Genomic DNA, 113,821 nt, shown 5'->3' on the forward strand with positions numbered 1-113,821 from the left:
CGGGGAGAACATGCAAACTCCACACAGAAAGATCCCGGGCCTGGATTTGAACCCAGGACTGCAGGAACTTCGTATTGTGAGGCAGACGCACTAACCCCACTTCCACCGTGAAGCCCTGGGCTGAATAGTGTAATGGGTAATTGAAAAAAAAAAAAAAAAAAATTGTGGGCTGAATAGTGTAATGGGTAATTGAAAAAACTTTTTTATTTAACATTTATTCTAATTTCCATCCTATCCATCCATTTTCTACCGCTTATTCCCTTTCGGGGTCGCGGGGGGCCCTGGCGCCTATCTCAGCTACAATCGGGCGGAAGGCGGGGTACACCCTGGACAAGTCGCCACCTCATCGCAGGGCCAACACAGATAGACAGACAACATTCACACTCACATTCACACACTAGGGCCAATTTAGTGTTGCCAATCAACCTATCCCCAGGTGCATGTCTTTGGAAGTGGGAGGAAGCCGGAGTACCCGGAGGGAACCCACGCATTCACGGGGAGAACATGCAAACTCCACACAGAAAGATCCCGAACCTGGATTTATTAGATTAAATACCATTTTCACAAGAAAGGAATGTGAGGGAAAACATTTTAGGGTCACACCTTATGTAATATTCTATATGAGCATTTTCTCGCCCAGCCCAGATAATGATTTCACCTGCAATTCTTTCTTGTTGGAAGCCCCAAGACGCTCCCAAAGAAAGAAAATCCCAAAAGAAAAATGCTACACAGGAACGAACAAGCAGAAAACATGTTTGACAAAAATGTATGGTACAAGAAAAAATCATATATAACAATAAATAATACATTCTAACGTATTTTGAAATAGGGAGTGACTTTTACATATATACATACACATGTACTGATACACATAAACAGTAAGGGGTGGTTATGACATGCGGTGACATGTAAACTAGTGTTTAACAACTTTATTTCCTTTTGTTCAGCACTCAAGATTGGTACCGACACGATTTCTGTAAAATGTTCTATTTTATGCAGTATAAATGTGAATGATGTACTTAATGTTAATTTAAACAGTATAATATAATAACAGTAGAGGGACATTTAATGACTTATATTCAATTAACCTAAAACACATTATTCCTTTAAATGATATTTGTGTCAGGTTCTGCGTATAACAATGTCAAAATTTGTGGCCCCAGTGGCCCAATGGATAATGCACTGGCCTCCTAAACCAGGGGTGGTAGTTCAAGTCTCATCTGGGATGTCCACTTAAAAAGAGTGCATGGAGTGTATGTCCATTATCACATATGATTATACATATAATAAGTTAAACAAATAAAATAAAACTAGTTTCTTGAATGTGTGATTTTTTTTTTCTACTTTGTCTAACTTGAACAAAAACATTTGAACCTCCATCTGACATGAAGTTTATCTTTCTCTCTGTCATCAACCCAAATATATTCCGCCTGAGGGTTAATTACTGTTGTTAGTCTTTAGCAGACACAATGATGTCATTGCCTAGAAGAGATGGAGCTCAGTCCACATGCATTGCATGTCATTATGTAACTAAACCGCATTCCAATTAGCTTTATTCCCACTGTGCTGTCACTTTAAATGCTTCAGCAGAAACAGCCATGACAGCTTCTCCAAAATCTTTTTTTTTTTTTTGTTGCCACCGTATCTATATTCTACTAATGTCTCTATGGAGATGGAGACGCAAACAAAGGAAACATTTTTTCCACTGGCGCTGACAGCTTGAAATGTGGAGTGTGAGTAAATCAGGTACGGGACGTCCTCCGTCTTTATATAAGTTCCGTTCCTACAACGGCGATGAAAGCCAAGTTTTGGTGTAAGTCAGAACTTATACGTAAATGGACAGCTAAGTCACTCACATTGTACACAGAACACTCATACAAAAAAACATTACACATAATAAATACAAACAGTAAAAAAGAAGATAACCACTCAATATTTGTGTTACTGCGGTTGTTGTTCCAAATGAGACAGAGATAGGGTTATTGGGGGAAGGAGGTCTCAATAATGAGACCACTACACCGTTGACAGTCGATTATACTGTTATGTTTTTTCCCTTGGCCTCAATCTGGACCCCCTCTCCAGGGGCCCAGGCTTAGACTGATTTTATCTATTTTTTTTTAATTTTCTGTTTTTTTTTGTTTTTTTTCTCACCCCCCATTGTAACCTGTAGCGAACCTTTTTTTGTAAGGGGTGCCAGAAGTTGGCAGACCCGTCAGCGATCCTGTTCTATCTCCCCGTAGTGTGTGTCTGATCTTGAATGGGATTGTGCTGAGAAATTTAATTTCCCCTCGGGGATTAATAAAGTATTTCTGATTCTGATTCTGATTCTGATTCTGCGCTACAGAGCGAACAGCGGGCCTGCGCAAACCCACCCCTCCCTCTGTTGCAAGTTGGTGTGATATATGTATGTTTAATGTGTGCCATGCTATGTGAGGTTTTTTCCTCGGACTCAGGCTAGTCCTCTGCTGAGGGTCTAGCCTTGGACTGATAGTTTTTTTACTCCCCCCCCCTCTCCTAATGTCACCCTTTTCTTATCTTTTTAAGGAGCGCTGTAACCGGCTGATCCGTCGGCGGTCTCGTCTTGTCCCCCCCCTGTAACGTATGTCTACTCTTAGCGGGACTGAGCCGAAAATTTAATTTCAGTTCTGATGTGTTTTGTAAATGTTGGAACTTACAAATAAAAATGATTCTGATTCTGATTCTGATTATACAGTATAGGAGCAGATCACTTCACAGATACCATCTTTATCCTCCATGATAGTTTCAAGGTTTGATCGGGATTTTTTTTATCATGTTTTTTTGACTTTCTTAACATTTCAGTTCACTTTCCTTTTCTTTGATGCACTTGCCTTCAGACAATTCTACATTATGCTTGGGAAACAAAACAAAAGGCAAACATTTAACATATGGGACGTTTTCTTTCCTCATAGCGACGATCAAAAACTCATTCTGCTACCTTTGTGTTCTTCCTCCGCACGCACATATGTGGTTTTATTTTCTTTCTGCACAGTATTGGTTTAGTTGGTAACCGCAAAACGTCACAACACGAAACGTCACTACACAAAACGTTGTTACACAAAACGTCCTTACACGAAACGTCCTTACACAAAATGTCCTTGCACGAAACGTCGTTGCACGAAATGTTGTTGAACGAAACATCGTTATACGAAACATCGTTATACGAAACGTCGATATACGAAACAGACAGTTAAGGTAGAGCTAAATATGTGATGAACATGGTTAGGAAAATTACTTTCCAAATGTTACTTCTTACTTTCCCCCAAAATTAGTTGAATTACTAATTGAATTCCTTTTTGATAGACGTGAATAATTACATGGGGTATTGTAGAATAGTATTGTGTTGTACGTTAATTATTCCTCTGTAGTAGTAGGAATGGTACGGGATGGCGTCGCTTGGTTGGTAGGGCAGCCGTACCACCAACCTGAGGTTCGATCCCCAGCTTCCACCATCCTAGTTACAGCTCTTGTGAACTTGCTCAAGGCACTTCAACCTTGAACCTGGTGAGGACCTTGCATAGCAGCTTCCTCCATCAGTTTGTAAATGGGTGAATGTGGAAATAGTGTCAAAGTGAGTATAACACATTTAGCACTGGTGTGTGCGTGTGGTTTGCACAATCAACTAGCTGGGATTCTGGGATTATTCTTTTTTGTTGACATTGACACAACCAACTCAAAAGTAGCTTGTTACACATTACACCAACTGTATCAGAAACGGCGTTGTAAAGTACACAAGATAATTAAAGGTCTACTGAAACCCACTACTACCGACCACGCAGTCTGATAGTTTACACATCAATGATGAAATATTAACATTGCAACACATGCCAATACGGCCGGTTTAGTTTACTAAATTGCAATTTTAAATTTCCCGCGATGTGTCCTGTTGAAAACGTTGCGGAGTGATGACGCTTATTATGACGAGTGCTTGTGACGTTATTGCTTGGAGCGGTCATTTTATCCCAGCACCACTCACGGCTAAAAGTCGTCTGCTTTAATCGCATAATTAAACAGTATTTTGGACATCTGTGTTGTTGAATCTTTTGCAATTTGTTCAATTAATAATGAAGACTATAAAGAAGATTGCTGTTGGTGGAAAGCGGCGGATTGCAGCTGTCTTTAGCAACCAAAACACAGCCGGTGTTTCTTTGTTTGTTGTGAAGCTTTAATATGGAACAGAGCGGTCAAGCGAACATGTTCCTCCACCACATGTCATTTGGCAGGTTTCGGTGAGAGAATTGCGGTAAAAAGTCGGCTCTTACCGGAGACATGAGCGGAGCTTGCGTCCTCCTGCAGCAGCTGTCAAAGAGGCAGCTACGACTTTCTTGGCTCCTCCATGGCTTCCATCAGAGACACTGCCGGTCACCACACCACCCGACTTTCAGGTGTGACATTATAATCTCACTAAAACACTAGTAACACAATAAGCAGATAAGGGATTTTACAGAATTATCCTAGTAAATGTGTCTAATAACATCTGAATCGCTCCCACTGCCGTCGCCTTTGTTTTTTTTCTTTACTGCTTCATTCTAACTTTCCTCATCCAAGAATCTTTCATCCTCGCTCAAATTAATGGGGTAATCGTCGCTTTCTCGGTCCGAATCGCTCTTGCTGCTGGTGGCAATGATTATAAACAATGTGAGGATGTGAGGAGCCCTACAACCCGTGACGTCACGCGCACATCGTCTGCTACTTCCAGTACAGGCAAGGCTTTTTTATCAGCGACCAAAAGTTGCGAACTTTATCGTGGATGTTCTCTACTAAATCCTTTCAGCAAAAATATGGCAATATTGCGAAATGATCAAGTATGACACATAGAATGGACCTGCTATCCCCGTTTTAATAACAAAATCTAATTTCAGTAGGCCTTTAATTAAAAAAAGTAAAGGTGTTAGTAAAAAAAGAAATAAACAAACTTGTATGTTGTGTAGTTGCAGAAATCTCCGAGGGTATCTGGAGCTTCAGGTGAGCTTCTTTCACCTCCTCAAACACACCAATCTAAATATAGAGAAGACGCTGTTTGACAACAAAGAAGGCTGTAATTCTTCCACCCCCCCTCTTACTAAGCCCCACCAGCAGGTCTGACATCAGTGTTTTGCGGTACCACCTGTCTGTGGTGGACGATTACCGATTTCCACACCTGTTAGTCAACCCCAACTCCCGCCTCACCCTTCTTGATTGAGTTTCCGAGAGCCCTTCAAGGCCACTGAAGGGGTGATGAAATAAGTCAGGGAGCGTCCATTAGACTTGTCAGAGGGAAGCGAAGAGTTTTAAAGAGTCGCTAGCTGGAGGAGCTGCTGGAAGACAAGTCAGGCACCTGACATCAGCACAAAAAATGTGCATGGTGATCAACGTTTGATGGAGATGTTGTTTGGGGTGGACGATGCAAGTGACACTATCATGCACTGGACTTTTGACATCCATTTTTACCGCTACGCTGTTCAAAAGGGGCTGGAGCTATAGGCAAAGAATGGACTTCAGGCTGGACTTATCACCAGTCAGTGACAAGGCATATATATATATATACCCCGCCCTCCGCCCGATTGTAGATTGTCGCTGACCCCAAACGGAATAAGCGGTAGGAAATGGATGGATGGATATATATATATATATATATATATGTTTATATATGAGGTGGCGACTTGTCCAGGGTGTACGCCGCCTTCCGCCTGCAGCAGCTGAGATAGGCTCCAGCACCCCTCGAGACCTCGAACGGGACAAGCGGTAGAAAATGGATCGATGGACATATATATATATTTGCATTACTATACCTTTTGCATAACTGTACTTTATCCCATTACTTATATTTTTCACAACTTTCCCTTTCCAATATTTCCTGCATACAATGTTTACTTTTACCCTAATACATGTACCTCAACCATCTTCGTTACTCTAAAAAAAAAGTTGAGCCGGTGACCTAATACATGCTTGTTGTCATAGCAATGCTAAGCGCGAAGAAGAAGAAGTACCGCTAGTAACATAGCCGTGGTATCGGACTAGTATTGGTTTCTGCAAAATCTGGGTTTTGGGATTGGATCGGAGGTAAAAAATGCAGCTCAGCTGCATCCCAAGTGTTTTTACACACTTTGTTTAATTGCTTTTACTTTTGATACTTACGTAGATACAACAAATATCAGGTACTAAAGTTATATTAAAAAAAGAAGACTTTAGCTTCTACCTAAGTAATTTTCTGGTCAGATACTTGTACTACTTTCAAGTATTTCATACAAAACTGCGGATTTGTTTAGATTTTTTTTGCTTTTCCAGTTCTATAATGAGTATGTGTTTCACATTCTGGTTTTGGGTATTATTGGCTGTGACCCCATGATGAAGAGGCAAAGTACAGGTAAAAATGTATTTAATGACAAAACAAAAGTAGTGCAGCAGGGAAGTGCCAGGAAGAATAGGAATGTTATGCAGCATGAAGGTACAAAGTAGAAAGTACAAATGATACAGCGCTGGCATAAATAGATTTTCAATTAGAGTCAAGCGAGGGAGTCAGTGTTTAGACTAAAGTGGTGACAAATAGAAAAAAAAGAAATAAGAGCGCTGGATAGGAAATAAAACATAGCACAGGAAACTAGTAATAACTGTCATTAAATATCATGACAGTATGACTAGAATACATATATATAGTTAACAAATGTGGAAAAAAGGTCACATAAGTATTATATTTTTATAGTGTATTCATCTTATTTTTCTTTTTCTTTTTTTCTCATCACGGATTAGAATTTCAGGATGTGGATGGCACCATAGCGACTCTACATGTACCCATATTGAGATCCTCACCATAGTATAAGAGGCAGCTTCTTGCCACCCATCAACAAACATTTGCAAACCTGCTAACCCCATCTGTCCTACAATTTTTGCACACCTATGATGTATGGATTTCTTTGGAAGGTGGGACCGGAATGATACACACACCTCGTCCATTACTGGTGTGGAACTAAAGGTGAGGAGAGACATTATCACGTTCGGAGTTGATATCATGATCGGCATGTTTTTGTGCACATACACACAGCTTCTAATTCCCTGAATGCTGCTGACATGAATTGATGACAGAGGCATGTTGTTGTTTAAGGTGTGCAAGTGGAAAGTCCCAAAGTTCCATTCACACACACACACACACACACACACACACACACACACACACACACACACACACACACACACACACACACACACACACACACACACACACGCACGCACACACATGCACGTACACACACACACACACACTTTAAAAAAAAGAGAGGGAGCTGGCAGCGGGGTTTGGCTCGGTGCATGGAGACATCCCCCCTGGCTCGCCATCACACACACACACACACACACACACACACACACACACACACACACACACACACACACACACACACACACACACACACACACACACACACACGCACACACACACGCACACACACACACATCACAGGCTGAGCTTTCATGCTTCGGCACAGATCTTCTCCCAACTGTGGAGAAAACTGTGCACAGATATGAGAATGTGGCATCCTAAAAATATATCACTCAGCTGTTTTGTGTACTATAGCTTATACACAACTCATCTGCACGACACTGCGGAAGCCTCAGGTAGCTCCTTCAGCAACAGACAGTGCAGGAAGGAGCGCTAACACAGGTCACAGCCAAATATTGTACTTATTGTGCAATCGTTGGTGTGCGGTACTATTGCCAAGTTATTTGTTATTTTCTTACCTTCCTAGCATTGCTTTTTACTCTTTTATTCCATTTACTTAAATGAGTCATGTTTACTTTTTGCCCCATTCATGTAGTATGCACATCAAATCTACATGTTCCTATTCTACCCTACAATGAGAGTCAAATATAAAAACAGATTGTTGTATCAAAACCTCTCTAACAGCCAATCAACACAGGGCATCATTGTCTTCAGTGCAATATTCATTATTGCGTAAAGATAATCGGACATTATTCACTCTTATTTGGAGAAAAAAAGTCCTAAAGCTGTCAGTCTGTTGATCTTTATCACTCTGACCTCCACTTTTATTCAGCCACTAACTTGTGCTGCAAGTCAACATTGTAAGTGTGGGCCCATCGTGGACTTTGAGGTTTTTATGCACTTCTTATACAAGCACGACGGTACCCATGAAGAAACACAACATTGATCTTGCAAGCAAGTTTATAAGTTGAAACTTTGGAAGATAAAGGCATCCGCTCCATTTTGCTGCTTTTAAAAATCACCTTGTCGGCTCGGGTTTTGACGAGTTAAAAAAAAAAAAGCGTGATGGTGATATTCTTATTTATTGTTTGACATGAATCAATTGTCTTATGAGGCCTGTCTGGAACTGACACTTGTGATGAAATGCACTGAGTTGCAAATGTCACGAACATATTGTTAGCGGGTACAGTAGTAGGAAGCTTTCCTCAGGATAAGACAACAAAATAGTACAGTGTATCAATCTTTACATCAGTGGTGTCCAAACTCATACTGAAAAATCCAAAGATGCAGGAGGCCTTTTTGATATAATTTGAAAAAAATACTTAAAAAAAAAACTTTACGTTATAATTAGCATAAAAAAATATACCTAATTAAAAAAAAATGTGGTCAATTTTGATCAATTATTTATTATTATCACAGTAATCCCTCGTTTAATGCTTTTAATCATTATCAAACATAGAGATAAATACATTTCCGAGAAGTAGAAATCCTTAATTATAAACCAAATATTTTCATAGCTGGAACATTACCAAAAACATGTTTACGACCTTCTACATACATTTTTAACGTTATGAGAACCCTCGAGACATGAAATAACACCCTACAGTCGCCTTAACATTCTTTTAATCCAGTAGAGTAATTCTACTGAGGCTGAGCCAATCAGTGGCCAAGATACTGAACTGCCACTCAAAATGGTTTGGTTTCCTCTAGTTGCCAATAGTACTGTAGTATTAATTTTTTTTCAGCCCTTTGCATGCTTGAAAATACTTAATTTTGGACCAAAAAATGTAGAATATGTTAGGTTAATTGGCAACACTAAATTGGCCTTAGTGTGTGAATGTGAGAGTGAATGTTGTCTATCTGAGTTGGCTCCGAGAGGGACAAGCGGTAAAACATGGATGGATAGATGGATGTCTAAAAATATATATTTAAAACATTTGCGATGTGGTGAAGCTGCAAGGGATGACTGCATTTTATTTTGTCTCTCTTATTCAAACCACCACACTTTGGACACCACTGCTTTACATAGGTCATATAGTTTCTAGTGGTTCTTCTATTGCATGTATCTAAATGTAAAAATATATTCTGAAATAAATAAATATATAACATAAATATATGTATCTAAAAGGAATAAATAAACCGTTACACGTTTGCTCTTCTTTTAAAAAAAACAAAGTCAGTGATTTCCTTCAAAGTCCTTCGGAATAGACCAAATCAAACCCCAAATAAACATGTTCCCACGGTCTCCCGCCAGTGGGAAGGCCGCTTCCCTTTGGTTTCCTATTCCACGCAGGTACTTTGAGGCTCTTCCGTCCACACAGACAAATGAACCCCTCATGCCGAGCGTGCAGACTGACAAAGTCAGACAGTCTCGCCTGTGTGCGGCCGCTGAGAGATGCCCGTGCATTCCTCCGAGGGGCCCTGGGTGCCTTTATCCCTGCCGGTTGGGCAGCCTGCACCGCCTGCGTCCATCCGCTCGCTGCCTGCGAGGGTGGCAGCGGTTATCCCCGCCCTGAACCTACAGGCGGGTCTCAGCTGTGGCCCAGGATGTCCCTGTACAGCTCTGGCACGCGATCAGGGTCAACAGGCCTGGGCAAGAAGTGTGTGAATTTCTGATGCCGCCTGGATTTAGTCCCATCTCTCGGTGTCCCATCTTTGTTCAAAGCCACAAAGTAGCGAGTCCCTTTGTCTCCGTGTTTGTAGAGGTTGGACGAGTATGTGTTGTACCAGTTCTCCTCAAACTGCTCCCTGAAGACGCATTCGGCTGTCAGCTTCTCCTGACAAGAAAGAGAAAGAATTTAAAGCCCACAACATTTTCAAACATCTGTCCTACGATCACAGAGGTTTTAAAATAGCTTGTGTACGAGGGCCGACGCGCAGGAACGTCCATACGATGTAAACACAGATATGATCCAAAACACATAAACATCACAAAACACATGCAACAGGAAAGTGCTGCAATCACTTAAATGTCTGCAGGATCAGAAATAACTGCATGAGAGAACGGAAGTGAGGCAGGCTAGCAGGGGGGCCAATTCTGAAGAATATTCATCTTATATTTTATAGAAGGGCTGCAACGATCAATCAATTAATGTGATTAGTTTACCAGATGCTTCGATTAATCGTTTAATGAGTGCAACTAACAGAAACTGATAGAATATGCAGATATAGTTTCCTAAGTAAACACACTTAAGATCGGTGGGTGCTGACATCTGTGCGGCGGTGAACAGAGGAGTTTCTATTTTACATTTTTATTAATGCAAACATGTTAAAAGTACAGTATCAATGTTGGTGATGTGTGTTTTTTAGAACAAACAGTGAAGGATACGGCAAGCAGAGAAATTGTTGATTATTTCAACTATTTTCCTCTATTTACTCTACCCTACCTTTTCTCTACCCTGAAATCAATCAATCAATCAATCAATGTTCATTTATATAGACCTGAATCATTAATAAATAAATGATAAATGGGTTGTACTTGTATAGCGCTTTTCTACCTTCAAGGTACTCAAAGCGCTTTGACACTACTTCCACATTTACCCATTCACACACACATTCACACACTGATGGAGGGAGCTGCCATGCAAGGCGCTAACCAGCACCCATCAGGAGCAAGGGTGAAGTGTCTTGCTCAGGACACAACGGACGTGACGAGGTTGGTACTAGGTGGGGATTGAACCAGGGACCCTCGGGTTGTGCACGGCCACTCTCCCACTCCGCCATGCCGTTTTAATTTACAAAAGTCAATTTTTTCCTTAAAAATCGATTGATATTTTTGTTGTGCTTTTAGATAATATAAACTTCCTTTTTTTAAGAAAAATATGTTTTTTTAAATAGTCACTTATAAAAATATTTTTTTTATCATGAATAAACAAATATAGGTTTTAAATATATGTTTATAAAAATTACTTACATTCTTTCATTTAGATTTTTTTCCAGGGGGAAAAAAGAATTCTTCTCAAAATGTATTTATTAACACAATAAATGTTTCTTCTTGACAATAGACCTTTTCATTTTGGAAAAATGTGTACTCTTTTCTTTGAAATATGCATATTTTCTCCAAAACATATACAAAACTTTCTTTTAAAATAAATCGTTTTTTTGTTTCTTTTTGTTTCAAATACACCAATTATTTTATTTTAAAAAAGTCATTTTTTCCCTTAAAAACAACTTTTTGTTTTGTTTTTAGACAATGTAAACCCCTTTTTTGTTTAAGAATTTTTTTTTTTAATATATAGTCACTTATGACTATATTTTACACAAATACAGTAAAAACACAGCATATTTTTTGAAAATAAAAATATTTTACCTAAAACTAAAATACTTTTTGTTGTGAAAATACTGTATAATATACATTGGTGTGGTAAAATATTGTATACACTTGTATATTGTCTGAATGAGGAATGGAGGTCTTATACAGATGACACAATGCAACATCCAAAGCTTAAAGATAGGACTTTGTAAGCTTGTCAACATGCCACATACATACATACATACATACATACATACATACGTATGAAGCTCATATGAAGTAAAGCTGGGGAAGTGTCTCAAAGGGCTGCACAAACCACAACACAAACCACTACGACATCCTAGGTAGGCCCACATAAGGGCAAGAAAAACTCACACCCAGTGGGAAGTCGGTGACAATGATGACCCTGTGGGACGTCGGTGACAATGATGACTATGAGAACCTTGGAGAGGACCACATATGTGGGCAACCCCCCCAGCCCCCTCCCTAGGGGAAATAAAATGTTATATCCGATTCCTTTATTAATCGAAAAAAATAATCAATAAATTATTTGATTACTAAAATATATGATAGCTACAGCCCTACTATTTAGTACCAGAGTGTAATATGACCTCTTAATGAATTAGAGCAGGGGTCTCAAACTGTACCCCGCCTTCCGCCCGATTGCAGGCGAAAGGGAAAAGCGGTAGGAAATGGATGGATGGATGTGCCACATTGCAGTTATGATTGCCCCCTAGAGCAGTGGTTCTCAACCTTTTTTCAGTGATGTACCCCCTGGGAACTTTTTTAAAATTCCAGTACCCCCTAATCAGAGCAAAGCATTTTTGGTTGAAAAAAAAAGATAATTACTACACGGTCTAGCTCCAGCCTATCTTGCCGATTGTATTGTACCATTTGTACCAGCAAAAAATCTGCGTTCAAAAGACTCCGGCTTATTAGTGATTCCTAGAGCCCAAAAAAAGTCTGCGGGCTATAGAGCGTTTTCCGTTCGGGCTCCAGTACTCTGGAATGCCCTCCCGGTAACAGTTCGAGATGCTATCTTAGTAGAAGCATTTAAGTCTCACCTTAAAACTCATCTGTATACTCTAGCCTTAAAATAGACCACCTTTTTAGACCAGTTGATCTGCCGCTTCTTTTCTTTCTCCTATGTCCCCCCCTCCCTTGTGGAGGGGGTCCGGTCCGATGACCATGGATGAAGTACTGGCTGTCCAGAGTCGAGACCCAGGATGGACCGCTCGTCGGGACCCAGGACGGACCGCTCGCCTGTGTATCGGTTGGGGACATCTCTACGCTGCTGATCCGCCTCCGCTTGAGATGGTCTCCCGTGGACGGGACTCTCGCTGCTGTCTTGTCAGCTTGAAATGAACTCTCGCAGTTGTGTTGGAGCCACTATGGATTGAACTTTCACAGTATCATGTTAGACCCGCTCGACATCCATTGCTTTCGGGCCCCTAGAGGGGGGGGGGGGGGGGGTGTTGCCCACATCTGAGGTCCTCTCCAAGGTTTCTCATAGTCAGCATTGTCACTGGCGTCCCACTGGATGTGAATTCTCCCTGCCCACTGGGTGTGAGTTTTCCTTGCCCTTTTGTGGGTTCTTCCGAGGATGTTGTAGTCGTAATAATTTGTGCAGTCCTTTGAGACATTTGTGATTTGGGGCTATATAAATAAACATTGATTGATTGATTGATTGATTGATTGATTGATAAAGAAGTCAAATACAGCACTATGTCATCAGTTTCTGATCTATTAAATTGTATAACAGTGCAAAATATTGCTCATTTGTAGTGGTCTTTCTTGAACTATTTGGGAAAAAAGATATAAAAATAACTAAAAACTTGTTAAAAAATAAACAAGTGATTTAATTAATAAATAAAGATTTCTACACATAGAAGTAATCATCAACTCAAAGTGCCCTCTTTGGGGATTGTAATAGAGATCCATCTGGATTCATGAACTTAATTCTAAACATTTCTTCACAAAAAAAGAAATATTTAATATCAATGTATGTGTGTAGTGTGCATATGTATGTATATATTTATCATTTATGTATATACAAGTTCATTAAGTTTGTACATGGAGTGAACAAGGAAGTTCGAGCTCAGAGTAATTTATGATTTAAAGAAAAGGGGTTGGATTAAATAAGTGTATACTTCTTCTCACTCCTTTTCAAATATGTTAAAAAAAAAAAAAAAAAAGTCGAATGCTCATTTGTCTTTGTTTTTTTTATTCTCCATTGTTTTCATTTTGTTATAATAGCCGTTAAGGCTATAGCACTGTATTGGATCATGCTTGCTCTGTTTTTTTTTTTTTTTTTTTTTTATATTTGATATAAAAATAAATATAAAAAAATATATAAATATTCATAGAACATGTCCACAAAAAATCTAGCTGTCAACACTGAATATTGCATTTCTTTTCACAGTTTATGAACTTACATTCATATTTTGCTGAAGTATTATTCAATAAATATATTTATAAAGGATTTTTGAATTGTTGCTATTTTTAGAACATTTGAAAAAAAATCTCACGTACCCCTTGGCATACCTTCAAGTACCCCCAGGGGGACGCATTCCCCCTATTTGAGAACCACTGCCCTAGAGGCCTGCTTGTACAGTGAATATATACAAATATAAACACTTAATAACCTCAAGATATTATTACACAGTTGAATATGCATTATTGATATTTTTTTAATGAACAAATTGATGCATAATTTGCTTTGGAAACATAAGTCAAAGTGACATGACAGCAGATATTTAGGAATGTTTGATAACAAAAAATGCTTTGAAAATGTTGTTACATAATCAGAGAACATGAAAGTTTAGAAGGTGTGCTGTTTCATCAAAGTACTTTTTTTTTCTGTCAACATTGAAAGAAAAAAAATGTTTAGCAAAAAAGATAAAGTGCTTTATTTAAGCAGATTATTTCCAGGCTTCATGTGTGCCAAATAAAATGACGTGGTCGCCCTGAGGTCTTGAGTTTGACATGACAAGAACTAAGGCATAAACTAAGCCTTTGCCACAGTTGACCATGCATACTATCTTATTACAGAGGTTAGAAAACTGGGGCTGCTCTTCAAGTCCTATCTTGTTCATAGGACATACTTTGTTGAATTTAGGAACTGTCTCTCTGACCTAATGGCTATGACCTGTGGGGCTCCTCAGGGTTTGATTTTGGGACCCCTATTGTTCAACATGTATATGCTGCGACCAGGCCAGCTAATACGCAGCTTCAATGTGTCCTATGTGCAGATGACACAGAGATCTTTGTGTTAGTGACGGCAGGTGAACGTCAGCCTGTTGAGTCACTTTGTCACTGCATCAAACAGAGCAGTGTGTGGATGCAAAATCATTTTCTTAATTTCAGACACAACTGAAATAAATGTTTTTGGCACACAGAAGCAGAGCGTATTAGTCACCATGAGACTCTTCGTCTGAAGTCTACTAATTCAGGTTTGAAATCTCGGGGTAAATATGGACTCAGACTTGGACTTTAACCCCTAGGTCAATAACATCAGCATCTTTTTACCACCTGAAAAACATTGAAAAATCAAAGGAATAGTGTCCAAGTCAGGCTTAGAAAGACTAATCCATGCCTTTGTCTCCAGCAGGTTGGACTATTGCAATGGCCTTCTCACTGGGCTCTCCAAAGGAACTGTGAAGCAGCTGTATTAAATGCTGCTGCTGGAGTCTTGACTAGAACCAGGAAATACAACCATATTAGTCCAGTGCTCAAGTAACTGTCCCGACTTCTTGCTGCTCAAAGAATAGACTTCAAGACAGCTTTAGTTGTGAACAGGTATTTGCATAGTCTTGTGCCAAAGTACATCTCTGACATGTTCGAGCCACAAAAAACATCTCAGCCTCTAAGAACTTCAGGGAGTGGTCTCCTGCGTGTGCCCAGAGTCAGGACCAAACACAATGAGACCAGTTTCAGTTTTATGCTCCTAAACGCTGGAATGGTCTTCCCAGAAGATGTGAAACAGGCCTCAACCTTGGCAATGTTCAAATCCTGGCTGAAAACACTTTTATTTAGTTGTGTGGATGTTATTTTATCTACAGTCTTTGATTATAATTGTAATAGTCTTAAAATAGTTTTATTTTCTGGTTTTAATTTTAATTATGATTATTTTATTTTCTGTAAAGCACTTCGAATTGCCTTGTGTATGAATCATGCAAATAAACTTGCCTTGAAAACTGTCACTTTTCATTCTGCCTACTTTCACATTGATATAGTTCAAGACCCACCAATGCATGTGTTTTTATGCTGTGTTGTATTGTTTTGTAATAGTTCAAAACATGCTGTTGGCCACCGTACTTGTGCACCTAGATGCACCTTAACTGGATTAATAATAAACAATGTACACTGTGTACAGCCCAATTGTGGCCAGCAGCAAGTGCCGTTATTATTGTGGAATTACATTTTTTATAAAGGAACAAATAGGCGTAAGTTAACGGGAAAAAGTTGAAATGTTAATCATAGTAACACTAATATTAATACACTTTGTCGCCTGACACGGATCAGAGTCATCTGCTGTGATATTGATGGACAAATGTCCACATATATTCCGCACTTACACATACTATAATGTTTTAGCCTTTTATAAATATCATAGTGGCACCTGCATCCTTTAATCTTTCTTGGTAAAAGATAGTAAAGTATACATTATTTATATATGCTTTTACCTGCATAATGATATGGCATCTAACTGCTTCATGAATAATCTATACAGCACACATGTCATAAAATGATCTGGCCCACCACATCATTTTATGTGGCCTATGAAAGTCTGGAAAAAATAGGACTCAATAAAGTACTTTACAAAAAATACATGTATTGCATACAATTGCATATATTTTCAACTTTAATAATATTTAATATAGTTAATATTTCTATATTAGTCATGCAAAACATGCTTTGTTAAAATATAAAAAAAATACTCAAATATCTGCCTGCATTATATTTTTAAAGCAAGTTATTCATCAAATTGTACGTTGTCAGAATGACAATAGAATACACGGTAGAAAAAATAAAATAAAGCTCAGTCCCCAGAATTTTACCTTAAAAAAGCAACTGCATGGGCTGCCAGCAGTTGCTTTTTTTAAATATATATATTTTTTTTATTGGGACAAAGATAATTTATGTATTTAATATGTGTTTACTTACTATTGTGTATTATTTGTTTATGATTTATTTGTTCACTGTTATGTAAGAGAGAACAAAAAAATAGGATAACATTTAAAAGAATTAGGATTAAATAAGCTCAGCTTCTTTGTACTCCTTTTCGTGACATACTGTAACAAGTGGAAATATGTGATGAATTACATTGTGTTGTATGCATGTTCAAAATAAACTGAAATGGAACTAAACTGGGGCTTCACGGTGGCAGAGGGGTTACTGCGTCTGCCTCACAATACAAAGGTCCTGAGTAGTCCTGGGTTCAATTCCAGTCTCGGGATCATTTCTGTGTGGAGTTTGCATGTCCTCCACGTGACTGCGTGAGTTCCCTCCGGGTACTCCGGCTTCCTCCCACTTCCAAAGACATGCACCTGGGGATAGGTTGATTGGCAACACTAAATTGGCCCTAGTGTGTGGATGTGAGTGTGAATGTTGTCTGTCTATGTGTTGGCCCTGCGATGAGGTGGCGACTTGTCCAGGGTGTACTCTGCCTTCCGCCTGATTGTAGCTGAGATAGGCACCAGCGCCCCCCGCGACCCCGAGAGGAATAAGCGGTAAGAAATGGATGGATGGAACTGAACTGAAATCTATAGACTTCTTTTTACAGTCTAAGTAAAACATATATATAATACTGCAATCAAAAGCATAAATGTGTGTATAATATTATCAAGCAAATCCATATCCGTGTATTGTTTACTATTTATTCTAAATGGCCCCCTGAGTGATGTGGCCCCCCAGATGAAAATGAGTTTGACACAGCTGATGATAAGAATAAAAAGAATGTACTTACAGAGCCATATAGCTCTCCTTTATCATTCATCCCCAGATAGAGTCCACTGTCCACTCCTCGAATGCTTATTAAGCCAACAGCCAGGCTTATGAATTCTAAAATCCCTGTAATAGAAGATGACAGTTGATTGATTGACAATGACAATAAATGTTCCATTTATGTGACAGAGAACAATATATATATATATATATATATATATATATATATATATATATATATATATATATATATATATATATATATATATATATATATATATGCGTACCGGAACGACTGTGGTCCTTTCTTGTCCCCTGCACCGTGCCATCCGAAAGTATCTCCAGATGGAAGCCCGTCCTGCAGTACAACTGTCTCCTTCTCAGGATCCCTTTGAGGTGCGTTAAATCCGCCGGGGTGCTGCGGGACAGCCGGTCCCCGGGTACGAGGTGCTCCCCCAGCAGGGTGGGACCCTCCACCAGTGGGGTCAGGACGAAATGGGAGCCGACGTGCGCGAGCCCATCAGCAATGCCGTGCAGGACGCCTCCAACTTCCCCCAGAGAAGCAGCAGCAGCAGCAGCCATCGCGACAAGCCCCACAGTGGGCGAAGTTCACAGAGTGAGCACTCTTGCGTGGAAACGATCACTTATTGCATGTTCTCCGTTACAAACATGTCCACGCTGTGCAATGGCTTTCTTTCTCTCCACTGGCGCTCCTCTCTCTCTCTCTCTCTCTCTCTCTCTCTCTCTCTCTCTCTCTCCCTCTCTCTCGCTCTCTCTCTCTCTCTCTCCTTACCACTCCTCACACTGCATACCTGGTGGTGACGAAAGGCGCAGTGCCTGCGTGGGTCCGTGTGGAGGTGAGCGGATGCGTTCAGGGTGCAGTGCGGAGAAGGCAGGTAAGACTCTCTCGTGGGAGGTTCGCGCTCAGGGTGGCAGGCCAGGTGAGCAAGGCAGGTGCAAAAGCAGAGACGCAGAAAGGGGGCGGGGCTGTCGGAGTTTTGAGGCAAGCCCTGCATAGCAGACTTTGTCTTCCTTTTCTCTCCAACACACACGAGTCGTAAAGCTGCAGTGCACAACAACGTTTTTCATAAAAGTATCAAAGCATCATGTTTAAAAATGGTTTATTTAAACGATGTTAGCACCAACGCGGTGCCCTCGGGCACCAGGTAGCCCGTAAGGACCAAATGAGTCGCCCGCTGGCCTGTTCTAAAAATAGCTCAAATAGCAGCACTTACCAGGAAGCTGCCTCTATTTTTTTAAATTGTATTTATTTACTAGCATGCTGGTGTCGCTTTGCTTGACATTTTTAATTCTACGAGAGACAAAACTCAAAAAGAATTTGAAAATCCAAGAAAATGTTTTAAAGACTTGGTCTTCACTTGTTTAAATAATTTCATTTATTTTTTACTTTGCTTCTTGTAACTTTCAGAAAGACAATTTAAGAGAAAAAAATACAACCTTAAAAATGATTTTAGGATTTTTAAACACATATGCCTTTTTATCTTTTACATTCCTTCCTCTTCTTTCAATGTTCAAGTAAATTGATTTTTTTATTGTAAAGAATAATCAAAAAATTTGAATTTAATTCTTCATTTTAACTTCTGTTTTTTCGACGAAGAATATTTGTGAAATATTTCTTCAAACTTACTATGATTAAAATTCCCCAAAAAATATTCTAGCAAATCTAGAACATCTGTAGAATCAAATTTAAATCTTATTTCAAAGTCTTTTGAATTTCATTTAAAATTTTTGTTCTGTAAAATCTAGAAGAAATAATTATTCGTCTTTGTTAGAAATATAGCTTGACCCAATATGTTATATATTCTAACAAAGTGCAGATTGGATTTTAACCTATTTAAAACATGTCATCAAAATATTTAAATTACTCTTAATCAGGAAAAATTACTAATGATGTTCCATAAATTCTTTTTAAAAATGTTTTAAAACGATTCGAATTAGCTAGTTTTTCTCTTCATTTTTTTCGGTTGAATTTTAAAGAGTCGAAATTGAAGATAAACTATGTTTCAAAATTTAATTTTCATTTTTTACCTGTTTTCTCCTCCTTTAAACCATTCAATTAAGTGTTTTTCTCATCATTTATTCTCTAAAAAACCCTTCCGTAAAAGGAAAAAAAATGTACGACGGAATGACAGACAGAAATGGCCATTTCTATATATATATATATATATATATATATATATATATATATATATATATGTATATATATATGTGTATTTATTAAAGGTAAATTGAGCAAATTGGCTATTTCTGGCAATTTATTTAAGTGTGTATCAAACTGGTAGCCCTTCGCATTAATCAGTACCCAAGAAGTAGCTCTTGGTTTCAAAAAGGTTGGTGACCCCTTAAACTACCCATTGCTCGTCTTAAGTCTGAGCGCAAAGAAGCATGGCAGCCCTTCCTGGACTTCTTTTACAAGTTCCTTTCTAGTTCGTGGGTATAAAGACAAGTCAAGCTGAGGCTCCCTTAGTGGCTCAGCTTGATAACGTATAGTCGTTTACTGCCAGCTGGAAGACGTTGATGTCCTTATGGTAAGGCTAATGGTGACGCTACTAATTGAGTGTCATCATTATCAGGAGCTGTCCGCCATCTTTGGTGCTGATATAACTAAACTTAAAGGCCTACTGAAATGAGATTTTCTTATTTAAACGGGGATAGCAGGTCCATTCTATGTGTCATACTTGATCATTTCGCGATATCGCCATATTTTTGCTGAAAGGATTTAGTAGAGAACATCCACGATAAAGTTCACAACTTTCGGTGCTAAGACAAAAGCCCTGCCTCTACCGTAAGTGGCAGACGATGAAGTCACATGTTGATGGCTCCTCACATATTCACATTGTTTATAATGGGAGCCTTCAACAAAAAGTGCTATTCAGACCGAGAAAACGACAATTTCCCCATTAATTTGAGCGAGGATGAAAGATTTGTGTTTGAGGATATTGATAGCGACGGACTAGAAAGAAAAAAAAATCAAGTAAAAAAAAAAAACGCGATTGCATTGGGACGGATTCAGATGTTTTTAGACACATTTACTAGGATAATTCTGGGAAATCCCTTATCTTTCTATTGTGTTGCTAGTGTTTTACTGAGTTTAATAGTACCTGATAGTTGGAAGGGTGTATCCACGGGTGTCTTGAGGCCAGTGTCTGATGGAAGTCGACGGCAGCTGTATGTACGGCTCAAGCTCAGCTGATCTCTCGTCAGTGGCTACTTTTTACCACAATTTTCTCACCGAAAACTGCTGGTTGACATTTGGTCGGGATCCATGTTTGCTTGACCGCTTTGATCCATAGTAAAGCTTCACCTCCGGGAATTTTAAACAAGGAATCACCATGTGTTTGTGTGGCTAAAGGCTAAACCTTCCCAACCCCATCTTTCTACTTTGACTTCTCCATTATTAATTGAACAAATTGCAAAAGATTCAGCAACACAGATGTCCAAATACTGTGTGATTATGCGGTTAAAGCAGACGACTTTTAGCTGTGTGTGTGTGCAGCGCTAATATGTCCTAACAGTCCGTGACGCCACGCGTACACGTCATCATTCCACGACGTTTTCAACAAGAAACTCCTGGGAAATTTAAAATTGCAATTTAGTAAACTAAAAAGGCCGTATTGGCATGTGTTGCAATGTTAAGATTTCATCATTAATATATAAACTATCAGACTGCGTGGTCGGTAGTAGTGGGTTTCAGTAAGCCTTTAAAAAGCTAACTGTCCACGTGACATTATAGCTGACTAAACCAAATGTTTTTTATGGTAACGCTCTAGTATGAGGAACATATTCACCATTAATTAGTTGCTTATTAAAGTAACAAAGACTTAATTTAGAGTTATTTGGACACTAGGGGAACCTATAAGGGTTAGGGTTAGGTTTAGGCTTAGGATTCGGGTTACGGTTACTAATAAGCAATAATTCTGAGGTTATTGAAGGAAGGCTTTTAGTTAATGGCTTACTGGTTGTATAACAGAATAAGACATTAATTCGTACTTTATAATGACTATTTAAGAACCAATATGTTACTAATTTGCATGTTCCCCATACTAAAGTGTTATCATTTATATTCCTAATACAGGAGAGCCTGGCTTGTAGAGCAAGTTCTGGTCCTACCATTTGATACATTGTACAAACCCCGTTTCCATATGAGTTGGGAAATTGTGTTAGATGTAAATATAAACGGAATACAATGATTTCCAAATCATTTTCAACCCATATTCAGTTGAATATGCTACAAAGACAACATATTTGAAGTTAAAACTGATAAACATTTTTTTTTTGCAAATAATCATTAACTTTAGAATTTGATGCCAGCAACACGTGACAACGAAGTTCGGAAAGGTGGCAATAAATACTGATAAAGTTGAGGAATGCTAATCAAAACTTGTTTGGAACATCCCACAGGTGTGCAGGCTAATTGGGAACAGGTGGGTGCCATGATTGGGTATAAAAGCAGCTTCCTTGAAATGCTAAGTAATTCAAAAACAAGGATGGGGTGAGGGTCACCAATTTGTAAGCAAATTGTCGAACAGTTTTAGAACAACATTTCTCAACGAGATATTGCAAGGAAATTAGGGATTTTACCATTTGCGGTCCCTAAAATCTTAAAAAGGTTCAGGGAATCTGGAGAAATCACTGCACGTAATTATATATTATGGACCTTTGATACCTCAGGCGGTACTGCATCAAAAACCGGCATCAGTGTATAAAGGATATCACCACATAGGCTCAGGAACACTTCATAAAACCACTGTCAGTAACTACAGTTGGTCGCTACATCTGTAAGTGCAAGTTAAAACTCTATTATGCAAAGCGAAAGCCATTTATCAACAACACCCAGGAATGACGCCGGCTTCGCTGGGCCCGAGCTCATCCAAGATGGACTGATGCAAAGTGTTATATGGTCTGAAGAATCCACATTTCAAATTATATTTGGAAACTGTGGACGTGGTGTCCTCCGGAACAAAGAGGAAAATAACCATCCGGATTGTTATAGGCGCAAAGTTCAAAAGCCAGCATCTGTGATGGTATGGGGGTGTATTAGTGCCGAAGGCATGGGTAACTTACACATCTGTGAAGGCACCATTAATGCTGAATGGTCCATACAGGTTTTGGAGCAACATATGTTGTCATCCAAGCAACGTTATCATGGACGCCCCTGCTTATTTCAGCAAAAAAATGCCAAGCCACGTGTTACAACAGCGTTGCTTCGTAGTAAAAGAGTGCGGGTACTTTCCTGGCCTGCCTGCAGTCCGGACCTGTCTCCCATCGAAAATGTGTGGCGCAATATGAAGCGTAAAATACGACAGCAGAAGACCCCGGACTGTTGAACGACTGAAGCGCTACATAAAACAAGAATGGGAAAGAATTCCACTTTCAAAGCTTCAATAATTAGTTTCCTCAGTTCCCAAACGTTTATTGAGTGTTGTTAAAAGAAAATGTGGTGTAACACAGTGGTGAACATGCCCTTTCCCAACTACTTTGGCACATGTTGCAGCCATGAAATTGTAAGTTAATTATTATTTGTAAAAAAAAAACGTTTATGAGTTTGAACGCTCTGAGCTGCTACCTTACCGTGGTAGAGGAGTTTGCGTGTCCCAATGATCCTAGGAGTTATGTTGTCTGGGGGTTTTCATGCCCCCTGGTAGGGTCTCCCAAGACAAACAGGTCCTAGGTGAGTGATCAGACAAAGAGCAGCTCAAAGACTTCTATGGAATTACAACGAAATGAACCCAGATTTCCCTCGCCCGGACGTGGGTCACCGGGGCCCCGCTCTGGAGCCAGGCCCGGAGTTGGGGCACGATGGCGAGCGCCTGGTGGTCGGGCCTGTTCCCATGGGGCCCGGCCGGGCACAGCCCGAAGAGGCAACGTGGGTCATCCCTCCAATGGGCTCACCACTCATAGGAGGGGCCATAGAGGTCGGGTGCATTGTGAGCTGGGCGGCAGCCGAAGGCAGGGCACTTGGCGGTCCGATCCTCGGCTACAGAAGCTAGCTCTTGGGACGTGGAACGTCACCTCACTGGGGGGGAAGGAGCCTGAGCTAGTGCGCGAGGTAGAGAAGTTCCGGCTGGATATAGTCGGACTCACCTCGACGCACAGCAAGGGCTCTGGAACCAGTTCTCTCGAGAGGGACTGGACCCTCTTCCACTCTGGCGTTGGCGGCAGTGAGAGGCGACGGGCTGGGGTGGCAATTCTGGTTGCCCCCCGGCTCAAAGCCTGTACGTTTGAGTTCAACCCAGTGGACGAGAGGGTAGCTTCCCTTCGCCTTCGGGTGGGGGGACGGGTCCTGACTGTTGTTTGTGCTTACGCACCAAACAGAAGTTCAGAATACCCACCCTTTTTGGGTACACTTGAGGGAGTACTGGAAAGTGCTCCTCCGGGTGATTCTCTTGTCCTACTGGGAGACTTCAACGCTCATGTTGGCAACGACAGTGAAACCTGGAGAGGCGTGATTGGGAAGAATGGTCGCCCGGATCTAAACCCGAGTGGTGTTTTGTTATTGGACTTTTGTGCTCGTCACAGTTTGTCGATAACAAACACCATGTTCAAACATAAGGGTGTCCATATGTGCACTTGGCACCAGGACACCCTAGGCCGCAGTTCGATGATCGACTTTGTAGTTGTGTCATCGGATTTGCGGCCTTATGTTTTGGACACTCGGGTGAAGAGAGGGGCGGAGCTTTCTACCGATCACCACCTGGTGGTGAGTTGGCTGCGATGGTGGGGGAGGATGCCGGACAGACCTGGCAGGCCCAAACGCATTGTGAGGGTCTGCTGGGAACGTCTGGCAGAGTCTCCTGTCAGAGAGAGTTTCAATTCACACCTCCGGGAGAACTTTGAACATGTCACGAGGGAGGTGCGGGACATTGAGTCCGAGTGGACCATGTTCCGAACCTCTATTGTCGAGGCGGCTGATTGGAGCTGTGGCCGCAAGGTTGTTGGTGCCTGTCGTGGCGGTAATCCCAGAACCCGTTGGTGGACACCAGCAGTGAGGGATGCCGTCAAGCTGAAGAAGGAGTCCTATCGGGTTCTTTTGGCGCATAGGACTCCGGAGGCAGTGGACGGGTACCGACGGGCCAAGCGGTGTGCAGCTTTAGCGGTCGCGGAGGCAAAAACTCGGACATGGGAAGAGTTCGGGGAAGCCATGGAAAACGACTTCCGGACGGCTTCGAAGCGATTCTGGACCACCATACGGCGCCTCAGGAAGGGGAAGCAGTGCACTATCAACACCGTGTATGGTGCGGATGGTGTTCTGCTGACTTCGACTGCGGATGTTGTGGATCGGTGGAGGGAATACTTCGAAGACCTCCTCAATGCCACCAACACGTCTTTCTTTGAGGAAGCGGTGCCTGGGGAATCTGTGGTGGACTCTCCTATTTCTGCGGCTGAGGTCGCTGAGGTAGTTAAAAAGCTCCTCGACGGCAAGGCCCCGGGGGTGGATGAGATCCGCCCGGAGTTCCTTAAGGCTCTGGATGCTGTGGGGCTGTCTTGGTTGACAAGACTCTGCAGCATCGCGTGGACATCGGGGGCGGTACCTCTGGATTGGCAGACCGGGGTGGTGGTCCCTCTCTTTAAGAAGGGGGACCGGAGGGTGTGTTCCAACTATCGTGGGATCACACTCCTCAGCCTTCCCGGTAAGGTTTATTCAGGTGTACTGGAGAGGAGGCTTCGCCGGATAGTCGAACCTCGGATTCAGGAGGAACAGTGTGGTTTTCGTCCTGGTCGTGGAACTGTGGACCAGCTCTATACTCTCGGCAGGGTTTTTGAGGGTGCATGGGAGTTTGCCCAACCAGTCTACATGTGCTTTGTGGACTTGGAGAAGGCATTCGACCGTGTCCCTCGGGAAGTCCTGTGGGGAGTGCTCAGAGAGTATGGGGTATCGGAATGTCTTATTGTGGCAGTCCGCTCCCTGTATGATCAGTGTCAGAGCTTGGTCCGCATTGCTGGCAGTAAGTCGGACACGTTTCCAGTGAAGGTTGGACTCCGCCAAGGCTGTCCTTTGTCACCGATTCTGTTCATAACTTTTATGGACAGAATTTCTAGGCGCAGCCAAGGCGTTGAGGGGTTCCGGTTTGGTGGCCACGGGATTAGGTCTCTGCTTTTTGCAGATGATGTAGTCCTGATGGCTTCATCCGGCCGGGATCTTCAGCTCTCACTGGATCGGTTCGCAGCCGAGTGTGAAGCGACCGGAATGAGAATCAGCACCTCCAAGTCCGAGTCCATGGTTCTCGCCCGGAAAAGGGTGGAGTGCCATCTCCGGGTTGGGGAGGAGACCCTGCCCCAAGTGGAGGAGTTCAAGTACCTAGGAGTCTTGTTCACGAGTGGGGGAAGAGTGGATCGTGAGATCGACAGGCGGATCGGTGCGGCGTCTTCAGTAATGCGGACGTTGTATCGATCCGTTGTGGTGAAGAAGGAGCTGAGCCGGAAGGCAAAGCTCTCAATTTACCGGTCGATCTACGTTCCCATCCTCACCTATGGTCATGAGCTTTGGGTCATGACCGAAAGGATAAGATCACGGGTACAAGCGGCCGAAATGAGTTTCCTCCGCCGGGTGGCGGGGCTCTCCCTTAGAGATAGGGTGAGAAGCTCTGCCATCCGGGAGGAGCTCAACGTAAAGCCGCTGCTCCTCCACATCGAGAGGAGCCAGATGAGGTGGTTCGGGCATCTGGTCAGGATGCCACCCGAACGCCTCCCTAGGGATGTGTTTAGGGCACGTCCAGCTGGTAGGAGGCCACGGGGAAGACCCAGGACACGTTGGGAAGACTATGTCTCCCGGCTGGCCTGGGAACGCCTCGGGATCCCCCGGGAAGAGCTAGACGAAGTGGCTGGAGATAGGGAAGTCTGGGCTTCCCTGCTTAGGCTGCTGCCCCCGTGACCCGACCTCGGATAAGCGGAAGATGATGGATGGATGGATGGATGGATGGAGTTTGAACATCAAATATCTTGTCTTTGTAGTGCATTCAAATAGAATATGGGTTGAAAAGGAATTGCAAATCTTTGTATTCCGTTTATATTTACATACTTGAAAAACATGTTAACTCAAATGTATTAAGGATCCTGAGCCTGGGATTGAACTCAGGACTACTCAAGACCTTCATATTGTGAGGCAGATGCACTAACCCCTCTTCCCCCGTGAAGCCCCTATTTAGTTTTTGGTTTTTTTAAATAATTACAATGTTAATATGTTGAACTTAATGCAACTTAGATGGGCTCTAGCACCCCCCGCGGCCCTGACTGGGACAAGCGGTAGGAAATGGATGGATACTTTTGATTGATTTGATTTTGATACAGATTCTTTGGAACTGGCAGGTCAAAAACAATGTAAAATATTACGATATTAATCAATCATATTATTATTATTTTAATTGTTTTGCCATATCGCCCAGCCCTATAGGATCTGATAATCAGCTTGCAATAATCAATCAAAGCTTATTTATATAACCCTTAACCAAAAGTGCCTCAAAGGGCTTCCCAAACCATGACATTCTCGGATCTGAACCCACATCTCGGCACGAAAAAACTCAACCCAATGGAACAATAAGAAACCTTGAGTCAGGACCAGACTGAAGGTGCTGAAACACGTCAAACACAGCATCGGCAGCTTTTATATATCGTCAAGTATGAATGTCCATCCTTTGGGTGTTTTTGGCTGCATGCTACAGAGGCTGGCCGAGCTTGTGTGATGCGGACTGATGGTGATGCGGTCGGGCAATCAAGCAGGACAGATGTCTGTTTATGAATCTTTGATTTCATTTAATTCTAATTTGAGTCAAATGGTATAAAATTTGTTTCACATTAAAAAAAAGGCATCAACAAAGAAAAGTGAATACATAAAGTGACCCAGCTGGACTAGGGCAATATTCCCTCTCCATATCCTGACTCCCACTGTGCATTTCTGACATGGCCCTTTTGCTCGTCCCATCCCTTCAATACCACTGTATGACTGCAAATGTTCATACCAGTTCGCTATTTTCTGGCTTTTATACGTTTTACCATTTATTTATTTGGTACAAATATGCCACTGGTGGAACTGTGGACCAGCTCTATACTCTCGGCAGGGTTCTTGAGGGTGCATGGGAGTTTGCCCAACCAGTCTACATGTGCTTTGTGGACTTGGAGAAGGCATTCGACCGTGTCCCTCGGGAAGTCCTGTGGGGAGTGCTCAGAGAGTATGGGGTATCGGAATGTCTTATTGTGGCAGTCCGCTCCCTGTATGAGCAGTGTCAGAGCTTGGTCCGCATTGCTGGCAGTAAGTCGGACACGTTTCCAGTGAAGGTTGGACTCCGCCAAGGCTGCCCTTTGTCACCGATTCTGTTCATAACTTTTATGGACAGAATTTCTAGGCGCAGTCAAGGCGTTGAGGGGTTCCGGTTTGGTGGCCACGGGATTAGGTCTCTGCTTTTTGCAGATGATGTAGTCCTGATGGCTTCATCTGGCCGGGATCTTCAGCTCTCACTGGATCGGTTCGCAGCCGAGTGTGAAGCGACCGGAATGAGAATCAGCACCTCCAAGTCCGAGTCCATGGTTCTCGCCCGGAAAAGGGTGGAGTGCCATCTCCGGGTTGGGGAGGAGACCCTGCCCCAAGTGGAGGAGTTCAAGTACCTAGGAGTCTTGTTCACGAGTGGGGGAAGAGTGGATCGTGAGATCGACAGGCGGATCGGTGCGGCGTCTTCAGTAATGCGGACGTTGTATCGATCCGTTGTGGTGAAGAAGGAGCTGAGCCGGAAGGCAAAGCTCTCAATTTACCGGTCGATCTACGTTCCCATCCTCACCTATGGTCATGAGCTTTGGGTCATGACCGAAAGGATAAGATCTCGGGTACAAGCGGCCGAAATGAGTTTCCTCCGCCGGGTGGCGGGGCTCTCCCTTAGAGATAGGGTGAGAAGCTCTGCCATCCGGGGGGAGCTCAACGTAAAGCCGCTGCTCCTCCACATCGAGAGGAGCCAGATGAGGTGGTTCGGGCATCTGGTCAGGATGCCACCCGAACGCCTCCCTAGGGATGTGTTTAGGGCACGTCCAGCTGGTAGGAGGCCACGGGGAAGACCCAGGACACGTTGGAAAGACTATGTCTCCCGGCTGGCCTGGGAACGCCTCGGGATCCCCCGGGAAGAGCTAGACGAAGTGGCTGGAGATAGGGAAGTCTGGGCTTCCCTGCTTAGGCTGCTGCCCCCGCGACCCGACCTCGGATAAGCGGAAGATGATGGATGGATGGATGGATTATCCAGACAGGTGTGTGCCTTTACAATTCCTGTCCAATTAACGGAATACAGATGAAGCTATCGGCTGGGGACATCTCTGCGCTGCTGATCCGCCTCCGCTTGGGATGGTTTCCTGCTGGCTCGCTGCGGACGGGACTCTCGCTGCTCTGTTTGATCCGCTTTGGACTGGACTCTCGCAGCTATGTTGGATCCACTATGGATTGAACTTTCACAGTATCATGTTAGACCCGCTCGACTTCCATTGCTTTCGGCCCCCTAGAGGATGGGGTTGCCCACATATGTGGTCCTCTCCAAGGTTCTCATAGTCATCATTGTCACCGACGTCCCACTGGGTCATCATTGTCACTGACGTCCAACTGGTTGTGAGTTTTCCTTGCCCTTATGTGGGCCTACCGAGGATGTCGTAGTGGTTTGTGTTGTGGTTTGTGCAGCCCTTTGAGACACTAGTGATTTATGGCTATATAAATAATCATTGATTGATTGATTTATTGATTGATTGAATAATCTTAGACGATGCATCTGAGCTAAATTCCCAGCCTAATGGCAAAGTCTGTAAGTATACTTGTGTGTTTTCAGGGCATTGATCGCAACGAGACGGTTCAAGTTATCTTAGAAGACTTGCATGCTCCATTGTTTCCTGTTTAAGACTAGATAGGACAGCTCTAGCCTGATCTAATCTTTGTCCCACCTAGTCTTGAGCATGAACTGATAAAGAGGCATAACGTCTTTCTAGGACAACATACAGTCCAGACGCAATCAATTCAATGCCCTGGCCTGGATGAATGAGAATATTCCCAGACTTACAATGTCTACGTTATTATATGTTTACTGTTTTAAAAATGATTCCTCTTTTAATTGTATTGTGTTTATAATTTTGAAGGAGAAATTAAGTTATCAATTTTGGAATAAGGCTGTAACACAAGATGTGGAAAAAGTGTTATGAATAATGATGCACATTTGCATTTTGATACAACCTACACATGTCATTAAACGACAGTTTTGTGGAACAAAACAAGTTTTACTAATTCAAAAGATAAACTAACTTGCCAGAAAATCATCCCACTTCGTAATATCGTGGTCACCTTGTTTAGCTAAATGATGGAGACAAAATGCAGTACTACAAACAATTTACTATCATGCAAGTCATAGATCAGTATTTGATATTGATTTGCATTGATGCCTCATCCAAGGACAGAGCTAACTTCTACACAGCCATGGTGAGTTCTTGTACATAGCGCTCACATTTGATGACTGGTGGGGGAAGTTACCGGTAGTTAGGAGGGATTAATGGTTAAGTGGAGGGGGCATGCATTCTCTGTGCCCAATGGACCTGGCGCTGTGCCCCAGGACAGACAGATCCATTCTGTCCTCACCAGTCCAGCCCTCTGATCTGGTTGGGATTGAACATTTGTAGGTACATTATCTACTGCACAGGGATGAAAAATAAAGCCGACACAACGTGCACCCTGTCCAATTCAAGCAAGGCCTTCTTTGTTTCGTGTGAGTGGGTCTTTTTGTGACAAGATGAGCTGCTACGTATTTCACTAAAATGCAGCACTCCGAGAATATTGTTCATGTTATGATTTTTAATATTTCATGTGTGTGTGTTTATAGTCTTTGGCTTATGGCGTGCGCAATAGAGATGTGTACCTGGCCTCCGATGAAAGCACATTCTGCCTGGTCCACTCGACTTGACTCTGCTCCACTTCATTGAATCAGTGGTGCTGAATGAAACAAAAAGTGAGTATTCTTCCAAATTCAAGACATGTACGCCATTATTAATTTCACCAAATGCCCAAACAATGTTTAAAACAACGGTCAAAATCCACATTTTAATGCAGGGTTGATGTTCTTACATTATAAACAGCTCACTATGGTTTCTGTCAACGGTGACTTGTCAGAAGGATGTTGTCAAGTCTATAATGAAAGTCTTCAATTGTGAACTAATACAAATATTCATCTGCGGTGTAAATAAAAACCAGTCCACAGTCCATAAACATTCATGTTAGGTAAATTGGAGACTTCAAATAAAGTGTAAATAGCTGTTTTGATATGCATCATGAAAAACAGCCCTTTACTTTTTCAACATTTTATGTTACAACCTTAGTCTTAGTAAGGCTGTAAAATACTTATGTACATGTGATTTATTACGGTAATGTGCGATCAGGGGGAGTCATCACTTCCTGAAGGTTTTATTAAAATCTGGTCATGTTTTTTCTGTGTTTTGTTGATTACTAATTAACTCACAAACCTGTAAACTGATGTATCTTCCTTATAAGTTCAATCTTTTTTTAACATTCTTTTCATTAAAAATTGCCGAATTCGCACATTTATTGATCAATACGGGGCAGAAACCAGAAATTGGGCTGCCTGAGTCGACCTATATACCCTGTGATTGTGCAGTCTTTCATGAACTGGCCAATAATGTTTACAAAAATATTTATTACACAGCATGACTTTGTACAGCCACAGATCCACTATTAACCACTAATATCACAGCCAAAATGAAAGCTTGTTCCCATAGGCACCATAAACTGTTAATAATCTTTAGACAAAAGTGTATATTATATATACTATTATATATATAGTATTTATATAGGTGTGTGTGTGTGTGTGTGTGTGTGTGTGTGTGTGTGTGTGTGTGTGTGTGTGTGTGTGTGTGTGTGCGTGTGTGTGTGTGTGTGATGGATATGTGTGTATTTTGGGTATATGCATGTGTGTATGTATGTGATTGTGTGTGTATATGTATATATATATATATATATATGTATATATATATAAATTGTATATATGTGTGTGTACTTATGTATATATGTAAGTGTGTGAATTTAAGTGTATTATATATAGACAATATATAGCAGCAACCACTGAATTGAAATATATTATATATATAATTGTATTATATATTATATATATATATATATATATTGTATATGTATAGGGGTGGGACCCAATAAGTTTACTTCTTCTCACTCCCCTTTGAGCCAATCTTGACATCTACAAAATATTAGTAACTAATGTATCTATATATTTCTTTTGTATTTTATGTCATTATCTTGTTTTGTTTGCATGGCTCAAAATAAACCTTTCATTCATTCATTCATTGTAAGTGTGACATAAATATTTTTGCTAATCAGACAAACAGCAGAGAAATGTCATACTGCGAGGCTTAACCAACAAACAGGTGTAGAGCCACACTAATTGGCATCACTTACACATACACACTGGACTTCCATCAGACAGTGGTACATTGGCTTGGGAGTGCCCCACCGCACAGAATTTTTGATATACGAGCCGCCTGTCTGCTAATTGTTTGCTTTAAATTGTCAGAAATGTTGGTGATGAGCCAACTTCAGATACCTCCCCAATATTAATTGACGTGGTGAATGCTCAAGTGAACCCTGTTCGATCCAACCAAAACATCCGGCGTCTCACTGGCTAGCATTAACTAATAGCTACAGACAAAACTGTATTTGTCTAAACATGATAATGAAAAAAGTGAGTGTGAAGAACAGTTATGAGAAGAAGTGGATGATATTCATTGAATCAAAGAAAAACAATGTTAAACAACATGACTGAGGTGTGTGTGTAGCTGACTTGGCAAAGCTGTCAAGGCACAGCACTTTAGAATCTGCACGATACTGAAAAAGAAAGAGTTGATAGAGGTGGAGATACCGTAAAAGTCTGCTTTCCAAGGTAAATACTGTAGAATATTACTACATGACTCTATAAAACTATTGTAGTTATTTGTTGTACATTTTATTAGAAGTCTTGTATTTTCAATACAATATTTGTTATTTAATAGTTTGTTACATGTTAAAATTGTGGTGTTTTGTCGGGACCGAGAACAGAATAAATGTATTTCAATAAGCAAGACTGATTTGAGATACAGTAATACCTCAACTTACGATCGTAATTGGTTCTATGACAGAGTTTGTTACTCAAAACTCTTGTATCTTAACTTCAACGCTCCCCATTAAAATTAATTTAAATCAATTTACTCAGTGCATGCTCCTTCCAAAAGCACAAACATTTTAGCATGAAACATGGCCTTAAAAAAATACAACAAAGACATTAGACATAAGAAATATTGTATAGAACAATACAATACCAACAACAACTGTACAGTAGTTTTATGAAATAATGTAGTAAAAATAATGTACATCATTTACCTTTGAGAGTGGAATTCTATGGTATCTCTTCAAGCTTATTCTCCATGGAACACCCCTCTGGCAGATTCTCCATATTTTCATGGATAACTGTTTATCGATATGTTTCTACCCTCACCTATGGTCTTAAGCTCTTTTGCATTGAGAGGAGCTAGTTAATGTGGCTTGAGCATCTAGTTCAGATGCCTCCTGGACACCTCCCTGGTGAGGTGTTTCGTGCATGCCATATAGGCGAAAGGAGGCCCAGGGGTAGCATCAGTATTTTTGGTTTGGTTTGGTTTGTTCGAAGAAAAAAAAATGACGTTGAATGAATTGATTAACATGGACCCCGACTTAAACAAGTTGAAAAACTTATTCGAGTGTTACCATTTAGTGGTCAATTGTAAGGGAATATGTACTGAACTGTGCAATCTACTAATAAAAGTATCAATCAATCAATCAATCAATCAATCAATCCATGCATTTGAAGTTGCATAACCACATAATCTGTCTTGATTTAAAAGTTAAGTGTTCACACTGAGAATCGACACAACATTTTTTTTAAACCACATTTACACACCTCTCTGTAGCAATAACAACCCGCCACACTCATTGTTTATTGCATTTAAGTCGTTTGTTGGCAGATTTTTCAATTTAAATGAACACTCTGCAAAAATTCTGGATATAAATGAATCATATGTCTCTCACATTACAGTAACTAGTGGTTAAGAAGTGTAATTTACACCCACAAAAAATGTTCCTTGTGTTTCGAGGGATATGTTTGGATCCATTCAGTACTTGTGGTGGAAGCATTATAACATGTCAGGTTTCCAGTATATTAAAAATACGTGTTACAATGGTTGTGTGGAAAAGTGGGGGAAAGTGTATAATAAATGATTATCTCCTGTTTCAAATAACTTTGCAAAAAGTGCCATGATGCCATTTTAAATAAAAACTATGCAGCCAAATAATTTCAGCCCTCTAACCTTTAAATTTAACTGATTTGTCAAGGTTTTAAACAATGCAGAAAATCTTTTTTTTTTTCGTCAAGGCGGAGTCTGAGATTAAAGTATAACAATAGGCCGAGAGACCGCTCATATCTGGTAAGATCTAGTACTCGTAAGTCAAAATACCACTGTACGAATATTTTGGGTTACGAGCAGCATCACAGAATGAATGCAACTTGTTGTATTCTGTTGTTGTAACAAGTAAATGGAAAAAATATACCCACTTTAAAAAGTTGATATGCTGTGTTATATATTGCTGCCCCAAGCTATTTTTCATTATTCGAAAAGGGAAGAGTGTGCTTTTTTTGACAGTAAAGCTTGTATTGGACAGCGCCAGCGGTAGTATCTCCGTTTTTCTGGAGATACTGTGGCCAAGTTGCTCAGTAGCAATTTGCCTAATCACGCCTCAGTCCAGTTATCAGATAAATACCTTCGACTTCTCCTTCCAGTTGCAAAGTTTTACTGTCCTAAAGGCACCTCTTGACCTGACCTTTTACAGAATATTTTAGAAGAATATTTGAAGATTAGGTCTGATCCAGGACATTCAAAGAAAAAAACGACAGAATGTTCTGCTCCATATTATCGATTCTTCCTCGCGTATTCATTTTTGTTGATCTTAGTCTAACAGACGCAGCATTCAGCAGATCACCTTGCACCTGCACTTCTCCAAACATAATTTTCACAGATAGATATATGTAATAAATAGGGTCATGTCGTTGAAAAGTGCTCGTAGGAGCCATCAGACAATATGTCGAGGCTTGAAACGCTTCAGTCATAACACCTGCATAAAGATAGACATCTTTACCAGCAACCCCACTTTTATGGCTCATTTATGTGGCAACAAACTTGACATCTGAACGACTAAACGATGCAGCAGCATTGCCATAAATGTAATGATGAGCCATTTTGATTTCTGTGATTTTTTTCTGACCTGCTGTCTTTATTCCGTTGTTCCAGGTGGGGTTACAATCTGAGTTTTTGTTAGATGGTCATTTAATATTTGAGCAGTGTCATTCACTTTGGTGGTGGCGAGCACTCACATAGCAATCAATATTCCAGATTTCCAATGCCGGCTTTAAAATGTGTCAAATCCTGGTTATTACCAGTGTTATCAACGTCATTATGGTTGCCATGTGTTTTACGACGCCCACCTCTTATCTGTGACTTTATTGGCCATTGGAATGCGTTTGCAGCGATACACAGGGTACATGGGTAACCGCGTAAACATGGTTTTCACTTTTCATTTCCTGGTTCTGCATTCAGATGTCATCAAATCTGCCACTGAAATGTATTTTTAGAAATACAAACAAACATTGGAAACTAACTTGGAACCTTATTATTTTAAGCCACCTGACATCTTCACAGAGAAGGTGAGATAGGTAAGATTCATGTGTGTGTCGACATGACTCCAGTTTGTTGTTTTAACCAAAATGAGGGGGCAAACACTTACATTCAATGAAGTCTGGCCCTCTGGAGATTTGTTTCCTTATGGGATAAATCTTGTTTTTTAGTGTTCACGGCAGATGGCTGAGTGGTGGTGAGTGGTTGTGGATGGAATGGCCCATGGTGGCTGTGGGGTTGTTGTATGGACAGGTGTATGTTGTGGACAACATACAGCAGTTTATTGATGGTATTTTCAATACACAGAGATACAGTGACACATTTTGAGGCCCATTGTTGTGCCATCCATTCAAAATCAGAACCAGAATCAGAAATACTTTATTAATCCCCTCAGGGAAATTAAGATTTTTAGCACAATCCCATTCAAGATCAGACAAACCGGATCGCTGACGGGTGTGGCAACTTCCGGCGCCCCTTACAAAAAAGGTGAGAAACAGGTCAATGCTGGGGATTGGGGGAGGGGTTTAGGAAGAAAAAAAAATAGACTAAGCCAGGGCCCCTGGAGAGGGGGTCCAGATTGAGGCCAAGAAAAAAAACTCACAGCCATAGCACACATAAACATGTGTAAGAGGGAAACATCAAAGAACACAAAGGACATTAAAGACATTAAAAGAGCAGAGCTGATGCAACCAGCCACTACTACACACAGCCACAAAAGTTAAAAAAACAACAACAACAAAAAACATATACACTGTGGTGGCCTCGGTGGTGGTCCACGCCATCGTCTGCTGAGGTGGGGGGGAGCATGGCCGGAGACAGGAGCAGACCCAACAAAGCAACCAAGAAAGCCGACTCCACCCTCGGTCGCCCACTAACTCTCGGCCAGTGTCCAGTTCGCATGGATGAGCAAGCATACGTCTTACCGAGTTGTCTGATACACGCTCATTGAGCCGAAACACTGTGAAGCTTGTCCGTTCCGGTGTTCAGCACCAGCTCCGCTGCCCTGCCTCTTCATCCACATCTACTCCAGTCTCTCCAAATGGACTCCAGTGTGGCAGAGACCCAGTAGCTGGTCTCCATGGCTAAAAGGCTCCCAGGTGGCATATCCAGAAGTTGACAAAAAACACTGCAGAAGTCACAAAAATGCCACCCCTTGTCGCTCAGTCAAAAGGGTCCCGAACCAAAAGGCAAAATAACCTCACATGAAAACAAGAGGGAAATATCAGAAAGACAAAAAGATGACACAAGAGCACAGAGCTCCTGCCAACACCAGCCACTACAGCGGTTCCATGATGAAAATCATGGAACATGGAGAGAACACTTGTGAATGTCATTGAAATCTTTTACATTTGGAAAAAGGCTGTATCAATCCAGGCCGCACTAGATGTTGTATGCCGTCATGGTGGTAGTTTGTACGCACATTGCGCAACAGCTTATTCTTCCTGGCTGGTTGTGAATAGCGTTGAAGGCCGGAAAAGGGACCTAGGACCTTCTCGCTGTGAGGCACAAGCGATATCCACTTCTCCACCGTGCTGCTCAAGAGGAAAACTTAGTTTCACTTATTTAGTGTATCCACCCTGATGTTATCTGTGATCATGATTTTTTTTTTCTACATTTAAAACACTTGCTTGTGGTCTACGTCGGTGGTCCTCAAACTTTTTTTCACCACCGACCGATTTATTGTTGGCAAATCATTTTCAGGGACCGGCTTTGCCACTTGTGCCAGATAAATACGGCAAAAATAAGTGCATGAAAAATACAAGGCACTATAACGCTGAATTAGTGGGAGCCCTGAGTTTGTTTCTTTGCAATGGGATGCGGATGGAAATCAGCCTTTGGCTACAATCTGTCACATCTATATTTTGTATGTTCATTAATGTGCATTGTATCATGTCACAAAGTTAGAACAAATATAACAAATGGCAACTTCCTATGAGGAGTTTTACTGGGGTTAGGGCTAGGGTTAGGATTAACCCTATAAACAAGTTTAGTGGTGTGTTTAGTGGGACAGGAGAAAGTTAAGTCGGAGAAAATGCATCCATCCACCCACCCATTTCCTACCGCTTGTGCCTTTTCGGGGTTGCGGGGGGTGCTGGAGCCTATCTCAGCTGCATTCGGGTGGAAGGTGGGGTACACCCTAGAAAAGTCGTCACCTCATCACAGGGCCGACACAGATAGACAGACAACATTCATACACTAGGGCCAATGTAGTGTTGCCAATCAACCTATCCCCAGGTGTATGTCGTTAGAGGTGGGAGGAAGACGGAGTACCGGAGGGAAGAAAATACAATCGTTGATAAATTATGTAATGTTTCTCTGTGGACTGGTAGCAAATGCGGACTGGTCGTTGGGGACCACTGGTCTAGTAACACAGTGACTCTCAAACTGTGCTGTATGTACCACTAGTAGTATGCCAAAACATCACTTGATTAAGGTATAGTGATTTATTTTCCTATATTCAAACAGTGTTACTATTCAAACTGCGTCTAATGTTACAGTGGCCCAAAACATATTTTAAAAACTTGTTAACCCCCCCGGACTTTTTCTAATGAATACTTAGGCCTACTACACTGTGTTTTCTGAGGTGGTACTTGGTGAAAAACGTTTGAAAATCACTGAAATAACATTTAATCATGGTTGTTTGGACATAACGTTGCATAGATTATGTTTTACAGACCGTTTTCAAATTGCTGTTTTGGATGCGCTGTTTTGTGGGCGTTCTTATTTACTGCCTTCACTTCGACTGCGTCTTCTCCTCGCCCACTATGTTGTAGATTTTAGCGCAACAGTGGAGGATGCATGTGCAGGTAGGACCCAGTCTGCCTCACAACAAGAGGATAGCAAAAAAGAAGGAGCTTATTGAATACAGCGCAAACTACAATGGCGGAGGCGCGCAAGGAACTTTGTGTACATTTACAGTATACCATATATGGATAATCCACTGACAGTTTTCCCAATGTGTGGTGTTACCAATCGTGCACATTCCAAACAGCTCGTTTGGTGGAAGTAGACAGGAAGCCAATATTATTTTATGAGTATCTCTGCCATGCCGCCATGGTCTCATTTCAAATCTTTCAACCTTATGCAGATCCCAAATACACAGATATTAATAGGTAAGAAAAGTTGGTTTTGGATGGTAAGGCCCCCGTAAGAGTTCTGTTTAGTACACAAGTGTGTGAAGTCATAACGCATAAGAGGGGCTTGCATGGCGTGTGTGTGTATGTGTGTTTGTGTGTGCGTGTGCGTGCGTGTGTGTGTGTGTGTGTGTGTGTGTGTGTGTGTGTGTGTGTGTGTGTGTGTGTGTGTGTGTGTGTGTGTGTGTGTGTGTGTGTCAGTAACTCAAGGAGTGAAAGCTGACAGTTTGACATGAACTGTCAAAAAAAATATTTAATCAATTAAAATTGATTACAGGCAGCACGATGCGGAAGAGGGGTTAGTGCGTCTGTCTCACAATACGAAGGTCCTGGGTTCGCTCCTGCGCTCGGGATCTTTCTGTGTGGAGTTCCCTCCGGGTACTCCGGCTTCCTCCCACCTCCAAAGACATGCACCTGGGGATAGGTTGATTGGCAACACTAAATTGGCCCTAGTGTGTGAATGTGAGTGTGAATGTTGTCTGTCTATCTGTGTTGGCCCTGCGATGATGTGCCGACTTGTCCAGTGTGTACACCGCCTTCTGCCCGATTGTAGCTGAGATAGGCTCCAGCGCCCTTTGCAACCCCAAAGGGAATAAGCGGTAGAAAATGGATGGATGGATGGAAAATTGATTACATGTTTTTGTTATAATACTTGCTACATTCTTTTCATCACTTTAATGCACAGTGAATCTACAAAAACAACAAAAACGGAGAAGATTCTTCTTGTATGTAGTGGCTGCAGTGAGCCCAGTTTGCACTTCACATCTTTTCAAATATGGGTTTTAAACTTGGTGTTTCTACTCTTCACTTTTGCTTAATGTTAAATTGGGATCTGTACTTTGTATTTGTTGCGGAAACCATAGAAGAATCAACGCTGCAAAATGTAGTAGAATGGCATAAAACACATATACTGCAGGCTTTTCCTGATTTCCTGCTGTAGTTACGGTGAATATAAAGTCTCTGTATGCTCTGTCATACATCTGGGTCCTTTTATTCTGGTTATTATCACTTGTTTTCCTTTTCCACTGATGTCCTTTTTTCTTTTCATTCCTGTCACAAACGTATCCAACTCTTCGCCTATGTGAGCTCTGTACACGTGTTTCTGTGTACTCTATAGAACAGGGAGCCTGTTGATTAAATTGAACACTGCTGCGTCGTAGCTGCAGGCTTGTGTATTGTACGAACATGAATATTAACGCATATACTAGAAACAAATAATAAAAATCTCCCTTGCTGCTCGTGACCCCTCGACACCTCACCACGACCTCCTCGGGGGTCCCTTTAGCACTATTTGAAAAACACTGCTCATTTATTTTTCATCATACTGTATATGGGCCATTCCGTCAAATCATTTACATTTACATGTTGTAACGGATAAAATAAACTTAAATCCCGGTTTGTTTTTTAACCTTCAATCTGATAATATATTGTACATATTTAACGACTGTAATTGTGTTTTGGCCCAATATTAGGTAACATCATTTTTGTAAAAAGTTCCTGTTTCTTAATATTTCATCATTTGAGTCAGAGGACTGAAAAAGCAGTGAATTTTTAGCATAGCATTTGTAAATACAATATAGCCACATAGCATTATGTCACTGACATGTTGGCAAAATTGATGTTTACCATATTACAGTTATAAAAATATAAACATGAATGATTAACATACAAAATAAATGCAGGTAACAGGACTGTGCTGAGATGGCATGCCCACAACACAACTGAAAGAATTAGAAAACAACGTGGCTGTTTAATAGGTCCTGTAAATCACTTATTGAACCTTTTTGAGGTATAGGTTATTATTTTAGTACAGTATGTTCCAGGTAATTTTATCCTACATTTATACATTTTGCATCTTAGGAACTCAAATGGCACTGATTTGCTGAAATGGCCAAGGCCGCCTCAATGCACGGGCTTACCTGGGCCCCAAACTGTTGTGGATTGAGATTGGGAGGGGCGTAATGTTGCATTACATTTAGAAAAAAATACAGTACTCAAATTTGAGATTATTTTTGGTATTTAATTTTAATAAAGCATTTGTTGGCTTTGCTGTTGTTTCACAGGTAATATACTGCAATGTACTGCTGAACTACTGAACAGCTGTTTAATTTAGTATTGTCGTTTTTTTTTTTTGAAGGAGAGCTATGACGATTTTAGTCTACATTTAAAACACTTCTTTGTGGTCAAACTAAGTTCTGGATATGTTTTGCTCCACATTCATATTTACAGTATGACCTTCTTAATGCATAGGTCTGCATAATGTTGTTTTGTGGAGGTCTTCCCAGATTGCAAATGAAACCAAGCATCACCCTCTCAAAAGTATCATAATTAATTTTTGGAAAGTATACACTGTTTGAATATATATCTTGAAAACTAACGTCACTGATAATTTTTTCCAGACATGGTCGGAAATAAACTTCAGAAAAATTATATAGATTCACCTGGTCATCACATTAGGTACACATGCACACTCTTGGATCGATACCGAGTTGCATAAAAAGCGGCATTTACTGTATGTCATTTCATGCAATATTATTGTGTGCATGCCAAGATTACATGAAAATAATACTTTACCCTACCTTATCTTGTGTTTACTCAAACTCAGCTGGCCTCATACAGAGCTCCTTCCACTCTGGCTGATAGCTTTATTTAGGCCACGTCCACACAAACACGGATACTTAAAAAAATAAAAATATAACGCGTATCCTAGGTTAAAACGATTTGTATGTTCAAAATAGTCTCTGTGTACACACAAAAGCATACACCAGCTGTAATGCACATTTTGTCCAATCAGAAGCCTGGAAAAGCAGCCACAGCTGACTTGGTGCCATCACGCCTCTGTTAATGTGATAATGTTTATTGTGATATGCTAGATGAACAATGACATGAACTTTATCTTTAAAAATCAGCCCACACTTACACATAGCCCAGCAAATATTATGAATGCCTAAAGCGCACAAATGTGCATGTGCCGCTCTGAAACCCAACACTCGTGTCATTACAACACATTTAATCGTCAATATGCTGATGTATTACATGTGCAATGAAGTGTACCTTGTTTTTAACATCAGCCCACAATAACAAACTATGAATGTTTTTAAGTGCTTAGAGTGCACATACGCGTATGTTCCATTTTTAAACCCAACACTGGTGGAATTATAACAATTACCATATTTTCCGTACTATAAAGCACACTTAAAATCATTTTTTTCCCTCAAAACTGGACAGTGCTCCTTATAACCCTGTGCGCCCAATTTATGGAATAATTCTGGTTTTGCTTAACGACCTCGAATCAATTTTATTTTGAACATGGTGTAATGATAAGTGTGACCAGTTGATGGCAGTCAAACATAAGAGATACATGTAGACTGCAATATGCTGGCAATATGACTCAAGTAAACACCAACATTTTGTATGTTCCACTGAAAATATATAACATTACACACGGAGCTCAAAAATGTATCACAATGTTTTAGTAGGACTTTGGTAAGCTATGAAGCTTCACCGCTTAATGGATTCTACTGTGCTTCAACATACGAATATTATTATGGTGTGTGTATAAGGTAAGATAAATTACCTGGCGTTTTGTTTCTCAATATTATGCAAAAGCAACTTTTCTTACCTTCTGGTACCTGCTGATCTGTATTTGGGATCTGCATATGTCCTGAAAAATTGTGCGCTTCCGCCTTTGTTGTCCTTGCCGACGACATAGTTGATAAGCTTCTTCTTTTTCTCTATCTTCTTGTTATGTGACATTCATCCTCCGCTGTTGCCATTTCTAACAAAAAGTAGTGTAAAGTTCTTACTTATATCCGTCAGTAAACTTGCCATGAAAGCGATAAAACATACCGGTGTAGTGAGTTAATTACCCAAGGAAATTTAGTTATTAGAGTTCCCGTCAGACGTTTTTTAACGGGACACATTTCCGGCGTTGTTGTTGTTTACGGATGAGGAAATGCTTCTCCGTTATTGATTTAAGTAAAGTCTGAATGTCATTAAAACAATTAGCGCCATCTTTTGACACTTCTTCCACTCCCGTCCTTGCACGCTACACCGCTACAACAAAGATGACGGGGAGAAGACACAGCCGAAGGTGAACCATGTAAATAAGACCGCCCACAAAACAGCGCATCCTGAAGTGCCTTTCAGAAAGCGGCTTGAAGATGATCTGTAAAACCTAATCTATGAAACAGTTTGACCAAAGAACCACCATTACATGTTATGTACACCAGTGGTCCCCAACCACCGGGCCGTGGCCCGATTGGTACCGGACCGCAGAATACATTTTTATAAATTAAAAAAAAAAAAAAAAATCTATATATTTATTTTTATTTTTATTTTTTATTAAATCAACATAAAAAACACAATATACACTTACAATTAGTGCACCAACCACAAAAACCTCCCTTTTTCATGAAAAAAACATAACTTTTTCATGACAAAGAAAAAAAAAAAAAAGGGCCGCGGGACAAATTATTAAGCGTTGACCGGTCCGCGGATACAAAAAGTTTGGGGACCACTGATGTAGACCACAAGGAAGTGTTTTCAATTGAGAAAAAAATATATAATTATATGACTCCGTTAATGCACCCTATAACCGGTGCGCTTTACATATGAAAAAAGATATTAAAAAAAATAGACCATTCATCGGCAGTGTGCCTTATAATCCAGTATGCCTTGCGGTAACCATCAATATGGTGATATATTATTGGTGCAATGAAGTCTACATTATCTTTAACATCAGCCCACACTAACAAAGAGCTCAGGAAACATGGTGGGTATGTTTTAAGTGCCTAAAGCCTGTCTGTTTGGGCTGCTGCATGAAATAAAACAAACTCTAATGTAATTATAACACAATTATTCATCAGTATAGTTATATATTGCGTGTGCAATGAACTGACCATTATCTTTAACATCTGCACTGTAACAAAGAGCCCAAAATACATCTTGGTTTTTTTTTAGTCACCAAGTGAAGTGAATTTAGCAATTTTTCACTAAAGAATCAAAGCGCTTTACACAGAGAAAACCACTGTCTAGATCTTTAAATTTAAAAGTTAAAGTCCCAACAATAGTCACACACGCACCAGGTGTGGTTAAATTATCCTCTGCATTTCCCCCATCCCCATGTTCACCCCCTGGGAGGTGAGGGGAGCAGTGAGCAGTAGCGGTGGCCGCGCTCGGGAATTATTTTGGTGATTTAACCCCCTGTTCGAAACCTTGGATCTGAGTGTAAAACAGGGAGGTAATGGATCCCATTTTTATAGTCTTTGGTATGACTCGGCCAGGGTTTGAACTCATGACCTTTCAGTCTCAGGGCGGACACTCTAACCACAAGGCCACTGAGCAAGACCCAGTTTGGATAGTACAGGGAGAAAAAAGGATAACGTGTCTTGCCCAAGGACACAACGACAGTGACTAGGATGGCGAAAGCTGGAATTGAACCTGGAACCCTCAAGTTGCTGGCCCTGCTGCTCTACTAACGGAGACATGCCGTCCCAATAGGGCTTGACCGCTGCACATCCATTTTATAATCTGCAAATAATCTTCATGATGTGTTGTTAGATACATAAGATAGTTGCAGCTTTCTTATGACATAAAGCAAAAAGTCTTGGTTATCAAAGTTGCCCCATCAACTGGAGGTCGGACACATTTATACAACACAGCTGACTGTGGTTGGCGCCAGCTGGAGGGTTTCAGCATAAGCGGAGAGTGTCGCAGCAGCGTCTTTCAAAACCCATTTTGAGGCGTCTTTTCATCATTGTTGAGTGAAAATAGCAATATGTATGCATTTAAACATTGCATTGAAGCCAGTAAGTCAGTGTTGTTTACTATTGTAATGTGAAACTGTGATGTCATCTGATGGGAACAAGCTATTAGGACAGAGTTTTGAAACTCTTCACCCTGGCCAGCGTTTTCAAAAGTGTGCGTTTTTAAGGACAAAAGTATGTCTTTGTGTGTGGACAAGAGGCGAAAAGAATTATTTTTTTTTAAAGTATTTGTGTTTGAGTGGACTTGGCCTTAAGTTCCAAAAAAGTTCTACCTCGCTGTGATGTCACAACGTAGCCAGTCTGCAAAATCCTGCAGACGCAGACTTCAGAAACTGCATGCAAACTCATGCCCACATGCATGAACCGATTTGATGCAACATTGCTACATCAGAAAATAGGAAATTCATTATTGGTAACCTTTTAATATTTTACAGTATTATGGAGCAACTGACTTTATTGGTAGAGCATTTTTTTAAAGACACTGATTCACTTGTGGTTTCAGTTCTGTTTTCAGCACCCTTGAGTTTGTGTGTTTTGGTTGTCATGGGTACTGATTATTTTCACCTGCCTCTGATTAGTGTTCGGGACGCTCACCTGTTCTCGGGCACTAATCAGAAAGCTATTTAATCCATCCTCTGGCCTCACTCGGCCTGGTGGTTCTGTTTGCTCCCATGCAACAAGGTTATGTTCTCGCTTATGCTCTTAGTCCGTGTTTTGACTGGCATCCTTTTGGCTAACCCGTCCTTGTTTTCTGTGCCATGGGCACCGCGCAGCATATTTTGGTCTGCATTTATGAATTAATCATTCTTTGTACCTGCATGCTGCTTTCTGACGTTCCTCTGCATCTTGGAAAGACAACGATTTCAAGACCACATAACACTGAGATTGTGTTACAAAGATTGTATCAATCAATCAGTCAATGTTTATTTATATAGCCCTAAATCACAAGTGTCTCAAAGGGCTGCACAAACCACAACGACATCCTCGGTGCAGAGCCCACATAAGGGCAAGGAAAAACTCACACCCAGTGGGACGTCGGTATACTGAGAGAAGATGATCTACCGCATTGTGTTGTACGGCGCACGCGATGTCCCGCACAAAGTATATTTGCTGTCATATCATATCATCTTCTTCTTATCACTTAAAAAAGAATACAGAGGAGATGACCTCGGTGTCCTCAATGGTAGTTACGGCTATGGATTCAGGTCTGGCGCTACTTCTGTTTTGTTGTGAACTTGCAGCATAACTCTCATGAGTGCGATTTTTGGGTTTGCATTTCTCTTTAGCAATTGTTTATGTCATTGCAGCATTTTTAATTGTCAACATTTTCTTGTCAAAAGTGTTGTGTGGTGTTTCTGTTTTTGCAGCTTTCGGGTGTTGCTACACTTTTGGCGGCCACCGTATCATTGCACTCCTTAAACAAAGTGAGGTCTCATGAAAAAAATCAAGGTGGACCAGGTTGAATTTTTCCACCCTTTTCTCAGTGGGTGAGGCGAGCCAGTGGAGCATCAGATCTCACTCCCTTGCTCTCCCGTGTGTTGCTTTAGCTAAGTGCCAGTGTTGGGATTCGGGGCTTTTAATCCTGCTGTTAAACGTTGCAGCTTTGTCAGGGGGAAAAGGACTGGATTGATCTGTGAACAAAGCGTTGCTTTAAAGAATGAGGGCGCTGTTTGAACCCAGCTATGTCGAGACTTGTCCCACCGGCCACCCCCCGATCACTGCGGACATTATGAAGCCTAAGAATGGCATTGGATTACATCTCCGGGACTGCCACTCTGCATGAAGTGTTTCTGTGGAATTCTTTGTATTGTCTAACAACATCTACTTGAGCTCTGAGGCTGAGCTGGTGGGTGGGAGGAAAGGTGGGTGGTGGTGAGTAGTGGTGGGGGGGTCCCGCCAGGAGTGAAGGTGTGTGGTATTGGTGAGACATGGTTGGAATCTTAAAAGTTTTTCTCTCTCTCTCTCTTCAACCCATTTAAGCTTTCAAGGCTTTGAAGGCAGAGATGTGTTGTCATTAGAGGGGCATACCTGCCAGAGTCCCAGCCAGAGAGTGAGAAGACGGAGCGCTTTGGTGTGCCGAACTCTCAGGTGAACTTTGGCAACTGGATGGGCCTCTCTGATCTCCACACCAACATTATAGCAGGTTAGCTCCAAAAACAGTTACTTTGAAGTGTTCCTTTACCTGGAAGTCAAAGCGGAATTCTTTTCCCACAGCAACCCAGAGTCAGTCACCCAGAACTATCTTTGCACGATTCTCTATCTTCCCGAGCAAACAAAAGCTTGGGAATGCTTTCAGAGGCAGAGGAGAGAATCCTCCCTAGATGGCTCCTGACACTTACTCTTCCCATCTCTGTGTCACACAACAAAGGGAGCTGAAGGACACGACACAAAACCTGAATCAGCCATTCTCAATCAGTGACACATCACTTGAGAATGTATTACACCTTGTTACCCAAACACGATCAGAAGCCATAGGCCTTAAATTTGTTTGGGTTTGTGTCCAGATAGGTCAGCTTGTGTTTGCGTGAGGGGAACACCAAGCATGAAGTCAAGAGGCACCTTTTAAGATGTTATCAGTCAGTGTGAGAAGATTACTCTTGTCTGAAGGCGTGCACTGTTTCTTCATCTCAGATGCATGACTTTGAACATCTGTAAACACCTTGAGCAAACTAAGTGACGCCATTTGACGCCACATTATGGAGAAAAGGAACATCTTGTTTTTTGTCTCTTGTCTAATTTGTCTCACCTTTCCAGGTGTCATCAGCTATGCAGAGTGCGTCTTCCTCCTGTGCAGGCAAGTCAGTACAAAGATGAATGGGACATAATTGTTTTTGTGCGCGCTCTGCATTTCTTTATAAATTAAAATTTCTTTCACTATATTACATTACAGTGAAATAGGCTTGATTGTCAGGACGTATGGCCATGTGCTATGTATGTGTATTTTTATAAAGTGGAAAATGGTGGGACAGTTATTTGATTTCAAGAGTTCAATCTAGACCAGGGGTATCAAAGTCAAGGGCCGCATGCCAAATCCGGGCAGTGAATGACTAATCTATGGCAACAGGGATGATAATTGTATTAGTATTAGAACAGGCCCACAGGCCACAGCTGTCTGCTGCTGTTTTACACGCATCCGTGTTGATGCTAGGAATTTTCATAATGAGGTCCCAGGGACCCCATCAAGTCATTAAGATAGGGTCCCACAATAAATGTTTGGGGTCCCACTTTTGTGTAACCGTTTTTTAAACAAATGATAAATGTATCCATATCCTGTTATATCTCACATGGTATATTGTGTTTTGGAAAAAAAATTGTCATAAATGTTACTTAATTAGGGCTTCACGGTGGCAGAGGGGTTAGTGCGTCTGCCTCACAATACGAAGTTCCTGCAGTCCTGGGTTCAAATCCAGGCTCGGGATCTTTCTGTGTGGAGTTTGCATGTTCTCCCCGTGAATGCGTGGGTTCCCTCCGGGTACTCCGGCTTCCTCCCACTTCCAAAGACATGCACCTGGGGATAGGTTGATTGGCAACACTAAATTGGCCCTAGTGTGTGAATGTGAGTGTGAATGTTGTCTGTCTATCTGTGTTGGCCCTGCGTTGAGGTGGCGACTTGTCCAGGGTGTACCCTGCCTTCCGCCCGATTGTAGCTGAGATAGGCGCCAGCGCCCCCCGCGACCCCGAAAGGGAATACGCGGTAGAAAATGGATGGATGGATGGGTTACTTAATTAATCAAAAACATAAAACAAAAGAAAACATTTTTTATGCATATGTAAATGTATTCAGTTGTAAACATTCATTCACTTTCTTCTTTCCTTCATGAATATAAACTTTACCGCTGCCTGTATTTTTTTTTGCTGTATTTTTATTGCAATATTTTCAGAATGTGTTTGTTCTATTTTGGGCCAAAGTAAGACAAAGTAAACAATCTGAAGTTATTTTAAATGTTCTGTTTTGACGCCATTATTTTAATAGCCCAGCCCACGTGTGTACAGATGTTCCTCCATGTGGCCCTTGGGCTAAAACTGGTTTGACACCCCTGATCTAGACTAATAGAACAGGTTATTTTCCTAAATATTACACAAACCCATTCTTTGGACAATATTTCATATTTTATGAGATACTAAATTTGTTGTTTTTATTAGCTATGAAGGTGGTTCTCAAACTTTTTTCACCAAGTACCACATCAGAAAACACTTGGCTCTTCAAGTATTACCATAATGACCAACATTTAAAATACAATAGCATAGTAGACATAAATATTTTTTTTAAAAAGAGGCAGATGTTTATGATTTCATATTTTTGGCCACTGTAAACATTACACACAGTTTAAACAGTCACACTGTTTGAATATTTAATTAAGTATTTCTTTGGCGCACCACTAGTTGAAGCCCATATACCACAGTTTGAAAATCACTAAGCTATGAGCTATAATCACACTTATTAAGAAATACTTTGTTGAAATATTTCACTCTATGTAGCAAATTTATATAAAACAATAATGTATCTACTTTGTGAATCAAACTATTGATATAAATGATAATCTAATTTATTGAGCTAAATGTTAAGTTAAGTTAAAGTACCAATGATTGTCACACACACGCTACTTGTGGGGAAATTTGTCCTCTACATTTGACTCATCCCCTTGTTCACTCCCTGGAAGGTGAGGTGTGGCACTGACTCTTTTGGAGTTTTCTTTTTTAAACTTTAAATTCTTCTTCTCTAAATCAGTGATTCTTAAACTTTTCAAAGTGCCATACAAATTCATGCCATTTACCCCCTACTGCTGCACACACCCTCTCAGGACATTAAATTTTAATTATTGTTAAAGTTAAACAGGACATAAAAGTATTTAAGTTTTTAATTTGCATTCAGTGTGAACATTTTCAATTCATATTATATTTAACTTTTTGTGCTCAAATTTATGAATAAACTTCAGTCCTAAACAAAAAATATCAGACTTGCAATGTTTTTTTAAATGTTCACTCTTTTGAAGGCTTTTTGATCAAATAATGTCATAGGTTTTTATCAAGTTAAATAAGTCATGTTATGTTAATTTATATTAATGAAAACCTGTGATATTGTGGGATCAAAAGGCCTTCAATGGGTAAAATAAAAAGAGAAAATATTCTAAGTTTGGCATTTTTGTTTTTGCTTTAATTAATTGAAATATTTAAGAAGAAAAAAATGATTTCAAAAATGAATGCAAAATGTGTTTATGCCCTTTGACAAACTTGTACTTATGTCCTGTTTGACTTTGGGGCATTGTCTAGTAACTGCCAGTTTTCTCGTAATCCTGTGTACATTGACATTTTTAAATCTTACAATAAAAGCCATCTTAGAAAACAGGGAATAAGGGAAGAACACAACCAATATTAAGATCAAAATACAGTAAAAGTATATCTAAAGAACAAAAAAGTCAGTTTCTGTAGGCACACAATACAATATCTTACTTTGAATTATTTCATATGAAAAATTTAGGAACACACAACGGCAGGTGTTCTGACGAGCTGTGCACTCCATTGAGTTGCGCTACCCCAACGCTACTGCAAGTGTGTATAACATTAAAAACATAATGAACCTGTGAACAACAAACTGTCAGGAAACCATCATGAATCAATCAAAGTTTATTTATACAGCCCTTAATCACAAGTGTCTCAAAGGGCTGCACAAGCCACAACGACATCCTCAGATCCCACATCAGGGCAAGAAAAAACTCAACCCAATGGGATACAATGACAAACCTTGAAGGGGACCGCAAATGTGGTCTCACCCCCAACCCCCAACCCCCCTGACCGACCGGTGCAATGGACGTCAAGTGGATATAGTTAATAGTGTGAGAGTCCAGTCCGCAGTGGGGCCAGCAGGGACGCAACATCTTTGGTCACCTAATAATCATGTTAGATCAACTGGTCAAACATGTTTTAAAAGTTCTGACTTTTTGTATCCATTTTGTGTGCACATTCATTAGACACCAAAAGGCTACAGAGGAGTACCCCAGCTTACATGTTTAATTGGCTCTGTGACGGCGCTCGCACCTCAAAATACTTATATCTCAAATCAACGTTCTCCAATTGAAATTAAATTAATACGTTGTGGGCTCTTCAAAACACTACACATTTTACATTTAAAAATGCTATTTAGTTGTAAAAGTGAACAATACATATTGTATCAGAAGGCTTATGAATTCATGTAATAATAATGTCCAGCATTTACCTTGGAGAGTGGACTTCTTCTCTAGCAAGCTTCTTCTACGTCAAATACACCATCAGCATCTTCTCCGTACGTTATAAATTAATGTCTGTTGTTTAGACATTAACATCCTTGGCTCCCAACTCATTCTGCTTAATTATGGTGTAAATTAATGTAAAAGTGTCATGGCCCTTTGCCTGGGCCATGTTTGTGATGGTCATATCTCCTTAGTCTAGTGTTCATTTCTGATCTGATGCCCCCTTTGTTGCCACAGACACACATTTTTTGTTAGTGGTCAGGAGGCTCACTTGATCCTGATCACTAATCAGAGAACTATTTATAACTGCCTTGCGCTCCTCTCAGCCTGGCAGTCTTGTTTTGCTACATGCAACGGTTGATTAGTTTTTTCGTCTACTCTCTAGTTTTTATATTTTTGCCTTGAGAATAAATCAGCTTTGTACTTGCACACTGCTTCTTGATGTCCTTCTGCATCTCAGGGAAACGACTACTGCAACCATGCAACCCAAATGCAACAGAAGACTGCCAGCATCAAGTTTTCCTGCAGAAGGCAACACCCAAGACTTCTCCATGGATGCATCAAAAGTATTGGATGAAGGAACTTGGCTTCTGCTAAAGTTGATGGAAGCGGAAACCCTCCATTATTCACCTGAGGAGAACAAAAAGTTAATGTGGGTTCCAGATGGCAAGCTGGTCCTGATTTACTCTATTTGGCCCATGCGCATCGACGAAGGCGGAAGCCGTCCATTGAGGCTTCGACTAGAAACCAAGATGCGCCAACTCCTTAAGATTCCCATGGGATAGAAGCATGTCGCAGCATGTCTTCTTCCTCGCAACCTCTGTTTAATAATCTCATCGCTCATTTTGCCAAACAATTCACTCTGTGGGCTATGACCCAATGCAAGGAGCTGTCACAGACCGAAGATGTCCTGCCACGGGCGCGCTCTGATGACGTCACGCCCCAAGCAGACTCCCTTTCACTGACCAGTGCAGCAGACACAGAGGCTGCATTACCAGACACTTGTTTTACAGATTCATTCTGTCAGCCTCCTATCAAAGACATTATATAATCCTTTGAGGTTTATCAGAAAAACATTTTTATGGCAAAGGCAGTAAACCAGTTGCAGCCAAACATCCACATTGAGGACTCATGCTTCGTCCCCCGAAGTCTTGAACTCCCCCCACCTCACCGACCCAGTTTTTCGAGACTCAATCTCCTGCACTTGGTGTCGCAACATCCCGGCTTCCCAGAGCCCACCCACCTTTGGCTTCTGCTACCACTGAGGTCGTGGGTCAAACGCTCCTCCCTCAAACCAGTGACAGCGCCTGGTGTCCGCATCCTGGGGGATGGAGGGCTAGTGCTGGTAGCTGCGCAGCTGGGAACGCACAGCTCGCTCTAGCTCTAGATTTACCGCCTGCATCAGCTCCTCTAGCAGCGAAGGACTCTCCGGGGGAGTACAGCGCTGAATGGATGGACTAATTGTACAGGAAGGGGCTGATTGAGCTGATTCAGCTTCTTTTAGCTTCGACGCCCACTCAAGTTAAACCCGCTTCAGCTTCAAAGCCTGCTCAAGCCAAGCTTCCACCTCCTGCATGGCCTCCGCCACCAGTCCTACATCCAGTCAAGCTTCCACCTCCTGTATGGCCTCCGCCGCCTGTTCTCCGTCCAGCCAAGCTGCCACCTCCTGTACAGCCTCCGCTGGCTTTCCTACATCCAGCTACGCTGCCAACTCGGGCACGGCCTCTGCAGTCCAGTCCACCCCAGCCGCCTGTTACTTAAGTGGGCCTGCACACGCCAGCATCCTCTCAAGTGGGCCTGTACACGCCGCAATCCTCTCAAGTGGACCTGCAGATGCCACCATCTTCTCAAGTGGGCCTGCAAATGCCGCCATCCTCGTCTCAAGTAGGGTTGCGGATGCCAACGGCTCCGCAGTCAACTCCAGCTACCCCAGTGGGTCTTTTGACGACGCCCAATTGCCCAGCAGCTTGCTTCAGCTTGACATCCAGCCCAGTAGCCTGCTCACCTGGCGCGGAAGTGTCCGTCAGGGGGTTGCAGCCTGCCTCCTTGTTGGCCACAAATGCGGCCAGTCCATGGACACTCCTTGTGCCATCAGGAGCCATTCCCAAGACTTGGGAGTGGATTTGGTCCCATTCATGTCTGCCTCCTTGTCGACCACGAATATGGTCGGTTCGTGGTCGCCTGCCTCGCCACCTGACTTATCCTTGGCCCGGCGATCTTCCACCAACTTCTACCTCCACCCTCCTTTGACTTTGGACTTTTTTTGTTTGGGACGTTTAGAATCTGTCTTTTATGGGAAGGGGGTACTGTCATGGCCCATTGCTTGGGCCATGTTGGTGATGTTTAGTTTGGTCATATCTCCTTAGTTTAGTGTCGGCTACACGCACATCTCAGTCATGGTTTTCGTAATTTATTATTTTAGTTTAATTGAATATAATCTACTGTTCTTTGAAACACTGGATGTTTTGGACGGCACTCGTAAGCTGAGGTACCACTTTGTTAGTGTATTTTTCATTTAATATACATATTTTACACTACAATCTATCAAATGAGGCAAATGTAGGATTTATGAGGTGATGATATTCACCTGAATGAGTCGAAAATCTCAGCATACAGCATCATTGATTTAAACATTGGTTAGATAGCCACGTAGCAAGTCAAATCTACTTGATTATAATTTTTATTAACAATACGGACTGCACAACTTGACAGGTAGCTTGTAAGTCATCTGACTTATTTAGCTGTTGTGCCTAAAATTGGCACCTTCGACAAAACAAAAAACAAAAGCAAATCACAAGTAACTATAGGGTATAAGCTTGGCTGTATTTGATCAGAAAATGCACAAATTCAGATTTTAACTCAAAATTTTTTTTGAAAATACAGGAACGATACAGAAAATGTATCTATACGCATGTGCAGGCCTCGGACCTTCTGTAATCTTCTTGTTTTGTTTTTTTCGTAATTTGGGATTTTTCTCTTTTAATCCATAAAATACAGGAGAAGAAGGAACTTTCCAAAGCCACATCTAATCATTTTTCAACAAAAAAGTTTCAGATGCTTTTTAAATGTTTAGAAACTGTTTGCTGAGCAGACATTTTCAGTGAAAATGTTTTAATAAACTAACAGACAACCAGTGATTCCAAATCAACGCTAATGTAAATCAGTTTGAAAAGCTGCAGCTGTTAGCAAAGCCCCACCCTATTACATAATCCATCCATCCATCCATCATCCTCCGCTTATCCGAGGTCGGGTCGCGGGGGCAGCAGCCTAAGCAGGGAAGCCCAGACTTCCCTATCTCCAGCCACTTCGTCTAGCTCTTCCCGGGGGATCCCGAGGCGTTCCCAGGCCAGCCGGGAGACATAGTCTTTCCAACGTGTCCTGGGTCTTCCCCGTGGCCTCCTACCAGCTGGACGTGCCCTAAACACATCCCTAGGGAGGCGTTCGGGTGGCATCCTGACCAGATGCCCGAACCACCTCATCTGGCTCCTCTCGATGTGGAGGAGCAGCGGCTTTACGTTGAGCTCCTCCCGGATGGCAGAGCTTCTCACCCTATCTCTAAGGGAGAGCCCCGCCACCCGGCGGAGGAAACTCATTTCGGCCGCTTGTACCCGTGATCTTATCCTTTCGGTCATGACCCAAAGCTCATGACCATAGGTGAGGATGGGAACGTAGATCGACCGGTAAATTGAGAGCTTTGCCTTCCGGCTCAGCTCCTTCTTCACCACAACGGATCGATACAACGTCCGCATTACTGAAGACGCCGCACCGATCCGCCTGTCGATCTCACGATCCACTCTTCCCCCACTCGTGAACAAGACTCCTAGGTACTTGAACTCCTCCACTTGGGGCAGGGTCTCCTCCCCAACCCGGAGATGGCACTCCACCCTTTTCCGGGCGAGAACCATGGACTCGGACTTGGAGGTGCTGATTCTCATTCCGGTCGCTTCACACTCGGCTGCGAACCGATCCAGTGAGAGCTGAAGATCCCGGCCAGATGAAGCCATCAGGACTACATCATCTGCAAAGAGCAGAGACCTAATCCCGTGGCCACCAAACCGGAACCCCTCAACGCCTTGACTGCGCCTAGAAATTCTGTCCATAAAAGTTATGAACAGAATCGGTGACAAAGGACAGCCTTGGCGGAGTCCAACCTTCACTGGAAACGTGTCCGACTTACTGCCAGCAATGCGGACCAAACTCTGACACTGATCATACAGGGAGCGGACTGCCACAATAAGACATTCCGATACCCCATACTCTCTGAGCACTCCCCACAGGACTTCCCGAGGGACACGGTCGAATGCCTTCTCCAAGTCCACAAAGCACATGTAGACTGGTTGGGCAAACTCCCATGCACCCTCAAGAACCCTGCCGAGAGTATAGAGCTGGTCCACAGTTCCACGACCAGGACGAAAACCACACTGTTCCTCCTGAATCCGAGGTTCGACTATCCGGCGAAGCCTCCTCTCCAGTACACCTGAATAAACCTTACCGGGAAGGCTGAGGAGTGTGATCCCACGATAGTTGGAACACACCCTCCGGTCCCCCTTCTTAAAGAGAGGGACCACCACCCCGGTCTGCCAATCCAGAGGTACCGCCCCCGATGTCCACGCGATGCTGCAGAGTCTTGTCAACCAAGACAGCCCCACAGCATCCAGAGCCTTAAGGAACTCCGGGCGGATCTCATCCACCCCCGGGGCCTTGCCGCCGAGGAGCTTTTTAACTACCTCAGCGACCTCAGCCCCAGAAATAGGAGAGTCCACTACAGACTCCTCTCTGAGCTGCTACCTTACCGTGGTAGAGGAGTTTGCGTGTCCCAATGATCCTAGGAGCTATGTTGTCTGGGGGTTTTCATGCCCCCTGGTAGGGTCTCCCAAGACAAACAGGTCCTAGGTGAGTGATCAGACAAAGAGCAGCTCAAAGACTTCTATGGAATTACAACGAAATGAACCTATTACATAATACTGACTGCTATTTAAGAAGTTAATCCTAAACGTGGCTCCAGCGTCCATTGCATTGGTCAAACTGAGCAGTTAAGGTAGCCATGCTTTGCTCTCATTGCAAGATGAATTTCTCCATACAGGGTAAAACATGCCTGAGGCTTTCATCTGCTGTCCTACATGCAGGTGGATGTAAACATGCAGCGTTGCTTAGAGAGATAAGAACTGCCCTTTGAGGTTTTATCACTCACACACAGCATAGAGGAGCTTACTGCTGGGCCACAAGTTAGCATCTCTGGAAGGCCTTGCATTAATCTAAAACCCACATAACCATCAAAAAGATCATTAAAATGGGTACTCCAGATTTGGAAATAAAACAAACAAACTTGTGGTGCCTTCTTAGAGCTTGAAAACAGAATGCAGGATCCTACAACACGGGTCATATAAATCTGATGACTTAAAAATCAATTGAAAGCTTTTTCTAACACTCTTCCAGTTCTATAATACTAAATGAATTATGTATGGAATTTCTCTTAATGCTCTATTTGTTTTACGCATACTGTACATGCACCCTTCCGTTTCTCCTTTGCAGGCTGCAGTTGTAGTCAACATACTTGCTGCACAGCCTGTGCATTGTCTATTTTTAAAAATGCATGCGTTTTAAGGGTTGACACAACCCAGACTCTCCAAAGGCTCCTCAAAAATCCTCATCATTTCCTTGTACAATTTTATTTTATGCTGTCTTTCTCTGTGTGCATGTGAGTGTGTGTGTGGTACAGCGGTGCAGGATTTATGTACTTGTCAGAATTGGACCGAGAGCTAGTGCTTCAAAAACCTCTTAACTGAAGATTGACATTTCTGTCCAGACCCCCATGATTTATTTTTACAGTTTCTTGTGCAGTGGTATTTGGGCTCTGGTTACCTTTTGTGATGGGTTTGACCATGACGATACCAGCCAGAAAAGGCAAAGCGTCACTGTGGAGAGTACTTAACACACACACACACACACACACACACACACACACACACACACACACACACACACACACACACACACACACACTCATACACATCTTGAATTTCTTACTTTCTTGAGACCTCTGAAAAATGCCTATCTCTTTAAGACCACCCTTTCTAGATATATGAAGATTTGTATTTACAACATTAATAATATATACACACTATGCTATATAAACAAGGTAAGCTTTTAGTTTTGTTTAATTTAGTTTGTAATTGTTTTTTAATTAGCGACCATCTGCCAGTTTTTACCATTCCTGATGGGAATTACAAGAAGAAGAACATTGACAAAAAGACGTTTCAAAGACCATGCACAGAGGAAAAAAAAAATTTCCTTCAAGGACGATTTGAGGAAACAAACTTGTGACAATGTATACAATGAAGATGATGTAGATGATGCTTATGGGAAATTTTTCAACACCTTTCTAACACTATGTTAAACATTGTCCTTGGAAAGAACTTAGTAAAAAGCAAAAGAAAAACAACCAACCATGGATGACAAAAGGACTGAGAAATGCTTGTCACAAAAAAAAACACATTACATCGAAAATTTATGACACAGTGATCCATAGAGGCAGAAAATAAGTATAAGAAATATAAAAACAAGCTAATTGATATACTACGAACATTTAAGAGGGGATACTACAGTCAGTAATTGAATGTGAACACAAACAACATGAGAGCAACATGGGGAATCCTAAATAGCATCATCAAAAATGGTGCTAAGAAAGATTACCCCCATACTTTCTGGATGGGAATACAAAAAATTACGATATGAACCAAATAGTTGAACGTTTTAATGATTACTTTGTTGGTATCGGAAAAAATCTGGAACAAAGAATTCCAAATGCAGATGATGGGTCAGATGAGAACTTGAGTGAGCTCATTGACAGAAATCCCAATTCCATGTTTCTTAAGAAGGGGACAAAAGAAGAAGTAATCAAAATTGTAAAAAATTGTAAATCTAAGACCTCAACCGACTGTCATGGAATAGGTATGGTAACGATAAAAAAGGTTATAGAAGACATTTCAGACCCTATGACATTTATCAGTAACATATCATTTCTAACTGGCAAATTCCCTGACAAAATGAAAATTGCAAAAGTTGTACCAATTCATAAGAATGGAAACATACACCAGTTCACTAACTACAGACCAGTTTCATTACTTCCACAATTCTCCAAAATCATGGAAAAAACTATTCAATAGCAGATAAGATAAATTTATCAACAAAAGTGGGATGCTCGTGGAGAACCAATTTGGATATAGAGCAAATATCGCAACATCAATAGCAATAATCAAAATAACAGAGGAAATTACAAATGCAATAGACGGTAAATAATGTGCAGCCGCAGTATTCATGGATTTAACCAAAGCATTTGACACAATTAATCATGATATTTTAATACAAAAGCTAGAACGATATGGCATCAGAGGTTTGGTATTGAACTGGGTAAGAAGCTATTTAACCAACACGAAGCAATATGTGAAGATGGGTGAAAATATGTCAACACGGTTAGAAATATCTTGTGGTGTACCCCAGGGATCAATACTGGGACCAAGATTGTTCAATCTTTATATAAACGACATTTGTAAAGTTACAATGGACTTGAAGTTAGTTTTATTTGCAGACGACACAACTGCTTTCTGTTCAGGAGAGAACACACAGAAGATAATACAAATAATTACGGAAGAAATGAACAAATTAAAAAAATGGTTTGATAAAAACAGACTATCTTTGAATCTCAGTAAAACTAAAATAATGCTATTCGGTAGCAGTAGAAAAGAGCATCAGCCACAAATACAAAAAGACGGTGTCGATATTGAAAGGGTAAAAGAAACCAGATTTTTGGGAGTATTAATAGATGATAAAATGAACTGGAAATCTCGTATACAAAACATACAATATAAGGTGGCAAATAATATTTCAATAATGAATAGAGCAAAATACGTCCTGGTCCATATATCACTTTATATTCTCTACTGCTTGCTAGTGTTACCATATCTGAGTTATTGTGCAGAAATATGGGGAAACAACTACAAATGTGCACTACATTCGTTAACAGTGTTACAAAAAAGATCAATTAGAATAATACATAATGTTGGATATAGAGAACATCCAAACCCTTTATTTGTTGAGTCAAAAATATTAAAGCTCGATGATTTGGTAAAATTGCAAACAGCTAAAATGATGTACAAAGCAAATTATAAACTGCTACCAAATAATGTACAACAATTCTTCTTAACTAAAGAGGAGAAATATAACCTTAGAGGAAAATCTAATTTAAAACATTTGTATGCACGTACAACACTTAAAACCTTTAGCGAATCAGTATGTGGAATTAAATTATAGATTGGATTAAGTAAAGAAATTAAACATTGTACTGATATGATCCGGTTTAAGAGGCTGTTCAAATTAATAGTGTTTACAAAGTACAAAGAAGAATAATTATAAGAAACACTTTCTACCTTATTGAAAATGAGATATTCTTCATCTCAGTATGTTGGTAATGACTGAATAGATTGATTACATATTACAGAACTGTTGTATTACTCATTCACGGATGTCATTTTGCAATTTGTTATAAGGAGAGTCAGTAAATGAATGTATGTATTTGTGGGCGCTCTGACGTGGGAAAGGGGTAGGATTAAATAAGCTTTGCTTCTTCCTACTCCTTTTCGGACATGACGCGATGTAAGGTGATATGAAACTGTGTGATGTATTGTGTTGTGAATGTGCTCATGTTCGAAATAAACTATGAAAAGAAAAGAAACAAAGAAAGAATCCTCATTTTTTTACTTCTTTATTAGAATATGTCTCTATATAAATATTTATTTTATTTGTTTTAATTCATTTTGGCCAAAGGGGGAGCACTTTTAATTTCTTACACACACTTGTTATTACATATGTTGGCCAGAGGGGGAGCACTTCAAATTTTTACACATAATTGTTATTTCATATGTTGACCAGAGGGGTAAGCACTTTTAAAATCGACACAGTCAATTTGAAAAATCCCTGCTTTTTGGGACCACCCTAATTTTGATAGATTTCCCCAACAAGGGCGCAAATGAGACATTCTCTATTAGATGCAATGGTTTTCCGTACTGAGACCATGATTTTGATCCTAACTTGTTCACCGGTCCACATATGGAAGGTACTTTTCCTTGTTGATGTCTCAAGAACGGTTTGAATACAAGAACACATGCACACACACGCACACACACGCGCGCGCGCACACACACACACACAAACACACACTCACAGTGCTGCCTGATGCGACTCCAACTTGAGGTGTGTCTGCTTTGTTTTGATTCCCTCTGCAATGCAGCTGGTATCTTTTCAGCAAAGGATCAAATGTGAAATGGTTGCAAAAACACATAACAGGCAAGTCTTCAGGCCTCTGGTTGGGCTTTCCCCAGTGTGTTCTAATTACAAGTGTATCAGGATCTTTTCATGGGTTGAGATGGCAACAGTTAGGTGCATTAAAGACTAGTTCCGTAATTAGCTGTGGGATCGTGTTGTAAACCTCCTCCTCTGGTGAAAAGCAGCGAGGCCCGGAGGAAGAATTGTTTTATCAGCTGTCTTACATCCTCCCACAGCCCATTAACATGTAAAAACTGACAATGATAAACATTTTGAACTGTAGTGAGCCATATTCAAGGTCTTATCGTGCTCATTTCAGGGTCTTTTACGATGATATTGGATCCCAGTGGGACACAATAGTTAGTTTTTATTCAAATATTCCATTAACCTCAAGTTCTGTACAGGGCAAATCTGCATTCTTATCCTCTTGGCAAAAATGCTCTGATTCCACAGCCTTCTCCCCGACACCACCTATTCTGTTGCGATTGGTCAGGGGTTGAGCGTTGGCTTCAGCCCTGCATCCCCATTAGAGCTGCATACAGTTGCGATCAAAAGATTACATACACTTGTAAAGAACATAATGTCATGGCTGTCTTCAGTTTCCAGTACTTTCTACAACTCTCATGTTTTTGTGTGATAGAGTGATGGGAGCACACACTTGTTGGTCACAAAAACATTCATGAAGTGTGGTTCTTTTATGAATTTATTATGGGTCCACTGAAAATGTGACAAAAATCTGTGGGTCAAAAGTATACATACAGCAATGTTAACATTTGGTTACATGTCCTTTGGCAAGTTTCATTGCAATAAGGCACTTTTGGTAGTTATCCACAAGCTTCTGGCAAGCTTCTGGTTTAATCTTTGACCACTCCTCTTGACAAAATTGGCGCAGTTCAGCTAAATTTGTTGGTTTTCTGACATGGACTTGTTTCTTCAGCATTGTCCACACATTTAAGTCAGGACTTTGGGAAGCCCATTCCAAAACCTTAATTCTAGCCTAATTTAGCCATCCCTTTACAACTTTTGACTTGTGTTTGGGGTCATTTTCCTGTTGGAACACCCAACTGCGCCCATGATCCAACCTCCGGGCTGATGATTTTGGGTTGTCCTGAAGAATTTGGAGGTAATCCTTCTTTTTATTTTCCCATTAACTTTCTGTAAAGCACCAGTTCTAATGGCAGCAAAACAGGCCTAGAGCATAATACTACCACCACCATGCTTGACGGTAGGAGTGGTGTGCCTAGGATTAAAAGGCTGTCCTTTTTTCCTCCAAACATATTGCTCGGTATTGTGGCCAAACAGCTCAATTTTTGTTTCATCTTACCATAGAAGTTTCCCCCAGAGGGTCTTATCTTTGTTCAAATGATGTCAGATGAAACAAAAATTGAGCTATTCGGCCACAATACCCAGCAATATATTTGCTAAAGAAAAGCAAAATTTTGTACTATGGTGAAAGATTACTTCAAAAGGGGTGCACGCTCGGAGGGACACATTTTACATTTCCACATTCCATGTTACACACATGCAGGAGCTGCATCAATCGTCTCGCCAGAACACCGGCTCGAATGTGTCATTCATCCACAATGCCGATGATAGTGTATTCCACCGAAGATGGACCAGGTTGAAATTTTTTTTAAAGTTTTTTCCAAATTCCATTATCACAGGAGGAAAAGAGGAACATTAATGGCTAAGCATGCCACACACACACACACACACACACACACACACACACACCAAGCAGGAAGATGATTGATTCAGATGTCGATACTATTGACACCAGTATGCTATCAGAATATAAATGATACTAAAATTATTAGATTGATATTTTTTATTTTCCTTACTGCATTATTAAAATGCCTTTTTTGATGGTTTATGTTATTGTGTCCAAACTCAGGGACTAAATGTCAATATACAGGAAAGCTTTGAGGGCAAAGTGGCCATGATGAAGGTTTTTAGCTCCCCTAAATAAAAATAAAAAAATGCTGTCTTACTCATGCTTAGCTACACAACTCTTACATTTTAAATTCTGGCTGCGGTATGAAAGAAAAAGCAGTATTGGACACCCGGCAAGTTGCAACACATAGACTTCCTGAAGTTGGGACATTAGAAATTTTAAGGATTTCGTACATGTGCACAAGAAGAAAAACTTAAACACTCCAACCTAATGACTTCCGCATCAAACAGTGGTACAAGATACACAAATGTTTAATTTGTGATTGCGCTTAAAAAGTACAACAAAATTTGCTTACAGTCACAGTCAACCCTTCCAAGAAAGAGAAACATACTATGCCTGGAGGATACCTGGGTTTTCATACGGCCTACTTTTCATATGATTTAGTTTTGAATAAAAAATGTTGCCTTGGTATTCCTTTTCAGTCTCAGTTATCATACGGCCAAACATAAATTTGTTCGTGTGCCCTATGTTTAATTTCACATAATGAAAAAATGTTGGTAACTCATTGTGTGTTAAATTTATCCTGGAAAGTCGGCATTTTCAATTTCCTAGTCAATAGTGTTAACTGGAACATTCCCCAAGATCGAATTTCTCACTGAGAAAGTCGGGAAATTCTCAGCACCCCCGGGTGGGCTTATACACTTATAGAAGTGTCTGTAATATCCCTTATTAGCACTTCTGTATAATTTTTTTCACACTAGGCCGGCCTTATATGTTGTATTGTTGGACTTTATATATGGTAATGTAAATTACTTTTTTCACGTAGTGTGTATATTATATCACTTATACTGTATTTTCCAAACTTTAAAGTATGTAAGCCTCACCCACTAAATTATAGAAAAACATGTTTTTCCATATATTAGCCGCACCGGACTATAATCAATCAATCAATCAATGTTTATTTATATAGCCCCAAATCACAAATGTCTCAAAGGACTGCACAAATCATTACGACTACAACATCCTCGGAAGAACCCACAAAAGGGCAAGGAAAACTCACACCCAGTGGGCAGGGAGAATTCACATTCAGTGGGACGCCAGCGACAATGCTGACTATGAGAAACCTTGGAGAGGACCTCAGATGTGGGCAACCCCCCCCCCTCTAGGGGACCGAAAGCAATGGATGTCGAGCGGGTCTAACATGATACTGTGAAAGTTCAATCCATAGTGGCTCCAAGACAGCAGTGAGAGTCCCGTCCACAGGAAACCATCTCAAGCGGATCAGCAGCGTAGAGATGTCCCCAACCGATACAGGCGAGCGGTCCATCCTGGGTCCCGACGAGCGGTCCATCCTGGGTCTCGACTCTGGACAGTCAGTACTTCATCCATGGTCATCGGACCGGACCCCCTCCACAAGGGAGGGGGGGACATAGGAGAAAGAAAAGAAGCGGCAGATCAACTGGTCTAAAAAGGAGGTCTATTTAAAGGCTAGAGTATACAGATGAGTTTTAAGATGAGACTTAAATGCTTCTACTGAGGTAGCATCTCGAACTGTTACCGGGAGGGCATTCCAGAGTACTGGAGCCCGAACGGAAAACGCTCTATAGCCCGCAGACTTTTTTTGAGCTCTAGGAATCACTAATAAGCCGGAGTCTTTTGAACGCAGATTTCTTGCCGGGACATATGGTACAATACAATCGGCAAGATAGGCTGGTGCTAGACCGTGTAGTATTTTATACGTAAGTAGTAAAACCTTAAAGTCACATCTTAAGTGCACAGGAAGCCAGTGCAGGTGAGCCAGTACAGGCGTAATATGATCAAACTTTCTTGTTCTTGTCAAAAGTCTAGCAGCCGCATTTTGTACCAACTGTAATCTTTTAATGCTAGACATTGGGAGACCCGAAAATAATACGTTACAGTAATCGAGACGAGACGTAACAAACGCATGGATAATGATCTCGGCATCTTTAGTGGACAAAATGGAGCGAATTTTAGCGATATTACGGAGATGAAAGAAGCCACAGATATACAAACATTTGTACACTATATTTTGTAAAATAGAGTTTTTTACACTGTAAATGTTTATTCACATACCTTAAAGAAGAGCTTTTGTGGGTTTGGCCATCTTGATTTCTAACTGACTGGATTGCCATAACTCGGCTTTGACATCGTTACCAGCTCCGACTTCCAAGTTTGAGGGTAAAAAATGTTAGACCCTATTGAATTCAAAACCGTCTTAAAACAGGCAAAAGTGTTAAATATTCATCTCTCCATTTCATTCATCATTTATATGTATTTTACATTGTTTTCTGCGTGTAAAACTATATTTATGCGCTATAAAATGTGTTTTGTGGTTATACTTGACAGATTAATTGGATTTCCATTATTTGTTATGGAAAAAAAGTCTTGAAAAACGATTAATGAATAAAACTGAAGTTCCGATGTACAACATTTTAAACAAGACATAAATCTATAAAATACAAAATGTAGGGGTCTGCAACCCATGGCTCTTTGGCCTCATTTGGCTCTTCTGCCTCCTTGTTTGCGTTTTTAAAAATAGTTTGATAATACCAGTTCTATAAGTTTCTGTGAGTCTGTGAATGAACCCAAGCTGAGTTCTGAGGTGCAAGGAAGGCAAGTAAAAAGGACTGTAAGCCTGTCTGTTCAGTGCAGCTTCTTTATTGTGCAACCCCTTGGGTAAGCTAACCATGAATACTTGCCAAAAAGGCAAATCTTATAGGGAAAAAGAGTGTTTAATTTCACCTGGACAGATTGCTTTTCCTGTAATATAAAAACAAGTTTATAAGCTGTTACATTTTGCGACTTTATACCATGTTTCTTTAGTAAGTCAGCAAAATGTCTCTTTTGATAATAAAGGTTGCAGACCTTTGACCTAGGTGGAGGTTGGTTTATCAATGTCTAGACCTGACGTTCGTGTGATGATAAAACTTAACACTCTTTTGAAGTATGTGACTGTTGTATTTACAATAAGTGGAGTTTTGTTGGTTCCATATTCACAAATGGACCACTGATGGTGGAGTAAAGTGTACTAGTAGTAATGAGCAAGCCCATATAGTTCAGGAGCATGCTGTTATTTATCACCATCAGACAATCTTCTTGTAGCCTTCTAAGGCAAACAGACGGTGCAGCAGATGGAAGGTACCGGATAACCTGCATTTACTTTGCAACCTAGTATCAAAATGATGAGGTATTAGGCTTCAGTTACACAGCCAACCTTTCATGAATCACCTGTCAGGCTTTCACCCAGCATGCTGCACCCTGCGTATGTGATTCATTGCTTCAATGTCCTGTCAAGAGACTGCATGCACGGCTGCAGCCAGCCTCATGTCGGACCTGATGGGCCTCTCAGATACAGAACTTCACACCTGCTGTACGGTTCTGCAGTAAACATACTAGGGTTGAACACCATGCCGGTTAGCGATCATGGCAGGCAGTTCACTTCGTCAGTGATAGTGTAGTGATTTACGCAGCAGATTTTTGTGTAGTCAGTGTGGGATTGGTTTTGACTCTGACTGTCATACTTGCCAACCTCGAGAACTCCGAATTCGGCAGATAAATAAATGAAATAAATGCGTTGTACTTGTATAGCGCTTTTCTACCTTCAAGGTACTCAAAGCGCTTTGACACTATTTCCACATTTACCCATTCACACACACATTCACACACTGATGGAGGGAGCTGCCATGCAAGGCGCCAACCAGCACCCATCAGGAGCAAGGGTGAAGTGTCTTGCTCAGGACACAACGGACGTGACGAGGTTGGTTCTAGGTGGGATTTGAACCAGTGACCCTCGGGTTGCGCACGGCCACTCTCCCACTGCGCCACGCCGTCCCTGATGGGGGGGCCGGGGGTTGAGGTGGTGGGTAAGGTTGGGGGGGGCGGGCTTTGGTGGTAGCAGGGGGTTGTATATTGTAGTGTCTCGGAAGAGTTAGTGCTGCAAGGGATTCGGTTATTTGTTCTGTTGTGTTTATGTTGTGTTACGCTGTGGATATTCTCCCAAAATGTGTTTGTCATTCTTGTTTGGTGTGGGTTGACATTGTGCCTCATATTTGTAACAGTGTTAAACTTGTTTATACGGCCACCCTCAATGTGACCTGTATAGCTGTTGATAAAGTATGCCTTGCATTCACTTGTGTGTGTGTGTGTTAAAGCTGCATATATTATGTGACTGGACCGGCACGCTGTTTGTATGGAGGAAAAGCGAACGTGGCGACAGGTTTTAGAAGACGCTAAAGGAAGTGCTTATAGGCACGCCCCCAATTTTGTAGTCCATGAGGAAATTGAGAGAAATTCGGGAGAATGGTTGCCCCGGGAGATTTTCGGGAGGGGCACTGAAATTCGGGAGTCTCCCGGGAAAATCGGGAGGGTTGGCAAGTATGCTAACTGTGTGAATGTGAAAGTGAATGTTTGTGTGTCTATATGTGTCCCATGAGTGACCGGTCGTGTGACAAACCTCGCTCACAACCTGATCCTCCTCATGTACTGTATCTCACTTTTCAACATTTTCAAACGCCAACTAAGTGCTACAAAAGGTTATTGTTAGTCATTTTAAAGTAACCTACATAAAAGGTGATTTTTTTCAAAGATCACAAATATCAATGCTATTGTGTGTCTGTCAAATTATTAAGGTCAGTGTTTCCCGACATTTATTGTGCAAAAACCTCTGATTATAAGGCACATACACATGTTCATTATGTACTTTCTGCCATCTAGTGGAAGAGCATTCAATTGTTCTGCCTGTCACTATATGTCCCAGGCATGGATAGATAGATGTACAAAGATGCAATAAAATAATCATCCATCCATCCATTTCCTACCGCTTTTCCCTTATGGGGTTGCGGGGGGTGCTGGAGCCTATCTCAGCTGCACATGGGCAGAAGGCGGGGTTCACCCTGGACAAGTTGACACCTCATCACTGGGCCAACACAGATAGACAGACAACATTCACAATCACATTCACACACTAGGGCCAATTTAGTGTTGCCAATCAACCTATCCCCAGGTGCATGTCTTTGGAGGTTGGCGAAAGCCGGAGTACCCGGAGGGAACCCACGCAATCATGGGGGGAACATGCAAACTCCACACAGAAAGATCCTGAGCACATGATCGAATCCAGGACCTTCTTTTTTGGAGAAATTAAGTGATATTGAATAATTTTCTGATGATCTCTCAATGGCACAGAGGTTTGAATTGAGCAATTGTGCTTTTACTAACTTGACACCACTTGTTGAGCCTTTTTTTATACAGGTATAGTAGTTCTAAGCAGGTGTGGGTACTAAAAGCAGCTGGAACTACTGTATAATAAAGAACAAACGGCTTGGTAGAATTAACTGGAGGAGGCTGAACTTTAGTTTGGTACATTTATTTCACATAGAAATAAACCAGGACTATTATAAAATACCTAAATAGAATAAAACACAATTGTCACACTAAAAAAAACACGCTGCAAATATAGAGGAATACACTGCAGAATATAACCAAGCCTTAAAATAACAGCCCCGGATAATAATTTAACTATTGCACAAATCCTGTAATTGAATTAAAGTGCGCAGTGACTAAGTTTAAATGGGTTTGTAAAATGTTATATGTTTAATACATAAAACAGCGGGATAGAGAGCAGTGACAGGTTAAAATGGTGCACAGTAAAACAATCCTACAAAATACAAGCATCCTACATTTGTAAAATAATCGAATAAAACCAAATGAATACAAACACTACGATGACAATTATCTTGGCCAGGGACATTTGTTCATGGACCTGTCCCCTAGTCCACCACAACATCGTTTACTAAAAAGTGACACAAGATGAAACAAACAAATTACAAGTGTGGGTGCCAATTTACATTTGCATCAAAAACAGCTGAATGTGCATCCAAGCTTGGATGTTTTGGCATCTCACGCGCTCCACTCAAGCCGCGGTTTAAACTGGAAGCTGCCAAAGAGAGGTTGCGTCATCACGCCCTGCCTTGTACCGGCTCAGATAACCCTGAACTCTGACTGCCAGGTTCCTCAAGCCCTTTCTTTTACATTCAGAATACAGTGGCACCTCAATTTATGAGTGCCCCAACCAATAAGTGTTTTGAGATAAGAGCTTTCCCTTGGCTAATTGTAATTATTTTCGGTAAAAAACAAAAATTTGAGTCACAAGTATTCCGAACATTAGTTGGCGTAGCAAAACATCTGGTCTTACTCGCTAACGTTGGCCTATAGCTACAGATGAACAGTTTGTTTTTCCAAGCATTGGAAGGAAGATATTGAGTGTGAAAAACAGTGTTGAGGAGAAGAAGAAGTGAATTATGTGTCTTTAATTACACTAGAAAATCGACTTGGTGTATCACTTCCAGTCCGCACAATACTAAATCAGAATGAATCTAAAGCCAGCCAAGAATGTTGAAATATACATGATGGACATTTATACATGAAAATATGGAGAAGCTGCTGATGGTGTGTTGAACGGGGAAGCAGTTGGAATGATATACTGTAGAACATGTCACTACTGCCTAGTTTGTCTTGTTATATTCTTATTTTACCGTAATATCTTTATTCCCATTGTTGCTTTTTATTTTGATTCTTATTGTAATATTGTTTTATTTTATTTCTATTTATACCTCCATTATTTACTTTTTACTTTTTAAATTGATCTCAACTCTGTACACTGCTGCTGGAATTTAAATTTTCCTGAAGTAACTCTCCTGAAGGAATCAATAAAGTACTATTTATACATCTATCTATCTAGAAGTCCACTCTCTAAGGTAAATGCAGAACATTATTATTATATTACTTCATGAAGTAAACAACCGCTGTAGTTGTTTGTACTACATGTATTGTATTGTTTTTATACAATATGTCTTATTTTAAAGAGTTTGTTTGTCTTTTACATGTAAAAAGTGTGTTGTTTTGGGAGCGAGGGTCAAGCAGCAATAAATTGATTTAAGTTCATTCCCAGGCTTCACGATGGCAGAGGGGTTAGTGTGTCTGCCTCACAATACGAAGGTCCTGCAGTCCTGGGTTCAATTCCAGGCTCTGGATTATTCTGTGTGGAGTTTGCATGTTCTCCCCGTGAATGCGTGGGTTCCCTCCGGGTACTCTGACTTCCTCCCACCTCCAAAGACATGCACCTGAGGATAGGTTGATTGGCAACACTAAATTGGCCCTAGTGTGTGAATGTTGTCTGTCTATCTGTGTTGGCACTGTGATGAGGTGGCGACTTGTCCAGGGTGTACCGATTGTAGCTGAGATAGGCGCCAGCGCCCCCCGCGACCCCAATAGGGAATAAGCGGTAGAAAATGGATGGATGGATGGATGGATGGAAGTTCATTCCCAATGAGAGACATTGATTTGAGATACACATGTTTTGTGTTAACAGCTGCGTCACAGAACCATTTAAGCTTGTAAATTGAAGGACTATGGTACAAGTTGCCACAAAACTAAATTGAGTCTAATCCCCTGTGTTTGCTGAACTGAGGTCTTGCTAGATTTCAACATTTTGTGTGATGTCATCCAATCAAATATGGCAGTTTATAATCTAAGCACTTCTGCAACTTTATTTTCCCCAAAATATTGGTCAATTTCTGAATTGTGTGGTGCACCAGGGGCACTTGAGTTTAGAGAAAATGTCCTCTTTAGGCAGACTCCCGTTGAGAACATCTTTCGATACAGATCCAGAACCATTATTGGATTATTGGATTATAATGTGTGGTAATCCCCTCTCTTCTTTTTGTGCCCCTAATTTAGATTTTCCAGATGTATTTTGTCTTCAAAGAGTTGAGATTCAATGGCTGTTGCAGCTGCCTTCAAAAAAGACAGCCAGCATGCAGAGGCCCGGAGCATGTGGGAAGTTCTCAAGTGTGGCACCAGGCATGTTTTTTGATCTCACCAAGGTAGCTATGCCTTGTTTATTTTTATTTTTTTTCATGGGACCTCAGTAGACCACAGCCAGAAGTTTAGTCCTCTTTCTCATGTTGCATACAAACTTCCGATGCTTTAATGTATATGGAGCAAAGTAGAGAATTCTTTATATAATTCCTATGAACAGGGAGGACGTGGCGCAGTGACAGAGTGGCCGTGCGCAACCCGAGGTACCCTGGTTCAATCCCCACCTAGTACCAACCTCGTCACGTCCGTTGTGTCCTGAGCAAGACACTTCACCCTTGCTCCTGATGGGTGCTGGTTAGCGCCTTGCATGGCAGCTCCCTCCGTGAATGTGTGAATGGGTAAATGTGGAAGTAGTGTCAAAGCGCTTTGAGTACCCTGAAGGTAGAAAAGCGCTATACAAGTACAACCCATTTATCATTTAATATACAGCAGTATTGTTTTTGACTGAAGTAACACTTGCTAGGATTTCTTATAGTGTCCTAATGTGTAACCCGCAGAATTAGCAACCCTCTGTTTAGTTTAAAGCACAGTGAGAAATTAACCATTAACTTTGACTAATTATTCAATAGCTGAATCTCTGTACAGCGATTAACAAACTTCTTTACAGCCTAGTTAAGTAAATGTCAGTGTTAATGTTTACACGCAATCTGTGTTGTGTGTGCTAGAGAAATATCTTTTGCTGAATTCTTCCCAAGTCAAATCAATGCATTGCAACAAAACAAACACGTGCATCAACTTATCAGTTCTTGTGATTGAACCTGAGCAGAAACGACACTAGTGGTTTTTTTTAGTCAGTGACCAGGTTAAGTGTTGCTTCATGCATGCAACACTGGTGCTGGCTTTACCTGTCAACAACTGTTGCATATCTCTCTCACACAGGTTCATGGACGACTTAGAGACAGAAGAACTTGAGATGGAGTTATTTTCCAACACCAAAGACATGGCTATACCATCAGTGAAAAGGTGTGTTTCACCGTGCTAGTTTCCTTACATTGTTCTGGTGCAAATGCAGCCGTATTCAAACATCGTCACAGTAAATGGCAAGGATGTCCAAACTTTTTCCACGTAGGGATACATACCAAACAATTGAAGGATAGTAGGATGGGATTCATAGCTCTTTGAATGAAGCCACATCTATAGGGGCTGTTCCTTTTTAAAGTAGTCGTTCAAAATACTGCCTCGTTGTTGTAGGGTTTTTTTCTCGTTTCTTTTAATTCAGGGAAAAAAAACATTGGTACCACTCATAGTACAATATGTGGACCAGAATCACTTACATTTACTCAAACATTACTATACTGTAGTGTAGTCCCGATACCAATATTTTGGTACCAGTACCAAAATGTATTTCGATACTCTTCGGTACTTTTCTAGATAAAAGGGACCACAAAAAAATGCATTATTAGCTTTATTTTACCAAAAAAAACCTTACGGTACATTAAACATATGTTTCTTATAGCAAGTTTGTCCTTAAATAAAATAGTGAACAGACAAGACAACTTGTCTTTTAGTAGTAAGTAAGCAAACAAAGGCTCCTAGTTCAGTCTGCTGACGTATGCAGTAACATATTGTGTCATTTATCATTCAATTATTTTGTCAAATATATTAAGGACAAGTGGTAGAAAATGAATTATTAATCTACTGTTGTCTTCTAGGCAAAGGGAAGGAGGCGACGCCATGGAAGAACTGCATTTTCGAAGGTTTATTTAAACCTTTGATGAATGTGTGGGATGTGTATGCCACCACTAGTGGGTGAATGCAGACGATGTGTGGAATTAACAATGTGGGGTTTAACAGAGGGTGTTGTCAGTGCGTGTTGGATGTATCTTTCGTTGAATCCAAAGGGGAAGGCAAAGAGGTAGTCAGCAGGGAGGCAAGCAGTCAGGGGCTGAAGAGAGGCAACGATGTCAGGGCCCAAACAGTGGTCAAGGATCGGGGAAGGTAAGCGAAAATCCGGGAGCAGGTCGTGAGGCAAGACACGATCACGGAAGACACTGTGGAAGACAAAAAGGACATCAAGACGGGAACGAGGAAGAACACATGGTAGGCGAGCAAGAAACGATTCAAAAGTGCCAGACATCATGCTCACTCAGGCGAGATTGGCTACGTTCTGGCGAAGGTCTACTGGCTTCGGTGACTATTTATGCCGCTCCCTCTCGTCAGGCCCAGGTGCGCTGATGAGTGATTGACTGCAGCCTTGTCGCTGTGTGGGCGTGCTACGCCCAGCGCGAGCGGTGGTGTGTCTGAGTGAGCAGCCAGAGGAGGAATTGTGACACTCAGAAGCATGAGAAGGGTTCGAATCCACGCCATGACATCTACTTGTTCATTTACTGTTAATATCTGCTTACTTTCTCTTTTAACATTTTCTATCTACATTTCGGTTTACATGTAAAAATCACTTATTCTTCTGTTGTTTAGATGCTTTACATTAATTTTGGATGATACCACACATTTAGTTAGCAATCTGATACCAAGTAGTTACAGGATCATACATTGGTCATATTCAAAGTCCCCATATGCCCAGGAACGTATTTCCTGAGTTTATAAACATGTAATAATTTTTTTCCAAACGAAAAAATATTTTGTGATGCTAAAAAATATCGATGTAATCATGGTAGTATCGATTAGATACGCTCCTGTACTTGGTATCATTACAGTGGATGTCAGGTGTAGATCCACCCATGGTGTTAAGTGTAGGATGTTTAGCTATTCCTCGTGCTGCAGGGATGATTTTTATAAGAAACTTTTTTTTTTGTCGCCATGAAGGTGAGGATTAGTGATTTAGAAGTAGCTACAACACCGGTATTTTTTAGAGGCGGCCTAGTACCGAATATGATTCATTAGTATCGCGGTATTATACCAATACCGGTATACCATACAACCCTACTCTATTGCTGAGAATTATTTTTAAAATGTTGTCTATAAATGTATTTTTATTGTGTTTTCATTGTAAACATTCCGTAAGGTGGTGCCATAGGCCCATGCTTTGACATTGACACGAAAAACACTTTTTACAGTTAAAAAAATTAACTAATACGGGCGGCGTGCCTCTGGTGGTAGAGCTGTCATACCATCCACTTAAGTGTTCCATGTTTGATCCAAGCTTCCGCCATCGAAATTACGTCCGTTGTGTCCCTGGACAAGACACTTCACCCTTGCTCCTTATGGGTCGTGGTTAGGGCCTTGCATGGCAGCTCCCGCCATCAGTGTGTGAATGTGTCTGTGAACGGGTGAATGTGGAAATAGTGTCAAAGCGCTTTGAGTACCTTGAACGTAGAAAAGCGCTATACAAGTATCATTAATTTACCATTTAATACACAACTATAAACAAAAAAATAAAATGTATATATTCATATGAAAAGTACAAATCAAACTTGAACAATAATTTTGACCCATCAGAAATGGGAATGCAAAGTTGTACAACCCTACCTGGTTTGTGTATGCGTGAATGACTTCAAAACAATGCACCAGAAAAGTTAATCCAAATAACATAAAAATAAAAAACATATTAATAAAAAAAAAAAAAAAAGATGTATAGTTTACCACATATATGTGGTAGTGAGGCCGTAGCTAGGGACGTAGTCAATATGACATCATCATATATATGACGTCATGATAATTTGGATTTGCGATGATGCACATATTTTCTTTAAAAAAGGCTAAACAAATGTATTGTGTATATTTAAAAACAAATGTATTAGTTAGTAGGGTTATTGGTAGGGGTGTAACGTTTGATCAATATATTGTTGGATCGATTTATATACCTGACTTTCAAGGATATTGATCTGAAAACTGACTCTCGCCAGATTCTTGTAGTTCGCTGAGCTCCACACAAGGATCTGGGACTTCTCAGTAGATGTATTTCAGAAGGCGGGGCCTTGTAAAAAAAAAATCATTGTAAGTGATTGGATAAACCACTTGTCCGTTATCTTGAATGACGTGCTACTTCAACCACTCACATTGAAATCAACCCGTGACGCTGATGAGAGCGACGCTGGGAAATCCAAAACAGAACAGCCGACATATTGGATAACGACACAGCGAAAAATTTGAGAATTTTTAATGAAACAATGAAACACATTTCCAGTATGACTGATCTGATACTATGGTCAGAGAGTGTTTCTCCATTGACGTCTATCTACGGAAATCACCATAGATGTACGGAGTGGAATATTCAAATGGCTAACTAAGTTTGTGGCATTTTGTGATGTTTATGGTTTATGGATATGGTTTAATGGTTACAATGAAACACAATTAAGCATATAAATTCAACTTGTTTTTCCACTCTACTGGTACTTTAAATGAGGTTTTTGCATGTACCACTGGCATTATGTGTCCATTGAAACACTAATTTCCCTCCACATTCTGTCAGGCTTTCCTCTGACAGTTTGACTATGTTTTAGTTTTTTCCTCTGCTTTTGTTTGTTTCCTCTGTGTTTAGTATTTCCTGTCCTTAGTTCCTGTCTAGTGCTCTTATTTTGGTTCGGCTTCCTGTCTGCCTCCCTGTGTCCTGTTTTCACTCAGCTGTGGCTGATTGGCATCTGGTCACACCTGATGTCAATCAGCCAGCTCCTATTTTACCTGCTTTGTTCCTCCAGTCAGGCCTGGATCATTGTATTGTCGTGTCAATATCATTTTCTACTTGTCATTCCTACTGGTCCTGTGATTGCAGCATAGCGGTAAGCTATATTTGGCAAATGTTTGTAGCTTACTGTTTTTTGTTCCCTGCTTCTGATTTGTTGGTTCATAGCCCTTAGTTTGTTATATCCGCCCACATGCGTGCTTTTTGTTTGTACCCTTTGTTTGTTCTAGTTGTAGTATTTTAAATTAAAACCATGTTTTCCCATTCAATGCCTGCCTCCATCTCTGCATCTTGGGGTTCGTCACCAAATAACTCTGACACATTCATTGTTAAAGTTAAACTTTAACTTTAATGTGTCTGGAATGATCCAAAGGCAAAAAAATGCATCAATTGAATTGGTTTTGATTAGCCCCTTAAATCATCCAGTATCTATAAAATAATAAAATGATATTGCTTAATAGACAATATGTTTAATATTTTTCATTTAGGACAGTCTATATTTCTTCACTCACACACATAGGACAAAGGATTCTCTGCCCAGCTGATTTTACAGCGCTGGCCACTCCTGCAGAACCGTTTTAGTCTTAATAAATCAAATTGCACGTGCTCAACGATATGTATGCATTTTCTCCTCCCAGTGTTGTGGCTGTTCTGATGATCATCACATATTTTGCTTCATCATGAAGACATCCATCCATCCATCCATCCATCCATCTTCCGCTTATCCGAGGTCGGGTCACGGGGGCAACAGCCTAAGCAGGGAAACCCAGACTTCCCTCTCCCCCGCCACTTCGTCTAGCTCTTCCCGGGGGATCCCGAGGCGTTCCCAGGCCAGCCGGGAGACATAGTCTTCCCAACGTGTCCTGGGTCTTCCCCGTGGCCTCCTACCGGTTGGACGTGCCCTAAACACCTCCCTAGGGAGGCGTTCGGGTGGCATCCTGACCAGATGCCCGAACCACCTCATCTGGCTCCTCTCGATGTGAAGGAGCAGCGGCTTTACTTTGAGTTCCTCCCGGATGGCAGAGCTTCTCACCCTATCTCTAAGGGAGAGCCCCGCCACACGGCAGAGGAAACTAATTTCGGCCGCTTGTACCCGTGATCTTATCCTTTCGGTCATGACCCAAAGCTCATGACCATAGGTGAGGATGGGAACGTAGATCGACCGGTAAATTGAGAGCTTTGCCTTCCGGCTCAGCTCCTTCTTTACCACAACGATCATGAAGACAGTCACACTAAATGGTTTGTTCACCTTATTTGGCTCACTTATAAGACACAATCCTTTGCTCATGACCTTCGTAGGTCAGCTTTGCATATGCTATTATGTTTGCACGTGTTTTAGCACATGCACACCTTTAGTAGATCAGGCCCTTAATATGTTAGAACAGAAATATGACAATATGTATCTGAGTGTGAGTGCCTTATGTTTTGTTTTTTAGAGAGGCACACTTGTAAAGCTAATTTTACTTGGGGTTACAATACAGTGATTAACTTATTTACTGAGTGGTCCCATTGAAATAACATTTTTGGTAATATGTATAATCACTGTGTATGTTAATAATCACTCCCCATACAGCAATAGATGATATCCGTCCGTTACCTGACACCCTCTGTCATCTACTTCTCTTTGTTTTTAATGTCTATATTCTATTTTCTGCTGGATCTACTCTATTTTATGCTTGGGCTGCCACATATACTGTAATATTGTACATGGTAATTGGTATATATTATATACATGTTATAGACATAATATATCTGTATACATAACATGCTGTACAAATATTAAGTATATATTGTATATATTTGCAGATATGTTATATTTTATATTGCTATATCTAGTCTGTTTATAGCAGCATTGTCATTTCCATCCTTACACTTTCCATCATTGTAACTGAGCTATTGTGTTGAACAATTTCCCTTGTGGATAATTAAAGTTTGTCTAAGTCTAAGTAATGTAACTTCAGTCAAAGGTTTTGGAGAAGGCATCAAAAAATCATTGTTGAAAAAGTGTCTGACATACAGTACGTTCAAATGTCGGCATTAAAGATGCCTCATTTGAGAGTGTGTGTTTCATCTACTTTATTTCAGAGTGGTTAGGAAGTATCTGTAGAGTGACATGCCCTCATTGTAGCTAAATGTCCTGACCTGCACGTGTAGACACCAGCAGCCCCTCAGCGGTGAAGTAGTATGTTGCCAGATCGCCATTGATAATCAAGTGGGCCTCGTCATGAGGCTAAGAGATATTTTATGGCCCACACCTTGTTAAAACAGCAAAGCAAAGTCATTACTCCATTTGTTAGGCACTGTGTGTTGCCTGTTCAGAGAGGCCCCCAGTGAGAGAAGGAACTCGCCCCGCGGGATGCTTGAGTGGAGATCAATAGGCCCAATGTTTGAGTCATCAGCCAAGCCTGAGATGTTTAGGGATTCATCACTTTTGTTTTTGTTTATTCTAGTATCAGGTTAATCTGCTTTAGAAAAGTCTGCGAGAGGCCTGACCTCTAGCCAAAAGCTACAAAACGACCCCCTCTCCGCGCCTTCGCCGCTGTTGACAGCTCAGCGTGTCCATACTGTGCGGGGAAAATCCAGCAATGTATGCTTTATCTCTTTGGATGTCTTAGCTATCTGATGGCTTCGAGGACTGAAAGATTCGCCTGCGGGATGAAAAGAAGCATATTAAGTCCTGTGTTGACACTTGTAACTGTTTTCTTTATGTGGTACTTATAAATTGATGACTTGCATTTCACAATACTCTTCTTTTTTCTTTTTTTTTTATCTCCGTGCAGGGAATTCTCTTTGACGACTTTATGCACTTGCACTAATTTCTGGAGGATTTTATCATCGTCAGACGTACAAGTTTGCCAATCACAACATTGGTCAAGGTGAGGTCAAACCCTTTGTTTGATGTCTAATCTCTAAAATCTGCTTGTCTGGGAGGACTACAGAAACATAAATGGAAGCGTTGAATACATCCCTCAAACAATTACATCTGTAAATCATTATGTACAGTGCAACGCTCCAACATTTTTGTAAACCTACAAGTACAAGACGACATTAGTTGTAACTACATTAGTAGTTGTATATCTTAAATATTATATATAAATAAGATGACTGGCCTGCGATGAAGGGGTGACTTGTCCAGGGTGTAAACCGCCTTCCGCCCGAATGCAGCTGAGATAGGCTCAGCACCACCCGCGACCGCAAAACGGACAAGCGGTAGAAAATGGGTGGATAGATGGATAGTTGTAACTACATTAGTAGTTGTATATGTAAAATATTATATATAAATAAGATGACTGGCCTGCGATGAAGTGGCGACTTATCCAGGGTGTACCCTGACTCACGCCCAAATGCTGCTGGGATAGGCTCCAGCCACCCCAGTTACTCCAATAGGGAGCAAGCGGTAGAAAATGGATGGATGGAAGATGACTGGCGTTCATGGCTGTCACTCACAGCTATTTTGTACGCAAGGACACGCTCGGCACGCGTTCACACACACAAAAACAGTCTCAGAGAAGCGACTAACAATTTTGAGTCATGCTAGATTCTAATTTGTGTCTACGCTTTAGTATTTATGTTAGAACAATATACAAGCCTACAGCCAGGTGGCAGCAATGCTTAATTTAATCAACAGGCTGCCTGTTCTACACAGTAGTAGTAAGTACACAGGAACACGTCTACAGTAGTGGATGTGAAGAGATGGAAAAGTTTGTCAGAGGATTGTAAGAAAAAAGGAGTCGTATGGAAATATGATCAAATTCTCAATCGTAATTTAATTCAGGGGGGTTGCATGAATTCTGTCATGGTGATGACAGAAAATAGTTGAGAAGCACTGGACTGTATATTAAATGATAGCTAACATAAGTAGGTACATTTTTACAAATCGCTGCCATTGGCTGACAACATAATTATGCCATGATATTGATGCGTTTGTGTGTGTAATTTATGGTCTATACACGGCCACTTTTTCCCCATATTTTTGAACGCTGCACTTTATGAAAGGCTGCGTCTAATTTATGAATGTTTTCTAGTTCACAAGCTTCACGTGCCATCAATAAATTAAGCCTCGTCACATAGGACTAGATTAGTCCATCTAATATAATCTAATCTAGTTTTATGTGACGAGGTTTAATTTATTGATGGCACGTGAAGCTTGTGAACTAGAAAACATTCATAAATTAGACACAGCCTTTCATAAAGTGATGAATTTACTGAACTTGTCATGGTGGACCAATGAAATTGTTCACATTAAATCAAACACATATAAATAGTACACAATAGATAAATGGAAATAAATAAATACCTTAAACGCACTCAATCATATGGTCAGCCATTTTTCTCCAAGATGGCGCTGCTGTAGTGGCTGCTGTTGGCAGGAGCTCTGTGCTCTTGTGTCATCCTTTTGTGTTTCCCTCTTGTTTTCATGTATTATATTTTTTTGCCTTTTGGTCCGGGACCCTTTGGGACTGTGTGACAAGGGGTGGCACTTTAGCGACCTCGTGTGGTGCTTTTTTGTGGACTTCTGGATCTGCCTCCCGGGACCCTTTTGGCCATGGAGACCAGCTGCTGGGTGTCTGCCACACCGGAGTCAGTTTGGAGGGACTGGAGGAGGTGCGGATGAGGGGACAGGGCTGCAGAGCTAGCACTGAGCGCTGGGAGGGAGAGGCTTCGCGGTGTCTTGGCTGGGTGAGCAGGTGTCAGACACCTCAGTCACCTTGGACGTATCCTCGCTCATCTATTCGGACTGGACACTGGCCGAGAGTGGAGTCGGCTATCTTGGGCCACCACAGTCTATATGTAAGAGGGATGTGCACTATGGCTATGAGTTGTTTTTTTTTTTTCCCCTTGGCCTCAGCCTGCACCCCGTCTCCAGGGGCCAGATTGTTTTATTTTATTTTAATCTTCTATCCCCCCCCCTTGTTTATTTTAATCTTCTATCCCCCCCCCTTGTTTACCTGTAGCTCACCTTTTTCGTAAGGGGCGCTGGAAACCGGCAGACCCGTCAGCGATCCTGTTCTGTCTCCCTGTAATGTTTGTCTGATCTTGAATGGGATTGTGCTGAAAATTTTAATTTTCCTGAAGGAACTCTCCTGACAAAATAAATAAAGTACTATCTATCTAATTTAGCACGTAAGGGACTCACCTTCATCAATACACAATGAAATACACACGACGCAGCTCCAAAGCCGAAAGCTATCCCTCGAACCCGGCAATCAAAAAAGGAAACGGCCGTTGCACAGTGCAGAATTACACCAGCCATAAAGGCCGGTCGGCCACTATTTTTATAAGTGCCTGTTGTTTATTGCTGCCAATTTGTATTAATCACAGCACCTTTAAAAGTAAAATACACTTCAAAAGTGGAGCAAAAGGCTCCACAACAGGGGTGTCAAACGTGTGGCTTTATCCGGGCCGTGAGATGAGTTTGGAAAGTATAAGTGAGCTGTATTTTTAAATGTAAAAACGCTGTTCTAAATGTGTCCACTGGATGTCACTATAGCAATTATTTGTATTCCCTGTCTTGAGAGCGTGCATGACTTCATAGGTAGCGGAGATATGTGCCATGTGAAGATAGGAGGCAATACTTTTGTGTTTGGAGATTATGTATGCACACTGCTTATTATGAAGAGTATTGACACAAAATGTGGATTGTTACAGTCATGTCTTGATTGTCAAATATGTTGTTTGTTAATGTAACCTGTGACATGTGCTAACCCCCAAAAATGCTTTTGATACATTTTGTTTTGTACTTATGACTGCAAGGGGACACATTTTCTGGTCATACATATGCTGAAACAAAGGGTATCCCTTTCTAACCTCAAGTGTGAATAATGAAATGAGTCCAAACTCACACGTTTTGTTGTAGATGATGTTACATATGTACAGAATAAACCACATGTTATTACATCAGTTGAGAAAAATTGTAATTTACATTTAATAATATCCTGTAATTTGATTGGGCTATATTATTCATTTCATCTTGTGATTGTTAAAAAAATAACCCCCAATGGAAGCATTTTAAAACTCAACCAGACTCAATTTCACCCATTTGACTGATGAACATGATCACACCATTTATTCAGAAAGCATAAATAACGACAAATGACGATAGAATACTATTAATTGCAACATGTAAGTGTAAAAACTTGTACATTTTCAGAATGTGCAAATCTATTCTTCTATTTTTCCACCTACAAAACAATCTGAAGTTGTTTTTATTTTCAAGTTATCATTCCATGATTTTACCACTTGGGAATAGATTTCCATCTATGTGGCCCCTGAGCTAGAATAAACTTGACATTTAACAAAAGGAAATAAACATAATCTATTGTTTCTTATGTCTACTTTAAATGTCTCTTAAAACTACAAACATATTTTAATGTGTGTAGTATGTAGGTAAGAAGTGGTATTACAGAACGTGGTTAAATATATAGTACTATTAGGTCTTTACAACCTTAATTCATTTTTTACCTCTCAATAAAGTGGTACTAGAGTCTTGCCCAATACTTCTGAAATTATACTACCACCTAGCGGCCTAAAGAAGAAAATTCATCAAAATAAATGAAATAATAAAATGGTCCCTAAGTAGTATCCCAGTATTTTTGGCAAAAGTCCTTGACAAATTTAACTATGAACAATGGATGGATGGATGGATGTGGTAGGTTTGTTTTGTAGGGTGTAGTTGTATCTGCTTTTATCCAGCGCTTTCTGGTATGGAGTTAGCAAACCAGTCAGAGACTCCTCACTCATCTTTGCACTGACTTATACATTGACCTGATCACTGACCGTACAACAAACCAGGGCATCTTTCAGATAACCATCCACGGTAAAGGTAAGAGCACGTACATTCAAAATAAATTGAGTGATTGATGCAATAAATAATAAATGGGTTGTACTTGTATAGCGCTTTTCTACCTTCAAGGTACTCAAAGCGCTTTGACACTACTTCCACATTTACCCATTCACACACACATTCACACACTGATGGAGGGAGCTGCCATGCAAGGCGCCAACCAGCACCCATCAGGAGCAAGGGTGAAGTGTCTTGCTCAGGACACAACGGACGTGAATAATTTTTTGTGATTAATCACATTAGCTAACTTGTCATTTTTGACATACCTAATATATACATACATTATTTGTATATAATTTATCATAATTAAATTAGGGCTGTCAAATTTAATGAGTTAGTGCATTGGATTAATCACAGAAATATTATTGCGTTAATCATTTATCATTGCAGATTAATTACACATATTTTGAAAGCACATGTTCATTTACATTATCTGCGGATGGTTTGCTGAAAGCTGGCGTGTGTTGTTATACGGTCAGGTATTAGGTCCATGCATATGTCAGTGCAAAGGTGAGTGAGGAGACACTGACTGGTGTGCTCTGTGAAAAATTTGACTTCAAATACACCCCCAACAAACGTAATACTGTTACCAAATTTTGAGCAAATAAATAACATACATTCAAAAAAAAAAAAAAAATCAAAAATATTTGTGTATGACCTTCTGACAATAAAATTGCATTTATGTAAAATATTAAGTGGGATTTATCTGCTTTAAAAGTTATATAATTTGACAACACTAATATATATATATATATATATATATATATATGTGTGTATGTATGGATACAAAAAAACATATATAAATGTATCCAATTAAGCCAACAAATCTTTTAATTTTTCAGTATGCGACCCTCGGTAAAAAAAAACAAAAAACGTTTGGACACCCGGCTATATTAGGCTGCACGGATGTATGTACGTTTGTGTGCATGTCAAAATTTTCTTGCTGACACTTTTCCTATTTTACTTCCTGAATCAGCTGGTAACAGTGATTCTTTCCAGAGTGCAGATACTTTTTTCCCGTTTGTTATTCAACCTCACCCAGATTTCATATCTTTCACATATCCAATATGTAATATTTTTGTATAGCATGTTGACATGAAGAACATACAAAATTAAAGTTGCTTATTTCTCCCTTGTCTGTAGCTTGTTCTTTATGAGGAAAAAACTGACTTATTTGCAGCCTTTTCCCTCTTCTCAAAATCTCAGTAATTACCGACCCCATGTGAGCCATCCTGTTATATCTGTTATCTGTCATTTGTATTCCTCCAGTAAGACTTGTCACTTTCAGTTAGATACTCGGAGTGGGAACTGTTTAACGCGGACCCCGACTTAAACAAGTTGAAAAACTTGGTCGGGTGTTACCATTTAGTGGTCAATTGTACAGGAATATTCACTGTACCGTGTAAACTGTAATGTTTCATATAATGTATACTCTTTCTTTGCAATCTACTAATAAAAGTTTTAATCAATCAATCAAAGTATTGACCCAAAAAATCAATAGCATCGATACAGATGATATTATTGGTATCGATACATGTGACGATATCGATTATTTTAAACTTTACCATGTTTAGACCTGCTCAGTGGCCTAGTTGTTAGTGTCCACCCTGAGATCGGTCCATTGTGAGTTCAAACTCCAGTCGAGTCATTCCAAAGACTATAAAAACGGGACCCATGACCTCCCTACATTAGGGGTTGGAATTGAGGGTTAAATCACCAAAATGATTTTCCAGGTGTAGCCACGGCTGCTGCTTGATGCTGCACACTGCTCCTCTCCCCTCCCAGGGGGTGAGGGTGATGGGTCAAATGCAGAGAATAATCTCACCTCTTGTGACAATCATTGGTACTTTAACTTTAACTTTATTATAACAAATTGTATTTTATTGTTGTTCATAATGTTGCATTAATATTGTTACACGTATTACATTGTTTACAAACAGGGACACAGGAGTGCTTTGGGGACATAAACCCAAATCATTTTATTGAGGGCCAATTTTGCTTTTGTTCACTTATTTTCCTTTGTATGTTTTTAAATATCCGACCAACAAATGCAATTGAGATGATGATAATTTGAGTATTTGTTTATATCGTTGCACTCTCGCTTTATATTGTTAAATTGCTCACAAATACATATTTTTATCAATTTAAAGGCCTACTGAAATGAGATTTTCTTCTTTAAACGGGGATAGCAGGTCCATTCTATGTGTTATACTTGATCATTTCGCGATATTGCCATATTTTTGCTGAAAGGATTTAGTAGAGAACATCGACGATAAAGTTCGCAACTTTTGGTCGCTAATAAAAAAAGCCTTGCCTTAACCGGAAGTAGCAGACGATGACGTCACAGGTGTGAGGGCTCCTCACATCCTCACATTGTTTATAATGGGAGCCTCCAGCAGCAAGAGCTATTTAGACCGAGAAAACTACAATTTCCCCATTAATTTGAGCGAGGATGAAAGATTTGTGGATGATGATATTGATAGCGAAGGACTAGAAATAAATAATTAAAAAAAATAAAGTTAAAAAAAAATAAAGCGATTGCATTGGGATGGATTCAGATGTTTTTAGACACATTTACTAGGATATTTCTGGGAAATCCCTTATCTTTCTATTGTGTTGCTAGTGTTGTAGTGAGATTAAATAGTACCTGATAGTCGGAGGGGTGTGTCCATGGGTGTCTTGACACCAGTCTCTGAGGGAAGTCGACGGCAGCTGCATGAACGGCGCAAGCTCCGCTCATCTCCCGTAAGAGGCGACTTTTTACCACAATTTTTTCACCAAAACCTGACGGTTGACAAGTGGTTGGGGACCATGTTCGCTTAACTGCTCTGATCCATAGCAAAGCTTCACCTCCGGGAATTTTAAACAAAGAAAACACCTTGTGTTTGTGTGGCTAAAGGCTAAAGCTTCCCACCTCCATCTTTCTACTTTGACTTCTCCATTATCAATTGAACAAATTGCAAAAGATTCAGCAACGCAGATGTCCAGAATACTGTGTAATTGCGCGACGAAAAGAGACGACTTTTAGCCGCACATGGTGCTGCGCTAATATGTCCCCTCCAACCCGAGACGTCACATGCACGCGTCATCATTCCGCCACGTTTTCAACAAGAATCTCTGCGGGAAATTTAAAATTGTAATTTAGTAAACTAAACCGGCCGTATCGGCATGTGTTGCAATGTTAATATTTCATCATTGATATATAAACTATCAGACTGCGTGGTCGGTAGTAGTAGGTTTCTGTAGGCCTTTAAATGCAAATTAAAGGCAAAGGCAATTGTCGGATCGATACCACGTGTAGTATCGCCCACTTCTATTGGTTAAACCAGTGGTTCTCAAATGGGGGTATGGGTACCCTTGGGGGTACTTGAAGGTATGCCAAGGGGTACGTGAGATTTTTTTAAAAGTATTCTATAAATAGCAACAATTAAACAATTCTTTATAAATATATTTATTGAATAATACTTCAACAAAATATGAATGTAAGTTCATAAACTGTGAAAAGAAATGCAACACTGTGTTGACAGCTAGATTTTTTGTGGATATGTTCCATAAATATTGATGTTAAAGATTTATTTTTCGTAAAGAAATGTTTAGAATTAAGTTCATGAATCTAAATGGATCTGTATTACAATCCCCAAAGAGGGCACTTTAAGTCGACGATTACTTCTATGTGTAGAAATCTTTATTCATAATTGAATCACTTGTTTATTTTTCAACAACTTTTTAGTTATTTTTATATCTTTTTTTCCAAATAGTTCAAAGAAGCAATATTTTGCACTGTTATTGAATTTAATAAATCAGAAACTGATGACATAGTGTTGTATTTTACTTCTTTGTCTCTTTCTTTCAACCAAAAATACTTTGCCCTAATTAGGGGGTACTTGAATTAAAACAATGTTCACAGGGGGTACATCACTGAAAAAAGGTTGAGAACCACACTGGGCTAAACTAATCGTACAACCATTAACGATTGTGTGCACCTGATTATGTTGCATTGCTTTGCCGTTTGCTGTTTCCCCCCCGGGCCCGGAGTACAGCCCACAGTCCCAATATGTCCCGTCCGTTCGGAGTGTACTGGTGAATAAAACAGACACACCAACTTGTGCTAACACCAACGCTGATTGGCTGACACCGTTTTCACGTTCGCGACGGATTGTCAGTCAGCTGGGACTCGATGAAAAAAATAATAACAGCTTGTTTTTAAACTGACTGCCACGGTCACTTTCTCAGCGGGCCCACACTACTTACTTTTAAATGGGATTTTCTCGACACGGACGCTGCGCGGGAATGTAACGTCGCCGTCGCACGCTCCTTTTTAAGGATATTGAAGTAAGCTAATGTTAGCTCGGTTGTTAAGAAGGCAGGCTAGTTAGCTAGCATCGCCGTATGGTGCGGTTTAGCTTCACTGTTAAACACTTATTTGGTAAATTGGAATAAACTTCAATTAACATCGCATGTTCGTTACATTAGTACGGTCACTAAGCTACCTTTATTGGTCTCCAAGGTGACGCTGTTTGCGGCTCCATTCATCCAATTCTGCCTTCAAGCTGTCCACTCAAGGCCAACCCCCGGCACTGCCTGGACGACCACTGTTTAGATGACGAAAGGAGCGGGACTGCGTGTCCGTGCCCGCCGGGAGGGCGGATGCTAGGAGCGGCGGACACAGAGGAGTAGGTCGGTCAGGATATGTCAGAGTGGGGATGCCGCTGCTTGGAGACAGTGTTGTAATTGAGGGCACAGAAGAGTGCACACACTACACCTACCTCTCCAACGAGACATCCGGACAAGGCAGTCAACTTTTCTGCCCGACACATATATGGATGGTGGGGTCCCAGCATGCCCACCCCCTCATCTACCACAACACACTTGGCCTGCAGGAGCAGCAGTGCCGGTGAAGAAGAGGAACCCACGTCTGCCAGCTCTTCCTCGTCTCTTGCCTCCTCTTTCCGGTTTGTCCCAGCTTTCCTCCTGGGTGTGGTGGCAGCAGTAGTGTTCCAGCTAGCATGGGGAGGCCTGTCCCTGACCTCTTTCTTCCTGAAGCTTTTCATCTATGTGTCCTTCGCCCTGCTGTGTTTTCTGGCTGGGAGCTTTGTCCTGCTGGTCCGAAAGAGTCCTCTCAAAGTCAGCTCCTTTGACAGACATAGAAGGCGTTCTGTCCAACAGTTGGAGTTCTTCAAGAAACTCATGGTAAGTTGTTGATATACCGCCTAAACCAGGGGTGTCCAACTCATTTTAGAGCGGGGGCCACATGGAGAAATATCTACTCACATGTGGGCCGGACTGGTAAAATGACGGCACAATAACTTAAAAACAAAGACAACTTCAGATTGTTTTCTTTGTTTAAAGGCCTACTAAAACACACTACTACCCACCACGCAGTCTGATAGTATATCAATGATGAAATATTAACATTGCAACACATGCCAATACGGCCTTTTTAGTTTACTAAATTACAATTTTAAATTTCCCGAGAGTTTCGTCCTGAAAACGTCTTGTAAAGATGACGTGTACGCAAGACGTCACAGGTTTTCAGGAAGTATGAGCGCTGCACACACACACAGCTAAATGTCGTCTGCTTTAACGGCATAATTACACAGTATTTTGGACATCTGTGTTGCTGAATCTTTTGCAATTTGTTCAATTAATATTGGAGAAGTCACAGTAGAAATATGGAGTTGGGAAGCTCTAGCCTTTAGCCACACAAACACACGGTGATTCCTTGTTTAAAATTCCTGGAGGTGAAAATGTACAAATCTTTTAATGTTGTTGGGGTTTTTTACACTTACATGTTGCGGTTAATAATTTATTGGGACGGCATGGCGCTGTGGAAGAGTGGTCGTGCGCAACCCGAGGGTCCCTGGTTCAATCCCCATCTAATACCAACCTCGTCACGTCCGTTTTGTCCTGAGCAAGACACTTCACCCTTGCTCCTGATAGGTGCTGGTTACCGCCTTGTATGGCAGCTCCCTCCATCAATGTGTAAATGTGTGTGTGAATGGGTAAATGTGGAAGTAGTGTCAAAGCGCTTTGCGTACCTTGAAGGTAGAAAAGCGCTATACAAGTACAACCCATTTATCATTTATTGGTCGTTATTTATAGTTTCTGAATAAATTATGTGATCGTGTTGATCAGTCAAGTCTTTGGTGTTAATTTTCAATCAAGATAACAAAATTATATTATAAATCAAATTACATGATGTTATTCATGTAATTTGATAATTTTCCTCGACTGATCTACTAACATAATGTGTTTTAATTTGTACATTTGTAGCATCCTCTACAAAGATACAAATAATCGCTGTTGCGACATCCCGTGGACACATGTAGGACAGCTGTTTCTTTCATTAAAAAATTCTGGTTAATTTTTATACTTAGCAACTCATCCCTTGGGCCGGACAAAAGCTGTTGACAGGTCTGATCCGGCCCTCGAGCCGTACGTTTTACAGCCCTAGCCTAAAGTCATTGCACCCACCAAAGACAATATTAGATACATCTGCACCATCTCATGCAGTGATTCTTAAACTGTGGTACGCAGGCTCCATATAGTGGTATGCCAAATAATCAGTGAAATAAATATTCAAACACCTTGCTGTACAATGTCTGTCGTCATTAGATGCCGACTGCTCGGATGTTCTTATGTTCCCATTTAGATGAAAAATGTCTCATAGTCCTCGTGAAGAAAAGAGGGGTTGAACCAAGCGTATTTTTGTGTAATTCCCAGTCTAAATTGGCTGTCAAAGTGTACCAATTTGCTGGAATGCGTCCTCGTTCTGTTTTATCCAGATGAGAGGCATGATTTATGATCTACAATAAAGTTTGACGAGTACGGAAGCAACAGCTCATCAGTCGATCATGTCAACGTTTGCACACAAGGTTGATCACAGCGCCACTATAGTTTGTGTGCGTCACCACATATAATAACAATATCACTAATACTTTAATATTCAAGGCACAAAACGTAAATGGGGTATCGTTGGTGCTATTTGGATGTTTTTTATCGGGTTTTATGGACGGAATAGAGGACCTCCCATTGGCTCTGCTGTAGGCGGACTTTTATTAACAATTATTTAAGTTAGAATGCAATAAAAAAATTGTCATTGTCCTCATGCCTTTCATAATGATGGTGAACGGTAGGCAAAATTCCATTAAAAAGTGCAAGTCCCTTATAAGACAAACAATTTAACAAGTCTAATTGTACAGTATTTTTCATATAGTAACATTGTTATAATTATGCGAACCAATAATAGATGGAATAATTTTTAGTACAACTTCTGGTACTGCACTGTTTTGTTGGTGGCTTTTCATGGTGAGATTTAAGCTTCACCAGATGTTGAAGCTTCCATCCGTTAAATGCGATTTAATGTAGTTTTGATGTGTTTCAAATGTGAGAAAGACTGCTCACATGCACATAGACCAGGGGTTGGCAACCTTTACCACTCAAAGCCATTTTGACCCATCCATCCATCCATCCATTTTCTACCGCTTATTCCCTTTCGGGGTCGCGGGGGGCGCTGGCGCCTATCTCAGCTACAATCGGGCGGAAGGCGGGGTACACCCCGGACAAGCCGCCACCTGCTCGCAGGGCCAACACAGACAGACCACATTCACACTCACATTCACACACTAGGGCCAATTTAGTGTTGCCAATCAACCTATCCCCAGGTGCATGTCTTTGGAAGTGGGAGGAAGCCGGAGTACCCGTTTCACAAAATAAAGAAAAACAATAGGAGCCGCAAAACTCTTTTGAAATTTAAAATGAAATAACACTCACTGCTTACAGAGTTGTTTTTTTTGCTTTGTGCTAGTATGTATAAACCAGGGGTCTCAGACACACGGCCCGCACCTCAATGAGAAAATGTAATGTTAGGGCGGCCCACGAGTTTTACATGAATGCCGCTTGACAGCATTAAACTTATATTGAAGAGGTTAATTTAACCTACTGACGCATATTTATAAATGTTTGATTTATATTGGCTAGTAAGACACCTTACTAGCCTATATAAATCAACCATTTATGAATTAAGCATTACACTTGCCAGCCCTACCATATTTTCCGGAGGTTCCGGAATTCTCAAAGTATCTATTCTTGCGAATATCTGATGATATTCATCCATACAACAATAATAATGGAGTGCTGTGAAAGCGCTGCCTTTAACGCCCTCTACAACATGCACAAACAGCTCACCAGCCTAGTTACACGTTGTATGTGGCTCCTGCAGGCGCACGCTCAACGTTGCAAGACATACTTGATTTTCATCCATACAGCAATAATAAGGTAGTGCTGTGAAAGCGCTGCCTTTAACGCCCTCTACAACATGCACAAACAGCTCACCAGCCCAGTTACACATTGTATGTGGCTCCTGCAGGCGCACGCTCAACGCTACAAGACATACTTGTTCAACAGCCATACAGGTTACACTTGAGGGTTGTAATATAAACAACTTTAACACTCTTACTAATATGCACCACACTGTGAACCCACCATACAAGAATGACAAACGCATTTCGGGAGAACATCCTCACTCTAAGACAACATAAACACAACAGTACAAATACCCACAATCCCATGCATCCCTGACTTTTCCTGGCTACGTTATACACACCCGCTAGGACCAGCATTCTCTAAGTGGCCTCTGTTTAGTCTATATTTGTGACAGTTACACATTTCAGAAAAAATAGCCCTGTTGTGTGAAATTCAAATGTGGACGCTGCCCTGTAGGAGGTTAAAATGTCAATGCACAGATCTGTAAAAGAAGCGCTCTTTTGTTTTTAATCATGTATTTATAAATAACTTGCAGCAAAAATGTTAATGGCTCTCCAAAGTTTTGAACTGAACCGCCAGTTGAATAGTCATGCAGTGCTGCATATTTTAAAGTTACTTATCTTGTTTTTTTCGGTATTTGCAACAGGTTCAATCAGGGTCACTTACCGTGTCTGTTGTTCTCGTACAGACACCTTGCGGGCATGTTTTATTGTTGAAAAGTGGCAGTCAAGCAATTTTTTTCACCTGTGTTGCACACAGTGCAAAACAATGTTCCATTACTTCCATTAAAAACATGATTTCTTGACGAATAATATTAAATAGTGAAGTAATATTTGTTGACAAATGTGATGACTGTGCACATGACTTCATAACCGCGCCTCCACCGCCACAGGTATATTGGAAGTTTAGGGGAAACTCAAATGTATTTTCTAATATAGTTCCTCTTTTGGAGCTACACACGGGAAAACAAAGACTGGATACACCTGACGAAATCTCACTGGTCTGCATTTTTTAAGACATAAATTAGGTAAGCATTGACTTCCTTTTGAAGAAACGTGTATGAATAGCAACCCAGAATAAAAAGAGCAAGACAAAAAACCTCCCCACCCCCACATGTCTTTTCTTTCCTCTTTCATGCTGTCTTCTTTGTTTCACATCCTCAATCCATCCATGTTGGTTCATAATAGATAAGGAGCAGTCATGCCACTGAATGTGTACACTCTTGACACAAAGTGCAAACATGCGTACATGAAACTTGTAGCAAGGGAATAATCTGTCTTTAACAAGCAGAACTGCATCTGCATGTGTTAACCTGTATGCTCTGATAGCGTATGGATGTTGACACTGACAATGTTGCATGCATTTCTCTTGTCAACATATCGGCTGCATTCTTCTACCTTTTTAAAGGGGTACTATCCTACATGTGCAATTTTTCAGACTCATTTGACAGTACGTATTTAAAATGTTGTACTCGTGTTCTATATGATGTGGTGGGAAGTGGCATATATCACAAGGTTGGTTGATGGTGGGTTTTTTACCTTTTCATATTGAACGGTCAGACGGGTATGAAAACTTCAACATTTCCATGAGATCTTTTGAATTTCTCACATCACAACTTTATGAAGTTCATGCAATGTACAATGTAAAAAGGCAGCCAGGAAGTGCTTTTTGTGTAAAAATTGTGTATCTGAACTGTCATAAGGCTACAATTGGAGTTTAGTTTTCTTTGGATATAAACACCTACTTCACGATTAATACTTTTCTTATCCCGCCACTTCGTCGACAGCTGTTTTGTCAACAAAGCAGTTATTCAATATCAATCAAATTATATCCAATATCAAATTCTCTTTTACTGTTTGCTGATAACCTGTGCAGTTGTGAGCGGTGGTGGGAAGTTCAGGGGCTTTAGTCCAAACTCTACCCCCTTACCAATCACAAATGAGTAGGCGTGGTTGGGGGAAGAGACTGCTGTATCCCAAATTTTGGCCATGAGGACAACAATGCTGATTTACCCTGTACATAATTTGATCAGAATCAACTTTTTTGGCCAAATATGTTTAAACAACAATGACTTTGACTTAGTAAACTCTATTCTCTTTGTTCAATGCAAGAAACAATAAAAACGCAACATGAGAGCACAGTACCATGGCAGTCAACCGCAGTGCATCATTAAGTATTTTATTAAAATAAATGTACTACAGTCGTCCCTCGCCCGCCACATCGCGCTTCAAACATTACGGTTTCACCACATTGTAGATATGTTTATATTCTTTAAAGCATATTCTATTTTGGTCCGAAATTAAGCATTGTCAACCATAAAAACGGCTAAACAAACTAAAAATATCAATATTAAGTGCAATAGTATTGGCTACCAAACCAATCTGATTGGGTCAACCTCAGGCAGCATAACTATATTGGATTGAAATAGTGTAACGGTGATTAAAGGCTGTTTTTCTATGTTTAGCGGTCTCTAAAATGGTTGAAAACATATTTAGAAAGTTATAAACATGTTTTTATGGTCTAGCTATGAATATATTGGATTTATGATGATACGTACTTCACAGAAATTCATGTATTGTGGTCACGTTCCGGACCAATTAACAGCATTAATTGAGGGCAGACTGTGTAGTGCCCAATTGGTAATCCAATGTCATTTTAAATAACCTTGAAATAGGCAGGTTAAGACCATCTTAAAGTTCACCAGACCAATAGTTCCAAATTCGTTGCACATTTCCTGCTGTTTTTCAAAGTTTTATTTGATTTGCTCAAGTGAATATTGTGATACTTGCTTTTCAGACTCGATTTGTGGCGCCAGCGCAGGAATCGAGCCAGAGTCGGAGGGTGGTGATATCACACAATGTGGATAAAGCCCTGAAGGAAGGTAAATGAGTTCATATTTTGACATACATTTTAACTAAGGATAAGCATACAGTAGTAATAAATTACTTACCGGTAATTGTTTTGTAGTTGGATTTGTCTCCATGGTATATTGACAAGAAATATACTGTACATCATCAACCAATATAAAATAAATGAAAAACTATATACTGTAACATAATGCTATGGGGTGTCCAAGCTTCATACTGAGGTGCGCAATAACAAAAATTTAGGGATGCAAGGCCCGCAATGGTAATATTCACCATTTTGTTCATTAAACATATATGAATCAACACAATCTAGATTGTTTTGTCTTTTCATTGTGGCCCTACTTTTCTTTGGTAATTATCTGATGCAGGCAGTGTTTCATTTTATTTTTACAATATGCTGCAAGCTAATAATAAGGAATGAAAATGTAGGCTGCAAATTGCCCCGAGACCTGACTTGACACTCCCGCATTACACTATTATATTGTTGTTATGTCTGACACATTTGTCTTGACCGCTTTTGTGGCTGCTGGCGCATGAGTGGAATTATCCCATTTATTTTAAAGTGATGTATTACACCATTATTGTCATTTAGAGATATTGCTTTTATTGTAGTAGTCCAAAGGACAGTTGGAATTTTGTGTACAATACTGTACATTATTACACTGTGTTGTGTTAAAGAAAATAAGAAATTGATATTGCTTATCTTGATCAGCGTCATGGGTGAGCTTGGAGCCTCGAAGAAAAAGCAAGGGCAGCAACACTAGTGTCCTTCTAATAATTTTAATACAAACTGCAGGCACTCCCAAACGAAAATGTCTTCGTCAGTGTTCGAAACCGGTCTGTGTTTGGTTGCGCCTGCGCAGTTTGTATTAAAATTATTAGAAGGACACGAGTGTTGCTGGCCTTGTTTTTTCTTTATGCACACTTTTTGCTGTGCACCTCTTTATTTTTGTTTTATGATTTTTGGAGAGTGCACGTTTTTCTTGTATTTTGAGCTTGTTGCCTTGCCCTGTTGTTTTTAAAGAGAGATACAACCCCAACTGGTCAAAAAAGGATTCCAGACCCAGTTTCAATTGAGGACTATAATGATACGATAGAGCGAAATCCCACCTCCATGTTACTCAGTAATATGACACAGGAAGAAATAGTTTTTTGAACAGTTGGGGTTGTATCTTGCTTTAAAAACAACAGGGCAAAGCACCAAGCTCAAAATACAAGAAAAACGTGCACTCTCCAAAAAACATAATAAATCAAAAATAAAGAGGTGCACAGCAAAAAGTGTGAATAAAGAAAAAACAAGGCCAGCAACACTCGTGTCCTTCTAATAATTTCAATACAAACTGCGCAGGCGCTACCAAACACAGACCGGTTTCGAACATTGACGAATACATTTTCGTTTGGGAGCGCCTGCACAGTTTGTGTTAAAATTATTAGAAGGACACAAGTGTTGCTGCCACAAACAATTAACATAATTCACACATACAACAATATAGAATCACCAGCTAATGAAATACACATATTTTTGGACTGTGGAGGGGAAATCTAAGCAGGCATTGTAAATACATGCACATAATATAAAATAACATGTATTGTTAGACAGTGGCTATGCAAAACAAACAAACTAAACAAAATATTTTTGGTCAAAAATGTCAATCTGCTCTGTCACAATCTACACTGAAAACGTTCTGTCCTATTACAAATACAAATCACATTTTAGTCTGGGAAAATGTCAGCTGTTTCACCATGTCTTCTGAATGTAAGAAAACCTCAGTTTCCTAAAAACTGCTGATAAATAGATCTCTGTTCTTCCCTGTTACCAGAGCCAGACACTGATCAGTCCCCCTAAGTTCTTTTGTTTGGCCAGAAAAAGGGTTGCTTTCCAAATGTAATACATATTTATCCTGACCTTTGAAGCTCACACAATTTTTGATCGCATGTCCACAAGGCAAACAAGTTTGTCCATGCTATTTAGACTAATGAAAGGAACTTTATTATTTACAGTTACGATATTTATGTTTCACACTTAAAATTGTTGTTTGAACCTTGGCCCTTTGCACATTTTCACTGTGGAACTAACAAACAGATAGCTCCTTTTATTAACACAGAGGGTTTATATTTGCACATGCTAAATATGTGTTAGGAAAAAATAAATGTTTTTTAATTAATTCAAATTGATTATTTGTCTAAGGTGACATTGGTGTTATTTTTGTTGAAAACTTACAATATGCTGTGTAGTTTAGGGCAGTAGTTGTCAAAGTGTTTATGCAGGACCCCCTTTAAAGGGGAACTGCACTTTTTTTTTATACATTATGAGATACAAGAAAACCTTTTTTGGGGGGGGATTTTTAAAGATGGTAGAAAAAGCTTCAAAATGCGGCTAATGGGAGTCATCATTGTAGCTTTTGAAGTCCTATAAAAACAACTTCAAAACCCTCCGGCAACGTTTTATGTACACACCGCAAGTCTATATATAATGTAGTAACAGACACCTTCGTAACGTATGTAACATGTTCAATATTTACCTTATTTTGATCATTTTAATCATTTCCATTACTGTTGTCTTCCACGCATTAATTTCTGTTTCCATAGCAGCGCACTTATGACTTCTGGCAACAATTTTGTGTCCTACTTCCGAAAACAAACACAAGGGTATTTTATAATCACAGCAGACTTGGTAACAGACAACAAAGATGACTATTTTTGGACAAATGAAGATTCACAACCTTATATCTTTTTGAAGCTAAATGTACGTAGGATGAACTGCTACTTCGAGAAGCCAGCACAAAGGAACAGTGAGAGGTTGGAACAGACAGAAGCCGGTAGAGTGAGGTGAAAGCGATATTGACGCAATAAATATGAAACTTGGAACCAAGCTATTTTGACATAAATGGATTGCTTACCCAAAATCAACAAGGAACGTCCCCGGCCAGCTGGATCAAACGAGCAACTGTCCATCAAATGCGCATGTGCAACTACATTACAGCCCAGACTGAGAATCACGTGGCAAGATAGAGTGAGTATTAGTAGAGAATACCTAAAAATACATATAATTTCTATATATTACATAATGGGAGGAAGAGAAAGCACTAAAGGATGGGAAAATGTCTTGCCACGTGTGTCTGTATTGGTTTGTGACCGTTCTGTGTTGAGCTATTAAAAAAAGCACAATGAAATGTTTAATAAACATTTGCATAAATCAAACAAATTGACAATGTCAATAAACTATACTTATTAAAGATATTTATAAAAAAAACAATTTGTGATTAATAATGGAGGAAATACAAGTAATCACAATTAAATATATTTATTTTTTGACAGCCCCAGAATAATTATATTCTAGGAATATTTCACTCTGTGTGAAGTGAATCTGTAGACTATAAAGAGTTTGACTTTTTTAATTGAACAAGTAGTGAAATAAATATTTCTAATGAATTGAGATGCACCCGTATACACAAAATGTACAGAATATCTTTTAGCTTTGTCTCTGATGTCTTGTGTTCCTTGCTGTTATAACCGTCTGTCTTGTCTTCCTCCAAAAAAGATAATCTACTTCGACATTTGTTGTCTCCACAGTGTTGGACTATGCCTACAGAGACTACATCCTGTCTTGGTACATTCCTTTGAGCCGTGATGAGGGCCAGTTGTACACCATGTTATCGGAGGATTGGTGGCAGATGATCGGGCAGTTGAGATTCCGACTTGCTGATATAGATCTTGTTAACGTGGTGTGTTATGACACAATCCGGATTTTACATAGACACTTCACTGCCCTCAAAGCTGCATCTGCAAGGTACACACACACACACACACACACACACACACACACACACACGTTTACACCCATAACAACCTTTGAAATAATGAATGGTTAACGATTTGGTTTAGTTTACTAATGTAAGGATGTCACCTCTCCGAGTGTGGACAACTTTTGCACAGAGCTCTGACTCACTAAGTCCACTCTGCCCTTTTAGTTTGTGTAAATGGAAATATTTACATAATTTGCGCTCACTTTCTGCTTATTAACACGCTCATTCACAAGTGCAAGCATTCACTAATTAACTAGTTTTATCGTAGCAAACCAAGCAAGACCTGTTTAATGAGATCGGTCTTCCCATTTGTTTACAGTATGTGTTTAAAAACAAATGTGTCCCTTGAAATAAATAATAGATATAATATAATACTTTGTATAACATCAAGAAGACTTTAAGCAGCAACCGTCAATGTAACAGGATATCTTCACTGTCTTTCTAATGCAGACCGGATGAAGGAGCTCGGCCGTTTCCTCTCCATTCAAGTTTGGTCAGTCCTGAGTCAGAGCTGGCCTTCCTGCGCTGTGTAGCCAGAATACTGCTGCTATGTCTACTGCCACAAAAGGATGCCAAGTCTCACACACTACGCTGCTGCCTCACAGAAGTCATCACAACTAAAGGTATTGACTGAATCATGAGCTTGTTTTTTGGGTCATTCTGTGTGATTGTATGTCAGTACCTTTTAGCAATTGCAGTTGTTCAAGTTCACACTCTCCATGTAAAAAAACAGTAAAACATGTTCAATTGGGAATAATGACACAAATAAAAAAACTGAGTTTTCCTTTTAAATGTAAGCAAGTATAATTCATACAGATCCGTCACAAATTAACTTGAATAACTTATCGGTCAAACATGCCCTAAAGGGAGGCGTGAGGATGCTATTCTGACCAGATACCCAAACCACCTCATCTGGCTTCTCTCGATGTGGAAGAGCAGTAGCTTTAGTCTGAGCTCCTTCCGAATGACAGAGCTTCTCACCCTTTCTCTAAAGGAGCGCCCTGCCACCCGATGGAGCAAACTAATTTCGGCCGCTTACACTCGGGATCTTGTCCTTTCAGTCACAAACCAAAGCTCATGACCATTGGTGATGACAGTGATGCAAAATTGACCGGTAATTTGAGAACTTTGCCTTCAAACTCAGTTCTTTCTTCACTACGACGGATCGATGCAGGGTCTGTATCACTGCAGAAGCTGCACCAATCCACCTGTCGATCTCACGATCCACTCTTTCCTCACTTGTCAGCAAGACTCTGAGGTACTTGAACTCCTCCACTTGGGGCAAGATCTCCTCCACAACCCGGAGATGGCACCCCACCCTTTTCCGGGCAAGAACCATGGACTCTGACTTGGAGGTGCTGGTTCTCATTCCAGCGGTGAACCGATCCTGTGAGAGCTAAAGATCCTGGCCAGGACAAGCCAGCAGGACCATGTGTTCAGATACCCTCAATGCCCTGACTGCACCTACACATTCTGTCCATAAAAGTTATGAACAGAACAGGTGACAAATGGCATCCCTGGCAGAGTCCAACCTTCACTGGAAACGATTCCCACTCACTGCCAGCAATGCGGACAAAGCTCTGACATCAGTCAGACAGGGAACATACCACCACAATCAGGTGGTGCGATTGCTCACAGGACTTCCCGAGGAACACGATCAAATTCCTTCTCCAAGTCTACAAAGCACATATAGACTTGTCAAGCAAACTCCCATGCACCCTCGAAGATCCTGTCCACAATTCTATGACCAGGACAAAAACCACACTGTTCCTCATTAATCCGAAGTTTGACTATCCGCTTTAGCCGCCTCTGCAGTACACCTAAATAGACCTTACCAGAAAGGCTGAAGGGTGTGATCCCACTATAGTTTGAAAACATTCTCCTGTTTCCCTTCTTAAAGAGAGGAACCACCGCCCCTAAATATCGCTATAAGAAACTGGTAATGGAAACACCCATATTTCAAACACCCAAATGTCGCTAAAACTTTTTTGCGCTCTCATGAAGTAGTGTTTGAGACATTTCAATATTTAGAGGTCACTTAAAACCGAACCAGCAGGGCGCCAATGCAGGACAAGTGGGGCAGACGGGTCATCTTGGTCTCATTTCAGATTGGTTGGTCGGAAGGGGGGACCCCGTCTCACGGGTTACTTCCCAGGAATAGAGGCTGGCCCGCAGGGTCGGTGAGACCCACATGTCCGAAAGATGTCAGGGGGGCCGAAAGGACGTTGCCTTTGAGCTATCACCCGCTGCCTTTGTCTACTACTGACATCACGTCAACAGTGGTGACTGCAATATCTTCCTCAAAGTGAAGTCTCACAGGATGAGCTTTTCAAAAAATGACGGTTCATGACGCGAAACACCCTTTAAGAGAAACACCTACAAGTACGTTGTCAAAATTTTTAAAATATCGCTTTTATTTTGCAAAAAATTGCACTGGAAATGCAGCTACAGTCTAGCCTTTCTACCACGCTTATTTACATTGTGGGGACGCTTTCAGCCCACCGAGGCAGCGCCGCAGCACTATCTCCCTCTAACACCACCTCATTATGCTGTATTTAGCTACCTTGTGCTGTAAAAAAAGAGTAGAAAGGATTAACGAACAAATGTTTTCACCAACAATTGGAAAATTTGCTTGGTGACAAATGCTGAATTGCGTAAAATGCAGGATATACTCTTCATATAATCTGTCAATTTTTTGCAAATATTTCTGATCTTTACTATTAGGGATGCGAATCTTACAGCAACTCATGATTCAATTTGATTTTGATAGTTGGTTTGATGCACAATCGATTCTCTAGGGGTGTAACAGTACACAAAAATTTCGGTTCGGTACATACCTTGGTTTAGAGGTTACGGTTCGGTTCATTTTTGGTACAGTAAGAAAAAAACAAAGTATAAATGTTTTGGTTATTTATTTACCAAATTTGTAAACAATGGCTTTATCCTGCGGCATAGCCCGGTTGGTAGAGTGGCTGTGCCAGCAACTTGAGTGTTGCAGGTTCGATTCCCGCTTGTGCCATCCTAGTTACTGCCGTTGTCTCCTTGGGCAAGACACTTTACCCACCTGCTCCCAGTGCCACCCACACTGGTTTAAATGTAACTTAGATATTGGGTGTCACTATGTAAAGCGCTTTGAGTCACTTGAGAAAAAGCGCTATATAAATATAATTCACAATTCACTTCACTTTTAACATTGGGAACACTATAATAATCCAGCCCACGTTAATCCACATTAAACTGCCTTAAGTTCTTGCTTTGATTAAATAAAATGACAAAACCTTTCTTCTACATATAAAAACTGCAACATTAAACAGTTTCAAGTCAACTCATCATGCTTAATTTATTACAGCATTTGGGAAGCCTGTAATTGACTTTTATTATGTAAATGTTATATTTTTGTCAACATGTGATAGCAGGAACCCTGCCATTCAAAACTAAGCTGCTACATTACGAATGATTAATGTAACTATTGCTGAAAAAATAGTACAATAGCAATAGGAGAGACTATTCATCCCTGAACACCATGGACTTCATGTTAGTTAATGTGAAATAACAGACAGACAGGGCTTTCCTGCCCCTAACACACGCACACACACACACACACATGCACACACACGTACACACACACAGCAAAATGAGCTAACGTTACGCTAAAAGCTAATTAGCCTTCACCTCAAGCCAGAACTGCGAGCGAGCTGAGCTGCACGGCTAGCATCACTATAACGGGCTTATAGTGATGCTAGTAGTAGTTGTGACTGGGAAGTGTTTTTTATAATTTAGGGAGAGTACGATGTCCGCTGCTAAACACATATCTGCTCGACGCTGAAGCATTGACAACATGCGTTCTGAATACGCACTGCTGATTTGCTGTTACATCGCTCTGAATACGCACTGCTGATTGGCTTTGTATGTAACCAATCAGATGGTTGTGTGGGCAGGACAACGTTGGGTGCTCAGGCAGAGGCAGAAAGCTGAGCATCTTTTTAAGACTTTAGCTTACAAACTCGTTCGATACACCTCCGAACCGGACCGAAACCCCCGTACCAAAACGGTTCAATACAAATACACGTACCGTTACACCCCTACGATTCTCACAATGTGTTATCAAAACAGGTTACAGGTTATAAAATCTCCTCCTTTTGGCTGGTGATGTAAGATGTACATGCACAGCGAGGAAGCTTAAAGTTGGCCTTAAAAACGTGTTCTTAAAAGTAAAGTCTTGAAAATGTAGAATTCACTCAGAATTGCAACAAATACAAATTGTGATTTGAATGTGTATCAAATATTTTTGGGCAAAACCCCTATTTACTATGCGCCATTGTGAATCAATCTACTAGATACATTTTTAGTCCTATTTTAGCACAATTTCATTCAAAACTGTTTACCTCTTTTTGAATTATGCTCTTCTAATTTATACTTGTCTTCCTTGGGTGCGTTAACAACTGTTGCAAACACAAAATGTATTGTCTCATATAGAACAGAAGAATTTCTTTATGTCATTTGTGTTGCATATGCATTGCAGTGTTGAAGCCTTTAGTGGAAGTGCTCAGCGACCCTGACTCCATAAACAGGATGCTGTTGGCTCAACTGGAGCAGCGGGAGCATCAGACTGAGCAGCAGAAGAAAGCTTACACCTACGCTGCCTCTTATGAAGACTTTATCAAGCTGATATCAACCTCCACAGATGTCCTTTTCCTCAAACAACTCAGGTATGACATTGAAAACATGCACAGGATGTGCACAATATGTTCTATGCCATAGCACGGCTAAACAGGTTGTGTCCGTCTGACATGTGCAGTATACACAAGCTTGTTTAGCAAACAGTGTTAATTACACATCTTTTTGCTGCTGTGGGGGTTACCATGGAAGCAGACAGTGCCTCTATGGCATTATGAGCCACCTTGATGCAGAATCGATGCCCTACTGCTATGTCTCATTAGTGTGGCTATTTACTTGGTTTAGACATGTTGCAGATACAGCAATAGTTTCTTTGCAATGCTGTTTTTTAAATGCGTAACAAATATGCTTGTTATACTAGTTTTGCATTATGACATAATACTTTATTTATTGTTACATTTAGAGACAAACCTTGCCACATGTCTTTTGCTCCCTGTAGGTATCAAATAGTGGTAGAAATTATTCATGCCACCACCATCAGCAACCTGCCTCAGCTCAAGAAACAGAAAGGTACCTTAACATATTTTTATTTCTTTCATTAATTTCAAATCCTTTTTCCACAGTAATCAAACTTTTGGGCTTTCTCTTTGTAGTTTGTTTTTTTTACTGTCTCAGCTTTACAAAATGATTAGCTAACTTAATTAAACTCTGCATTTTATTTATATTACTGACAACATTTAAGTTGTTCTTTATTTACAAAGCAGATTTCCACTCAAAAAGTGCAGCCATTCTCTCAATGCTAAGTTACCTGTTGGAGCCCCCTAGTCTAAATAATATAGGATAACAAGAGTTTATTTTACAGTTCTTTATCAAAGTTCCAATAAGCAATATGTTCTGAACCCGGCTTTCCTTTCTGAATGCAAAGGAGCAGTGACTCAATGCCTTAACACCAAGAAATTGTGTTGTCTGGTTCTCTCCATCTCTCTCTCAGAGCGAAAAGGCAAAGAATCGGCAGCCATGAAGGCAGACCTGCTGAGAGCCCGAGATATGAAACGATATATCAATCAGCTGACTGTTGCTAAGAAACAATGTGAGAAACGGATCCGTCTGCTCGGTGGACCAAATTATGAGAACAGTGAAGGTGGAGGAACTGATGACAGTGATGATCCTCAAAGCCAGAGGGTACTCTTTTGACATACTTTAATTGTTGGCTAAACATGACTTATTCTAAAATAACTAGTGGTACCTCTGTTTTCTTTAGTGATCTCTTCCAAAAGGTATGTCAGAAAGCCAAGCAATTTTTCCCATCTAAAATAATATAAATCCAATCAATTTGTTCCAAACACCCAAAACATTACCGCAAAACAGATTTTATACAGAAGAATTATAGTGTTATGTCTCAATGTGAAATACTTACAGATGACAAATGAAAAGGATACAAATCACTCTTACTCTTTATTGAAAATTTGTTGCTGAACACAATGAGTGGAGAGGGAAGTTGAGAGCCATGTGGTCGCTGTTTCACTCTATTCTGTTACAAACTACAAATTAACCTAAAATATTGGCTGGTTAGAGCGGTTTAATTGTTTGCTTGAATTGTATTGTAAATCTCTGCTGCAAGTACAATCATTACACATACTAGGCAGGCTTACTCTTTTTTGTGACTTTCTTAAAACTCACTAGAAACTTTTACATAACAACCCTTTGTCGTTCTTTCTTGAATTAAATTGTGTTTATCACCTTTTTTTTATTAGAGTGCTGGCTCTGGTGTTGTATCTAAAAATCCACAAACAATGACTGTGTGCCCACATAACTTTATTGACGTCACACACATGACCAAGACAGTCCTTTACAACACGTCACACTGTAGTGACGCCACTATCCCACATTAGTGGGCTACGACTGCCAACTTTCTTTCGTGGCTTATGTTGCCGCCCTACTCAATAAAAGGTACAGGGACTGAGTCACCACCAACACGTTAGATTCTGTTTTTGGGCCCTCAATTCCACAGAATAATACACTGGCAGACGGGCTAGTTTGTTGGGCTCAAACCGGGGAAAATCTTTGACGAAAATATAAATCAAAATTCAGATCATATGAAAAGTGGGGCGTACAAAGACCAGGGTACCACTGCATATAGAAAATAATGCCTAATATTGATCAATAATTTTCTTTCACACTGCTACCGAAAGCCTTCTATATTATGATAATTCTGGCTAACCTTAAGATGCAGTCTGTATCTTTATCTTTTCTCCTTGCTTCCAGATTCTCCTGTTTGATGACATCATGTGCAATCCAGGTTACAGGGAACATTTTAGAGATTACATGGAGAGAGTAGATAAGAGATCACTGATAAGCTTCTGGGAATTGGTGGAAACCCTGAAAACCGCCAACAAGGTCACCCATGTTCTAACTCAATGAAATATTGACTACAGTATAATGCATGTGGGTTTGCTCTATCTATTCTTCATTCACAGAATGAAGTGCCCCAAATCGTCGGGGAAATCTACCAGAAGTTTTTTGTGGAGAGCAGAGAAATTCCAGTGGAGAAGATTTTGCTTAAGGAGATCCAACAAAGTTTGGTGGGGAACAGAGGAACTCAAGTCTTTGTGAGACTACAAGAACAGGTCACTATCTCTGTCAGCCCACATGAAAAATGTCGCCTGAATAGTAGTCACTCTCAAGATGTTCTAAAATGTCCCTACTTGTCATTTTCTAGGTGGCGGAGACAATGAGAGAGAGTTACTACCCCTCTTTCCTGGTTTCTGATCTGTATGAGAGGCTGATCAGACGAGACGAGCAGCATAGCCAATCACAGTGTAGCACTGAAGAAAAAGAAGGGGTCAGATAGTCAAACCTTTATAACATGCATGAACAATATCTGTTTAAGCATTGTTGTTTAGATAATTCTTACTTTGTATATATCAAAGAAATGTGTAATTGTTTTCTTGCAGTGTCAGGGCCTAGATGCTGTAGAGAAGGTGTGTGATGAGGGCAGTAAAGGAATCAACGAACAGGCAAGCTATGCCGCCACTAAACTCCGCCAGCTCTATGACAAATTGGAGTACAAGAGACAGGCCCTGGGCTCTATTCAGAATGCCCCCAAACCAGATAAAAGGGTAAGGAAATGAAGGCATATAATCTCTTATACTGCACTCTCTGAGGTTGTTGCTCAAATTTGACAGAACCAAAAAGTACAAATTCTATAAAAGGATTTTATATCCGAGTGAATTTGTAAATGCATATTTTTAGTATTTCAAACATGTTTAAAAGGGGACCTTTGATGATTTTAATCTACATTTAAAACACTTCTGTGTTGTCCAGATAATATTTATTGGATATGATTTGTTAAGAATTTTGGGTGTATTTTATCCCACGGTCACTGTTATAACCTGTTTTTTGAGTCTGTCAGCAAGATGTTTGATTTGAAGGTGTTCCATGATTGCAAAATAAACCACGCCCCCCACCCTCTCCAAAAGCATCATTAGAAAATGTACACTGTTTAAATTATATCTTGAAAATGTCACTGCTTTTTTTCCAGACATGGTCAAAAATAAACTTTATAAACATTATATACAGAAGATTCACCTGGTCACAACTTTAGGTGAACTATCTTGCTCGCCACTCGCTTCAGAGCTGCAAAAAAAAGCTACTTTTAGGAGCATTAATGTCACTGCACGTCGCACGTCAGTGTTATTATACTCATGCCAAGATTAAATGAAAATAATACCTTATATTACCTTTGTTTGCTTCCTAAAAGCCTGAAGCAGAGGAGGAGCAGCTCCTGCTCTTCTGTCTGAAAGCTTGACTTAATGTGCAAATAACTATGTCCACATAGCTGTGATGTCACAATGTAGCCAAACTGCAAAACCCTTGCAAACAGACATCCACAACTGCATGCAGACTCACACCAATGATTTAACGCTTTGGCCTCGTGTAACACAAGAATCTAGCATTGTAACAATATTTGTAAGTTAGACAAGATGAAATTCAGCCATGGTCCCCTTTAATGATTAATTATAAATTGGTCATGAGGTTCCCTCCTGCTGTTGTCTTTGTTTTTATAGATTGTGAGCAAACTAAAGGAAGAAATAGGAACCATGGAAAGAGAACATCGTGAACTCCAGCAACACATTATCAGGACTGACTGGTGGTGTGAAAACCTGGGCCACTGGAGGGCTACCATTACTACAGCTGAAGTAATATTTATTTGATGTCATTTATTTATTGTGTGATTCATAATACATAATCCTGCTTTGTCCGATAAATTCTAATGGTGTCGCATATTACATGTTTGGTAGAAAAAAAACATTAGCTAGACACATTTGGAAGTTGGCACATGGTGTAAATCGTAAATAAAAACAATAAAAAACAGAACACAATGATTACAATCATTAGGGTTACTAATAAGTTGTAGCCTGATACCAGGCATGAGAAATCACAAATTATCATACCAAAGGCTTAAAATGATCATCTATACCTGATTGGATGTTGCTCAGGATCGTCTGCGACGGTAAATCATTTCCACAAAATGTGTATAGTGATGCAGTTTTACCTTATAAATAAGCATGCGGCACCGTTAAAAAAGCGGCACCTGGCAGTGCTGTCCCCAAATAGCTTTAAAGAGTCACGTTAGACAATGTGCAACATATATCCTGTTTGTGTTTCCCTAATCCATGTATTGAAGGGCTCAAAATGTTCCTACATTATTGTATTTCTTTAAATTATGGGATTTTTGGATATGTGGCCAATAGTTTATTTGTAGCAAAAAATGTATACACGGTAATTGTTTCCTAGTTAAAGTGTGTATATTTGTTTCAGGCTGCAGAGGAAGGTGGGGAGACCGTAGCGTGTTACATTGTGTGCGTGAGCCTGCTGGAGGGTGAGGAGATGGGTAACAGTCACTGGAGTGTGCAAAGGAAACTTACTGAATTCCAAATGTTACACCGCAAACTGACCGAGGTACGCAACATCACACCTGTGAATTAAAGTTACTGGTTGGAAATATATTGCAAAGCGCTTCATACTTTTGTCTGTAACCTGATATACAAACCTTGTTTCCGTATGAGTTGGGAAATTGTGTTAAATGTGAATACAAACGGAATACAATGATTTGCAAATCCTTTTCAACCCATATTCAATTGAATGCACTACAAAGACAAGATATTTGATGTTCAAACTCATAAACTTTTTTTTTTGGCGAATAATAACTAACTTAGAATTTCATGGCTGCAACACGTGCCAAAGTAGTTGGGAAAGGGCATGTTCACCACTGTGTTACATCACATTTTCTTTTAACAACACCCAATAAACGTTTGGGAACTTAGGGAACTAATTGTTGAAGCTTTGAAAGTGGAATTCTTTACCATTCTTGCTTGATGTACAGCTTAAGTTGTTCAACAGTCTGGGATGCTATTGTCGTATTTTACGCTTTATAATGAGCCACACATTTTCAAAGGGAGACATGTCTGGACTGCAGGCAGGTCAGGAAAGTACCCGCACTCTTTTACTACGAAGCCACGCTGTTGTAACACGTGGCTTGGCATTGTTTTGCTGAAATAAGCAGGGGCGTCCATGATAACGTTGCTTGGATGACAACATATGGTGCTCCAAAACCTGTATGGACCTTTCAGCATTAATAGTGCCTTCACAAATGTGTAAGTTACCCATGCCTTGGGCACTAATACACCCCCATACCATCACAGATGCCGGCTTTTGAACTTTGTGCCTATAACATTCCGGATGGTTATTTTCCTCTTCGTTCCGGAGGACACCACGTCCACAGTTTCCAAATATAATTTGAAATGTGGACTCGTCAGACCACAGAAAACTTTTCCACTTTGCATCAGTCCATCTAAGATGAGCTCGGGCCCAGCGAAGCCGGCGGCGTTCCTCTGTGTTGTTGATAAATGACTTTCGCTTTGCATAGTAGAGTTTTAACTTGCATTTACAGATGTAGCGACCAACTGTAGTTACTGACAGTGGTATTCTGAAGTGTTCCTGAGCCCATGTGGTGATATCCTTTGCACACTGATGTCGGTTTTTGATGCAATACCGCCTGAAGGATCAGAGGTCCGTAATATCATCGCTTACGTGCAGTGATTTCTCCACATTCTCTGAACCTTTTGATAATTTTACGAACCCTAGATGGTAAAATCCCTAAATTCCTTGCAATAGCTCGTTGAGAAATGTTGTTCTAAAACTTTTTGACAATTTGCTTACAAATTGGTGACCCTCGCCCCATCCTTGTTTGTGAATTACTTAGCATTTCATGGAAGCTGCTTTTATATTCAATCATGGCACCCACTTGTTCCCAATTAGCCTGCACACCTGCGGGATGTTCCAAATAGGTGTTTGATGAGCATTCCTCAACTTTATCAGTAATTATTGCCACCTTTCCTAACTTCTTTGTCACGTGTTGCTGGCATCAAATTCTAAAGTTAATGATTATTTGCACACAAAAAAAAGGTTTATCAGTTTGAACATCAAATACCGTATTTCCTTGAATTGCCGCAGGGCATATAGTATGCGCCTGCCTTGAATTACTGCTGGGTCAAACTCGCTTCCCAAAATAATTAGCGCATGCTTAGTATTACCGCCTGGTCAAACTCGTGGTGTCACGAGTGACACTTCCCCTGTTATCATTTTCAAAATGGAGGAGGCAAATTTCAATACCGGTAATTTGAAATAGCATAAAGGGAAGAAGATTAAGAGCTATTCAGTAGGATTCAATGTCCAAGCTTACATGACATTCAAATTTTTACTGCATACCTTTGGTAAGTGCTGGAGTGAGAAGAGGTTTTAAAATAATTAGCGCATGCTTACTTTTACCGCATGCCTTTAGTAAGCGCAGGAGTGAGAAGAGGTTTTAAATTAATTAGCGCCCCGGCGACAATTCAAGGAAATACGATATGTTGTCTTTGTAGCATATTCAATTGAACATGGATTGAAAATTATTTGCAAATCATTGTATTCCGTTTATATTTACATCTAACACAATTTCCCAACTCATACGGAAACTGGGTTTGTAAAACATTGTGCTAATTCATTTAAATGTTTCTCTCCCTCAGTGTTTTCCGTCCCTCAAGAAACTCCAGTTACCATCACTCAGCAAACTTCCCTTCAAATCCATTGACCAAAAGTTCTTAGACAAGAGCAAAACTCAGCTCAATATCTTTCTACAGGTAAACGAGAACACTAACTAAAATACTGCTTATGTGTTTCTAAAAGCACAAATGTGTGACCTGTGTTTGTATTTTGTACGTAATTGTTTTCTTTAATGTTGCAAGTCCAGTGTCAGTGTAATCATAAAGCAAGACGCTTTAAAATATGTGTCTTTTAAAGGGAACCTATATTGTTTTTCATGTTTTTGACCTATGAATGTGGCCCTGCGATGAGGTACCGACTTGTCCAGGGTGTACACTGCCTTCCGCCCGATTGTAGCTGAGATAGGCACCAGCGCCCCCGTGATTCCAAAGGGAATAAGCGGTAGCAAAATAGATGGATGGATGGTGTTACCAGGGTGGATACTTGTGTTGAATGATGCCCAAGTGTCAAAGTTCATGCATTTAGAAATGGGCTGTCCAAGTTGTCTGGATCACTCTTGCACGCTTTTTTTGCAGTCTTTTTTTTTTTTTTTTAAATGGTTGTATTGATGTCGATGACTGCCAAACTTACTTTTATGGGCTTGCCCATGCAATAGCGCTGAGCCTGATTGGCTGCGATGTTTTTTTTGTTTTTTTAGGTCTACAATATGGCACATGCCTATAACAAAACACCTCATAGTCCACAAATGGCACCTAGGCCAGATTATTGAACACATCTCTTTTTACGTATTTATTGGAAAGACAAAGTCACAGAGAAGGAAGACTCTCCAAAATCTGTCTATGCACCACTATTTTTAGTCATGACTCTAGTAAGTTAAAGGCGAGGCTGCACACTCGTGAAGGTGCTTTGCACGTTTCAACACCTCGCCTTTTACAACGGCGGTAATGTACACTTTTCAGACTTGTGGAGGTGCTCAGCTGCCTATATTATTTATGTAAAGATCGTTTGTGATTGTGCTTGTATTTTATTACAGGGTACATGGGTGACGGAAGAAAAACATCCATCTTTTACTTTTAATATAGACTTGGGAAATTTTGATACACTTCAATACCAAACCGAAGGCTCCGTACCAAAAAATCTGAATACAAATATATTGACCATTACACCCCTGGTATCTACTAGGAGTGTCTGAATAGCCGCTAAATTGTACGACACAGTTTGCGACACTGATTAGGTCTGCAAAATTAATAACATTTTAGTCATGAACATGATTTTGGCCGCTACGATTAAATGAGGGTGATCGGCGGTGATATCAACATTTAAAAAGTAGGCTCCGCTGCATATAAATTCAAGCACTTTCTCAACTAACAGTCAGCCAACCACCAAGGGGTGACCAACAGACAGTGGACTCGTGAGAGCGAGTAAGAGTGAGTGAGAGGGTGACTTGACAGTTGATCACCCGGTCACCTGTAGCTCCCGAAAATATTAGGAAAAATAAATGCATTATTACATTGGTGTCCTTCTTTCCTGTAGAGTGACCTACATTTTAACCCCAGAAAATGGCTGCATGCCACGCTGTTCTCCAGGCACCCTCCCGCTCGTTCCCGCAAACCCGGACATGCTCCCGCACGTACAAACCAACAAAAGCCACAACATATTGCACAGCAAAGCTGCGTTGGTGTGCACGTTTAAACAAATTGAGTTGTGGTGACAGTTTAAGCATTAAAAACACTTTCCTGCTTTCCTCAACCGCCATCGTTTGCCGCGAAGTGAAGCTAATAATCCAATTAAAGTTATGGTTGCTAACAGAGCGGGCCGCGCGTGACTGGTGCAAAACCCAGACAAACAGCTACAAAAGCGAGGGTGCCCAAAGTACAGACTGCCGTAACATCAACTATCCACCAAGGGGCCCTTCTAGTTAGCCCCCAATCTATTTGTGGCTGTTCAGATTTATGTTATATGTGCTACACACAAATGACCGTATGAGAAATACTAAACAATCAAGAAGTACCTAATTCATGTGAAAACAGTTTTACATTGTATTACAGTGTAGATAAATGAAGTAGCATGCAATGTATGTACTGTATGTGTCTGTCTTTGCAGCGACTGCTGACAGATGAGCGACTGTGTCAGTCAGAGGCGCTCTACGCATTCCTCAGCCCGTCCCCAGAGCACCTAAAGGTCAACAACTTTTTGTCTAGCTGCATTTGGGGTCAAAATGACAGCCACAATTCAGTATATTTATGTTGTCTTGTCCTGATCTTTGAAGGTGATGTCCATTCAGAAAAAGTCATCTTTTTCTCTGGCCTCCTTCCTGGAGAAACTTCCTGGGGATTTCTTCTCTCACACTGAAGTAACCAGCTTTGCCCCAACTTTGTAGCTCCTTATCGGACACAGTGAATGTTACATGCGCTGTCATCGTTGCTGACAGGAGGAGGCAGATGACGACAGCGACCTGTCAGATTACGGTGATGAGACAGATGGGAGGAGAGATGCCCTGGCTGAACCCTGCTTTATGCTCATTGGAGAGATCTTCGAACTCCGAGGAAGTAAGTTCACCTCTCTTATATTTGTATTCACACAGTCCATGGAACTACTATGAATTCATACTTTTTGTTTATAAGAATTTAATTAAAATCTGTCCTTTTTCTCAGTGTTTAAATGGGTGAGAAAAACTCTTATTGCACTAGTCCAGGTGACATTTGGACGAACTATCAACAAGTGAGTACAATCACTTTTCCCAAGTGAGGTATGAATAATTGATAGTTAGTAATTAACTCTATTTCTCTTCTATTCCAGACAAATCAGGGATACAGTGAACTGGATATTCTCTGAACAGATGTTGGTCTGTTATATCAATATCTTCAAGGACACTTTCTGGCCCAACGGGATTCTGGCGCCACATGTCAAAGTCCAGACTGATGCTGAACGCACCGAAACCAAGGAACGAGCTCAACAAAAACTCCTTGACAATATTCCAGGTAGCAACTAAAACATAAATGGTCAATATGTAAACAATTTTACTAATTTAAAAATGTATTGTTTAAAGCATTTTTACTTTTTGTGTGTCAGATGCATTAGCAAATCTAGTGGGCCAGCAGAACGCCCGCTCTGGAGTCATCAAGGTTTTTAATGCCCTGCAGGAAGCTAGTGCCAACAAACATCTTCTCTATGTAAGAACATGTCCTCTCACACAATAATGATGTGTACTGAAAGATTGAAGCAACAATTTGATACATTTTGTGCATTACTTGTTGAAATAACAATATTTCACCCACATTCAACCAATTTCCTAAGTTGGGGATATGCTGATTGGAAAACAGTAAATTGGCCCTAGTGTGTGAATGGTTGTTTTTCTATGTTGGCCCTGCAATGAGTTGTCCAGTGTGTACATTGCCTTCTGCCCGAGTGCAACTGGGATAGGCTCCAGCCCCCCACCCCCGCGACCTCGAGAGGGACAACCAGCAGAAAATGTATGGATATATGTGCACAGCGTCACAACTTTGTTCAATCTCTGCAACTTCACTGTATATTTTGGCCAGTCACAATAATTTAACAATTCAATTTGTCAATTGTCTAACCATTAATCAGATGTATTTCTGCATCACCACTTACGTCCTCACTTTCTTGTTTACATTACCAGAGATATTTATATGTGATGATAATCTCAACGTCTTTCATTTACCAACAAAAATCATCGCTATACATTGCTGTCATTAGTTCCTCAATTTTGTCAATGAAAACATGGCTAAACTGCATGCAGTGTGTTGGAACATAGACGATAGTTTACAATGGATAGTCAAGCAATTTTCAAGAAGGCAAATTTGCGTAACACACCTTGTCGCAGGTAAAGTTGGGGGCGGTGCGGCTCATTGGGTAGAGCGGCTGTGCCTGTAACTTGACGGTTTCCGCCATCACTGCCGTTGTGTTTTTGCGCAAGACACTTTACCCTTTCTCCCAGTGCCACCCACACTGGTTTGAATGTAGCTTAAATGTGGATAATGGGTATCACTATGCAAAGTACTTTGAGAAAAAGTGCTATATAATACAATTCAATTCACTTCACTAAAGTCAGGCCTTCATAATAAAAGCCCGTCAGAAAAAAACACAGTTGCACCATAGTTACATTTGCAAAAATGCCAGGGGATGCAACATGGAACAGAACCCAAAAGTAAGGGGCCTATAGATAGATTATGGGTTGTCCTGTGAAGGATACAGATATCCCATCTGTCTCAAGCACAGAGCCTGCTTTACCAATCAACTCACTCAAAGTGGTCTTTAGAGAGTGTGGCCAACTCTGTTTCAGACCTGAAGTCATGTGAGGGACTTTTGACCAATCATTTAAGAGATTGTCTAGACATACTCTCTCTGGATTCACTGAGGTAGTATTGCCCACTAATGATAAAATGGAGGTACAACTACCAGCTTAAATACCCATTAAATAAAATATGAAGGCTCTTAAAAACAAATACATTACTTAATGTGACCACACTTTAAAGTGTTAGACTTACAAAAACACTTAATTAAAATATTGATGATACATTTAAAAATATTACAACTTGATGTAATATTGAAAAAAAAAGTTTGAAAACAACACAGCCTTTTGAAAAAACTGCTACAAAATCTGATATTTAAGACTAAAGCAGTCCCAAAAAATACATATTGGAGAAATCGATTACTGTAATATCACCAAAAAATATCCCAGTAATAATGCATTGTTTTTTTTTACACTATGCAGAGGGACAGAAAAATAACAATCTGTGTGCTAAAGAAATTGGACAGCCCTGCTGTACATACTATCTTTTTGCAGGTTCAAACATAACATTTTAGTCTCATTGTCTTTTTTTGTAGGTGTTGATGGAAATGTTACTCAAAGAACTGTGTTCTGAACTCCGCATGGAAGTTGACAACATGTGAACAGGTACATGGTACACACTTTATCCTGGGACGTATTTTTTTTATTTTAACAAACCTAATGTGTTTTTGTCTTAGTATTTTCAGGAAAGTACTGTCGTGATGCTGGGATGGAGGGATCCCAGAGTTGGCTTTAGTTCCGATGACAACATTCAAGCATTGCCACTTTATTCATCTATTATTTCCTCATGTATCATGAACACCCTTTTTAAAGCCTAGGAGCAGCATAAACATTTATCTTGTTTGCACAAGTGGTACCATACTTACAGTAGTGCTCTGGCATTGTTGAAGGACAACTCTGACCAGCTGAGCATTGTGAACATTATTTAAAAAGGAACATTTTGTTGCTAGTCACAGTCACAATACTGGCATGGTTATGAAATTTTGCAAGAATTTCTGTTCTACACTGTTTTAATAATGGCATAACAAATTTGAAGAATGAACGGTGTGCCCTGTGGGCACAAACTTAGCTTTTCTGTAGTGAACGGGTTCTAACCTACCAAGCTGGATGAAGACAAAGCAGTCATGTTGATCTGCACAACAACACGGCTGGTAAAACTGGCCTGTAAAATGAGAAGACATCGTTCACATTTGTTCCAACAGGCTCACATGCACAAAGAACAAATATTACTTCCATTGTGTCATTTCATTCACTTGTCCTTTTTATTTGATATTATTAGCAGTAAAAGCAGCATTTCTGTACCCCAACCAGCTGGAAGATGATTGTTTTGTATGTCGGTTCAAAGACCAGAAGGCAGGTTGTAAAAGTAAATGCCATGTTTGTTGAGTCATATTCACAACAGATCATCTATAAACCTTTGTTAAAATGCAGCAAAGACAAATGAGGTTCCGATTGTTTGTTGCTTTTCAAAGGTGACAATTGTGACACTCTAAACCTCACAACATTCCTGCTACACAAAATCTGAGCAACAACACTTGTGTTCTGTGATTCTTGTTAAGGCTTTTAATTGTGCAATATAATGCCATGTAAAAGTCGTTGTGATTATTTTATTTATGATAATTATTGATAGATTTTATTTTTACCAGAGATTGTTTAGAATGTTTATATAAGCAATAAAGTGAAAACATATATAGAGTATTTTGTTTCTGGAAATGGTCTTTAGAAATTAATTACATAGCAGAACTGTGTCCCATTATACTATAGAAATTCTACTTTTGATCTGAGTAGTCCGTGTGCAGCTTGGTAAGTATGCAATGTCGTTTTACCATTCTCACATAGCCATTATTGACTAAATAACTGGCAACACAAGTGATTTACTTGATTACACATTTTTCTTCACTTCCTGTAGTAAAGAAATTAATGTGTTGACATTTTCAATGAGTAAATAGAGGTGGCGACTTGTCCAGGGTTTACCCCGCCTTCCGCCCGATTGTAGCTGAGATAGGCGCCAGCGACCCCAAAAGGGAATAAGCGGTAGAAAATGGATGGATGGATGGATAAATAGAAGTTAAAATGTAACTAAATAGCCTATACTGT

General features: G+C 40.6%; 2 protein-coding genes and 2 long non-coding RNA genes across 11 annotated transcripts; 2 read left to right on the forward strand and 2 right to left on the reverse strand.

The window, feature by feature from the left end:
- Window positions 1-8,279: 8,279 nt before the first annotated feature.
- On the reverse strand, window positions 8,280-18,331 carry fgf20b (fibroblast growth factor 20b). The gene is made up of 3 exons (XM_061901709.1): window positions 17,699-18,331; window positions 17,434-17,537; window positions 8,280-9,990 (listed from the first exon to the last, which is right to left on the reverse strand). Exons 1-3 carry the CDS (start codon window positions 17,991-17,993, stop codon window positions 9,745-9,747), a joined length of 645 nt encoding a protein of 214 aa, XP_061757693.1. The 5' UTR covers window positions 17,994-18,331; the 3' UTR covers window positions 8,280-9,744.
- On the forward strand, window positions 18,229-72,830 carry LOC133553473 (uncharacterized). Its single transcript, XR_009806922.1, has 5 exons — window positions 18,229-18,307; window positions 30,263-30,388; window positions 69,244-69,389; window positions 70,264-70,347; window positions 71,037-72,830. It is a non-coding gene; the product is annotated as an uncharacterized LOC133553473 (long non-coding RNA).
- LOC133553472 (uncharacterized) lies at window positions 71,069-86,152 on the reverse strand. 5 transcript variants are annotated; one of them, XR_009806918.1, is made up of 8 exons: window positions 85,574-86,152; window positions 85,298-85,457; window positions 78,261-78,748; window positions 73,341-76,611; window positions 73,146-73,258; window positions 72,453-72,601; window positions 71,471-71,624; window positions 71,069-71,375 (listed from the first exon to the last, which is right to left on the reverse strand). It is a non-coding gene; the product is annotated as an uncharacterized LOC133553472 (long non-coding RNA). The 5 variants fall into 5 exon arrangements; XR_009806921.1 differs by having other exon boundaries at window positions 73,341-73,375; window positions 85,574-86,016; XR_009806919.1 differs by lacking the exon at window positions 78,261-78,748 and having other exon boundaries at window positions 85,574-86,053.
- Window positions 73,943-113,422, forward strand: snx25 (sorting nexin 25). Of its 4 annotated transcripts, none has more exons than XM_061901708.1 (23): window positions 73,943-74,060; window positions 76,744-76,839; window positions 91,869-91,953; window positions 95,513-95,729; window positions 96,196-96,368; window positions 100,268-100,454; window positions 100,862-100,932; window positions 101,354-101,544; window positions 102,628-102,759; window positions 102,840-102,989; window positions 103,082-103,204; window positions 103,317-103,481; window positions 104,430-104,561; window positions 105,184-105,324; window positions 107,433-107,546; window positions 109,513-109,590; window positions 109,679-109,762; window positions 109,841-109,958; window positions 110,064-110,130; window positions 110,209-110,390; window positions 110,482-110,582; window positions 112,261-112,330; window positions 112,402-113,422. In XM_061901708.1, exons 4-22 carry the CDS (start codon window positions 95,590-95,592, stop codon window positions 112,324-112,326), a joined length of 2,415 nt encoding a protein of 804 aa, XP_061757692.1. In that variant the 5' UTR covers window positions 73,943-74,060; window positions 76,744-76,839; window positions 91,869-91,953; window positions 95,513-95,589; the 3' UTR covers window positions 112,327-112,330; window positions 112,402-113,422. The 4 variants fall into 4 exon arrangements, with proteins under 4 accessions (XP_061757692.1, XP_061757689.1, XP_061757688.1 ...); XM_061901705.1 differs by lacking the exons at window positions 73,943-74,060; window positions 76,744-76,839 and adding exons at window positions 84,933-85,233; window positions 85,315-85,997; XM_061901704.1 differs by lacking the exons at window positions 73,943-74,060; window positions 76,744-76,839 and adding exons at window positions 84,933-85,139; window positions 85,315-85,997.
- Window positions 113,423-113,821: the final 399 nt, after the last annotated feature.

The sequence above is a fragment of the Nerophis ophidion genome, linkage group LG05 (genome assembly GCF_033978795.1).
Source record: "Nerophis ophidion isolate RoL-2023_Sa linkage group LG05, RoL_Noph_v1.0, whole genome shotgun sequence".
NCBI classification, from domain to species: Eukaryota; Metazoa; Chordata; class Actinopteri; order Syngnathiformes; family Syngnathidae; genus Nerophis; species Nerophis ophidion.

Excerpts from the sequence above, each read along its gene's own strand:
- fgf20b (XM_061901709.1), bottom strand. The coding sequence starts at position 17,993 with ATGGCTGCTGCTGCTGCTGCTTCTCTGGGGGAAGTTGGAGGCGTCCTG. Across the intron at positions 17,538-17,698 it reads AAAGGACCACAGTCGTTCCG|GGATTTTAGAATTCATAAGC; the intron begins GTACGCATATAT and ends CTTCTATTACAG. Across the intron at positions 9,991-17,433 it reads AAGGAGAGCTATATGGCTCT|GAGAAGCTGACAGCCGAATG; the intron begins GTAAGTACATTC and ends CTTTCTTGTCAG.
- snx25 (XM_061901705.1), top strand. The coding sequence starts at position 85,647 with ATGCCCACCCCCTCATCTACCACAACACACTTGGCCTGCAGGAGCAGC. Across the intron at positions 85,998-91,868 it reads AGTTCTTCAAGAAACTCATG|ACTCGATTTGTGGCGCCAGC; the intron begins GTAAGTTGTTGA and ends CTTGCTTTTCAG. Across the intron at positions 103,482-104,429 it reads CCCCCAAACCAGATAAAAGG|ATTGTGAGCAAACTAAAGGA; the intron begins GTAAGGAAATGA and ends TTGTTTTTATAG.